The following is a 144,179-nucleotide window of genomic DNA, read 5'->3' on the forward strand; positions in this document are numbered from 1 at the left end:
CTCATAATTTCCGGATACCTAATCCCACCTTTATAACCACCCATTTACGCAGTGGCGTTTGATGTAATCAAAGTACCCTTCCGGCATAAGTGATTTACATGATCTCATGGTCGAAAGGACTAGGTAACTATGTATCGAAAGCTTATAGCAAATGAACTTAATGACGTGATCTTATGCTACGCTTAATTGGGTGTGTCCATTACATCATTCACATAATGATATAACCTTGTTATTAATAACATCCAATGTTCATGATCATGAAACTATGATCATCTATTAATCAACAAGCTAGTTATACAAGAGGCTTACTAGGGACTCCTTGTTGTTTACATAACACACATGTATCAATGTTTTGGTTAATACAATTATAGCATGGTATATAAACATTTATCATAAACACAAAGATATATAATAACCAATTTATTATTGCCTCTTGGGCATATCTCCAACAAATTTATCATTTTTAGGAAGAGTAAAATTCATGCATGATTTTACCACCTAATTTTAAATAATTGGTTACATGGAAGTAATGCTTTTCAGTTCTATGTGCTTATTGTTAAAATAATTGTTTAAAAGTATTCTTATAGTGGTACTTATGTATTAATATGGTACCTCTGGATGAATATGGCATGCTCATCATATTTCTTTCATATAGTGGAGTATTTCCTCTTTCTCTTAGATACATCAAAAATTTGTTGGTTTGGTCCAGTCATTTTACGGTTATTCATTTTACTGGATTGATAAGGACATATTACTATTTTGTCATTTTAGATTTTAAACTGAAGTCTGGCATGTTTTCTTTATATGAGGAATAATGTATTTCCTTGTGTTCTATTTCTTATTGGTTCAAATGCATGTCAGTTGCACCCTCCTCTTCACTCTACACTCTAGACATTCCTAACCCCTAGGTGGCTCTATGGTGTTGAGGCCTTGCGAGCTTGCAGAAGTGCAGCGCAATGCCAGCATGCAGGCAGTGGCCGCCGAGGAAGCTCGAGCACACTTGCCCCTTCTACTGAAGACCAAGGTATGTGTTCTTCCTGCAGGAAAACAACGCATGGCTTATAACACTAGCACAATGAACACTAGCAGCACATCGAAAAATGTATCCATTACTTATAGCTGATCTGAAGTTGGGTATATGGATGAGTTGTAGTTTGCCTCTTTGCCAAAATATGAGCAATTATGGGGTGACTTAGATGGTTTTTTTCCTATGTTTTTTAACCTGTTCTTGCCTTTCTAAGATGCATGATAATAGGAGATGTTTGACTAAATTTGTTATTAGATTCTTGCCTATTCTTGTTTTGGTAGAAATAGATAAGTCTATCCATTCTTAACTGAACTTAGTACAAGGTAGTTCTTTTGATTAGAGAAAATATTATACTTTCAGAGGCCTGCTTAACTTTTATTTGTTAATGGTAGTATTTTAAATGTAACCAACTTACCGCCGAGTTAATAATATTTGAAAAAATGTCAAATACTTATTTTGTTGGTTGCAGGTTCTAATATGCACTCTTTGTAAGGTCTTTAGGATATCTTGCATATGCAATTCAGCCAGTCATGTTCCTTTAGTTTGTGTATCGTCATATTCGAGAAATTTTACCATGTGATGTGATTGGTGTTACCTTATTGGTAGGATGATGATGGAGCGTGAAGCACACGTCTGTTGGGAACCCCAAGAGGAAGGTGTGATGCGTACAACAGCAAGTTTTCCCTCAGTAAGAAACCAAGGTTATCGAACCAGTAGGAGATGAAGGCCACGTGAAGGTTGTTGGTGAAGGAGTGTAGTGCGGCGCAACACCAGGGATTCCGGCGCCAACGTGGAACCTGCACAACACAATCACAATACTTTGCCCCAACTTAACAGTGAGGTTGTCAATCTCACCGGCTTACTGAAAACAAAGGATTAAACGTATGGTGTGGAGAATGATGTTTGTTTCCAAAGAACAACAGAGAACAGAGATTGCAGTAGATTGTATTTCAGATGTAAAAGAATGGACCGGGGTCCACAGTTCACTAGTGGTGTCTCTCCAATAAGATAACTAGCATGTTGGGTGAACAAATTACAGTTGGGCAATTGACAAATAGAGATGCACATACATATATCATGATGACTACTATGAGATTTAATTAGGGCATTACGATAAATAACATAGACCGCTATCCAGCATGCATCTATGCCAAAAAAAGTCCACCTTCGGGTTAGCATCCGCACCCCTTCCAGTATTAAGTTGCAAACAACAGACAATTGAATTAAGTACTGCGCATAATGTAATCAACACAAATATCCTTAGACAAAGCATCGATGTTTTATCCCTAGTGGCATCAGCACATCCACAACCTTAGAACTTTCTGTCACTGTCCCAGATTCAATGGAGGCATGAACCCACTATCGAGCATAAATACTCCCTCTTGGAGTTACAAGTATCAACTTGGCCAGAGCCTCTACTAGCAACGGAGAGCATGCAAGAACATAAACAACACATATATGATAGATTGATAATCAACTTGACATAGTATTCAATATTCATCGGATCCCAACAAATGCAACATGTAGCATTACAAATAGATGATCTTGATCATGATAGGCAGCTCACAAGATCTAAACATGATAGCACAAGAGGAGAAGACAACCATCTAGCTACTGCTATGGACCCATAGTCCAAGGATGAACTACTCACGCATCAGTCCGGAGGCGGGCATGGTGATGTAGAGCCCTCCGGTGATGATTCCCCTCTCCGGCAGGGTGCCAGAGGCGATCTCCTGAATCCCCCGAGATGGGATTGGCGGCGGCGGCGTCTCTGGAACTTTTCTCGTATGGTGGCTCTCGGTGATAGGGTTTTCGCGACGGAGAGAATATATAGGCGAAGAGGCAGAGTCGGGAGGCGCCCGAGGGGCCCACCCCATAGGGCGGCGCGCCCAGGGGTGGGGCCGCGCCCCCCTAGGGTGTGGCCGCCTCGTCGCCCCTCTTCGTCTCCTCTTCGGACTTCTGGAAGGCTCCGTGCAAAATAAGACCGTGGGCTTTTGTTTCGTCCAATTCCGAGAATATTTCCTGTGTAGGATTTCTGAAACCAAAAATAGCAGAAAACAGGAACTGGCGCTTCGGCATCTTGTTAATAGGTTAGTGCCGGAAAATGCATAAAAATGATGTAAAGTGTATATAAAACATGTGAGTATTGTCATATAACTAGCATGGAACATAAGAAATTATAGATACGTTTGAGACGTATCAAGCATCCCCAAGCTTAGTTCCTACTCGCCCTCGAGTAGGTAAACGATAACAAGGATAATTTCTGAAGTGACGTGCTACTATCATAATCTTGATCAATACCATTGTAAAGCATATGAAGTGAATGAAGTGATTCGAAACAATGGTAAAGATAATGACTAAACAACTGAATCATATAGCAAAGACTTTCCATGAATAGTACTTTCAAGACAAGCATCAATAAGTCTTGCATAAGAGTTAACTCATAAAGCAATAGATTCTTAATAGAAGGTTTTGAAGCAACACAAAGGATGATTAAGTTTCAGCAATTGCTTTCAACTTGTAACATGTATATCTCATGGATAGTTGTCAACATAAAGCAATATAACATGTGCAATAAGTAAACATGTAAGAATCAATGCACACAGTTACCACAAGTGTTAGCTTCTAAGATAGAAAGAAGTAGGTAAACTGACTCAACATAAAGTAAAAGAAAGGCCCTTCGCAGAGGGAAGCATGGATTACTCATGTGCTAGAGCTTTTTTATTTTGAAAACATGGAAACAATTTTGTCAACGGTAGTAATAATTCATATGTGTTATGCATAAGACCTCCTATAAGTTGCAAGCCTCATGCATCGAATACCAATAGTGCCCGCACCTTGTCCTAATTAGCTCGGATTTCCATGGATTATCATTGCATTACATATGTTTCAACCAAGTGTCACAAAGGGGTACCTCTATGCCACATGTACAAAGGTCCAAGGAGATAGATCGCATTTGATTTCTCAGTTTTGATAGATCTCAACTTGAGGACATCCATACCGGGACAACATAGAAAACAGATAACGGACTCCTCTTTTTAATGCTTAAGCATTCAACAACAGATAATATTCTCATAAGAGATTGAGGATTAATGTCCAAACTGAAACTTCCACCATGATACATGGCTTTGGTTGGTGGCCCAATGTTCTTCTCTAACAATATGCCTACTCAAACCATTTAATCATGATAAATCACCCTTACTTCAGACAAGACGAACATGCATAGCAACTGACATGATATTCAACAAAGGTGTAAAAAGTTGATGGCGTACCCAGAAACATGGTTACCGCTCAACAAGCAACTTATAAGAAATAAGATACATAAGCAACATATTCAATACCACAATAGTTTTTAAGCTATTTTCCCATGAGCTATGTATTGCAAAGACAAGGAATGAAATTTTTAAAGGTAGCACACAAGCAATTTACTTTGGAATGGCAGAGAAATACCACATAGTAGGTAGTTATGGTGGACACAAATGGCATGAGTTTTGGCTCAAGGTTTTTGGATGCACGAGAAGCATTTCCTCTCAGTACAAGGCTTTGGCTAGCAAGGTTGTTTGAAGCAACACAAGTATGAACCGGTACAGCAAAACTTACATAAGAACATATTGCAAGCATTATAAAACTCTACACTGTCTCCTTGTTGCTCAAACACTTTTACCAGAAAATATCTAGACTGTAAAAAGATCAATCATGCAATCCAAATTTCAACAAGCTCTACGGTAGTTCTCCACTAATAGGTTTAAACTACATGATGCAAGAGCTTAAACATGATCTATGAGAGCTCAAAACAATTGCCAAGTATCAAATTATTCAAGACAATATACCATTTACCACATGAAGCATTTTCTGTTTCCAACCAAATAGCAATCAACGAAGCGGTTTTCAACTCCGCCATGAACATTAAAAGTAGAACTAAGAACACCAGTGTTCATATGAAAAAGCGGAGCGTGTCTTTCTCCAATACAAGGAATTCTAGGATCCGATTTTATTCAAACAAAAACAAAAACAAACAGACGCTCCAAGTAAAGCACATAAGATGTGACGGAATAAAAATATAGTTTCACTAGAGGTGACCTGATATTTTTATTGATGAAGAAGGGGATGCCTTGGGCATCCCCAAGCTTTGACGCTTGTACTTCTTGAATATATATTGGGGTGACATGGGCATCCCCAAGCTTGAGCTTTTGTCCATTTTCATCTCATCTCATCATTCTTCTTTCCTACACTTGAAAACTTCCTTCATACAAAACTCATCACAAATCTCATTAGCAGCGTTAGTGCAATGATAATATTAATCAAATCTACAAAGTTCAGTATGACATATGAAAAGCATTTTAATAAGCATTAGCTACTGTAGCAGAACTTCAATAAGGTTCTTTGATCAAGAGAACTCAAAAAGGTGGGCAAAAAGATGCAAATGCAAAACAGTGCAAGAATCTGTCAAAACAGAACAGTTCGTAAAAATTGATTTTTGAAAAATAGTTAAGCTGCGTAACTATAAAAACTCTGAACTAATGAAAGTTAGATAAATACCTGGGGAAGATGCTCGTAAATTGTCAGCTCAAACTTACGTTCTGGTGGTTTTTGGCGATTTTTCTCGTAACGAACCAGAAACAGTAAACAAGATTGCAAATCCCTCAAATACCACTTTCTTACCATTAGAGGCAATTCTTGGGACAAAAACAAAAAAAACATGATAAGGAGAGGTCATTACAGTAGTAATGACTTCCAAGACTCAACAAAGCAGTAAATAACAGAAATATAAATATATTGGGTTGTCTCCCATAAAGCTCTTTCTTTATAGCCATTTAAGATGGGCATGATTATTTGATGGAGCTCTCAAACCCCCCCCCCCCCCCTTTTTGTTTTCCAATTATAAGTGAAACTGACAAAGAAACAAGAACCAAATAAAGAATATAATAAAACTAAATAGGATAAAACCAAAGATAATAAAAGCAACTATATACAATGCTTACGTGTGGATGGGTAATATTGAGTTTGAAGGAGACAACCTCATGTTGGTTGATGAATGGGGGGATGCCTTGGACATCCCCAAGCTTAGATATTTGCATCTTCTTGAATATTCTCTTGGGATCCATCTACACATCCCCAAGCTTGAGCTCTTGCATCCTCTTGCTCATCTCATATCACCATATTGATTGGAACTTAAAAACTGCATCCACATAAAGCTTCACAAAACTCATTAGTAGGTTAGTACTCATTAAATAAAATCCCCAAGTGTTCAAGTATCCCTAATTTCTATAAAATCTATCAAATATTTAGCCACTGTAATACTGAGGTTTCTTATTATTTCAATCGTACGTCGAAAACGAAGGAAACTTTTGAATCCTAAGTACAATATTTAAACAAAGAGAATAGAAATCTGTCAAAACTGAACACTCTGTAAAGATGTCACTCAATGAGATAGTTACGTAACTCAAATCGAAAAACTCATGATTAATGAAAGACAGATCATAACCTCAGGTCTATGCACAAAAAAATTCAGATCAAAATGCCATACTGAGATTTTTCACGAATTTGTGCAGCACAGCACAGAAATCTGTCTCAACAGAATCAGTCCGTAAAGATTGAATTATTAGATCTGTCTACGTACCTCAAATCAGAAAAGTCAGAACTAACGAAAGTTAGATAGCAAGCACTACTATGCACTCAAGAAATTTCAGATCAAGATCACGTTCTGGTGATTTTTAAAATTTTCTACAGTGGAGCACAGGAAATCTGTTTTCTAGGCAGCATAGTGACAATCTTGCATAACAAACTAGGGGTTATCTATACATTCTATTTACAGCGGGATATGTACACTAAATACACTATATACACTATTTACAAGTTTTAATTGAAAATCTTCCATGGAAAGAATTGTTTTGGTTTCGCAGGCATGAACACAAGTGTAAGGGTATTTTACCCTTATCCATTATTTTGGTAACGATGACACCGTGCTAAAGTAATTGGCCTAATATGTTCTTAAGGATAATCTCAGGTATTAGGCAATGAGGCATAAATGGTGTATCAAAGGAACAAGAAGGCTAAAGGAGACCCCCCACTTCAACAACAATCGAAAAGGGGTCTACAGCAGAAATCCGGTCTGCAGCCCGGTCCAACCGGGCCAGCAACCGTCCTGTCCGGCGCACAGCTCGGTCAACCGGTCGCCAACCAGGGAAGTCCGGCGCACGACCCGGTCGACCGGTCGCCAACCGGGCTCTTCACCAGAACACAGCAAATCCGGTTGCCGACCGGTCAACCGGCCTACGGACCGGCGAGTCCGGCGCACGGCCCGGTCGACCGGTCGCCAACCGGGCGCCAACCGGCCGCCAACCGGAGGAGCTCCAGGACCAGCAAAAGGCGTCCGGTCAGTGGTCCGGTCTGACCGGCCTCACCACCGGGCTGTCCGGTCTGTGGCCCGGTCAGACCGGGTTTGTCGAGGAAAAGCTGAGGTGGCAAGTGGCAACGGCCATATTTCGAAGAACACTATAAATAGCCCTTCTCCTACCTCTAGATAGTTAGGCACTACACTACAAGCTGTTCTTGAGCTCTCTCTCTCTTACTCCATTGCTAGAAACACCAAAAGCCTCAGATCTCCCTCCTCCTCCACCCAAACTCAAATCCCTCCGGGGAATCGTTAGAGGAGGACCCGATCTACCGTTCTACCAAGCCAAATCTCATTCCCCCTTGTATTCATTGAGAAGCTTGCTTCCTAGGGTTCCTTGGAAACCCTAGGTGGGCAAGAGGAGTCCGGAAGCATCCGGGCTGTGGATTTGCTCCGGGCAAGATTGTGAAGGTTTGGAGGCTACCTCAAAGTCTACCACAAGTGAGTGAGCTATTCCTTCGTGGGATAGGCTCCGGAGAATAGGGTGAGCCTTCGTGGCGCGGGGAATCCTTCATGAGACCTCCACTCCTCCAAACGTGACGTACCTTGTTGCAAAGCAAGGGAACACGGGAATACATCCTCGTCTCCGCGTGCTATCGGTTATCTCTAAACCGAACTCCTTACTTGTGATTTAACTGCCTGTGAGAGCCTTCGTGCTTGAGTTAGTTGTATCCTCATATAGGTTGCCTCACCTAGTTTGCATTAGGCTCACCTTTATATTCCGCAAAGCCTAATATTGCAAAGAAAGAATTAAAATCTGTAGAAACCTATTCACCCCCTCTAGGTTTACCATCTCTATACTTTCAATTGGTATCAGAGCCTGGACTCTTATTAAGGGCTTCACCGCCTTAAGAGTGAGATGGATAAACTCTTCGAGGGTCTAGATGACGACTCTAACCTTTCGGTTAAAGAGATGAAATCTAGATTCTTGGCATATGATGCCGAGAAGAAGAAAAAGGAGGATGAGCTACAAAACCAAATGACAGAAATGACTGCCATGCTTAAGAACCTAACTGCGGGTGGAACTCCTAGTGGGGCTTCGGCCTCTAAGGAAACCTACCATGATGTTAACCATGACTATCCCGTAAACACTTCACCCATGCCTAATATAAACCATAGTTTTACAGTACCCCATTACGATGGAACTCACTTTCCACATTGGAAATCTGCTATGGAATCTCATATTCGCAGGCTGCCGGTGTGGAGCTATGGGAGCTCATTGTTCATGGACATCGGGAGCCACAAGATCCTACTCGGTTGACCTCCACCGAGTTCTACAACCGTCAACTCAATGCATCCGCACGTGACAAGATTAGAAGTGGCATCAACCGCAAGCTTCTTGATCAAGTCGATGACATTGTCTCCGCTAAAGAGTTGTGGGATCGGATCGTAGTACTCCAAGAGGGAACCGATTTGATCCAATCAGCTCTTTATGAGACCACAAAGCAAGAGGCCCACCAGTTCATGATTCGAGATGGAGAATCCGTATCCGATGCCTATGCTAGGCTTGGTGCTCTGAAAGTAAGGGTCAAGGGACTTGGTGCTGAGAAGTACAATGACGGCTTCGAGATGAACGAAGCCTTCATAAAATCCAAGGTCATTGCTATGATTGCCGTCAAACAAGAATACACCAACCTTGCACTCAACTTGCAAATCATGACCAAGAGCGCCGATCTCAACTCCGATGATCTAGTCTCCTATGTGGCCGCCAATGAAAGCATGGCCAAAGCCGGAAAGAGGCTCAAGGCAATGAACCGTGTTGATGAAGCCTCACACAACCATGAAGCGTCACACAACCTTGCTCTCAAAGCTAGAGCCGACCATGAAAGCAAAGAAGACTATGAAATTGAAGAAGATGAAGAGATGACTTCAAGTAGTGACATTGCTACCGATTTTGCTTTCTTTGCCAAGAAGTACAAGGCAAAGTTCCCAATGCTCCTCAATGACAAGAAGAAGAAGAGAACTTGCTACAATTGTGATGAAGATAACCACTTTGCAAATGAGTGCCCTTATGAGAAAAGGGTAGACAAGCCAAAGTTCATCAAAGGGGTCAAGCCAAGATTGAAGCCGAACCGAATCAACGATCGGTACAAGAAGAACAAGGGAAGAGCTTTTGTTGGGGCCGAGTACTTGTCCGATGAAGAAGAGGAAGATGAGGAGAAGGAGGCCGGAGTGGCCGGTTTAGCTTTCTCTAAGCCCGGGTCACTCTTCACATATGACTACTCCAAAGATTACTCCACGGAGAATGATGTTGGCTCTTCCTTCATGGCAAGAACAACTCAAGATGATGACTCCGATGACTCTCCCTCCTCTCCAATCATTGGCTCTTGTCTTATGGCAAGGGAAACCAGGGTAATGGAACCTCCACCTTCCCTATCTAGTGTTCTTGATGATGAAAACGAAGATCAAGAAGAATTAATTGTGCTTAAGGAACTCTATGATGTTAGATGCACCCTTCGTGGTGAAGCTCTTGTCAAGTTTGATTTCTTGATGGACTCACTCAAAGAAAAGGATGAGTCCATTGAGGAATTAGAATATCAATTGAATGAGAAGGAACGGAGATTCAATCTCCTAAGACAAGAGCTAAAAACCGAAAGGTGCATATCTCAAGGCCTTAAGCAACAAATTGAAACTTATGAACTTGATAAAGTTAAGGACCTAGAAACTATTGATAGGGCTCAAGTATTGACCCAAGAGCTCAATGCCTCAAAGGAGGAACTTGAAGTTGCTCATGCTTCTCTCACTAGGGATCTTGACCACCTTGAAAGAGCTAACAAGCTTGTCAAGGATGAGCTCAAGAAACTTGGAGAGAACCATGATCTACTTCAAGAATCCTACAAAAGGGCTCTTGGATCAATGAAGCATCCCATTGATGTTGAAAAGCTTGCTTGTTCCTCCATTTCCTTTACTAGTGAACATGCTAAACTTGTTGAGGAACATATTCGTTTACAAGAGGAACTTTCTTTGCATGTTGAGACCAATGCATATCTTGAGTCCTTGGTGACCAAATATGGTCTTGACTATCATCCTAATGAATCTTCTTGTGAGCAAGCATCTATTCTTGAGGAAAATGTTAGGCTAACAAAGGAACTTGCAAAGTTCACCACCGCCAAGAACAAGATGGGATTGGATGACCTCTTGAGTAAGCAAAGGTCAAACAATCAAAAGTATGGACTTGGATATGTTCCCAAGTCCCACAAGAAGAAAAACTACAAGAAGGAGAAACCCGCTCAAGATAAGAACAAGAAGGTCACTAACAATGGCAAAGCCTCAAAGGGCAAAGCCACTAGTGGTGACCGCACAGGGCCAAACGATCACTATGCATTATTTGTTGATTATTATGGTGATGTCTATGCTAACTATGTTGGCCCTCCTAATGGCTATGCTTATAGAGAGTACTCAATTTGGGTACCAAAAGATATTGTTGCCATTGCAAAGGAACCCATTAATCGATGGGTTCCTAAATCCTCTACTTGATTTTGTAGGGGTATTCCTCCGGTGGTCCAAAATGGGTGTTTGATAGTGGATGCACCAATCATATGACCGGAGGAAAAGGTGTGCTTGATCAATTCATTGAAGATATCAACAAGAAGTCAAGCATTACCTTTGGTGACAACTCAAAGGGAAAGGTACTTGGGTATGGCAAGGTAGCAATCTCTAAGGACTTGTGCCTTGAGACGGTTATGCTTGTTGAACACCTTGGCTATAACTTACTTTCTATATATCATCTTGCCGATGCCGGTTACAATTCATATTTCACTAAATATTATGTGCAAGTCTTTAGGAGTGACAATCTCAAAGTGGTCCTTGTTGGATATGTGGAGAACAACCTTTACGTGGTTGACCTCTCGAAAGAGAGCCCCTCCTTCTCCACATGTCTAATGGCGGCCAAGCATGACGAAGGATGGTTGTGGCATCGCCGCCTTGGTCATGTTAACATGAGGAATCTTAAACAACTCCTAAAGGGTGAGCATATTGTGGGACTAACCGGCGTTTCTTTTGAGAAAGATCGTGTTTGTAGTGCATGTGTAGCCGGAAAGCAACTCAAGAAGAAGCATCCCATCAAGAGTATTGTTACCACATCTAGGCCTTTGGAGCTTGTAACGGCCCCGGGTAGAACCCCCTATTAGAATTGCTTGTGCTTTTTCTTTTGTGCATCATCATGCATCATGCATCATCACATCCATGTTTTTAATAAATAAAATTACTTTATAAACCCTAAACTATTTTCTTTCCCCTCTCATATGGTTTACATATTAAATCTCCCCTTCTCTTTTCTTCTAACAAAAAAAAACCCTCACCCCCTGGGCCTCCCCTTTTCTTCTGGCCCAACACCTCTCTCTCTTTTCCCTCTTTCCCTTCTTTCCGCGCGGCCCAGCATCGGCCCAAGCCGCGGCCATACCGTTTCGGCGAGGAGAGGAGCTCCTCGTGTCGTTTTCTTCTCCCCGTCGCTATCTCCTTTCCCAGCACAGCAAGCACGCCATGTGCGTGGTCGCCGTGGTCCTCCCCCTCTCACCTGCTCCCTCCCTTCCTTTATCTTTCGGCCCCAGAAACCCTAGCCTCTCCTCCATCCTCCCCTCGCGCCGCCGCCTCCCTTTCCCCTTCTTCTTCCTCTGCAAGCAAACGGGGGAAACCCCCACAGCACCGCCACCGCTCACCGTCGACCCGCCGTCTCCGACCGCCCCAAACCTCGCCACCACCACCAATAGACGCGTCTCATCGTCCTCTACCTCCCTCTGCAAGGAATCGAGCCGGGGGCCCTGTGCTGACGACACGGTCGCCGTTTCTTCTCCGACCCCGGCGGCCTTCTCCGTCAATTCCGTCCACTGTGGGCCTCCTCCGGCCCCATCGTCTTCACCTCGAGCTTCAGGGTAACCTCCTCGATCCCCTGGACATCCTCTCTGTTCCTGTTGCAGCCTCTCTTCCTCGGTTTGACATCGTGCCGACCGCCGCCCGCAGATGCTCACCGTCGATGGCGCTCCGGCGACCCCCAACCGGTGGCGCCTCCTCCTTCTCGTCCGCGCCGGCCAGGCACGTCGTCTGCGCCAAGTATCGCCTCCTGGAACGCCACGAGACGCCGGCGCGCATCCATGCTGTGCCGCGGTGGTCACCGCCCCGCGTCGAACACCTGTTGTGCAGCTGCGCAAGCTTCGCCACGCTGGCAGCCACGTCTCCGCGTGGGCCCTCTCCGTCAGTCTCTGCAGGTAAATCCACCCGCGGTGAGAAACTGCACCCCAGATCCAGATCTCGACTTCTTGCATAGAGGCCCCTGGCCGTTTTGGTTCATGAACCCGCTGTCCCTGCTTCTATTCCATTACAAGAAAACCCCCTGTACCTTTTCAAAACCAACCCGGGGTCCCTCCCCAGGTTAGAATTTGTTTTCGGGTCCTTTCCCAATTAAATAAATCCTGTTTATCTATTTTAAATAACTAAAACTTAATTTGTTAATAACTTTTAATTGGTAACTCGAATTAAAAAGTGTTATATATGAATTTTGATCAGAAAAATGTGAGGAACATGAATATGCCATCCATACATCTGTTTGCATCTTGCATCGTGTCAAGCCGTGATAGTTTGTGCATTTCACCTCACATATATGCGGAGTATTTCGGAATTTCAATTAGTTTTTCCCCGCTCCGTTTAATTTTGAAGTAGCGCACCCCTGCCATGATATGCCATGCTAATCAACACTTAACTTTGCCGGTAGAAAATGCAACTCTAACCTAATTTGCTTGTCCGGGGTTCCGACTCCGATTAAATTGAATAAGTTGCATTGCACCATATCTGCCATGTCATGCATATCATCTTGATCATGATGTATCTTCTTTATCCGTAGTAGTAAGACTTGCATACGTTGTGTGTTCCAGCATTTGCTTCTTCCCGGATAGGATCACGAAGTGGTGTTGAGAGATACGACAAGTTCTTCTGCAGCTTTTCACAGGCGAGCCCACCCCTTCACCTATTTTACATTTACATGCTCTTTTGATCTATTGCTATCCTTATGTGCGATTCTGTTGTGTCACGTGTCCTATCCACCTATTACCTATATGTCCGAGATACACCTCCTCGCCCTACCTATTGTTTGTTGTTTGCCAGCTTTGCGAGTCGTAGGCGTGTTTAGGCTCTGTTGTTTATCTCGATCTGTTATCGGGATATGTTGGGTTGTTGGGAGGTTTTCACATGATATATCATTTGTTGGAGATACACATGCTTTACTTTATTGTTAACAACTAAAATTGTAAGCAGAGGCATCTGTGAGCCCCTTTGCGAAAGCATCGGAACTTTGACTTGCTAATGTCCCCTAGGACCCGAGTTCTTGTTATCTGTTCCGAGATTGAGCGCTCTACCCGTACGTGGGGGAGTGGGACCCCCATCACCCACTACCTTTCCTCGAGTCTGTTTATTGGGAGCCACAACCTTGGTTTTATTTGCTCATATGCACAATATGCACGATTTACTTCTGTTGCCTTCGGGTGTTTATTACTGTACTGTACTCATAACGCGGGACTCCTTATCCTTGGCCGGTCGTTAGTGCCCGCCTTGGAAGCCGTCGCAAATCTCTGGGTCCGTATCGGAGTACGGCCGGACTTCGTCACGGGTAGCTTAGTTGGGTGGCTCCCATTAAACTTTCTCTTGCATTGGGAACGGTCTTGATGTGAGACTCCACCTGTAGTAAGTGGGTTCGAGCATGCGTATGGTTACATTTGGGCAACCCCTGCAGGGTGTACATCTTATCGATAAGCCGTGTCCGCGGTTATGGACGACTTGGAATTGTATAGCTTGATCATAGAACAACTTACACCTTATTTCCTGTTGTTAATAATTTGCTAATAAAACTCTTTCAAAAGTGTGTGTGCCTTTGCAATACCTCTTGGCGAAGGGGAATCGCATTGGCTGGGTTATGTTTGTGTAGTATTTATCTGTTACCTTGTGCGCTCTCTTATCTTCTCTGAGTAGACGGATGTTGTAGCGTGTCTCTATTGGATAGTAGCTTTGCTGCCGCTAAACTCCACATATAGCCGGGTGAAGTTTATACCGCCCACCAGCGAGCATAGCTGGTCTTGTCTCGCAAGTACGTGCCAATGGTACTTACCCTCGCCTTCCTTTCTTTTTTGTCTCCTCCCCCTTTTGTCGGCAACCGATGGCCCGACTTTGACAGGTACGAGATGACGACGTTAGCAAGGTTACCCTTCCGGCTTGGCCTGGGCAGGGTTGTGGACGCCATCGTTTATCTTCGGGACTCTTAGACCAATTTGTATCTTGTCCGTACTCGGACGCATTCGATCTTTTGTATGACTTGGATCTTTGTATTGTATATTTGTATCTTGACTCGTTGGAGTCGTTGTTGTAATATATGTATCTTGTGGGCTCTATTGTAAACCTGTTGTAATGTTACCGCTCGCGTTAATTCCTCTGGCATCACGTGTGTGATTCGTCGCGCACGTCGTGTCGGAGGGCGTCTCTGAATCGATATCATGCGGATTTCGGCGGGTTCGCTGGGATCCTCATGGTACCGGTTCCGGGGTGTCACAAGTTGGTATCAGAGCTCAGGTTGACGGTACCGCACTAGTCCAGCCTGTAGGATAACCTTGCCAATGGTCGTTGAGTTTAGAGTGTCCAAAACTATTTTCCAAAACTCGTTGGATAGATCTGATTAGCTCTGTTTTTCTCCTTATCTATATTCTTTCTCCTCTTACCTTTGCGAGTTTTGAGTCTTTTCTCTTATCTGTTTCTCCGAGTCTTAGGTTCCTACGTGGGTTGGACGATCTATGCCTTTCTCCTAATAGGTCCGAGCTCTGAAGTCTCCCGACAGAAGCGCATCATCGACAGCGGGACAACTTGCTAGTGGTGTCGACCATTCTACATGGAGCAAGAATTCTTGTTAGTGGTGTCGAGGAGATCGACACGTCGCCAGAAGATCCGATAGTTCACCTCTCTCCCCCGTACGTTGAGGTGGAACCTCGGGGCGAGGTTCCTTGTTAGTGGTGTCGATTGTAACGGCCCCGGGTAGAACCCCCTATTAGAATTGCTTGTGCTTTTTCTTTTGTGCATCATCATGCATCATCACATCCATGTTTTTAATAAATAAAATTATTTTATAAATCCTAAACTATTTTCTTTCCCCTCTCATATGGTTTATATATTAAATCTCCCCTTCTCTTTTCTTCTAACAAAAAAAAACCCTCACCCCCTGGGCCTCCCCTTTTCTTCTGGCCCAGCACCTCTCTCTCTTTTCCCTCTTTCCCTTCTTTCCGCGCGGCCCAGCATCGGCCCAAGCCGCGGCCATACCATTTCGGCGAGGAGAGGAGCTCCTCGTGTCGTTTTCTTCTCCCTGTCGCTATCTCCTTTCCCAGCACAGCAAGCACGCCATGTGCGTGGTTGCCGTGGTCCTCCCCCTCTCACCTGCTCCCTCCCTTCCTTTATCTTTCGGCCCCAGAAACCCTAGCCTCTCCTCCATCCTCCCCTCGCGCCGCCGCCTCCCTTTCCCCTTCTTCTTCCTCTGCAAGCAAACGGGGGAAACCCCCACAGCACCGCCACCGCTCACCGTCGACCCGCCGTCTCCGACCGCCCCAAACCTCGCCACCACCACCAATAGACGCGTCTCATCGTCCTCTACCTCCCTCTGCAAGGAATCGAGCCCGGGCGCCCTGTGCTGACGACACGGTCGCCGTTTCTTCTCCGACCCCGGCGGCCTTCTCCGTCAATTCCGTCCACTGTGGGCCTCCTCCGGCCCCATCCTCTTCACCTCGAGCTTCAGGGTAACCTCCTCGATCCCCTGGACATCCTCTCCGTTCCTGTTGCAGCCTCTCTTCCTCGGTTTGACATCGTGCCGACCGCCGCCCGCAGATGCTCACCGTCGATGGCGCTCCGGCGACCCCCAACCGGTGGCGCCTCCTCCTTCTCGTCCGCGCCGCCCAGGCGCGTCGTCTGCGCCAAGTATCGCCTCCTGGAATGCCACGAGACGCCGGCGCGCATCCATGCTGTGCCGCGGTGGTCACCGCCCCGCGTTGAACACCTGCTGTGCAGCTGCGCAAGCTTCGCCACGCTGGCAGCCACGTCTCCGCGTGGGCCCTCTCCGTCAGTCTCTGCAGGTAAATCCACCCGCGGTGAGAAACTGCACCCCAGATCCAGATCTCGACTTCTTGCATAGAGGCCCCTGGCCATTTTGGTTCATGAACCCGCAGTCCCTGCTTCTATTCCTTTACAAGAAAACCCCCTGTACCTTTTCAAAACCAACCCGGGGTCCCTCCCCAGGTTAGAATTTGTTTTCGGGTCCTTTCCCAATTAAATAAATCCTGTTTATCTATTTTAAATAACTAAAACTTAATTTGTTAATAACTTTTAATTGGTAACTCGAATTAAAAAGTGTTATATATGAATTTTGATCAGAAAAATGTGAGGAACATGAATATGCCATCCATACATCTGTTTGCATCTTGCATCGTGTCAAGCCGTGATAGTTTGTGCATTTCACCTCACATATATGCGGAGTATTTCGGAATTCCAATTAGTTTTTCCCCGCTCCGTTTAATTTTGAAGTAGCGCACCCCTGCCATGATATGCCATGCTAATCAACACTTAACTTTGCCGGTAGAAAATGCAACTCTAACCTAATTTGCTTGTCCGGGGTTCCGACTCCGATTAAATTGAATAAGTTGCATTGCACCATATCTGCCATGTCATGCATATCATCTTGATCATGCTGTATCTTCTTTATCCGTAGTAGTAAGACTTGCATACGTTGTGTGTTCCAGCATTTGCTTCTTCCCGGATAGGATCACGAAGTGGTGTTGAGAGATATGACAAGTTCTTCTGCAGCTTTTCACAGGCGAGCCCACCCCTTCACCTATTTTACATTTACATGCTCTTTTGATCTATTGCTATCCTTATGTGCGATTCTGTTGTGTCACGTGTCCTATCCACCTATTACCTATATGTCCGAGATACACCTCCTCGCCCTACCTATTGTTTGTTGTTTGCCAGCTTTGCGAGTCGTAGGCGTGTTTAGGCTCTGTTGTTTATCTCGATCTGTTATCGGGATATGTTGGGTTGTTGGGAGGTTTTCACATGATATATCATTTGTTGGAGATACACATGCTTTACTTTATTGTTAACAACTAAAATTGTAAGCAGAGGCATCTGTGAGCCCCTTTGCGAAAGCATCGAAACTTTGACTTGCTAATGTCCCCTAGGACCCGAGTTCTTGTTATCTGTTCCGAGATTGAGCGCTCTACCCGTACGTGGGGGAGTGGGACCCCCATCACCCACTACCTTTCCTCGAGTCTGTTTATTGGGAGCCACAACCTTGGTTTTATTTGCTCATATGCACGATATGCACGATTTACTTCTGTTGCCTTCGGGTGTTTATTACTGTACTGTACCCATAACGCGGGACTCCTTATCCTTGGCCGGTCGTTAGTGCCCGCCTTGGAAGCCGTCGCAAACCTCTGGGTCCGTATCGGAGTACGGCCGGACTTCGTCACGGGTAGCTTAGTTGGGTGGCTCCCATTAAACTTTCTCTTGCATTGGGAACTGTCTTGATGTGAGACTCCACCTGTAGTAAGTGGGTTCGAGCATGCGTATGGTTACATTTGGGCAACCCCTGCAGGGTGTACATCTTATCGATAAGCCGTGTCCGCGGTTATGGACGACTTGGAATTGTATATCTTGATCATAGAACAACTTACACCTTATTTCCTGTTGTTAATAATTTGCTAATAAAACTCTTTCAAAAGTGTGTGTGCCTTTGCAATACCTCTTGGCGAAGGGGAATCGCATTGGCTGGGTTATGTTTGTGTAGTATTTATCTGTTACCTTGTGCGCTCTCTTATCTTCTCTGAGTAGACGGATGTTGTAGCGTGTCTCTATTGGATAGTAGCTTTGCTGCCGCTAAACTCCACATATAGCCGGGTGAAGTTTATACCGCCCACCAGCGAGCATAGCTGGTCTTGTCTCGCAAGTACGTGCCAATGGTACTTACCCTCGCCTTCCTTTCTTTTTTGTCTCCTCCCCCTTTTGTCGGCAACCGATGGCCCGACTTTGACAGGTACGAGATGACGACGTTAGCAAGGTTACCCTTCCGGCTTGGCCTGGGCAGGGTTGTGGACGCCATCGTTTATCTTCAGGACTCTTAGTCCAATTTGTATCTTGTCCGTACTCGAACGCATTCGATCTTTTGTATGACTTGGATCTTTGTATTGTATATTTGTATCTTGACTCGTTGGAGTCGTTGTTGTAATATATGTATCTTGTGGGCTCTATTGTAAACCTGTTGTAATGTTACCGCTCGCGTTAATTCCTCTGGCATCACGTGTGTGATTCGTCGCGCACGTCGTGTCGGAGGGCGTCTCTGAATCGATATCATGCGGATTTCGGCGGGTTCGCTGGGATCCTCATGGTACCGGTTCCGGGGTGTCACAAGTTGGTATCAGAGCTCAGGTTGACGGTACCCCACTAGTCCAGCCTGTAGGATAACCTTGCCAATGGTCGTTGAGTTTAGAGTGTCCAAAACTATTTTCCAAAACTCGTTGGATAGATCTGATTAGCTCTGTTTTTCTCCTTATCTATATTCTTTCTCCTCTTACCTTTGCGAGTTTTGAGTCTTTTCTCTTATCTGTTTCTCCGAGTCTTAGGTTCCTACGTGGGTTGGACGATCTATGCCTTTCTCCTAATAGGTCCGAGCTCTGAAGTCTCCCGACAGAAGCGCATCATCGACAGCGGGACAACTTGCTAGTGGTGTCGACCATTCTACATGGAGCAAGAATTCTTGTTAGTGGTGTCGAGGAGATCGACACGTCGCCAGAAGATCCGATAGTTCACCTCTCTCCCCCGTACGTTGAGGTGGAACCTCGGGGCGAGGTTCCTTGTTAGTGGTGTCGATTGTAACGGCCCCGGGTAGAACCCCCTATTAGAATTGCTTGTGCTTTTTCTTTTGTGCATCATCATGCATCATGCATCATCACATCCTTGTTTTTAATAAATAAAATTATTTTATAAATCCTAAACTATTTTCTTTCCCCTCTCATATGGTTTATATATTAAATCTCCCCTTCTCTTTTCTTCTAACAAAAAAAAACCCTCACCCCCTGGGCCTCCCCTTTTCTTCTGGCCCAGCACCTCTCTCTCTTTTCCCTCTTTCCCTTCTTTCCGCGCGGCCCAGCATCGGCCCAAGCCGCGGCCATACCATTTCGGCGAGGAGAGGAGCTCCTCGTGTCGTTTTCTTCTCCCCGTCGCTATCTCCTTTCCCAGCACAGTAAGCACGCCATGTGCGTGGTCGCCGTGGTCCTCCCCCTCTCACCTGCTCCCTCCCTTCCTTTATCTTTCGGCCCCAGAAACCCTAGCCTCTCCTCCATCCTCCCCTCGCGCCGCCGCCTCCCTTTCCCCTTCTTCTTCCTCTGCAAGCAAACGGGGGAAACCCCCACAGCACCGCCACCGCTCACCGTCGACCCGCCGTCTCCGACCGCCCCAAACCTCGCCACCACCACCAATAGACGCGTCTCATCGTCCTCTACCTCCCTCTGCAAGGAATCGAGCCCGGGCGCCCTGTGCTGACGACACGGTCGCCGTTTCTTCTCCGACCCCGGCGGCCTTCTCCGTCAATTCCGTCCACTGTGGGCCTCCTCCGGCCCCATCGTCTTCACCTCGAGCTTCAGGGTAACCTCCTCGATCCCCTGGACATCCTCTCCGTTCCTGTTGCAGCCTCTCTTCCTCGGTTTGACATCGTGCCGACCGCCGCCCACAGATGCTCACCGTCGATGGCGCTCCGACAACCCCCAACCGGTGGCGCCTCCTCCTTCTCGTCCGCGCCGCCCAGGCGCGTCGTCTGCGCCAAGTATCGCCTCCTGGAACGCCACGAGACGCCGGCGCGCATCCATGCTGTGCCGCGGTGGTCACCGCCCCGCGTCGAACACCTGCTGTGCAGCTGCGCAAGCTTCGCCACGCAGGCAGCCACGTCTCCGCGTGGGCCCTCTCTGTCAGTCTCTGCAGGTAAATCCACCCGCGGTGAGAAACTGCACCCCAGATCTAGATCTCGACTTCTTGCATAGAGGCCCCTGGCCGTTTTGGTTCATGAACCTGCAGTCCCTGCTTCTATTCCTTTACAAGAAAACCCCCTGTACCTTTTCAAAACCAACCCGGGGTCCCTCCCCAGGTTAGAATTTGTTTTCGGGTCCTTTCCAAATTAAATAAATCCTGTTTATCTATTTTAAATAACTAAAACTTAATTTGTTAATAACTTTTAATTGGTAACTCGAATTAAAAAGTGCTATATATGAATTTTGATCAGAAAAATGTGAGGAACATGAATATGCCATCCATACATCTGTTTGCATCTTGCATCGTGTCAAGCCGTGATAGTTTGTGCATTTCACCTCACATATATGCGGAGTATTTCGGAATTCCAATTAGTTTTTCCCCGCTCCGTTTAATTTTGAAGTAGCGCACCCCTGCCATGATATGCCATGCTAATCAACACTTAACTTTGCCGGTAGAAAATGCAACTCTAACCTAATTTGCTTGTCCGGGGTTGCGACTCTGATTAAATTGAATAAGTTGCATTGCACCATATCTGCCATGTCATGCATATCATCTTGATCATGCTGTATCTTCTTTATCCGTAGTAGTAAGACTTGCATACGTTGTGTGTTCCAGCATTTGCTTCTTCCCGGATAGGATCACGAAGTGGTGTTGAGAGATACGACAAGTTCTTCTGCAGCTTTTCACAGGCGAGCCCACCCCTTCACCTATTTTACATTTACATGCTCTTTTGATCTATTGCTATCCTTATGTGCGATTCTGTTGTGTCACGTGTCCTATCCACCTATTACCTATATGTCCGAGATACACCTCCTCGCCCTACCTATTGTTTGTTGTTTGCCAGCTTTGCGAGTCGTAGGCGTGTTTAGGCTCTGTTGTTTATCTCGATCTGTTATCGGGATATGTTGGGTTGTTGGGAGGTTTTCACATGATATATCATTTGTTGGAGATACACATGCTTTACTTTATTGTTAACAACTAAAATTGTAAGCAGAGGCATCTGTGAGCCCCTTTGCGAAAGCATCGGAACTTTGACTTGCTAATGTCCCCTAGGACCCGAGTTCTTGTTATCTGTTCCGAGATTGAGCGCTCTACCCGTACATGGGGGAGTGGGACCCCCATCACCCACTACCTTTCCTCGAGTCTGTTTATTGGGAGCCACAACCTTGGTTTTATTTGCTCATATGCACGATATGCACGATTTACTTCTGTTGCCTTCGGGTGTTTATTACTATACTGTACTCATAACGCGGGACTCCTTATCCTTGGCCGGTCGTTAGTGCCCGCCTTGGAAGCCATCGCAAACCTCTGGGTCCGTATCGGAGTACGGCCGGACTTCGTCACGGGTAGCTTAGTTGGGTGGCTCCCATTAAACTTTCTCTTGCATTGGGAACGGTCTTGATGTGAGACTCCACCTGTAGTAAGTGGGTTCGAGCATGCGTATGGTTACATTTGGGCAACCCCTGCAGGGTGTACATCTTATCGATAAGCCGTGTCCGCGGTTATGGACGACTTGGAATTGTATAGCTTGATCATAGAACAACTTACACCTTATTTCCTGTTGTTAATAATTTGCTAATAAAACTCTTTCAAAAGTGTGTGTGCCTTTGCAATACCTCTTGGTGAAGGGGAATCGCATTGGCTGGGTTATGTTTGTGTAGTATTTATCTGTTACCTTGTGCGCTCTCTTATCTTCTCTGAGTAGACGGATGTTGTAGCGTGTCTCTATTGGATAGTAGCTTTGCTGCCGCTAAACTCCACATATAGCCGGGTGAAGTTTATACCGCCCACCAGCGAGCATAGCTGGTCTTGTCTCGCAAGTACGTGCCAATGGTACTTACCCTCGCCTTCCTTTCTTTTTTGTCTCCTCCCCCTTTTGTCGGCAACCGATGGCCCGACTTTGACAGGTACGAGATGACGACGTTAGCAAGGTTACCCTTCCGGCTTGGCCTGGGCAGGGTTGTGGACACCATCGTTTATCTTCAGGACTCTTAGTCCAATTTGTATCTTGTCCGTACTCGGATGCATTCGATCTTTTGTATGACTTGGATCTTTGTATTGTATATTTGTATCTTGACTCGTTGGAGTCGTTGTTGTAATATATGTATCTTGTGGGCTCTATTGTAAACCTGTTGTAATGTTACCGCTCGCATTAATTCCTCTGGCATCACGTGTGTGATTCGTCGTGCACGTCGTGTCGGAGGGCGTCTCTGAATCGATATCATGCGGATTTCGGCGGGTTCGCTGGGATCCTCATGGTACCGGTTCCGGGGTGTCACAGAGCTCCTTCATTTGGACCTCTTTGGGCCATCACATTATGATACTCTTGGTGGGAGCAAGTATGGACTTGTCATTGTTGATGATTACTCAAGATACTCTTGGGTCTTTCTCCTTAAGTCTAAGGATGAGACCCATAGAGAGTTCATCACCTTCGCCAAGAAAGCTCAACGTATGTATGAATCCGAGATCAAGGCAATTAGGACCGACAATGGCACCGAGTTCAAGCACTACACTATGCGAGAGTTTGTTGATGATGAGGGCATCAAGCATGAGTTTTCGGCGCCATACACTCCTCAACAAAACGGTGTTGTTGAAAGGAAGAACCGGACTATCATTGAGATGGCAAGAACCATGTTTAGTGAATTCAACTCACCCCACAACTTTTGGGGAGAAGCCATCTCTACGGCCGTCCACTACTCCAACCGGCTCTTCCTCCGTCCCCTCCACAACAAAACCCCATACGAGCTCCTTACCGGTAACAAGCCTAATGTCATTTATATTCGTGTCTTTGGATGCAAATGCCTTGTTAAGAACAACAAAGGAAAGCTCGGTAAATTTAAAACTAGAACCATAGAGGGTATATTTGTTGGATATGCGGAGAACTCTCACGCCTATAGATACTACAACCGGTCCTCCGGGACTATTGAAGTATCTTGTGACGTGGTGTTCTTGGAGGATAATGGCTCCCAAGTGGAGCAAGTTGTTCCATGTGTTGCAGGTAATGATGATGATCCATCTAGTGCCATCAAGCATATGGGCATTGGACACATCCGGCCCATGGAGGTTCATAATGATGATCAAGATGATGGAGTAGATGTTTCAAGCACGCCACAAGTGGAGCCTAGCTCAACTCAAGCCGAACCATCAAGTGCAACTCAAGAACCATCCTCTACTCAAGATGAGTCTCAATCCGAAGAACAAGAAGAAGATCCTCATTCCATGGAGCAAGATCATGATGACGATCAAGAAACATCCTCAACTCATGATCAAGCTCAAGTGGTCCCTCATGATCAAGTACTAGCAAGAGATGAATTCATTGATCATGAAGGAACCGTTCGGAAGATCAAGGCCGCTACAAGGGCAAGTGACATGAAAGTGGATCAAGTCCTTGGTAGCATCTCAAGAGGAGTGGTAACTCGTAGACACCATGCATTACTTATCACTTATTGTCAACATCATGCTTTTGTGTCTAGTTTTGAACCACTTAAGGTACATGAAGCCTTGGTCGATCCGGATTGGGTAATTGCCATGCAAGAAGAATTGGAATGTTTCACTCGTAATGAAGTATGGTCTCTAGTTGAGAGACCCAAGGATCATCGCATCAATGTCATTGGGCCCAAATGGGTATTCAAGAACAAGCAAGATGAGAATGGCATTGTTATACGAAACAAAGCAAGGTTAGTGGCGCAAGGGTTTGCCCAAATAGAAGGTATGGATTTTGAGGATACCTTTGCGCCGGTAGTCTGCCTTGAAGCTATTCGTCTTTTGCTTGCATTTGCTTCTTTCCACAATTTCAAATTATATCAAATGGATGTGAAAAGTGCATTTTTGAATGGTCCCCTAAAAGAAACCGCATATGTGGCTCAACCCCCGGGTTTCGAAGACCCATGCCGACCCAACCACGTGTATTTACTCCATAAGGCACTCTACGGTCCCAAGCAAGCTCCACGTGCTTGGTATGAGTTCCTTAGGGATTTCTTACTACATGATGGGTTTTGCATGGGTATTGCCGATTCCACCCTTTTCACCAAGCGGGTTAAAGGGGGTGGCCTCTTTATATGTCAAATATATGTTGATGATATTATCTTTGGTGGAACTAACCCCAATCATAACAAAGCTTTTGAGCTATTGATGACTAGGAAATTTAAGATGTCCATGATGGGAGAGTTGAAGTTCTTTCTAGGCTTCCAAGTGAGGCAACTTGCAAAAGGCACCTTCATCTCTCAAGAAAAGTATGTGAAGGACATGCTCAAGAAATTCAACATGACCAATGCGAGTCCAATGAAGACACCCATGCCCGTAAAGGGGCAACTTGGTTCATGTGACAGTGAGAAGGATGTGGACATAAAGGTATACCGCTCCATGATAGGATCCTTGCTCTACCTTTGTGCCTCTAGGCCGGATATCATGCTAAGTATAGGGATGTGTGCTCGTTTTCAATCCGCTCCCAAGGAGAGCCATTTAGTGGCGGTCAAACGGATACTAAGATACCTTGTTCTCACTCCTACTCTCGGGCTATGGTATCCAAAGGGGTCAACCTTTGAACTCATTGGCTATTCGGATTCCGATTGGGCCGGTGATAAGGTTGATCGGAAGTCTACCTCCGGGGCTTGCCAATTTATTGGCCGGTCATTGGTGAGTTGGTCATCCAAGAAAAAAAACTCCACCGCCCTATCCACCGCCGAAGCCGAATACATATCCGCGGCATCTTGTTGCACTCAATTGTTATGGATGAAGCAAACCTTGAAAGACTATGGTGTGTCTCTTGGTACGGTGCCTCTTCTTTGTGACAATGAAAGTGCAATAAAGATCGCCAATAACCCGGTTCAACATTGTCGCACCAAACATATTGACATTCGCCATCACTTCCTATGTGATCATGTTGCCAATAAGGATATTGATCTCACTCATGTGGGAACAACCTACCAATTGGCGGATATTTTCACTAAGCCTTTGGATGAAGCCCGCTTTGTTAACTTGAGAGGAGAACTTGGTATTCTTGATCCTAAAAACTTGGATTGATTAACTTCTTGCACTATATTCTTGCATTTATCTTGCTATCTAGCTTAGAGGTATAGCACATATGGGGATAGTCATCTTACCATGTCTTGGTATGATGCATACCTATGTGTGCAACATAAATAGACCCAATGTCATTATATGGACCCAAGCATGTCTCTTCGCGGTCACATGACATTTGCGCTTTCACATAGGGGGAGTAATCCCCCGCCCCTCATTGAGCCTTCATTACACATTGATTTGACTATATAAGGCCCAATGATCTTATTTGCGAGCATCATTCCCAAAATAACTTATGATTCTTGATATACACTTCGAATCATGCCCATTGTTGCTATTCACATCTTGTTTGGATTTTTTTCCAATGGGTATGCCTAGAGAACTTTGTGTTTCCAACCCCATGTCTATGCTCATCTCATCATCATCTATCTATCTATATGTACATGTCATCATTTGAGCACTCACACACATTTACACACAGCATAGGGGCAAAAACGAGGCAAAATTAGATAATTCTGGGCTGGCCGGTCCCTGGCCCGGTCGGACCGGGTCCCTGACCGGATAGTCCGGTGGACCGGGCGGCAACCGGGGTCTGGGCCGGGTCAGCCGGTCACCAGCCCGGTCTGACCGGACTCCTGACCGATCCCGCAGCCTACTATATATTGGGGAAGGGATACCCCTTGGGGTCATCTTCCCCATTGTTCCCCAATCTCCAACCTCCATGGCCGGCGCCCTGACCATCTCCACCACAGCCTAGGTCTTTCCCACCACTAGTTCCTCCCCAAACTTCACCCAACCGTAGATCGGGGTCTCTCAAGCTTCTTCACCGAGGGATTTGGTCCTTCTCGAGTTCGTTTGGGAGATCTTGGGGATTTGGCCCTCAAGCCCTCTTCACGTGTTCTTCTTGCTCCCTTGGGCAACAAGGACAATGTCATCGGGTAAATCTCCCTTCTATTCCCTCTCTTTCTTGCTTTTCCTCTCCCATTGCCACATGTTGAGGAAATTTGAGAAAACTTAGGGTTAGGGTTAGGATTTGTAAGTCCTCATGCCTTTAGAGTGTCTCACACCACAATGCACTTCTCCACTATATTGCTATAGTCTATATTCAAGTTTATGAGCTTTTGCATGGTTTTGTGGTAGAAAATCTGGGCACAACATCACAAATCGACAGACCCGGTCACCAGCCCGGTCGACCGGCCGCTCAACCGGCCGGCCCGGCGTGCGGCCCGGTCAACCGGTCGCCAACCGGATCGTCCGGTCTGCTGCCCGGTTGGACCGGCCTGTGCACCGGGTTGCCCAGTTTTCGCACAATCTCATCACTACACTTGGATATATGCTATGCTTTTTGGATTCCCTCTTATTGATGACATGTACACTTACCCCACTGCTATCCTTGCTCTAATTTCTCATTCACAGGTAGTTGGAGTGGTGAGCCACCACGTGGCAGTGTTGCCAAGCGAGGTAGGACGGCTGATCCTCCCCGCCGTTCTAGTAGTCGTGCACCCCCTCAAGCTCATCAAGGTACTGACACTAGCAGCTCAGCTCGGGGTAGAACCAAGTCTGTTGCTACCAAGCACAAGGATAAGCATGTTGCCCAAGAGGATGATGAGGTAGTGCCAACCATCAATGTTGGGGCTGCAAACCGTCTTGAGTGGCAGGAATGGAGGACAGTGAATCCGTATCGCTTTGAGAAGCCAACTTACACTCGTGCGGACAAGGCATTCTAGACCAACACACAAGCAGCCCTCTGGGAGGGTTTCTATGATTCTCATGAGTATATGAAGCATGGTAATATTGTATCACCCAAGGCCATCAATCCTGACGAACTTGCCTTGCATGATGCCACAAAGTATCATTTTGTGGTTCAAACCTTGAAGAATCTGGGATTGTATGACCTTGTGTGCCTCAAGCCTGATGATACCCAAGATGATCCTACCTTTTGTCCCCTCCTTGTCCGTCGCCGCACACAGTCTTCTTCCATGATGATGCGGACCGCACCCTCACCTGGATGACCGGCAAGACGAAGTACTCATGCTCCTACTCTGAGTTCCGTGCAGCCATGGGTTGTGGTGATGACAGTAATCCAGGGTACAAGATTCACTCACGGTCCAGGCTTACTAGGGGTGACATCTCTTTCTGCTATCCTGCGAACCCTTCGCCTGGACCTCCCACTATCTCTGGGATGTACTACTCCTATCTGGTACTTGCCAAGCTGTTCCGTGAGAACCTCATCAGCAAGTCTGGCGACCACAGTGAAGTCCGGAACTATCACCTCAACTTGATGTACTATTGTCATACTGACAGGGTAAGGAAGATTGATGGCTGTGATCTTATCTACTGTGAACTGAAGAGAGCAATTATGGACCGCATGACTCCCAACTACGCCCAGTATGTTCAGCGGCTCATCAACTACATTGTTCCCGCTCCTCGGAACGCTATTGGTGAAAAAGTCATCATGGATCCATTCAGGTTCCCCATTCAGGAGGCCACTCGTTCAGACGTTCCCTCCATGACGCCCACCACTGAGCGCCGTTCCAAGGCACACCATGATCATGATGCTAGCTCCAGTCACTCTCGGCGCTCCCAGCATGGGGCCGCTCGATTCTTCACATGCATGTTCCAAATGTGCAAGAACAGCAATGATGTTGCACATCAGACCCTTTCTATGACCCAGGAGACACGGAGGCGCCAGAATGAATTCATGGCCTCAAGGAACCACCCTGTTCCTCCTCCTGGACCTGAGATGGAGCCTGTGATAGCACCTCAGTGGGAGATGCCTCTTCTTACCGATGAGATGCTCCAGAACTTCGACTTCTCCGTGTACGCTCATGGTGCTCTTCCTACTAGGACTGCTCGTGCTCCCACTCCTACTACTGATGATGCTGATGATGTTGTGGGTGATGATGATGCGGGTGATGATGATGCACGCGAGAGCTCCTCCTCGCTTGGGTTTGGTCACTACTGATGGGTGCGATAGCATCTCTCCTCTTTTCTTCGCCTTTTTGGTGTTCCGATGCCAAAGGGGGAGAAGAGAGTAGAGTCTAGACCACGGGGTTCTTTGATTGCCACAAGCCATGGGAGTTGCTTTATTTGGATTTTATATGGCTTGTGCTTGTTTACTTTGAGTTTTTCAAGAACCATTTGCTATTTCCAATAATTCGTGTATGGATGTGTATGGACGACTATTATGTGTGCTACTCCATGTTAGGATGATTATGTGTGCTATGCTTATATATCTTGATATGCACATCTCCATACCATGCTTGTTTCCTAAAGATTTTGGGGGAGCTTCTCATGTTTCACAAATGGTGCACTTTGCATTCAAACGCAAATTCTCCAAGTGCACACATTATGGGGGAGCTTTCATAATATCTTATATGGAATCAAGGTTTAGAGCTTATCATAATATCTATTTGTGACTCTAGCTCGGTTTGTCATCGTATACCAAAAAGGGGGAGATTGTAAGGGTATTTTACCCTTATCCATTATTTTGGTAACGATGACACCGTGCTAAAGTAATTGGCCTAATATGTTCTTAAGGATAATCTCAGGTATTAGGCAATGAGGCATAAATGGTGTATCAAAGGAACAAGAAGGCTAAAGGAGACCCCCCACTTCAACAACAATCGAAAAGGGGTCTACAGCAGAAATCCGGTCTGCAGCCCGGTCCAACCGGGCCAGCAACCGGCCTGTCCGGCACACAGCTCGGTCAACCGGTCGCCAACCGGGGAAGTCCGGCGCACGACCCGGTCGACCGGTCGCCAACCGGGCTCTTCACCAGAACACAGCAAATCCGGTTGCCGACCGGTCAACCGGCCTACGGACCGGCGAGTCCGGCGCATGGCCCGGTCGACCGGTCGCCAACTGGGCGCCAACCGGCCGCCAACCGGAGGAGCTCCAGGACCAGCAAAAGGCGTCCGGTCAGTGGTCCGGTCTGACCGGCCTCACCACCGGGCTGTCCGGTCTGTGGCCCGGTCAGACCGGGTTTGTCGAGGAAAAGCTGAGGTGGCAAGTGGCAACGGCCATATTTCGAAGAACACTATAAATAGCCCTTCTCCTACCTCTAGACAGTTAGGCACTACACTACAAGATGTTCTTGAGCTCTCTCTCTCTTACTCCATTGCTAGAAACACCAAAAGCCTCAGATCTCCCTCCTCCTCCACCCAAACTCAAATCCCTCCGGGGAATCGTTAGAGGAGGACCCGATCTACCGTTCTACCAAGCCAAATCTCATTCCCCCTTGTATTCATTGAGAAGCTTGCTTCCTAGGGTTCCTTGGAAACCCTAGGTGGGCAAGAGGAGTCCGGAAGCATCCGGGCTGTGGATTTGCTCCGGGCAAGATTGTGAAGGTTTGGAGGCTACCTCAAAGTCTACCACAAGTGAGTGAGCTATTCCTTCGTGGGATAGGTTCCGGAGAATAGGGTGAGCCTTCGTGGCGCGGGGAATCCTTCGTGGGACCTCCACTCCTCCAAACGTGACGTACCTTGTTGCAAAGCAAGGGAACACGGGAATACATCCTCGTCTCCGCGTGCTATCGGTTATCTCTAAACCGAACTCCTTACTTGTGATTTAACTGCCTGTGAGAGCCTTCGTGCTTGAGTTAGTTGTATCCTCATATAGGTTGCCTCACCTAGTTTGCATTAGGCTCACCTTTATATTCCGCAAAGCCTAATATTGCAAAGAAAGAATTAAAATCTGTAGAAACCTATTCACCCCCCCTCTAGGTTTACCATCTCTATACTTTCAACAAGTGTTCAAGGTCGACCCCCACTTCACCATTACTCATCTTTCCAATCACTTTTCTTTTCTGAAAACATTTTTTTATTTTTTTATATAAGAAGTACAACTAATTTTTTTTTGTAATTCGCATTCCCTATCCATACAAGAGATAGAGAACAACTAGGTACAGGAAGTAAAACTACTTAGAGATAAAGCAAACAAGTGCACACGAAAATATTCACCTACGCTATGGCTCCCCGGCAACGGCGCCAGAAAAATTGCTTGATGGCGCGTGAAGCACACATCTGTTGGGAACCCCAAGAGGAAGGTGTGATGCATACAGCAGCAAGTTTTCCCTCAGTAAGAAACCAAGGTTATCGAACCAGTAGGAGATGAAGGCCACGTGAAGGTTGTTGGTGAAGGAGTGTAGTGCGGCACAACACCAGCGATTCCGGCGCCAACGTGGAACCTGCACAACACAATCACAATACTTTGCCCCAACTTAACAGTGAGGTTGTCAATCTCACAGGCTTGCTGAAAACAAAGGATTAAACGTATGGTGTGGAGAATGATGTTTGTTTCCAAAGAACAACAGAGAACAGAGATTGCAGTAGATTGTATTTCAGATGTAAAAGAATGGACCGGGGTCTATAGTTCACTAGTGGTGTCTCTCCAATAAGATAACTAGCATGTTGGGTGAACAAATTACAGTTGGGCAATTGACAAATAGAGATGCACATACATATATCATGATGACTACTATAAGATTTAATTAGGGCATTACGACAAATAACATAGACCGCTATCCAGCATGCATCTATGCCTAAAAAGTCCACCTTCGGGTTAGCATCCGCACCCCTTCCAGTATTAAGTTGCAAACAACAGACAATTGCATTAAGTACTGCGCGTAATGTAATCAACACAAATATCCTTAGACAAAGCATCGATGTTTTATCCCTAGTGGCAACAGCACATCTACAACCTTAGAACTTTCTCACATCGTCCTGCATTCACTGGAGGCATGAACCCACTATCGAGCATAAATACTCCCTCTTGGAGTTACAAGTATCAACTTGGCCAGAGCCTCTACTAGCAACGGAGAGCATGCAAGAACATAAACAACACATATATGATAGATTGATAATCAACTTGACATAGTATTCAATATTCATCGGATCCCAACAAACGTAACATGTAGCATTACAAATAGATGATCTTGATCATGATAGGCAGCTCACAAGATCTAAATATGATAGCACAAGAGGAGAAGACAACCATCTAGCTATTGCTATGGACCCATAGTCCAAGGATGAACTACTCACGCATCAGTCCGGAGGCGGGCATGGTGATGTAGAGCCCTCTGGTGATGATTCCCCTCTCCGGCAGGGTGTCGGAGGCGATCTCCTGAATCCCCCGAGATGGGATTGGCGGCGGCGGCGTCTCTAGAACTTTTCTCGTATCGTGGCTCTCGGTGATAGGGTTTTCGTGATGGAGAGAATATATAGGCGAAGGGGCAGAGTCGGGAGGCGCCCGAGGGGCCCACCCCATAGGGCGGCGCGCCCAGGGGTGGGGCCACGCCCCCCTAGGGTGTGGCCGCCTCGTCGCCCCTCTTTGTCTCCTCTTCGGACTTCTGGAAGGCTCCGTGCAAAATAAGACCGTGGGCTTTTGTTTCGTCCAATTCCGAGAATATTTCCTGTGTAGGATTTCTGAAACCAAAAACAGCAGAAAACGGGAACTGGCGCTTCAACATCTTGTTAATAGGTTAGTGCCGGAAAATGCATAAAAATGATGTAAAGTGTATATAAAACATGTGAGTATTGTCATATAACTAGCATGGAACATAAGAAATTATAGATACGTTTGAGACGTATCAAGCATCCCCAAGCTTAGTTCCTACTCACCCTCGAGTAGGTAAACGATAACAAGGATAATTTCTGAAGTGACATGCTACTATCATAATCTTGATCAATACTATTGTAAAGCATATGAAGTGAATGAAGTGATTCGAAACAATGGTAAAGATAATGACTAAACAACTGAATCATATAGCAAAGACTTTTCATGAATAGTACTTTCAAGACAAGCATCAATAAGTCTTGCATAAGAGTTAACTCATAAAGCAATAGATTCTTAATAGAAGGTTTTGAAGCAACACAAAGGATGATTAAGTTTCAGCAATTGGTTTCAACTTGTAACATGTATATCTCATGGATAGTTGTCAACATAAAGCAATATAATAAGTGCAATAAGTAAACATGTAAGAATCAATGCACACAGTTGCCACAAGTGTTTGCTTCTAAGATAGAAAGAAGTAGGTAAACTGACTCAACATAAAGTAAAAGAAACTCCCTTCGCAGAGGGAAGCATGGATTACTCATGTGCTAGAGCTTTTTATTTTGAAAACATGGAAACAATTTTGTCAACGGTAGTAATAATTCATATGTGTTATGCATAAGACCTCCTATAAGTTGCAAGCCTCATGCATCGAATACCAATAGTGCCCGCACCTTGTCCTAATTAGCTCGGATTTCCATGGATTATCATTGCATTACATATGTTTCAACCAAGTGTCACAAATGGGTACCTCTATGCCACATGTACAAAGGTCCAAGGAGATAGATCGCATTTGATTTCTCAGTTTTGATAGATCTCAACTTGAGGACATCCATACTGGGACAACATAGAAAATAGATAATGGACTCCTCTTTTTAATGCTTAAGCATTCAACAACAGATAATATTCTCATAAGAGATTGAGGATTAATATCCAAACTGAAACTTCCACCATGATACATGGCTTTGGTTGGCAGCCCAATGTTCATCTCTAACAATATGCATACTCAAACCATTTAATCATGATAAATCACCCTTACTTCAGACAAGACAAACATGCATAGCAACTAACATGATATTCAACAAAGGTGTAAAAAGTTGATGGCGTCCCCAGAAACATGGTTACCGCTCAACAAGCAACTTATAAGAAATAAGATACATAAGCAACATATTCAATACCACAATAGTTTTTAAGCTATTTTCCCATGAGCTATGTATTGCAAAGACAAGGAATGAAATTTTTAAAGGTAGCACACAAGCAATTTACTTTGGAATGGCAGAGAAATACCATATAGTAGGTAGTTATGGTGGACACAAATGGCATGAGTTTTGGCTCAAGGTTTTTGGATGCACGAGAAGCATTTCCTCTCAGTACAAGGCTTTGGCTAGCAAGGTTGTTTGAAGCAACACAAGTATGAACCGGTACAGCAAAACTTACATAAGAACATATTGCAAGCATTATAAGACTCTACACTGTCTCCTTGTTGCTCAAACACTTTTACCAGAAAATATCTAGACTGTAGAGAGATCAATCATGCAATCCAAATTTCAACAAGCTCTATGGTAGTTCTCCACTAATAGGTTTAAACTACATGATGCAAGAGCTTAAACATGATCTATGACAGCTCAAAAAAATTGCCAAGTATCAAATTATTCAAGACAATATACCATTTACCACATGAAGCATTTTCTGTTTCCAACCAAATAGCAATCAACGAAGCGGTTTTCAACTCCGCCATGAACATTAAAAGTAGAACTTGTTCATATGAAAAAGCGGAGCGTGTCTTTCTCCAATACAAGGAATTCTAGGATCCGATTTTATTTAAACAAAAACAAAAACAAAAACAAACAGACGCTCCAAGTAAAGCACATAAGATGTGACGGAATAAAAATATAGTTTCACTATAGGTGACCTGATATTTTTATTGATGAAGAAGGGGATGCCTTGGGCATCCCCAAGCTTTGACGCTTGTACTTCTTGAATATATCTTGGGGTGACATGGGCATCCCCAAGCTTGAGCTTTTGTCCATTCTTCATCTCATCTCATCATTCTTCTTTCCTACACTTGAAAACTTCCTTCATACAAAACTCATCACAAATCTCATTAGCAGCGTTAGTGCAATGATAATATTAATCAAATCTACAAAGTTCAGTATGATATATGAAAAGCATTTTAATAAGCATTAGCTACTGTAGCAGAACTTCAATAAGGTTCTTTGATCAAGAGAACTCAAAAAGGTGGGCAAAAAGATGCAAATGCAAAACAGTGCAAGAATCTGTCAAAACAGAAGAGTTCGTAAAAATTGATTTTTGAAAAATAGTTAAGCTGCGTAACTCTAAAAACTTTGAACTATTGAAAGTTAGATAAATACCTGGGGAAGATGCTCGTAAATTGGCAGCTCAAACTTACATTCTAGTGGTTTTTGGCGATTTTTCTCGTGACGAACCAGAAACAGTAAACAAGATTGCAAATCCCCCAAATACCACTTTCTTACCATTAGAGGCAATTCTTGGGACAAAAACAAAAAAAAAACATGATAAGGAGAGGTCATTACAGTAGTAATGACTTCCAAGACTCAACAAAGCAGTAAATAACAGAAATATAAACATATTGGGTTGTCTCCCATAAAGCTCTTTCTTTATAGCCATTTAAGATGGACATGATTATTTGATGGAGCTCTGAAACCCCCCCCCCCCCCTTTTTTTGTTGTTTTCCAATTATAAGTGAAACTGACAAAGAAACAAGAACCAGATAAAGAATCTAATAAAACTAAATAGGATAAAACCAAAGATAATAAAAGCAACTATATACAATGCTTACATGTGGATGGGTAATATTGAGTTTGAAGGAGACAACCTCATGTTGGTTGATGAATAGGGGGATGCCTTGGGCATCCCCAAGCTTAGATATTTGCATCTTATTGAATATTCTCTTGGGATCCATCTACACATCCCCAAGCTTGAGCTCTTGCATCCTCTTGCTCATCTCATATCACCATATTGATTGGAACTTAAAAACTGCATCCACATAACGCTAGTGGTGTCTCTCCAATAAGATAACTAGCATGTTGGGTGAACAAATTACAGTTGGGCAATTGACAAATAGAGATGCACATACATATATCATGATGACTACTATGAGATTTAATTAGGGCATTACGACAAATAACATAGACCGCTATCCAGCATGCATCTATGCCTAAAAAGTCCACCTTCGGGTTAGCATCCGCACCTTCCAAAGTATTAAGTTGCAAACAACAGACAATTGCATTAAATCTGCTGGCGTAATGTAATCAACACAAATATCATTAGACAAAGCATCGATGTTTTATCCCTAGTGGCAACAGACATCCACAACCTTAGAACTTTCATCACACTGTCCTGCATTCAATGGAGGCATGAACCCATTATCGAGCATAAATATTCCCTCTTGGAGTTACAAGTATCAACTTGGCCAGAGCCTCTACTAGCAACGGAGAGCATGCAAGAACATAAACAACACATATATGATAGATTGATAATCAACTTGACATAGTATTCAATATTCATCGGATCCCAACAAACGCAACATGTAGCATTACAAATAGATGATCTTGATCATGATAGGCAGCTCACAAGATCTAAACATGATAGCACAAGAGGACAAGACAACCATCTAGCTACTGCTATGGACCCATAGTCCAAGGATGAACTACTCACGCATCAGTCCGGAGGCGGGCATGGTGATGTAGAGCCCTCCGGTGATGATTCCCCTCTCCGGCAGGGTGCCGGAGGCGATCTCCTGAATCCCCCGAGATGGGATTGGCGGCAGCGGCGTCTCTGGAACTTTTCTCGTATCGTGGCTCTCGGTGATAGTGTTTTCGCGACGGAGAGAATATATAGGCGAAGGGGCAGAGTCGGGAGGCGCCCGAGGGGCCCACCCCATAGGGCGGCGCGCCCAGGGGTGGGGCCGCGCCCCCCTAGGGTGTGGCCGCCTCGTCGCCCCTCTTCGTCTCCTCTTCGGACTTCTGGAAGGCTCCATGCAAAATAAGACCGTGGGCTTTTGTTTCGTCCAATTCCGAGAATATTTCCTGTGTAGGATTTCTGAAACCAAAAACAGCAGAAAACAGGAACTGGCGCTTCAGCATCTTGTTAATAGGTTAGTGCCGGAAAATGCATAAAAATGATGTAAAGTGTATATAAAACATGTGATTATTGTCATATAACTAGCATGTAACATAAGAAATTATAGATACGTTTGAGACGTATCAGATGACAGGGATTGCGAGGAGAGTTGTGCAGAGGAAGGGCCAGGGAGGGCATGCCAAGATCTACAAGGTAATGATTTTTGTACAATCAGACAATTTATATGTGATCTTTCTGCTCTGCTTATTGTGACATTTTTTGTTTTACAACATGCTAATTTTCAAGAATAACTACTTTGTCTGAATGTTTTGATTTGCTCCATTATTTGAAAACATTAGTTAAGCTGGATGGTGTTATATGTTGATTAAGAATAACTAGGTATTTTTCAAGAATAACTAGGTATGTTAATGTTTTGATTTGCTCCATCATTTGAAAACATTAGTTAAACTGGATGGTGTTAGCTGTTGAATCAGAATTAGATATCCTTTTTTGTGATTCAATTTTAACCATCCAATGCTCTGCCCCATAGTATGTTGAGGCTACATTTTCATTTAATATTCACACTTTCACATGTCACTAGAACAAAATAAATAATTTCCATTATTTGTGGGTGCCATACCATAGTTGCAAAGGTGCGGATGGTAGGGGAATGAAAACTGAAAATGTTACAAGTAAATCACGAAGATTTATGGCATATAAACATCAATTACCAAAATCGGTCAGGGAACAAAAAAACAAAGGATGCAAGTACAGTACTAAAAAGAGTTGATGATGCTACTTAAGAACCTAATCATGGCTCTTTGGGTACATGCAGAGCATAAATGGTTATCAACAAACCGATGCTATGAGCTCCATTGATCTGTAGTTGGTCTACTGATTTGGCACATAAAGAAGAAATGCTTTGATATTTAATGTTGTTCTCCACTCATTATTACATATTTTATCCATCCTGCAAAGTAGTAACCTTTTTCCCTGATTTCTTCCTCTTTGTAGCTTGTCCTCTTGGTAGTACATGGATCGCAGTATTCGTTGATACAATCGATTAGGTACAACCTGATCTCAAATACATTATCTAGACAAAGGGTTTTGTTGCTAGATAGGTGATAATTTCCAGTATCTCCGGTAGGAAAACAGTTGGTACATCCAGTAAGGTGTTCTGGCATAGGATGCATTATAATATATATGCCCATTGTGCCAGAACTCACATATGCAGAGCTAGCTGCTACTTGCTGGTTCACTAGAGACTGGACATTTTGCTAGAGTTTTTCAGAAGCACTGATATATATAACGCACTGTGCTTGACATCCCTATAGAGGTTCTCATGAAGATCGATAGTATGAGAAGAGTGTTTGTTTGGGCCGCATGTGACAGGGTCACCGGAGGGAAGTGTAATACTACTAAGAAAAAGCTTATAGCTGCAAAAATTATCGCCGGCGCACCAAAAAAATGGTACGCCAGTGCTATTTACCACCGGCGCTCCACTTATGCGTTGCGTCAGCAATATCTGTCAATTCCCGGCACAGCTTGCAGTTCTGTTCGCCGGTGATATAGCAGGTCTGCAGGTGCTGGCCGTGCTAGATCAGCTCGCTACGCGAGGCTACAATGCCGGCGCTTTAAAATCGTGTGCGCCAGCCATAGAGGACAATTTTGAAAGAATAAGAAAATGCAGCTGGACCGCACAGCGATCCCAGTCGATCGCGTGGCACAAGTCCTGACCGCACAGCGTCCCATACTTCTCTCACTTCGCAACTCCGTCTCCCTCGCGCACAACTCCTCTCACACGCACAGCTCCATCTCTCTCACCGGCTCATCTCCCGCCGCCGGCCTTGCCGCCGGCACGCCAAGATCTGGAAGCGGAGACTCCCCAGTCCAGGGAGGACGTGGCTCCCGCTCAAGCTCGACCACATCGGGCTCGAGTTCCCCGCATCGAAGCTGAGGCTGGAGGGGAGAGCTGCGGTCGTCGGAGGGGAGAGCTGCGGTCGTCGGAGGGGATGCTGCTGCGGAGCGCGTCCTCGCCGCTGCTCAACCCACCCCTACTGTCTTCGTCCTGCAGGAGGAGTCCTCCGCCGACTGCTGAGAGCGCGGGGATGGACCTGGACGCCGCCGTGGGGCGGAAGGAGGCCGCGCTGTCGGCTGCGGGCGACGACGACGCCCAGGCCGTTCGGCGGACCTGCCGGCATCCACGACCTGGTGTATGGCGGCGCGACGGACCTGCTCCGCGACCTGTTGCTCTGCGACGGCGACGCCCTGGCGGTGGTCAAGCCCGCCCACTCCCCCCGCCCGCCATGTCCTCCTCCACCGTCTCCTGGTTGCGTCACGGCGCCGTTCCGGCCTACTCCACCGTCCCCTAGTAGTGTAAGGTCAATTGGGAAATGGTTTGAAAGCCTAAAACGTTTGGGGGCCTTGGCATCCTCAACCTCAAGAAGTTTGCATCGGCTCGTCGCATGCGGTGGCTTTGGAGCGAATGGAGTGAAGACCCAAAGCCTTGGGTTGGTCTTGGGACGCCTTGCAATGCCCATGACAAGGAGCTATTTGGGAAGGCAACGATTGTCACAATAGGAAATGGGGAAAAGGCTTCCTTTTAGGATGCGTCTTGGCTCCAAGAATTGGCGCCAAAAGACATTGCTCCACTCATCTTCGACCTCTTAAAAAAGAGGAACTGTTTGGTCTAGAAAATTTTGGAGAATGATTTTTTGGGTTTCGCAAATCAATATGCAAACTGGCCTCTCCATGGAGCACATTGTCCACTTTTCCAAGCTATGGGAAATGCTTCAAAATGTTCATTTGAAAAATGACAACATCGACAAGATCACGTGGAAGCCTTCCAATGATGGATGTTACTCGGCCAAGACCGCTTACAACATGCAATATGAGAATCTCTCTATATACCCATTGTCCACTATTGTTTGGAAGCCATGGGCACCACCAAAGTGCATTTTTTTGCTTGGTTGATACTACAAAATAGGATGTGGACGGCGGATAGGCTTAAAAAAATAGGTTGGCCTAATTGTGGGCTATGCAAGCTTTGTAATCAAGTGCAAGAGTAGGCGGACCACCTTCTCTTCAAGTGTCGGTTCACCGTTAGAGTTTGGTCATCTTTGAAAGCTTGGCTTGGCCTACATGATGTTGAACCAAGGGATTGGCAAGTAATAAGCACGGTGAAAGAATGGTGGCTTGAAGGCGTCCACAAAAGAGGGCAGTCGAAATGGGCAATGGCTTCGCTTGACATGTTGGTTTCATGGGAAATTTGGAAAGAAAGAAACGCCGTGTCTTCCGCAACACTTTCATAACATCTAATATGCTAGTTACGAAAATTAAAGACGAGGCGGCAATGTGGAGCCTAGCCGGGGCAAAAGCGTTGATTAGCATTATGCTGCGAGAGTAGGTTTTTATGTATCAGCTTGGCTATGGTCAGGCTTGGTCTGTAAGACCTCTAAAAACCCTTCTCCTTAATCAATGAAAATGTCAAATCTTTTGCCTTGTTTCAATAAAAAAATAACGCCATGATGAAGACTGATTTAGAAATCTTGGTTACCAAGGTCTAGAAAAAACAGCTCACACGCCAACCAAGTCACAGATGTTACTTCAGTATGAAGATTTTTTTCATATCTCACCGTGTAAATTTTTCGGTTCATACATGTCTCCTAAAGCACCATCAGAAAAAAAAACATCAAATTAACTGGATTATTTCCGTTCATGACTTCACGTAACAACAATGTGCCCTCTCGATTATTAAATATGCATAGTCTAGAGGCCTTTGGCATACTTTCCACAAGAGAAATATCCCTTCATTTTACTCAACAGGTAGTTTAGCATAGTTCTAGCATGTGTGAAGTGGTTAACGAGCAAGTCATATAGCCTATCACATGAGCTTCAGGAGATGTTCTTAATCCTTAGCTATGAATTCAGTACATGTCTGTATCCAAGGCAGTGTAATGCTCCCAATTCTCAAATTTTCAATAGATGTCTTTGAGTATTGCTGCTAGAACAATCGCTCATATTTCCTTTTTTACTCTTCTAATGCAGTTACTCAGTACACACCGGAAAGAACATTTCCTCCATTGGCTGTTGGATAGGAGTGGATCTTTCCCACTGTGTTGTCGGCCACAGCGGGAGAGTATTTTCCTCTTCCCAAAGCATGCGTGAGGACGAAGAGACCATGTTTGATCGTGTGCATGATGATTTCGGTCGTGATCTGCTGATGGCTATGGGATGTGCTTGGACAGTGGATGTATGGGGTCAAGGTGCTATGTGCCTTGCCCGCAACAAGGCACTGGATTTCACCGCTCATTTCCCCACCTCGGGCTCTCCTTCCTCCACAGTAGCGCTGCTCCTCCTCCATCCTTGACCGGGCCGCCGACGGCCACTCCGCCAGATTTGCTGGCTGGAGTCGGTCTAGGTTTGGTGCCGGGGTAGATTTAGGTGTAGATCTTTAGGTTTGCTTGCTGTTTGTGGCTGTATACCACCATCTGGGCGTATGCCCCTTAGTGGAGACGGTGGTCTAGATCTCCGCCGCCAGATCCTGACCAGCCTAGGGCTGCTGCTCGTTCTTCCTCTCACTACTAGGAAAAGGCCTAGCCGTAAGACTGCCATCAGTGGCGCACCATGACTGCCGTGCGCCACTACTACTTAGCAGTGGCGCACCACAAAACGGTGGGCCACTGTTACAAAAGTAGTAGTGGCGCACCTTGATTCTGGTGCGCCATAAGTAAGTGGTGATAGGATGCCAGGTCCTCCCCCAACCTAGTAGTGGCGCACGTCTCCGGGGTGCGCCACTGCTACATTCCTTACCTATGGCGCACGTTGTAGAGGTGCGCCACTGCTAGGAGGTGTCCAGAGCCCGTTTAGAGATGATAGGCTTAGCAATGGCGCACTGCTGTGGTGCGCCACTGCTACATAGGTTACCTATGGCGCATGTCATTAGGTGCGCCACTGCTAGGGGGTGGCCAGAACCCCTTTAGAGATGAGAGGCGTAGCAGTGGCGCACCACTTAGCAGTGCGCCATTGCTATGTCACCCTAGCAGTGGCGCACCACTTAGCAGTGCGCCATTGCTATGTCACCCTAGCAGTGGCGCACGGCTATGTGGTGCGCCACTGCTAACCTGGGACCATTTCCTGCTTTTCACCCTCCACTCACATGTGCCACCCACTTTCCCCAAACACTCTTCCACCACCACCTCCCACCAAATCTGGATCTGGTCGTGTTGCCCTTCCTTCCCACCTCATTTTCACCTCTTCATTCACCAAAATTAAGTTGGTAAACTTAATTTTCTTCGTAGGTAAGTAATGGTGAAGCTTTTCTTAGCTCAATACCCTACTCAATCTCAACTTTTTACCTCATCCAACACTCTAGGTCTCGCCGTATCGGTAACTTTGTTGGTTTTATGCTTTGTGTGTGACCGGTTCCGATCGTCTTGCACACACACGTGTGTGTGCACATATGTTATGCGAAGCTCATGTGTTGTGCGCATGCGCGAAAAGCTTGTCGATCACGTGCATGTGTGTTGTATGCGAAGCCTCCACATGTGTTGTATATGCAAAGCCTCCGATCCACACATGTGTTGCATGTGTTTGTTTGCAGGGATTTGAAATGCGATGGAGTTGCCAATATTTTGCCGAAACGTTGATTCATTTCCGTTTCGGCGAATAGTGGGCATACTCGCATATACATATGTCCTAATTTTAGGGAAGGTCATGCCAAAATTTTCTTTTGGTATGCTAAGATATCCATTTTCTCTATACCCGCAGGCGACCATGGTCCGCATGATGAGCGAAGGCGTTGTGGCTAGGTTTTTGAAAGTCACGACAGCCGAGATGATTAGAAATAACCAAAAGGAGATAAGATGTCCGTGTCGAAGATGCAAGCTGACAAGCCTTATGGACCCTAAAGCCGATATGGTGCGGGACCACCTTCTCATGCGTGGTTTCATGGATGGCTATCGGTGGGAAGGCGACGAAGATGATTATGAATTTGTCCATGGGATTTCAACAAGAAATAAGGAAGGAGGTGATCAGGATGTAGAAGATCTCGGGCATGATCAGGATGTAGAAGATCCCGGAGATGATCATGATCACAATGTAGGAGATCCTGGACCTGATGATGAGGAAGATCAAGGTGGAGGTCATCATGACGATCATGAAGATGAAGACGATGGACCATCGTCGATGGACTGGGTGCAGGACCCTTATCTTCAAGAGCTGCTTCTCGCGTACGAGTAACGCAAGAGCCGCCGCCCGAGAGAAAGCCAAGATGGATCAACTGGAGGTAGACGCGGTTACTCCATTGTATGAAGGATGCAGGCCGGAGGATACCCTTTGAAAGTAACGCTCATGGCACTGGAGATGAAGGTAAAGCACAAAATGACCGACAAATCCTTCAACGACAACATGTCATTTCGGCAGAACGTCTTCCCAAAGGTAACACGTGTCCGACTAGTATCGAGGAGGCCAAGAAAATCGTGTGTCCTCTGGATTTACCGCATGTGAAATATCATGTGTGCTTGAACGATTGCATCATTTATCGGAACGAGCACGCGGCGTGTACCATATGTCCGGTGTGCGGCGTCAGTCGGTACAAGAAGGGGAAGAAAGCTCCTCGGAAGGTGGTGTGGTACTTTCCGATCACTCCTCGTCTGCAGCGGTATTTCGCGGATCCTAAGCAAGCAAAGCTAATGCGCTGGCACGCGGAGATGAGGAAGGTAGAAGATGACGCAGATGATCCGGACAAAAAGAAAAAGGACAGGATGTTGAGACACCCTTCGGATGCTAGCCAGTGGAATGCGTTGAACCTCGAGTACCCAGAATTTGGGGACGATCCTAGGAACATAAGGCTGGGCGCGAGCACCGATGGAGTCAATCCGTTTGGCAGCCAGAGCAGCACGCATAGCACCTGGCCCGTGTTTGTGTGGATGTACAACCTCCCCCCCTGGTTGTGCATGAAGAGGAAGTACATTCAAATGAGTATGCTAATTGAAGGGCCGAAACAACCAGGGAACGACATCAATCTGTATATGGGGCTTCTGAAAGAGGAGCTAGCCACGCTATGGGACACGCCTGCCAATACGTGGGACGCCGCCGCGGAAGAATATTTCCCTATGAGAGCCGCACTGCTCACGACGGTGCACGACTTTCTCGGTTACGGATATGTCGCGGGGCAGGTGGTCCACGGATTCAATGCATGCGTCAGGTGCATGGACGACACAACGTACCGCCAGCTAGATAGAGATCCCGGGTCCTCGAAAACGGTGTTCATGGGACATCGAAGGTGGCTTCGCGAGGACGACACATGGAGGAAACGCAAGGATCTGTTCGATGGTCAAGACGAACCCCGAAGACGGCCACGTACGAGAAGCGGCGAGCAAATAGACGAGCTATTGAAAAATTGGAAAGAGTGCCCACCGCCGGGAAAGAAGCGAAAGGCGCCAGAGCCGCTGCTTAAGGTATGGAAGACGAGGTCTGTTTTCCGGGACTTGCCGCATCCGGAAGATCCTCCGTGTGCCTCACAGCCTTGATGTCATGCACATCACGAAGAACGTGTGCGAGAGTCTGCTTGGTACCCTCCTCAACATGCCGTAGAAGACCAAAGATGGGCCGAAAGCAAGGTACGACTTGCAATCAATTGGGATCGTGGAGGAGCTTCACGCGGGACGCCCTAATGATGATGATGATGATGACGATGACGATGATGAGGCGGAGGACACACAAAGTCGTCGCAAGGGCAAAAATGCCAAAAAGATTGAATATTACTGCCCCCCCGCGTGCTTCACTCTAAGTCAGAAGGAGATCGAGCAGTTTTTCGACTGTCTCCTAGGAGTAAAACTTCCCTACGGTTACGCGGGGAAGATAAGCAGGTACCTAGACAAAGCGGCGAGAGGTTCAGCGGGATGAAGTCTCACGACCGTCACGTGTTGATGACGCAGATACTTCCGGTTGCAATCCGTGGGATCATGGACGCGCATGTCCGTGAAACGCTTTTTGGCCTATGCAACTTTTTCGACGTCATCTCTCGGAAGTCTGTTGGCGTGAGGCAACTTAGAAGGCTACAGGAAGAGATCGTGGTGATACTGTGCGAGCTTGAGATGTACTTCCCGCCCGCTTTCTTCGACGTTATGGTGCATCTCGCTGGTACATATCGTGGAGGATATCATCCAATCGGGGCCGATGTTCCCGCACAAAGATGATGCCGTTCGAAAGGATGAATGGTGTCATCAAAGGGCACGTTCGCAACAATGTGGCACGTCCGTACGGAAGCATAGCCAAGGGCTTTCCTGACCGAAGAGTGCATCTCCTTCTGCACGAGTTATCTAGAAATCGAGAACCCCGTTGGCCTGCCCGTAAACAGGCATCTCGGGAAGCTCGCTGGATGGGGTCACCGCGACGGTAGCCGCGAAATGCATGTCGACTTCAAGGGTCGAATCGCCGACTTTGAAAGAGCAAACCTAGTCGCGCTACAACACATAGACGTGGTCGATCCTTGGGTGGTAGAGCACAAAACCTTCATCGCAAAGACGTACAGTGATCAGGGCCAACAGAGGACAGACGGAGATATAATCAAAGAGCACAACTCAACCTTCACGCGGTGGTTCAAGGACAAGATGCTGACGTACCCTATAGACGAGGATTCTTCTGCGGAAGAAAAACTCATATTCGCCTTGTCACAGGGCGCCGAACACAACCTGATGACATTTCAGGCGTACGATATCAACGGCTACACATTCTACACCGAGGAAAAGGACATGAAGAGCGATTATCAGAACTCCGGGGTAACGATGGAGTCCTACACCGGTGACTTCAAGCAGAGATACTACGGAAAGATCGAGGAGATCTGGGAGCTGAGCTACGCCGGAGAGAATGTGCCGATGTTCCGTGTCAGGTGGGCCAAGAACGTCATAAAAGAAGACCGGCATTTCACCACCATGGTTATACCCGAAGCCAAATCCAAGACAGCGGGCGCAAAGGTCACCGCAAAATATGAGCCATGGGTACTAGCTTCCCAAGTGGACCAATGCTTCTTCATTACCGACCCGCAAAAGCCCAGCCGTGTTGTCGTGAGGAGAGGCAAAAGGAGCATCATCGGAATGGATGGAGCCGCCAACGAGCTAGACTTTGACCAGTACGGCGATCCGAAGATGGAAGATGACGACGACGATGATGAAGAACCATACACAACAAGAAGAAGCAGGACCACCCTACCTAAAGGCCATCCATTCAAGAGAAGAAGTCTAGGAGTTCCGGGGCTAAATTATTCAACCGCGAGAAAGAAGGGCAAGAAGATTGTGAAAAGATAATTATGTATCATTTTCTTGTATGAATAATGGATGTCATATTGTTAATCTACACATTGTACCGATCAAAATAGACATATATTCTACATAATTTATATTTTTGGATATTTTCTAGATTCTATAGTATTTTAAATATTCTACATAATTATAATTATTTATGCATTTTATTTTGGTGTATTATGCTATGTACTATAGTGTTAAATCAATTTAATGAAAAAGTGAAAAAATGGGGCCGCCAGGGTTCGAACCTGGCCGGCCAGGTTTGGCAAACCAACCAAGGGACAGAGCCAGTGCGGTACTAATCGATTTCTGTCAAACCCTGGTTTGTTTGTGTTTTGACCCAAACCTATACTGGTAGTGGCGCACCCCTAGAAGTGCGCCATTGCTAAGCCTCATAGTGGCGCACCCCTGGAGGTGCGCTATTGCTAAGGGGGTCTGTGACTTAGACAAAAATCCCCCGTCTCGACCATCCTCCCCATTCCCCACTCGATCTCGATTCACCTCCCACCGGCGACGCCCTCTCCGACGCCACCTCCCACCGGCGGCCGTCCCTCCCTCGATTCACCTCGGACCCCGGCGACGCGCGCAGACCCCGGCGACGTCGCGCAGGTACCCCTCGATTCACCTCCCCGCCGGCGGCCGCCTCCCCCCTCGATCCCCACCCGCCTCACGGTCTCGCCCCCAAGCAGATCCTCTCAAGCTCGCCGCGGAGCAGGAGCAGCACGTGGGTGTCCTCATCTGCGACCTCGTCGGCATCCTCGTCTGCGACCTCCTGCCCCATTTCGCCGCAGAGCACGAGTAGGAGCCACCGCTCGACCGCTGACGCCGCCACGCCCTCGACCGCTGACGCCTTCCAAGGTAGCCACCGCGCCCCTCCTCCTCCTCGATGTTAACTGCTAAGAGTCACCAGTTTGCTTGCTACTGCTGCTGCTCCCCCTCGAGCCGGTGCTGCCATGTCCCTGCTGCTGCTGCTAGAAAGGCTGCTGTGTTGCTCCTAGCTTTCTGCTGCTAGGTTGCTGCTAGGTGCTGCTGTTAGGTGCTGCTGCTATTAGGTGCTGCTGCTAGAAATGAGAGAACCTTGGGTAGCACATTGTTCAGTAGACCTGTGGGTACCATGTTTAGAGTTCAATAAGAGAACAAAACTCTCTTAGGCAGATTAATTCAAAATTATAAATGTTATAGCTGGCAATCAAAAAGGCAGTACTCCAAGAATAGAACAACTGTTTATCATGTTGCTTAAGGATTAGTTTTTGCTTGCTTGATGATGTTGTTCAACCATGTTGTTGCTTGCTTGCTGATGTTGTTCTGGTTCCTAGATGTTGCTTGCTGCTACACTAGCTATTGCATGCTACTGGTATCTTCCTGCTGCTTCTAGTTGCTGTTGTTGGATTGCTTGCTGCTGCCATGTCCCTGCTGCTGCTAGCTAGGTGCTCCCCTTTATGTAGTCATCCAACTCTGCTCTTTTATTAATCCTAGCTACCATGTTAGTTTTTGCTTACTGGATGAAAACTTGATGTTCTTGTTGCAAATGTAGCTTGTCCTTCCAGTAGTTCTTTGTTGCACATTTGTTTTGTTGCAAATTTTCAGTTTCGTCAGATAAACTCTTTGTTTCATATGCTTGCCCTTGCAGTAGTTTTTGCTTGCTTGCTTTGGTGCATCCTTGTAGTAGATAACTAATGAGAAAAGGATTAGAGAAAGCTGGACAAATCAATGCTGAACCATCGTGGTGGTAGTAGCAAATTTAGGTTTAGGAAATTTTAACATACTACTGCTGATTTAACTGCAAAAGAATTAGTAATGAAGAAGAAGCATGGCACTATATTGACAGTAGGTTTAGTGGTCTGTATTTGGCTGCTCTAGTAGATATCTAGTGATTTTAAGCTACTGACTATTATGTATCTGATATTGCCGACTCTATCTTCAACGAAATTCTATTGTACTATGTATGCGTTAGATAGTTGATCATTTTAGCCTAGTGCTTTGGCTATTTGCTTGCTTGCTGCTGCTGCTAGGGCTGTAAAATTGGGTATATTTTGCTTGCTGCTGCTCTAGGGCTGTAAAATTGGGTATTTTTTGCTTGCTGCTGCTGCTAGGTTGCTAGGTTGATTACTGCTGCTGCTAGGTTCTTGAAGTTCACATTTTATACTGATTTGTTACTATTTTTCCATTCAAATGCATATAATTTGGGATCAGAGTGAAGGGTTGATGCTCACAGTGTTTATTTTGATGTTTACAACACTAGTTGTTGCACGCCGCGCCGCCCTGACCTCCACGCACACCTTGGAGCAGCAGCTGGAGAAGCACGCCGCGCCGCCTCGATCACGACGCCACCGCAGAGGACCGCCGCCGCACTTGCGACATGTGTAGCTGCCATATTGTCATTCTTTCACAGCCCTGGAACTTACCATATTGTCATTCATTTTCTTACCATATTGTCATTCTTTCACAGCCCTGGAACTTCAGCACCTGACCGTCGCTGCCATATCTTCCTCGACCCGGAGCAACACCTCACCTCTCAGTGACTCCACGCGACTCACGGTGAGCATGCTGCTAGATGCTAGCTGCTGCTTGTTGTTGATGCATGCTGCTAGCTAGTTGCTGCTGCTAGCTGTTGATGCATTCTGCTAGTCGCTTTGCTACTAGCTGCTGCTAGCTTGCTACCGCTATTGTTGATGCATCTGCTAGTCGCTGCTACTAGCTGCTACTAGCTGTTGTTGCTGCTGCTGCTGCTGCTTGCTGTTGATGCTGCTAGTGTATATGGTGTCATATTCTTGTGCATGTGCCATGGTGCTCAGCTGGTGTATATGAGGAACAATTGTACATGTGCCATGGTGCTCAGCTGGTGTATATGGTGACATATTCTTGTGCAGGGATCGACAGAGTTGCCCATTATCGCCGAAATGTTGATTCATTTCCGTTTCGGCGAAAATGGGGCACTCATATGTACATAAATTAGCATAGGTCATGCCCAATATTGTTAGTGGAATGGATCGTAATATGGTTCAAAAATGTAAACATGTAGGATGGCCGGTCCCGGTGGCCGGCGAGGCGGTCGAGGCCGCGGTCCTGGGCGCCCCCGGGGCCGGGGAAGGGGCCGCCGCGGTGGAGCAGCAAGGGCCCCACGGTCACCGTCACCTGCATCCTCCTCGTCTTCGCATGAGGAACGCTGCTACGAGTTCCTCCTCCGCATCGACGATGACCCACTCAGCATCAAGAGGCTACCGGACAAGTTCGCCGAGTTCGTCGACGGCGTCGAGCCGGCGCACTTGCAGCTACGGGAGGCTAGCTGCAACTTCTGCCGCTGGTCCGTGGAGGTCCTATTCGACGGGCAGGGCAAGATGTACCTGCACACGGGGTGGGACAAGTTCGCCCGTGACCTCCAGCTCGAGCCCGGCTGCCAGCTCACCTTCCTGTACGAGGGGGACGGCGAGATGATCGTCAAGGTGTTCGACGACACCGCCTGCCGTGTGCACTACCCCCACACCGGCGAATCCGGCTCGGACACCGATAGTTAGAACTTAGAGTGTTGTCAACTCTATCTTCGTTGCTTCGTGTTGTTTGAATTCTATATTAAATTGTATGAAGCTACGATGTTAGGTATGATGATGTTATGTCCAAATATCAATCTCTTGTGCATCGTACCTTGCCTCGCTGACACCATCCCGGGATGTTCATATTTGTTTGGACCAACAATGTATGAGGCCCTTGTCATTCCATTTGCTTTGGTATCTCAAAATGCCGATGATTAGAATGTTTGGTCAACTGTACACTCCGGGGTGACGCCAGTGAGCCTGGTGTGATGGCACAAATATCAATCTCTTGTGCATCCTACCTGGCCTCACTGACGCCATCCCGGGATGTTCATATTTGTTTCGACCAACAATGTATGAGGCCATCGTCATTCCATTTGCTTTGGTTTTCCAGAATGCCGATGATTAGAATGTTTGGTCACCTATACACTTGGAGGAGGGGCCAGTGAACCTGGTGCGATGACACAAATATCAATCTCTTGTGCATCCTACTTGGTTTCACTGACGCCTTCTCTAAATGTTCATATTTGTTCCGACCAACAAAATATGAGGCATTCCATTTAGTTCATAATAGCTACTTGTCTCTTATTTGAGTTGGCACTTCTTAATTGCATAGCCCTTTCTTCCATTTTAGTGCCGATGATTAGAATGTTCGGTCAACAGAGGACCCCGGGGTGACGCAAGTGAGCCTGGTGTGATGGCACAAGTATCAATCTCTTGTGCATCCTACCTGGCCTCACTAACGCCATCCCGGGATGTTCATATTTGTTTCGATCGACAAAGTATGAGGCCCTTGTCATTCTTCCATTTGCTTTCGTATTTTAAAATGCCGATGATTAGAATGTTTGGTCACTTGTACACTTGGGGGAGGGGCTAGTGAACCTGGTGCGATGACACAAGTATCAATCTCTTGTGCATCCTACTTGGTTTCACTTACCCCTTCCCTAAATGTTAATATTTGTTCCGACCAACAAAATATGAGGCATTCCATTTAGTTCATAATAGCTACTTGTCTCTTATTTGAGTTGGCACTTCTTAATTGCATTGGCCTTTCTTCCATTTTAGTGCCAATGATTAGAATGTTTGGTCAACTGTACACTCCGGGGTGACGCCAGTGAGCCTGGTGTGATGGCACAAATATCAATCTCTTGTGCATCCTACCTGGCCTCACTGACGCCATCCCGGGATGTTCATATTTGTTCCGACCAACAATGTATGAGGCATGCCTTTTAGTTCATACTACTTGGATCGTTTTTGAGTTTGCTCTTATTCGTTGCAAACATCTATGAGCGTGCACTAATGTTTCTTTGGCTTGTGCATATGTACGCAGATATGACGTGGTATGTCGTGTACAAGGGCAAGGTTCCCGGAGTCTACAACGACTGGGAGGAGTGTCGGAGACAGGTTCACCGTTTTAGCGGTAACAGCTACAAAGGGTACACCACTAGAGCGGAGGCCGAAGACAGATATGCACCCTATCTGGCGGGAGAGAGGACGGAGCGGAGGAGGAACCGGATGAAGACCACTTTCATCGGGACGGTGCTAGTAGTGACTCTAGCTCTCTTCTATGTGATGCTAGTTTAGATGATCGACCTTGTGTAACCACTAGCTCATTTGACTTGTAACACCGTAACACTTGTCTAATATTTGAAATCTTGTGAATCATGGAGGCTAATGTGAAGGACTATGTATTGGTATACTGTGCTGTTGTATATATGTGTTATATATTCTGTATCTGTGCTGTTATACTGTGCTATACAACCTGTACAAATACATGCCAGAAATACAAAAAATGAAAACGAACTACTAGTAGTGGCGCACTACTGGATCATGAGAGGCGCACGACCACCAAGTAACAGTGGCGCACCAGCCTGGACCCAGTGGCGCACAACCCTCTGATCACCTTCGAAACTACCAGTGGCGCACCAAAGCTGCCAGCAGTGGCGCACGTCTGAGATGCCACAGTGGCGCACCTAAACAAGCAGCAATGGCGCACCAGCTCGCCGTAACAGTGGCACACCCAAGGAGGCAGTAGTGGCGCACCGACAACAGACAGTAGTGGCGCACTGCTGCTGAACAACAGTGGCGCACCCCTTTGGAGTAGTAGTGGCGCACCAGTGTACCTATCAATGGCGCACGGCGCAGTGCGCCACTGTTACTTAGGTTAGTTGTGGTGCACCACTAGTGCGCCACTACTAAAACTTAGCAGTGGCGTGATAGTAGTGGCGCACCAGCAGTGCGCCACTGATGGGGGATAGTGGTGCGCCACTGAATAGCTTTTTCCTAGTAGTGTCTGCTCCGGTGGCTGGAGGGAGGTGATGCGGGGAGTGTCGCCGTCTTCCTCAATAAAGTTGGTTCATGCTGGTTCCTTTCGTTCCCTGGATGGCAGTAAAGATGGAGCTCTCCTAGCCATCCATGGTGGCGTGAGGAAGAGTCAATTCGAAGCTGCAAGGTATGCCTCTTCTTGTCTCCTGGCCGGCCTCGGTGGCGAGGAGGAGAAGAAGCGAGGCTTGCCGGTTTTGGATCTGGGGGAGGGATCATGTCCTCTCCTTCGGTGTGGCTTCTGCTCTGCTTCTGTTCTTCTGCAATCTTCTCTTCCTTGCCGTGGTGGCGAGAGGAGGAGCGGCAGAAGGGCGGATTTGACCCAAGCCCGTCGATGCTTGCCTGAAGGGTGCTATGGAGCTTATTGTTTAGAGCTCCCTCGTGCGGAACACACGTCGCTCCTTGATAACGCGTGAAGGACACGTCCGTTGGGAACCCCAAGAGGAAGGTGTGATGCGTATAGCAGCAAGTTTTCCCTCAGTATGAAACCAAGGTTATCGAACCAGTAGGAGATGAAGGCCACGTGAAGGTTGTTGGCGGAGGAGTGTAGTGCGGCGCAACACCAGGGATTCCGGCGCCAACGTGGAACCTGCACAACACAATCACAATACTTTCCCCAACTTAACAGTGAGGTTGTCAATCTCACCGGCTTGCTGTAAACAAAGGATTAAACATATGGTGTGGAGAATGATGTTTGCTTGTAGAAAACAGTAGAGAACAATGATTGCAGTAGATTGTATTTCAGATGTAAAAGAATGGACCGGGGTCCACAGTTCACTAGTGGTGTCTCTCCCATAAGATAAATAGCATGTTGGGTGAACAAATTACAGTTGGGCAATTGACAAATAGAGATGCATACATATCATGATGATTACTATGAGATTTAATCAGGGCATTACGACAAAGTACATAGACCGCTATCTAGCATGCATCTATGCCTAAAAAGTCCACCTTCAGGTTAGCATCCGCACCCCTTCCAGTATTAAGTTGCAAACAACAGAAAATTGCATTAAGTATGGTGCGTAATGTAATCAACACAAATATAGTTAACAAATGCATCTAGATACATCCATATCTAGACAAAATTGAGTCAATTAATATGAATCAGAGGGGAGTGCCTGAAAGTGTTTCATGCTACCAATTAATTCGCTGGCAGGACTGGCTGTAGAAGTAATTGTGCTACTACTCATATGATGAACTGATTGTGTGGGTGTCAAATTTTGCAAAGCGATCATCCACTGAATTCTTAATTATAGTTCAAGTGATCATAACAAAGATAGTACATACTACAGCACCAGAACATAAGAGTACGAATCATAAAGTAGCTCAACATTTTGCATTAGGGCTGGATGGTCCTGAGACTACCGGGACGCCCCTGATGATCTCCGGGCGTGCATCCACTTCAACCCAAAGCTGTGTACTCGGTCCATGGCCTCCTTCTGTAGGCTGGATAATCTCAGGTGCAGGACCTTCGTCTATGAAAGGCTCGTCATCAGTACCATCCACAGGTGCATCAAGGCTGGGTGGTCTTGAGACTACCCGGACGCCCCTGATGATCTCTGGGCGTGCATCGACTTCAACGCAAAGCTGTGTACTCGGTCCACGGCCTCCTTCTGTAGGCTGGATAATCTCAGGTGCAGGACCTTCGTCTATGAAAGGCTCGTCATCAGTACCATCCACAGGTGCATCAAACTGAGATTCATCTTCAAATCTCCCATCAAACTGAGAGACCTCTTCAACTCTATGCTTCTGCAATTAGTACATCAACAGATTAGACAAACATCTAAGGGATGCAACCTGAACAAATGCCGTTTTACATATTTACCTTCTCATCTGGCACAGCACATGTCCCAGAGCTGAAACCCGTTTCCTGAAGCAAGCGCTTTTTCTCTCCTTCCCGTCCATCCATCTGCAACAAGTTAAATTTGAGTACAGAACCTTGCACATCAATGCAAACTATTGATCGAAATAGCGGCAGCATCAATATAAATAATTAACTACATATGCCAGCACACATACAGTGTGAGCAAGATCTGCTTCTCCCGCTGAAGGATCATTATATGGTTCACCATGATAAACCCACCTAACATATTGCGGTCCATCCCAAAAATGTGTAAATGATCTTCCACTACATGGTGAGGCCTCTTCTCACCATTCATACATGTGCAGCGCGGGCAATACACGTCCAGGTTGTGACCTTCATGAGCTCTAATAAACCCCATAAAGGGTTGAACACCATTTATATATGAAGGGGAACATAAGTGTCCATGCAAAGAACCAAGTTCTCATTCCATCTGTTTAATTATGAGATACAATGGTTGGTGATTAATTTAAGGCGAAGTAGGAAATGTATATCCATCGAGTACAAAACTATACTACATGATTATGCATTTCAGCAATCATGTCGAGTACAAAACAAAAAATGCCCATCAACATTTTAGCAAACAGATCGTGTACAAAACTCTGCCATGGCATTTCAGCAAATTAATGGATCGAGTGCAGAACTGACTCTATATGCCCACGTGATACGTCTCCGACGTATCGATAATTTCTTATGTTCCATGCCACATTATTGATGTTATCTACATGTTTTATGCACACTTTATGTCATATTCGTGCATTTTCTGGAACTAACCTATTAACAAGATGCCGAAGTGCCGCTTCAAGTTTCATGCTGTTTTTGGTTTCAGAAATCCTAGTAACGAAATATTCTCGGAATTGGACGAAATCAACGCCCATGGTCCTATTTTGCCACGAAGCTTCCAGAAGTCCGAAGAAGAGACGAAGAGGGGCCACGAGGGGGCCACACCCTAGGGCGGTGCGGCCCCCCCCTTGGCCGCGCGGCCCTGTGGTGTGGGGCCCTCGTGCCGCCTCTTGACCTGCCCTTCCGCCTACTTAAAGCCTCCGTGACGAAAACCCCAGTACCGAGAGCCACGATACGGAAAACCTTCCAGAGACGCCGCCGCCGCAAATCCCATCTCGAGGGATCCAGGAGATCGCCTCCGGCACCCTGCCGGAGAGGGGAATCATCTCCCGGAGGACTCTACGCCGCCATGGTCGCCTCCGGTGTGATGTGTGAGTAGTCTACCCCTGGACTATGGGTCCATAGCAGTAGCTAGATGGTTGTCTTCTCCCCATTGTGCTTCATTGTCGGATCTTGTGAGCTGCCTAACATGATCAAGATCATCTATCTGTAATTCTATATGTTGCGTTTGTTGGGATCCGATGAATAGAGAATACTTGTTATGTTGATTATCAAAGTTATATCTATGTGTTGTTTATGATCTTGCATGCTCTCCGTTACTAGTAGATGCTCTGGCCAAGTAGATGCTTGTAACTCCAAGAGGGAGTATTTATGCTCGATAGTGGGTTCATGCCTGCATTGACACTGGGACAAGGATGACGAAAGTTCTAAGGTTGTGTTGTGCTGTTGCCACTAGGGATAAAACATTGATGCTATGTCTAAGGATGTAGTTGTTGATTACATTACGCACCATACTTAATGCAATTGTCTGTTGCTTTGCAACTTAATACTGGAGGGGGTTCGGATGATAACCTGAAGGTGGACTTTTTAGGCATAGATGCAGTTGGATGGCGGTCTATGTACTTTGTCGTAATGCCCAATTAAATCTCACTATACTCATCATGATATGTATGTGCATGGTCATGCCCTCTTTATTTGTCAATTGCCCAACTGTAATTTGTTCACCCAACATGTTGTTTATCTTATGGGAGAGACACCTCTAGTGAACTGTGGACCCCGGTCCAATTCTCTTTACTGAAATACAATCTATTGCAATATTGTTCTACTGTTTTCTGCAAACAATCATCTTCCACACAATACGGTTAATCCTTTGTTACAGCAAGCCGGTGAGATTGACAACCTCACTGTTTCGTTGGGGCAAAGTACTTTGGTTGTGTTGTGCAGGTTCCACGTTGGTGCCGGAATCCCTGGTGTTGCGCCGCACTACATCCCGCCGCCATCAACCTTCAACGTGCTTCTTGGCTCCTACTGGTTCGATAACCTTGGTTTCATACTGAGGGAAACTTGCCGCTGTACGCATCACACCTTCCTCTTGGGGTTCCCAACGGGCGCGTGTTGAACGCGTATCAAGCAGCTTTTTCTGGCGCCGTTGCCGGGGAGATCAAGACACGCTGCAAGGGGAGTCTCCACTTCTCAATCTCTTTACTTTGTTTTTGTCTTGCTTAGTTTTATTTACTATTTTGTTTGCTGCACTAAATCAAAATACAAAAAAATTAGTTGCTAGCTTTACTTTATTTGCTATCTTGTTTGCTATATCAAAAACACAAAAAAATTAGTTACTTGCATTTACTTTACTTGATTCATCATGTTTCCTTTTAATTTTACCACGAAAGACATACCGGTAGGACGTGGGTCTATAGTTGGGAGAAATAATATAGAAGAATTTTTCAATCATGTTAGTACCATTGAAAATTTTGAAGATAGACACTTGGTAGACCTTGCGCCTACTTATGAAATTGCTGCTGTGCATTTAGTTCGCCTGTTGGAAACTAAATTTGTTAATCTTAATCCTATAATCCAACACATGTTTCTCACACTTGGTGATATGGAAGAAGGGGAAAAGAGAGATTTTGTTTTAGAAACCCTTCTTAGAGAATTTGGCGGTCTAGCAAGAGAAGCTAGAAAGGTCTTTGCTAAATTTAATATGCTTGGTTCTCATACTAATTTTGTTAGTCTCCTTGAAAAGATGGACATGGATAGAATAAGATACACTAATAATATTGATGATGGTGGGGAGATCAAAGCACCAATACCATGTAAACTCTTAGCTATGAATGATGCACTAGAAAATAACTATGCTTGGCTTGTTCCTGAAAATTTGTTTGATGAGAGTAGCACGCCTAAGACTAATGAAAAGGGAGATGCTAAAACTTATGTATCTAATATATTATTCCTGGTTGAGAAAACTCCGCACCCCGCTGTAGAAGTACCACCCTTCGATAATACTTGATACACACTTTCTGCGCCTAGCTGAAAGGCGTTAAAGAAAAGCGCTTATGGGAGACAACCCATGTTTTTACCTACAGTACTTTGTTTTTATTTTGTGTCTTGGAAGTTGTTTACTACTGTAGCAACCTCTTCTTATCTTAGTTTAGTGTTTTATTGTGCCAAGTTAAGCCGTTGATAGAAAAGTAAGTACTAGATTTGGATTACTGCGCAGAAACAGATTTCTTTGCTGTCACGAATCTGGCTGTTTTCCCCTGTAGGTAACTCAGAAAATTAAGCCAATTTACGTGAGTGATCCTCAGATATGTACGCAACTTTCATTCAATTTGAGAATTTTCATTTGAGCAAGTCTGGTGCCATTTTAAAATTCGTCAATACGAACTGTTCTGTTTTGACAGATTCTGTCTTTTATTTCGCATTGCCTCTTTTGCTATGTTGGATGAATTTCTTTGATCCATTAATGTCCAGTAGCTTTATGCAATGTCCAGAAGTATTAAGAATGATTGTGTCACCTCTGAATATGTTAATTTTTATTGTGCACTAACCCTCTAATGAGTTGTTCTAAGTTTGGTGTGGAGGAAGTTTTCAAGGATCAAGAGAGGAGTATGATGCAACATGATCAAGGAGAGTGAAAGCTCTAAGCTTGGGGATGCCCCGGTGGTTCACCCCTGCATATATCAAGAAGACTCAAGCGTCTAAGCTTGGGGATGCCCAAGGCATCCCCTTCTTCATCGACAACATTATCAGGTTCCTCCCCTGAAACTATATTTTTATTCCATCACATCTTATGTGTTTTGCTTGGAGCGTCGGTTTGTTTTTTTTTTTGTTTTGTTTGAATAAAATGGATCCTAGCATTCACTTTATGGGAGAGAGAGACACGCTCCGCTGTAGCATATGGACAAGTATGTCCTTGGTTTCTACTCATAGTATTCATGGCGAAGTTTCTTCTTCGTTAAATTGTTATATGGTTGGAATTGGAAAATGATACATGTAGTAATTGCTATTAATGTCTTGGGTAATGTGATACTTGGCAATTGTTGTGCTCATGATTAAGCTCTTGCATCATATGCTTTGCACCCATTAATGAAGAAATACATAGAGCATGCTAAAATTTGGTTTGCATATTTTGTTTCTCTAAGGTCTAGATAATTTCTAGTATTGAGTTTGAACAACAAGGAAGACGGTGTAGAGTCTTATAATGTTTTCAATATGTCTTTTATGTGAGTTTTGCTGCACCGGTTCATCCTTGTGTTTGTTTCAAATAAGCCTTGCTAGCCTAAACCTTGTATCGAGAGGGAATACTTCTCATGCATCCAAAATACTTGAGCCAACCACTATGCCATTTGTGTCCACCATACCTACCTACTACATGGTATTTTCCGCCATTCCAAAGTAAATTGCTTGAGTGCTACCTTTAAAATTCCATCATTCACCTTTGCAATATATAGCTCATGGGACAAATAGCTTAAAAACTATTGTGGTATTGAATATGTAATTATGCACTTTATCTCTTATTAAGTTGCTTGTTGTGCGATAACCATGTTCACTGGGGACGCCATCAACTACTCTTTGTTGAATTTCATGTGAGTTGCTATGCATGTCCGTCTTGTCTGAAGTAAGAGCGATCTACCACCTTATGGTTAAGCATGCATATTGTTAGAGAAGAACATTGGGCCGCTAACTAAAGCCATGATCCATGGTGGAAGTTTCAGTTTTGGACATATATCCTCAATCTCAAATGAGAAAATTATTAATTGTTGTTACATGCTTATGCATAAAAGAGGAGTCCATTATCTGTTGTCTATGTTGTCCCGGTATGGATGTCTAAGTTGAAGAATAATCAATAGCGAGAAATCCAATGCGAGCTTTCTCCTTAGACCTTTGTACAGGCGGCATAGAGGTACCCCTTTGTGACACTTGGTTAAAACATGTGCATTGTGATGATCCGGTAGTCCAAGCTAATTAGGACAAGGTGCGGGCACTATTAGTACACTATGCATGAGCCTTATAACTTGTAAGATATAATTTACATGATACATATGCTTTATTACTACCGTTGACAAAATTGTTTCATGCTTTCAAAATCAAAGCTCTAGCACAAATATAGCAATCGATGCTTTTCCTCTATGGAGGACAATTGTTTTACTTTCAATGTTGAGTCAGTTCACCTATTTCTCTCCACCTCAAGAAGCAAACACTTGTGTGAACTGTGCATTGATTCCTACATACTTGCTTATTGCACTTATTATATTACTCTATGTTGACAATATCCATGAGATATACATGTTACAAGTTGAAAGCAACCGCTGAAACTTAATCTTCTTTTGTGTTGCTTCAATGCTTTTACTTTGAATTATTGCTTTATGAGTTAACTCTTATGCAAGACTTATTGATGCTTGTCTTGAAGTGCTATTCATGAAAAGTCTTTGCTTTATGATTCACTTGTTTACTCATGACATATACATTGTTTTGATCGCTGCATTCACTACATATGCTTTACAAATAGTATGATCAAGGTTATGATGGCATGTCACTCCAGAAATTATCTGTGTTATCGTTTTACCTGCTCGGGACGAGCAGAACTAAGCTTGGGGATGCTGATACGTCTCCGACGTATCGATAATTTCTTATGTTCCATGCCACATTATTGATGTTATCTACATGTTTTATGCACACTTTATGTCATATTCGTGCATTTTCTGGAACTAACCTATTAACAAGATGCCGAAGTGCCAGTTGCTGTTTTCTGCTGTTTTTGGTTTCAGAAATCCTAGTAACGAAATATTCTCGGAATTGGACGAAATCAACGCCCAGGGTCCTATTTTGCCACGAAGCTTCCAGAAGTCCGAAGAAGAGACGAAGAGGGGCCACGAGGGGGCCACACCCTAGGGTGGCGCGGCCCCCCCCTTGGCCGCGCGGCCCTGTGGTGTGGGGCCCTCGTGCCGCCTCTTGACATGCCCTTCCGCCTACTTAAAGCCTCCATGACGAAAACCCCAGTACCGAGAGCCACGATACGGAAAACCTTCCAGAGACGCCGCCGCCGCCGATCCCATCTCGGGGGATCCAGGAGATCGCCTCCGGCACCCTGCTGATGACCCACAAGTATAGGGGGTGTATCGTAGTATCTTCGATAAGTAAGAATGTCGATCCCAACGAGGAGCAGAAGGTGTTGACAAGCAGTTTCGATGAAGGATTCACTGTAAATGCTCACAGACAAGTATTCAGGGGGTTTTGATGTAACAGTTGAATAAAGTACGAGTATGTAAAGTGCGAGAGTAATAATTGCAGCGAGTGGCCCAATCCTTTTTAGCACAAAGGACAAGCCGGTTTGTTTACTTATAATGACCAAGCGTTCTCGAGGACACACGGGATTTTAGTCTAGTGCTTTCGCTACATACGGCTAAATAATCTTCATTGTTGTGATAAGTGTTGTGTGGGTGAACCTATGCTAATGTACCGCCCTTCCTAGGACTAATACATACTTGTGATTATACCCCTTGCAAGCATCCGCAACTACAAGAAAGTAATTAAGAATAAATCTAACCACAGCCTTAAACTCTGAGATCCTGCGATCCCTCCTGCATCGATATACCAACGGGGGTTTAGGTTTCTGTCACTCCGGCAACCCCGCAATTAGCAAACGAATACAAGATGCATTCCCCTAGGCCCATAAATGGTGAAGTGTCATGTAGTCGACGTTCACATGACACCACTAGAAGAATAACACCACAACTTAAATATCACACCATTGAATATTACTCAACCATAGTTCACTACTAACATTTAGACTTCACCCATGTCCTCAAGAACTAAACGAACTACTCACGAGACATCATATGGAACATGATCAGAGGTGATATGATGATGAATAACAATCTGAACATAAACTTGGTTCAATGGTTTCACTCAATAGCATCAACAACAAGTAGAAATCGATACCGGGAGAGTTTCCCCTATCAAACAATCAAGATCAAACCCAAATTGCTACGGCGGTGACGGTGTCCAGCGGTGATGACGGCGGTGATGATGGTGGAGATGATGATGATGGCGATGGCGATGATGTCCAGCTCGATGACGGTGACGATGGCGTCGATTTCCCCCTCCCGGAGGGAATTTCCCCGGCGGATTCCAGCCCGCCGGAGAGCTCTTTTCTCTCTGGTGTTCTCCGCCCCGCAGAGGCGGCTGTAACTCTTCGCGAGGTACCCTCTGTGGCTTAGGTCTTCGGGACGAAGGGTTTGGCGAAGAAAAGGAGGCGAAAAGGGTCGTGGCCCCCCGGACCACGTGCCGGCGCGGCCGGGGCTTGGGCCGCGCCGCCCTAGGGTGTGGGCCCACCCTGGCTGCTCCTGGCTCCCCCTTACGGCTTCCTTCGTCATCTTGAAAAATAGGATTTTTGTTATAATTTCCTTCCGTAGTTGATCTTCCGAAATATTGCGTTCGACGGTGCTTTTTCCAGCGGTAATCCTGGCTCCGGTGTTCGATCCTCCAATAATGATGAAACATGCAAAATAGATGAAATAACATAAGTTTTGTGTCCCAATATGAAATATATCAATGAATAACAGCAAATTATGATATAAAATAGTGATGCAAATTGGACGTATCAACTCCCCCCAAGCTTAGACTTCGCTTGTCCCCAAGCGAAATCCGAGCTCGATAGACATGACCACATGTTTATGGAGTGAAGAGTCGATAAATAAAATACGGACAAGAAGCATCATATTCATTCACACAGGACATTATAGTAGACAACCTCTTATAACTCATATTGAAACAAGTATAAGGTAATCACAAGTAAAGGTGCATGAGAAATCATGATTGGTGATGGCAAACTTCGTTCTTGGTCAGAGAACAATTAACAGATTATATTTATCTCATTGAGCAGCGCTCTCATGTTAAAGTTTATAAGGCACAACTTGCATACTCAATCATAATGGTCTTCTCATGATCATTGATAACTTGCAAAGCTATATTCATTCAGATAAAACTCGTACTAAACAAGGAAGAATAAAAGACATGATGTAGCAAATCACAATATAATGGTTTGATCACAACTACTCAAATGCTTGCTTGAGATGGAGAGAAATAGGTTTACTGACTCAACATAAAGTAAAAGACAGGCCCTTCGCAGAGGGAAGCAGGGATTAAATCATGTGCTAGAGCTTTTTCAGTTTTGAAATCATATAGAGATAATAAAAGTAACATTTTGAGAGGTGTTTGTTGTTGTCAACGACTGGTAGCGGGTACTCTAACCCCCTTGCCGGACAACCTCCTAAGAGTGGCTCCCATATTATTTTCATTTTGTGTGGCACTCCTTCCAACCTTTCTTTCACAAACCATGGCTAACCGAATCCTCGGGTGCACCGCCAACAATCTCATACCATGAAGGAGTGCCTTTTTACTTTGTTTTATTATGATGATGACACTCCCCCAACCTTTGCTTACACAAGCCATGGCTAACCGAATCCTTCGGGTGCCGTCCATCAATCACATACCATGGAGGAGTGTCTATTTAGTTTGATTAATTTGGGACTGGGAATCCCATTGCCAGCTCTTTTTGCAAAATTATTGGATAAGCGGATGAAGCCACTAGTCCATTGGTGGAAGTTGCCCAACAAGATTGAAAGATAAAACACCACATACTTCCTCATGAGCTATGAAACATTAACACAAATAAGAGATACTAAGTTTTGAATTGTTTAAAGGTAGCACATGAAGTATTTACTTGGAATGGCAGAAAATACCATGTAGTAGGTAGGTATGGTGGACACAAATGGCATAGGTTTGGGTTAAGGTTTGGATGCACGAGAAGTATTCCCTCTCAGTACAGGTCTTTGGCTAGCAAGGTTAATTAGCAAGCATAAGAGCCGAGGGAAACAAACAAATATACATATGGTAGAAACAATCATGCATCTTCCTTATAAGCACAAACAATTTTAACTTCAGAATAATGAGCTATGAGCTAACAAGAAAGACAATGAAACATCTACACGTATTTCTCTTTTCTATTTAAACCTCAAAGTGTTGTTGCTATTGACCAATGCTAAGTTTGCCAAAACCAAATAGATTTATTCAATGCTCCCAAAGTGATACCAATACTAACAACAAGATGAATCATAGAGATTGCAAACTAAAATAAGATGTGCAATATGTAAATGATAGGACTTCTCATTAATATTTCATAACGATAACTCACACCAAGGGATACATAGATAACCAACTAAAGGAGAGACACTTCCAACTGCAACCCATCTTATACGATAACTTCCCTACTCATGATATGACACTGTTATCACCAGATTTTGGACAAATCCAGAGGTGGGCCGTAAGAGAGATGGGCTTAGAGGACTACACGTGGAAGATCTCTGAAGCGGCCTTGCACGGAGAATTTGGGCTAGTTTGCCCGTGTATCTTTAATTATAGTAGGTTATATCTTAGATCAAGATTTAGAATTTGTATCGCGCACGGTGGGATATTCCCACGTTAGAAAGTCCGCTGGACTATAAATATGTATCTAGGGTTTATGGAATAAACAACAACACAACGTTCACCCCAAAACAAACCAATCTCGGCGCATCGCCAACTCCTTCGTCTCGAGGGTTTCAATCAGGTAAGCGACATGCTGCCTAGATCGCATCTTGCGATCTAGGCAGCACAAGCCCCACGTTGTTCATGCGTTGCCCGTACTGAAGCGTCTTTGATGGCGGGCAACGTAGTTATCATAGATGTGTTAGGGTTAGCATAGCTCTTCGTATAAACATGCTTACGTAGTGCAACCCTCGCATGTCTAGCCGCCCTCACGCCTATCTCAGGCGTGGGGGCGGCACCCTGCTTGTTCATCATCTAGTAGATCTGATCCGTTACGATTGCTCCTTGCTCCGCAAGGATTAGTTTAATATCTGCAATAGTTAGGCCTTACGAAGGGGGGGAGGATCCAGCGGCACGTAGGGTGGCGTTCGCAAGTCCTAAACAGGATGTTCCGATGATCAACGTCACGTTGGTTGTGTGGCCTTGTTTAGGATCGGCTTACGAGCACCGTGCGTGGCCGCGAGGCCCAACCTGGAGTAGGATGATCCGATTATGCGGTGAAAACCCTAAATCGTCGTAGATCTCATTAGCTTTATCTTGATCAAGCAGGATCACCAAGTATTCGTGCACCCCGTACGGATCATGGGTGGATCGGCTCTTTGAGCCGATTCACAGATAACCCGAGAGCCGATCGAGGCTCTGATTTAATGTTTACGTGTATGCCATGCAGGAACTAAGCGAGGCATCCCCATCACCTTCTGACCAGGTATAGGTCAGGTGGCACGCCTGCACTTCGCATCGCCGCGTGTGACCGAGAAGAGCATTGCGGGCCGTCGCTCGGAGGGGTCTCAGCCAGCCGCAGCTCTAGGCTCTTCCGGCTCTACCGTGTTGACGGGCCGCTGCCCGCCGGTGGGTTTTGGCGATCAACACATTACGGCACGCCCGGTGGGACAATCTTCTACATCAACCACATCGCCATCTACATCCGAGATGGCGGCGGACGGCACGCCGATCACCTACGAGGAGCTGCTGCTGAGCTCAAGAAGAAACATGACGAGATCAAGGCCACCCTCGGCCGACCTCATCGGCTCTTTTCGGAGAACCCGTACCCATGGCATCGATGGAAGGGGTTCTCACCACAAGGTGCACTCGATGGGATAGATCTCTCTGCCCCGTCGGAGGAACGCACCAGGGCCCTTCGGCAGGAGATCAACTACTTGGTGGCTCACTCGCTACACCGCCACTGCGAAAACTTGGTCAACGTGTTGGAGCGTCTCGCTCGCGCGTGATCCAGGAGATCATGAGCCCCCAGTACACGCCGTCAGGACCAGCTCTCGGGACGCACCAAGGAGAGTTGCCACTCCAGTCCCGTCCACCGCTGCCATACGCGTTGGCAGCACCCGCTGAAGTGCCGGCTACACCGGCATTCGTCGTATCCAAGATCGGTGGTGACCCTAGTGACTACCAGTTCTTGGCTGAGGCGCCCAAGGAGATCCCTCAAGGATACGCGTGCACGTATGTGGGATTGTGGCAACTGGCCACTCTCAAACCAGGCCACAACGTCGGGGGACTCCGGCGCAAACGGGAGGAACGTCGCAACAGAGCTTGAGAAGCGAGACGTGGCTAACTAAGTACGCCACCCCGACGAAACTCCCGAGCCCAGCTCCTGCAGTTGGCTCGTAGCTGGAAAAGCAAACATGGCTGGCTAAGTACGCCACCCCGGCGAATCTTCGTAATACATCTCCCGCAGCCAGCACGGTGGATCAGATCAGTACCATACTGAGAGACCAGTTCGGCATTATGCCGAAAAGGAGGGCAATCGGCTATTCCAAGCCGTACCCCGACGAGTACGAGATGATCCCGCTGCCACCTAAATATCGGCTCCCTGACTTCTCCAAATTCAGTGGATCGGATGGCTCCAGCTCCATCGAGCACATCGGCCGATATTTGGCGCAACTAGGACCAGCTTCAGTGTCGGATCAGCTACGCGTGAGGCTCTTTTCACAGTCCCTCACAGGATCGGCTTTTGGATGGTATACCTCTTTGCCAGCAAACTCCATCCAGTCTTGGAAGCAATTGGAAGAACAGTTCCATACGCAATACCATTCAGAAGCTTCCGAGTCTAGCATTGCCGATCTAGCACAACTACGTCAGAAGCGCGGAGAAACGGTGACAGAGTACATCCAGCGCTTCAGGAATCTTAGGAACCGATGTTATTCGGTTCGTATAACTGAAAAGGAAGCAGTCGAATTGGCAGTAGCTGGCCTTGCAACACAGCTCAAGGACATGGCCTCCCAAGCAGATTATCCCTCGTCGGCGCACATGGTTCGAAACTATCGCATATGAACAGCGCCACCCGGACTGTACCAAGACAAGTTCAAGCGTGCGTAGTCATGGTCGATACAGAGGAAGGTGAAGTGCCTGCGGGAGACCAAGAAATAGCAGTGGCTGAGTGGACTCGGGGAGGAACCCCGTACCCCGCAAATGGGTAAAGCCACCGGGGCCGCCCGGGGATTTGATTTTGACGTGACCAAGACTGAACAAATCTTCGACCTCCTGCTTAAGGAGAAACAGTTGACGATTCCTGAAGGTCTCAAGTTCCCTACGGCGCAAGAGCTAAACGGAAAGCCGTATTGCAAATTCCACAACTCGCTTTCCCATGCCACCAACGACTGCAGGGTGTGGCGTCAGCACATCCAAGCGGCGATAGAGAAGGGGCGTTTAATTTTCAACCAATACGCCATGAAGGTAGACACCCAGCCCTTCCCCGCCGTTAACATGGTAGAAGTCATCTACCCCGAGGGCTGCCAGCCAGGTCCCACGTTCAGCATCAACATGGTGGGGCCTGGGAACCACTCTGGCAAAGATGGAGATGAGGGCAGCTGCTCTCATAGCAAGGACACAGAAGAGGCCGCTCCACGCGATCGGCTCCATCATGATGGCAAGCGCTACGTCACAGAGGGAGACGTGAAGAACATAAGATATCAGCGACCTCTCTACGATCACCTCCTCAACAAATATGTGAGTCGGTATGACCAACGCCGATGGTCCAACTATGATGATGAAGGAGATCGTACGGCTAGAGAAGCCGAAGACATCGTCGGCAGGATCGCGATGAGGAGGAGCACGAGCGCCGTGCCGCGGACAGGCCAAGGGAGCAAGATGACAACGCCGTACACCGGGATTGCCCTTTCTTCGATTACATCGCTGGGATTCAGGAATGCGCCGCTTGCCCACACTCGGCAAGTGCCCACCATGCACCAAGAAGAAGAAGGAGGCAGCCAACGTGTCTGTGTTTGAGCGCTTAGGGCCTCTCCCACCACCAAGCAAACGCGCTGAGTCACCTCGTTGGGCAGATCTTGAGGATTCAGAAGACGAGGGACTAGAAGAAGAAGAAGACAGGTACCACCGTCCAAGGTGGTGCCCTGACGGACTCAGCCGTTCACAGAAACGCAGGGTTCAGCGGTTGCGCGGCCTGGAGGAAGCCGAAAGGTTATACTTGCATACGCTAAGGAAGGCACGGCCTGATCTGGCTGCAAAGGTTCAGCGAGCCCTGAATGAAGAGGGTCGTCCACGGAGAATGGAGTGGCGTCCCAAGCAAAAGAAAGCCGATGATGAAACATCGGCTGGCACAAACATGGTGCTCGTCTTGCCGACAGAGCTTAGTGCTCCACGATTATACGATGCACTCAAGGTGGATGACAGCAGGCGCATCAAGTCAGAGGTTGGGTTGGTTTTATCCAGCCTAACCGAGTAGCAAGATTAAACCAATGAGCAAACCGTGCGAGGCTGATCCTTGTGATCGGCCCCAAAAATTTTATGGAGGAACATTACAAAACCTTCATCAAGCAAGCAATGTGGAGGCCGATTCCCGCAATCGGCCAAAATTATCTTCTGCACATATTCTGTTTATGGTCAGCAACGATCTACTGGGCAGCGGCCACGTCGGCAGATGGAAGTCAGCATGAATCTTTGCGAAGTCGACGTGCAAGTGCAGTGCCCTGACTTACCAAGAAAGCCGATATCTGCAATCATTTGACAGATTCGGCTCGGGGGGCATGTACTCAGATGAACGTGTGCAGATAAACATGTGCAGACATGCGTGCGGTGGAACATTGGGGGCCGATTAAGAAAAATCGGCCAAACAAAAAAAAAAACAACACAAAAGTTTAGCCGATGCAGATACGTGGCCATCGACTCAAGAGGTACAGTTACAGCTGTTATGAGCACGGAGCAGGAAGTGAGTCACGAAAAGAGACTCTAATGGAAGAGCTCCTCAATTGAGTGGCTTGATAACTTCGATTTCCTCTTCAAGAACCTCTGGTTTCCTTTTTGCGAGCAATGTGCAGATCAGGTTAAGGATGGGTTACATCAGATCCACCACAGGGGAGGAGCCGATCTGACTTGCAAAGCGCGAAAGTGGACTGAAGAAGCTCGGGGGGCAGCTCACCCTGAAGGTTCTGCTCTGAGAGCCGATTTTGCTGAAATCGGCTGGTTCCGCGTCATGACTTGGAAACCGATGGCGACACATTTGGTTAGTCCACTGATATGCTCGCCTTGATAAAGGCTCGGGGGGCAACTGATGGCGCAGAATTTGCCGTTCTTAAGAAGCCGAGTGAGATTTCATCAGGCTGAAAATACAATGGTATCGACTTCAGGATCAAGTCGTTTTCGGCAGTAATTCTGGTTCTCTCGTGAGAACGTCGATTTGCCTAGTTGTCCGCCAGAACTCAAAGGGATGGGGCATTAAGTTACCGGTGCGTTGTCATCGGCTTGTTGGCCATTGGCTAAGTGACGATCGGTGGGGTCAGCAGAAGAGAGAATCGGCTCAATCAAACTCAGAAGAAATCGGCAGAATTAAGATTGGGGAAGAGTTCTTCAACGATAAACCAGACTTCTTACATAGAAGAGCTGATTGCTCTCAAAAGGGAGTACTAAGGGGATACATTGCCCCGTCTACTGATGCTAATCCTATTCTAGAGGTCCTATTCTACGGGCCGTCACTGCCCTCGTCGTCACCGTCGTCGGGCCGCCGTCGCGCCGCTGCTCCCGGCGAGCTCGTCGTTGCTGCTGTAGCGGCCGCCGGCAGGACCTTCGTTGTCCTCGTCCTCCACGTCGTCGTCGTCGTCGTCGCTATCATAATCACTGAGATTCCCTGGCCAGGGGCAATGGCGCTTGGCTGGCGGCTCGTCGGAGAAGCTGTCGTCGTCGTCCTCCTCTTCCTCTCCCTCCTCCTTCACCTCGGGGGAGGTAAAGTTATCCCAGGAGAAGCGATCGTCATCGCTCTCCTCTTCCGATTCCCCGTTGGCGAGGAAGCGGAGGTCGCTCTCCCCGTCCGTCGAGGATTGGTCGTCCTCGGACCAGATGGAGAAGTCATGGTCTGACTCCTCCCCGGCCTCAATGGCGCGGCGGATGTTGGCCGCATAGACTTTTTGTGGGCTCGGTGCTGGCATCGGCTCGGGAGAAGAAGACTCGAAGGAAAGTCCCGACGAGGCAGAGGAAGAAGAGGACATGGTGCGCAGAAGGGTTGTTTTTGGAGTGCCGATGGCTGGAACAGAGGAAGAGGATAAAGATGACTATTTAGTCGGCACGGTTAAATAATGAGAAACCTGGTGGGAATTACTGCCATCACAGTTTCCGAAGGGGTAATGTCAGAGCTGTCAAATTTTGCAGAGAAGCTGAAAGGACAGGGCATAATGATGACGGAAGCTGCAAATGGCTCTGTCCTGCCACGACATGACCCTTCGAAAGGAAAATATAATGATTTTGGAAAAATTATTTCCAAAACCAGGGGGGCATGTGTTATCACCAGATTTTGGACAAATCCAGAGGTGGGCCGTAAGAGAGATGGGCTTAGAGGACTACACGTGGAAGATCTCTGAAGCGGCCTTGCACGGAGAATTTGGGCTAGTTTGCCCGTGTATCTTTAATTATAGTAGGTTATATCTTAGATCAAGATTTAGAATTTGTATCGCGCACGGTGGGATATTCCCACGTTAGAAAGTCCGCTGGACTATAAATATGTATCTAGGGTTTATGGAATAAACAACAACACAACGTTCACCCCAAAACAAACCAATCTCGGCGCATCGCCAACTCCTTCGTCTCGAGGGTTTCAATCAGGTAAGCGACATGCTGCCTAGATCGCATCTTGCGATCTAGGCAGCACAAGCCCCACGTTGTTCATGCGTTGCCCGTACTGAAGCGTCTTTGATGGCGGGCAACGTAGTTATCATAGATGTGTTAGGGTTAGCATAGCTCTTCGTATAAACATGCTTACGTAGTGCAACCCTCGCATGTCTAGCCGCCCTCACGCCTATCTCAGGCGTGGGGGCGGCACCCTGCTTGTTCATCATCTAGTAGATCTGATCCGTTACGATTGCTCCTTGCTCCGCAAGGATTAGTTTAATATCTGCAATAGTTAGGCCTTACGAAGGGGGGGAGGATCCAGCGGCACGTAGGGTGGCGTTCGCAAGTCCTAAACAGGATGTTCCGATGATCAATGTCACGTTGGTTGTGTGGCCTTGTTTAGGATCGGCTTACGAGCACCGTGCGTGGCCGCGAGGCCCAACCTGGAGTAGGATGATCCGATTATGCGGTGAAAACCCTAAATCGTCGTAGATCTCATTAGCTTTATCTTGATCAAGCAGGATCACCAAGTATTCGTGCACCCCGTACGGATCATGGGTGGATCGGCTCTTTGAGCTGATTCACAGGATAACCTGAGAGCCGATCGAGGCTCTGATTTAATGTTTACGTGTATGCCATGCAGGAACTAAGCGAGGCATCCCCATCACCTTCCTGACCAGGTATAGGTCAGGTGGCACGCCCTTGCACTTCGCATCGCCGCGTGTGACCAGAAGAGCATTGCGGGCCGTCGCTCGGAGGGGTCTCAGCCAGCCGCAGCTCTAGGCTCTTCCCGGCTCTACCGTGTTGACAGGCCGCTGCCCGCCGGTGGGTTTTGGCGATCAACAGACACTACTTGACAATAAAAGTAAAAGGTAGTGATAATGTGATACCGCGGCACTCCCCCAAGCTTGGAACAAACCAAGGGGATGCCAATACCGATGATGAATTACTCCTGCGGAGATGGTGGTGATGAATTCCCGTCATCAAACTTCCAAGGAAGAGGCTCTCCATCAAGAAACGACATCTTGGTCTCGGGGATCCTGAAACTAGCAGCACGACTTATGTATTTAAACCTGTTTTCATACTCACAGTTCTGATTCTGAAAATCATAGAGTTGTGCTTGGAGCTTGTTGGTGGTGTCGTGAAGTGAGAGGATGTCGCTCCAAAGCTTTGCAGTTTCCTTCTCGTGTTCAGCAATGAGTTCAGACACAATCCTGTGGAAGATATCCACCTCACGCTCAGCCATCTTCTTGTACTTGAAAACCTCTTGTTCTAGCTTCTCCATCCTGTCTTCCAGGCTTCCTTCTCCTTTAGGACCTTGAACATCCTTGACCTGCAGTTCTCCTTCAACGAGCAGCAACTCCTTAGGGTGCATCCTCAGCTCCTCCATGTACAAGTTGCCAACATCCTTGCTGGAGCTGTCCTTCGGAGTTTCCGATGAAGACATGATGGCTCTAGATCCGAAGCAAATCCTGGCAGAAACAGCTCGAAACAAAACACGTCGAAAACACGATATACGGACCTCCAGGGGTCCGGGGGATTATATAGCAAAATTTTTCACGACATAAGGAAAGTACTAGATCGAACCAGAGTCGGAAAGAGGCGACGGGGCGGCCAAACCATAGGGCGGCGCGGGCCCAGGCTTGGCCGCGCCGGCCTATGGTGCCGCGCCCTCGTGCGTCCTTTCCACTCCGTTTCGAACTCGTAATTTCTCATATTTTCCAAAAACAGCAAAAATATAGTTCGGAAAGTAAATTGCGTACTTTTCATTACCAGTACTGTTACCTATTCAAAGTCGAGTTCTGGCGGATTGTCAATTTGCCCTTTGATGAAATCCTCCGGTGTTTCCACTTGAATAATATCAACATCAACATTATAAGAATCACCCGAGATATAATGCTTGAGTCTTTGTCCATTCACCACTTGCGTAGCATTGCCTTGGAGAGAGCTAATTTTGATTGCTCCTGAACGATACACCTCCTCGACAACATATGGTCCTTCCCATTTCGAGAGTAATTTCCCTGCAAAGAATCTGAGACGAGACCGATACAATAGGACTTTATCCCCAATATTAAATTCTCTTTTGATAATCCTCCTATCATGCCATTTTTTAACTTTCTCTTTAAAGAGTTTAGCATTTTCATAAGCTTCACTTCTCCATTCATCTAGAGAACTCAATTGCAACAATCTCTTATCACCGGCAAGTTTAGGATCTTTATTTAATTCTCTAACAGCCCAATAAGCTTTGTGCTCTAGTTCTAAAGGTAAATGACAAGCTTTCCCATAAACCATTTTATAAGGTGACATTCCCATGGGATTTTTATAAGCAGTTCTATAAGCCCAAAGTGCATCCTTCAATTTACTAGCCCAATTCTTTCTGGTTTTATTAACAGTCTTTTGCAAGATAGATTTAATCTCTCTATTTGATAATTCTACTTGACCACTAGTTTGAGGATGATAAGCAGAAGCAATTCTATGATTAATACCATACCTAGCAAGAGTTTTTCTAAAACCTCCATGAATAAAGTGAGAACCTCCATCGGTCATAATATATCTAGGTACTCCAAATCTAGGAAAAATAATTTCTAAGAGCATTCTTAAAGAGGTCTCACCATCAGCACTTTTTGTAGGTATAGCTTCCACCCATTTAGTAACATAATCAACAGCAACGAGTATATGAGTGTTACCTTCTGAAGACGGAAAAGGTCCCATGAAGTCAAATCCCCAACAATCAAACGGTTCAATAACAAGAGTATAATTCATAGGCATTTCATTGCGTCTGGAGATATTACCAACCCTTTGGCATTCATCACAAGATAAAATAAACTTTCTCGCATCCTTGAAGAGAGTTGGCCAATAAAAACCTGATTGTAGAACCTTTTGCGCGGTTCTTTCTCCGGCGTGATGTCCTCCATACGCACTACCATGACATTTACTCAATATCTCCTGTTGTTCATATTCGGGAACACATCTTCGCATAATACCATCCACTCCTTCTTTATATAAGTGTGGGTCATCCCAGAAATAATGCCTCAAATCATAAAAGAATTTCCTCCTTTGCTGAGCTGAAAAGGTTGGAGGCAAGTACTTGGAAACAATAAAGTTAGCATAATCAGCATACCAAGGACTGTCTCGCGAGCTCACCTTTATTACAGCCAATTGTTCATTTGGAAAACTATCATTAACAGGAACAGGATCATAAGCAATATTTTCCAATCTAGACAAATTGTCAGCAACAGGATTATCAGCACCTTCCTGTCTACAATATGTAGATCAAATTCTTGCAAAAGAAGCACCCATCTAATAAGCCTAGGCTTAGCATCTTTCTTTGTCATTAGGTATCTAATTGCAGCATGATCAGTATGAATGGTAACTTTTGAATCAACAATATAAGATCTGAATTTATCACAAGCAAAGACTACAGCTAATAATTCTTTTTCAGTTGTAGCATAATTTCTTTGAGCAGCATCAAGAGTTTTACTAGCATAATGAATAACATTCAGTTTTTTATCTACCCGCTGTCCAAGAACAGCGCCTACAAAGAAAATCACTAGCATCACACATAATTTCAAAGGGTAAGTTCCAATCAGGAGGTTCAACTATAGGAGCAATTGTTAAGGCTTTCTTAAGAGTTTCAAAAGCTTCCTTACAATCATCATCAAAAACAAATGGTACATCTTTTTGAAGAAGATTAGTAAGAGGTTTTGAAATCTTGGAGAAATCTTTAATAAATCTCCTATAAAACCCAGCATGACCAAGAACACTACGAATACCTTTAACGTCCCTCGGATAGGGCATCTTCTCAATTGCTTCAACTTTAGCTCTATCAACTTCAATACCTCTCTCAGAAATTTTATGTCCCAATACAATTCCTTCATTAACCATAAAGTGGCATTTCTCCCAATTAAGAACAAGGTTAGTTTCTTCACATCTCTCGCAAAACTTTATCAAGATTTCGCAAGCAGCTATCAAAAGAATTTCCATAGACGGAAAAATCATCCATGAATACCTCTACAATACTTTCACAAAAACCATGAAAAATAGCAGACATGCATCTTTGAAAAGTAGCAGGAGCATTACATAAACCAAAAGGCATGCGTCTATAAGCATAAGTTCCATAAGGACAAGTAAAGGTGGTTTTCTCTTGATCTTTAGCTTTAACAGCAATTTGTGAAAACCCAGAATAACCATCAAGAAAGCAAAAATGAGTATTTTTAGACAATCTTTCTAGCATTTGATCAATAAATGGTAAAGGGTAATGATCTTTCTTAGTAACCTTATTAACTTTTCGAAAATCAATGCACATTCTATACCCTACAACTACTCTTTGAGGAATGAGCTCATCATTATCATTAGGCACAATGAGTCATACCTCCTTTCTTGGGAACGCAGGTACAGGGACTAACCCATCTACTATCAGCAATAGGATATATAATACCAGCTTCAAGGAGCCGTAATACCTCATTCCTTACCACTTCCTTCATCTTTGGAATTAGACGACGCTGAGGTTCAACAACAGGCTTTGCATCATCTTCCATATTAATAGCATGTTGGCAAATAGAAGGAGAAATCCCCTTCAAATCATCAAGAGTGTAACCAATAGCGCCTCGATGCTTCTTCAATATTTCCAATAACCTTTCTTCCTCAATCTCTGAAAGCTTAGAACTAATAATAACAGGATATATTTTCTTATCATCAATATGAGCATATTTAAGATTATCGAGGTAAAGGCTTTAAATCAAAAACAGGATCTTCCTTTGGTGGCGGTGTTGTACCCAAATCTTCCACCGGTAAATCATGCTTGAGAATAGGTTGGCGAAGAAAAATTTCCTCAAGCTCATCTCTTTCTTTCCTAAAAATTTCGCTCTCGCTATCCTCTAAATGTTGCTGCAAAGGATTATTAGGAACAAGAACAATAGATGCACATTGCTCCATTTTAATATCATTACTAGGCAAATCAGCTTTATAAGGAGTTTTAGTAAATTTAGAGAAGTTAAACTCATAAGATTCACCAGCAAATTTAGTCAAAATTTTCTCTTTCTTGCAATCTATAATAGCTCCACAAGTATTTAGAAAAGGTCTACCAAAAATAATAGGACAATAATCACTAGCAGCAGAACCAAGTACCAAAAAGTCAGCAGGATATTTAATCTTACCGCATAAAACTTCCACATCTCGAACAATACCAATTGGAGAAATAGTTTCTCTATTAGCCAGCTGAATAACCACATCAATATCTTCAAGTTCACAAGAATCAATTTCGTGCATAATCTCCGTGTAAAGCTCATACGGAATAGCACTAACACTTGCACCAATATCACATAATCCATAATAGCAATGATCACCAATTCTAACAGACATCATAGGAACACTAGCTTGTTTGGGTTTATTAGGATGTGAAACAATATTAGAAGCATCTTCACGAAAATAATATGACCATCCTCCACATTTTCAGGTCACAAGATCTTTAACTATTGCAACAAGAGGTTCAATTTTTATTTGTTCTTCAGGTTCTACAGGTTTCTTTTCACTTTTATGAACCGCACTATTTATAACAGAGTACTCTTTCATTTTGGCAGGGAAAGGAGTTTTTTCAATATAAGCTTCAGGGAATAACATTATCATAGCTTTCAACCACTACACATTTATTAATAGATGAATCAATTTTATCTTTATACGGTTCATGATACTTATCAAAATTCTTCTTTGGCAATTCATAATGAGAGGCAAAAGCTTTATAAAGATTTACAGCAACTTGAGAATCAAGACCATATGTAGCACTCATATTACGAAATTTATCAAGATCCATAAAAGCTTCAATGCATTTATAATCATAAATTATACCTGATTCTCTATCCTTGTCGTTCTCCCAACCTTCAGTATTTTCTTGGATTCGATCAAGAAGGTCCCTTTTAAACTCTTCCTTGTTGCGTGTAAATGATCCAAAACAAGAAGTATCCAGCAAGGTCTTGTCTTGAAAAGAAAGTCTTGCGTAGAAATTATCAATAATAACATTACCAGGAAGCTCATGAATGGGGCATTTGAGCATTAAAGACTTCAATCTCCCCCAAGCTTGGGCAATACTCTCTCCAACATGAGGCCAAAAATTATATATGCGATTCCGATCCTTATGAATTTCACTTGGAGGATAGAACTTAGAATAAAACCGGGGCACAATATCATTCCATTCAAGAGAATCCCCATTATCCAGTAATTTATACCAATGCGCCGCCTTACCGGACAGCGATAAAGAGAATAGTTTCTTCCTCACTTCATCCATAGCAATACCTGCACATTTGAATAACCCGCATAATTCATGCAAAAACAGTAAATGATTACCAGGATGGACAGTTCCATCCCCTTCATAGCGGTTATCCATAACACGTTCAATAATTTTCATAGGTATTTTATATGGTATCACTTCCTCACCTAGCGCTTCATCCACTACCGTTGCAGTAGTAGTAGATTTCCCAAATAGAAAATGAAGAGAAGATCTCTCCATAATGACTTATAGCAGCAGGCAGAAATAAAATCAGCACAACAGTAAAGGTTTTCCTTACCAATTCCACTTACCAATAGCGCTTCGCTCCCCGGCAACGGCGCCAGAAAATAGTCTTGATGACCCACAAGTATAGGGGGTGTATCGTAGTATCTTCGATAAGTAAGAATGTCGATCCCAGGGAGGAGCAGAAGGTGTTGACAAGCAGTTTCGATGAAGGATTCACTGTAAATGCTCACAGACAAGTATTCAGGGGGTTTTGATGTAACAGTTGAATAAAGTACGAGTATGTAAAGTGCGAGAGTAATAATTGCAGCGAGTGGCCCAATCCTTTTTAGCACAAAGGACAAGCCGGTTTGTTTACTTATAATGACCAAGCGTTCTCGAGGACACACGGGATTTTAGTCTAGTGCTTTCGCTACATACGGCTAAATAATCTTCATTGTTGTGATAAGTGTTGTGTGGGTGAACCTATGCTAATGTACCGCCCTTCCTAGGACTAATACATACTTGTGATTATACCCCTTGCAAGCATCCGCAACTACAAGAAAGTAATTAAGAATAAATCTAACCACAGCCTTAAACTACGAGATCCTGCGATCCCTCCCCGCATCGATATACCAACGGGGGTTTAGGTTTCTGTCACTCCGGCAACCCCGCAATTAGCAAACGAATACAAGATGCATTCCCCTAGGCCCATAAATGGTGAAGTGTCATGTAGTCGACGTTCACATGACACCACTAGAAGAATAACACCACAACTTAAATATCACACCATTGAATATTACTCAACCATAGTTCACTACTAACATTTAGACTTCACCCATGTCCTCAAGAACTAAACGAACTACTCACGAGACATCATATGGAACATGATCAGAGGTGATATGATGATGAATAACAATCTGAACATAAACTTGGTTCAATGGTTTCACTCAATAGCATCAACAACAAGTAGAAATCGATACCGGGAGAGTTTCCCCTATCAAACAATCAAGATCAAACCCAAATTGCTACGGCGGTGACGGTGTCCAGCGGTGATGACGGCGGTGATGATGGTGGAGATGATGATGATGGTGATGGCGATGATGTCCAGCTCGATGACGGTGACGATGGCGTCGATTTCCCCCTCCCGGAGGGAATTTCCCAATGGATTCCTGCCCGCCGGAGAGCTCTTTTCTCTCTGGTGTTCTCCGCCCCGCATGGCGGCTGTAACTCTTCGCGAGGTACCCTCTGTGGCTTAGGTCTTCGGGACGAAGGGTTTGGCGAAGAAAAGGAGGCGAAAGGGTCGTGGGCCCCCGGACCACGTGCGGCCGGCGTCCAGGGCTTGGGCCGCGCCGCCCTAGGGTGTGGGCCCACCCTGGCTGCTCCTGGCTCCCCCTTCTGGCTTCCTTCGTCATCTTGAAAAATAGGATTTTTGGTATAATTTCCTTCCAGAGTTGATCTTCCGAAATATTGCGTTCTGACGGTGCTTTTTCCAGCAGAATCCTGGCTCCGGTGTTCGATCCTCCAATAATGATGAAACATGCAAAATAGATGAAATAACATAAGTTTTGTGTCCCAATATGAAATATATCAATGAATAACAGCAAATTATGATATAAAATAGTGATGCAAATTGGACGTATCACCTGCCGGAGAGGGGAATCATCTCCCGGAGGACTCTACGCCGCCATGGTCGCCTCCGGTGTGATGTGTAAGTAGTCTACCCCTGGACTATGGGTCCATAGCAGTAGCTAGATGGTTGTCTTCTCCCCATTGTGCTTCATTGTCGGATCTTGTGAGCTGCCTAACATGATCAAGATCATCTATCTGTAATTCTATATGTTGCGTTTGTTGGGATCCGATGAATAGAGAATACTTGTTATGTTGATTATCAAAGTTATATCTATGTGTTGTTTATGATCTTGCATGCTCTCCGTTACTAGTAGATGCTCTGGCCAAGTAGATGCTTGTAACTCCAAGAGGGAGTATTTATGCTCGATAGTGGGTTCATGCCTGCATTGACACTGGGACAAGGATGACAGAAAGTTCTAAGGTTGTGTTGTGCTGTTGCCACTAGGGATAAAACATTGATGCTATGTCTAAGGATGTAGTTTTTGATTACATTACGCACCATACTTAATGCAATTGTCTGTTGCTTTGCAACTTAATACTGGAGGGGGTTCGGATGATAACCTGAAGGTGGACTTTTTAGGCATAGATGCAGTTGGATGGCGGTCTATGTACTTTGTCGTAATGCCCAATTAAATCTCACTATACTCATCATGATATGTATGTGCATGGTCATGCCCTCTTTATTTGTCAATTGCCCAACTGTAATTTGTTCACCCAACATGCTGTTTATCTTATGGGAGAGACACCTCTAGTGAACTGTGGACCCCGGTCCAATTCTCTTCTTGAAATACAATCTACTGCAATATTGTTCTACTGTTTTCTGCAAACAATCATCTTCCACACAATACGGTTAATCCTTTGTTACAGCAAGCCGGTGAGATTGACAACCTCACTGTTTCGTTGGGGCAAAGTACTTTGGTTGTGTTGTGCAGGTTCCATGTTGGCACCGGAATCCCTGGTGTTGCGCCGCACTACATCCCGCCGCCATCAACCTTCAACGTGCTTCTTGGCTCCTACTGGTTCGATAACCTTGGTTTCATACTGAGGGAAACTTGCCGCTGTACGCATCACACCTTCCTCTTGGGGTTCCCAACGGGCGCGTGTGGAACGCGTATCACCACGCAAATGAACAAATTGATCGAGGACAAATCGAGCAGAAAACTATAAAGTGCCAATTAGTTCGAGCATACTGACGATTTTTTTTAGCAGCATCAAGAAAATATAAATCATTAGGCCATCTTGCCCGACGCATGATTGAGCTAGAGATAGCAGCCCTACCGTGGATCAACTTGACCGCCGGTGCGTCTCGAGAAGAACGACGGGGAGGGGAAGCTTCTTCTTCGCACGGACGGGACGGGGAGGCGAAGCTCTTCGCACGGACGGGGATAAGTTGTGTAGGGGTGGGTGGGGGGTCATGCGGCCGGGCCGCCCGGTAGGTGGTGTTTAATGGAGTTGCGTGTGTAATTTGCCGTGCACAAGGTTGAGGAATAGGCGGTTCCCTTTGCCGCGCGCACAATTCAAACTATCCCGCCCATGTAGTTTAAATTCGCCCTATTTTCGTTAAATCGACATAAAGTCATGTGAGTGGGTGGAAATTAGCAAAGTTGCTTGAAAAATAGTAAAACTCTGGAATTATCCTTTAAATAGGCTCTACTTCGTGTGAAAATCGGGGTGTGGAGGCATGTTGAGCTGTTTTATTTGTACTTTCTTCATTAAAACTCCCATTTTATGCACTTTGGATGGAAAGAAATCATTTGTACATAAATTTTGACAACGCCATTTGCAAACATTAATTGTTTTACATGCCAAGATGCACCCATCCACCAAGTATGGGGCAAAAGTTTATCACAATCTAGATATATATGTATAATTAGTGAGGGACCCCTTTTGATTTTGTGCAATTTCCACTAATTAGCTAGAGAGAAGGGGTCAATTAATTAGGCCATGTTAGGGGCTATGTGTTTTAGATTAGGGTTGTGTGGATTCAAATACAACTTCTTTATTTGTGTGCTATGATTAATCAAAACTAGATCGATCGACTGCACACACATTATTAGAGGCACATGCCTTTGCGCACAAAGTGCATGTGTGTGTTGTTGGCCGCTAACGAGAGAGCGGCGAGAGAGCGATTGAAATCCCCAAATTAAACACATATATAAGCATGCATGGTTAGGCCATGCATGCATATTAATTATATATATTGTGAGGCAAATTAATTAAAGTGTGTTTTCATTTCAGACCTTGTCAAAATTCAAGTTAATTAATTGAATTATCAGTACTTATTATATAATTAATGAATCCCAATAATGTCTATATATATATATGATCGATATAGGCCAAATATTAATTGGGGTTATATAATCTAGGGTTTACTAGCTATATATATAGCAAGGTTTTATTAGATTATTGGGTTATTAATTAGCTTGGGGTTATGTGTTTTAACGAGGGTTTGATTAGCTAAGGTTAGTTTTCTATATATATACGGTTTAGGGTTTAGGGTTAATGGCACATATATTTAATTAGAGGACCGCGAGGACCCCTGGCCTGCTTGATGCGCAATTAATAAGGGTCGTCGTTGGCCTATAGCTAGCTATATAGGGTTTTATGGTTTATTTAGAGGGTTTATGTGTTAGGGTTAATTATAACTTGTTGTGAATTAAATTACAACTTTTTTATTAGTGTGCTACACAATTAATCAAAACTCTAGCTAGATCGATCGAGTGTGCACAGACATGCACTATTAGAGGCACCCGCCTTTGCGCGTAAAGTGCAAGCATAATGTGTGTCGTTGCGCTGGCCACACCAATCAATAAAGAGAGAGATAGAGATGAGAGATTATTGAAATTGCCAAGAATGTTCAATTATATATATATATATTACACTATTTTGCAACCGGTGCTCAGAATATTATTTTGAGCACCGTCCGGCCCTATAAGAGATGCGGTCTGGATGAGAAAACTAAAAAAAATGCTCCGCACCCGATCGAAAGAATAACTGTCCCCAATCATCTGCCCGTCACCTACCTTAGGACCACCTCTCCCCCGACCGGATAGAGATCAAGTGACATGCACCTTTTGCATGTCACCATGTGACATGCGGCCTAAATTCGAATTTAAACATTGCGAAAAAATCTGAAAAAAATCATGCATGTTCACAACACATATTGAGATAACCCCAAAAAATTTCAGATCAAAATTCGAAACATACATCGAGAAACAAAAAAGAGAAACTCAGATGTGAATAGTCTACAGAGAAACTCAGATTTGAATTCAGGAACTATTCATGACAGATTTCTCTTTTTTTTTCTCGATGTATGTTTTGAATTTTGATCTGAAATTTTTAGGGGTTATCTCAATATGTGTTGTGAACATGCATGATTTTTTCAGATTTTTTCGCAATGTTTAAATTCGGATTTAGGCCGCATGTCACCATGTGACATGCAAAAGGTGCATGTCACTTGATCTCTATCCCCCCCGACCTGCCTCCAGTCCCACCGCCGTCTAGGATTCCGGCGCCACCCCGACTCCTCATCGGCCAAGATCCCGCCCCAGCCCCAGATCCCCGCACGACGCTCCCCGCACGGCACTGGAGCCTTCCCCGGCGACCTCTGCCAGCGCCTTCCCTGGCCCCGGCGGCCCTTATAGCCGCCTTCCCCGCCCCCGGCGACCGCGACCGCCGCCTTTCCCGCCCCCGGCGACCCCGCAGCCGCCTTCCCCGCCCCCGGCGACCCCGCAGCCGCCTTCCCTGCCCCCAGCGACCCCTGCTGCCGCCTCCCTCGGCAACTGGAGCTTCCCGCCTGGAGCCCTGGAGGGCAACCGCCTCCGCCGCTTTGAGAGGGCGCCCGCCGCCGCCTCGGAGGCCCGCCGCGCCGCCATCTAGAGGGATCACGCGCTGTCGCTGAAGAGCTCGATGCTGCAGGAAGGGGCTTCCGCGCCGCCGCCACAAGGGGCTCTCTCCCACAGCGGGAAGGGGCTCCCGCTTCGCTGCCTGGGCACTCTCCCGCTGGTGGTGCCCCTCCATGTCCCTGGAAGCAAGAGCCGCGAACTCGAGCGCCTCCACGAACAGCACGACCAACTAGCCGTGCTTGGCATTACTCCAAATTAAGTGTTTCTTGCGGTTGTTCTGCAGTTATACGCGCAGCAGCACTTGCCTGATCGTGTGAGCGCAGGTGCTATGTGGTGGAGCGGCACAAAATTGTGTTCCATTGGTTGCTCTTGAGCTGACGCCGACAGGCACTGGAGAAAGCTTGAAACCACCGGACGAACAACCAATTTTATGTCCTCGCCTTTTTCCGTTGTACTACCTCCATTCTCTTTTAATTGACTCAGATTTAGTACAACTTTGTACTAAATTTGAGTCAATTAAAAGGACCGGAGGGAGTATATATGAAGCTGATGTCTGAACTTATTCAGCCCCTACGTCTGAACTTATTTAGACCCTATGTCTGAACTTTGTGTTGTGTCTAACCATCGGGTGTGCTGCATTTCTTTGCCCTTCAACTCAGCGTCAGGAAAGAAACAACTTGAACTAAATGCCTCAGCTGATAGCCTAACACCGCGCTTCCCGCCGCAAGGACGAATCTAGACGAATTTGACAATTGGGTCGGCTACTATATAGCTATGCACATCAAGAAAAAATAATGGAGTAAATGCCACACCATATGTATTAACATCAGGCAATGTTAAAAGACTAAGTGTTAACAGTGTATAATGATACAAGGCAACACACACCATTTGGAGGGCGTTGTAAATCCAATTACTTCAATATATTAATGAGAAATTACACTTACAGCGTCAGCAGTTCAACCTCATAGCACGAGAAGTGCAAGCGCATGTCATCGGGCAGTTCAACGCTCTGTTTTTTGCGGGGCGGAAATCTATTGTGCAAATCTCGTCGTTTTGATCACCGAACACCTCAATCGTTGGCTCCAAAAGATTTATATCATAGAGTATGAGTCTTTAATAACCTATTGCATTTCACAACAAATCAAGGGATTTGAACCCATCAAATTCAAGTCATCATATCGCAAAGAACACCGAAAACATGATTTTAAAATTTCTAAAATTAGTTTTAAACCGTACGGATTTGGGACAAATGTTAGATACAAAAAAGATGCGCCTTGTTGACACCTTTCCAATGATATATCATTGTCATTTTTTGAATTTATCATTTGAAAAATTGCGGGGAAATCCTTTGGTGTCCCGCCACTCCAAAAACCGCATCGGGCAGTTCAACATCATAGCACGAGAAGTGCAAGCGCATGTCACCGGGCAGTTCAATACTCGGTTTTTTGCGGGGCGGAAATCTATTGTGCATATCTTATCGTTTTGATCACCGAACACCTCAATCGTTGGCACCAACAGCTTTATATGGTAGAATATGAGTATAATTTAATTACCTATTGCATTTCACAACAAATCAAGGGATTTAACCCATCAAATTCAAGTCATCATATCGCAATGAACACCGAAAACATGATTTTAAAACTTCTAAAATTTGTTTTAAACTATACGGATTTGGGACAAATGTTAGATACAAAAAAGATGCACCTTGTTGACACCTTTCCAATGATATATCATTCTTATTTTTTGAATTTATCATTTGAGAATTGCGGAGAAATTTTTTGGTGCCCCCGTCACTCCAAAACCCGCGTCGGGCAGTTCAACCTCATAGCACGAGAAGTGCAAGATCATGTCACCGGGCAGTTCAATACTTGGTTTTTTGCGGGGCGGAAATCTATTGTGCATATCTTATCGTTTTGATCACCGAACACCTCAATCGTTGGCACCAACAACTTTATATGGTAGAGTATGAGTCTAATCTAATTACCTATTGCATTTCACAACAAATCAAGGGATTTAACCCATCAAATTCAAGTCATCATATTGCAAAGAACACCGAAAACATGATTTTAAAACTTCTAAAATTTGTTTTAAACCGTACGGATTTGGGACAAATGTTAGATACAAAAAAGATGCGCCTTGTTGACACATTTCCAATGATATATCATTCTTATTTTTTGAATTTATCATTTGAGAATTGCGGGGAAATCCTTTGGTGCCCCGTCACTCCAAAACCCGCGTTGGGCAGTTCAACCTCATAGCACGAGAAGTGCAAGATCATGTCACCGGGCAGTTCAATACTCTGTTTTTTGCGGGGCGGAAATCTATTGTGCAAATCTCATCGTTTTGATCACCGAACACCTCAATCGCTGGCACCAACAACTCTATATGGTAGAGTATGAGTCTAATTTAATTACCTCAATTCATCATCTCGAGAAGAACACCGAAAACATGATAGATTGATAGGGCAGATAGTTCAACATTCACAGGCAGGCAGTTCAGCCTTAACGGGTATGCAGTTCAACCTTTACATGCGTGAAATTTAACATATCGTAAAATTGCGTCGGAAAGTTCAAGATCATTGCATGAGCAGTGCAAGATCATGTCGTTAGGCAGTTTAATACTCTGTTTTTTGCGGAGCGAAAATCTATTGTGCAAATCTCATCATTTTGATCACCGACCACCTCAATCGTTGGCACAAAAAGCTTTATATGGTAGAGTATGAGTCTAATTTAATTACCTATTGTATTTCTCAGCAAATCAAGGGATTTAACCCATCAAATTCAAGTCATCATATCACAAAAAGAACACCGATAACATGATGGATTGATAGGGCAGACAGTTCAACATTCACAGGCAGGCAGTTCAGCCTTAACGGCTAGGCAGTTCAAACTTGACAGGCGCATAGGAAATCATATGTAACAACGCGTTGCAGAGTTCAAGATCATTGCATGAGCAGTGCAAGATCATGTCGTCGGGCAGTTCAATGCTCTGTTTTATGCGGGGCAGAAATCTATTGTGCAAATCTCATCATTTTGATCACCGACCACCTCAATCATTGTCACAAAAATCTTTATATGGTAGAGTGTGAGTCTAATTTAATAACCTATTGTATTTCACAACAAATCAAGGGATTTAAGCTATCAAATTCAAGTCATCATATCACAAAAGAACACCGAAAACATGATAGATTGATAGGGCAGATAGTTCAACATTCACAGGCAGGCAGTTCAGCCTTAACGGGTATGCAGTTCAACCTTTACATGCGCGCAATTTAACATTTCGTAAAATTACAAATAGTTGAGGCTGAGAAGTACAACCATTTGGTGCGAGCAGTGCACCCACTTAATAGTGGAAGTACTAGAAAACCAATGGAGAAAAAACAAAATAATCTAGTCATCCGGAGTGAAGGTGAAATACTTGTGGTTGAGAAGTACAACTATTTGGCGCGAGCAGTGCACCTACTTCATATTGGAAGTACTAGAAAACCAATGTAGAAAAAACAAAATAATCTTGTTATCCACGAGGAAGTTCAACTACTTGACGCTGAGAAGTACAAGTATTCGACACGAGCAGTACACCTGCTTAATATATGAAGTACAAGAAAACTGAGAAAATCCAAATGTACAAAAAAATATAATCCAGTCATCCGCGAGGAAGTTCAAATGCTAGACACAGATAAGTACAACCATTTAACACGAGCAGTACAAGCAGTTATTATAGGAAGTAAAAGAAAACCAACAAAATCCAAATCTAGAAAAAACATAAAAAAATCCCATCATCCGTGAGGAAGTTCAAATAGTTGATGCGGAGAAGTGCAACCATTCAACACGAGCAGTACACCCGCTTAATATAGGAAGTACAAGAAAACCGACAAAATCCAAATGTACAAAAAACAAAAATAATCCCGTCACCCGCGACAAAGTTCATATACTTGAAAACGAGAAGCACAACCATTTGGCATGAGGAGTACACCCACTTAATATAGAAAAGTACAAGAAACCCGACAAAGTCCAAATGTAGAAAAAACAAAATAATCCCGTCATCTGCGAGGAAGTACGTGCAGTGATTCCGAGAAGTACAGGCGGAGACAACATGAAGTATAAGCGGCAATTACATGAATTAAAAAGTGTTCAAAGAAAAATACTCCCACCTAAGTTCACATAGGAAAAAACAATAATAATCCCATCACCCGTAAAGAAGTTCATATGCTTGACAATGAGAAGTACAACCATTCAACACGAGCAATACACCCACTTAATATAGGAAGTATAAGAAACCCGACAAAGTCCAAATGTAGAAAAAACAAAATAATCCCGTCATCTGCAAGGAAGTACGAGCGGTGATTCTAAGAAGTACATGCGGAGACAACAGTAAGTACAAGCGGTAATTACATGAAGAAAATACCCCCACATAAGTTCACATAGCAACATTGTGAAGTTCAAATATTAAGATCCGGGAAGTGCAAAATCTCTTAAAATAGAATATAGCGACAATCTAACATTATCATTTTGAAGCACACATGCTAGTTTTTGTAAAACACACTAGTATCAAAACATATCCAGGAAGTACAACCATGAAGGCCAAGCAGTACAAGGACATGTCGTGGGAAGTTCAGATGCGCGTGGTTGTGCTGAGCATTTTGTGTGGCCATGGACCTTAAACGAACACCGTATGAGAAACTTATAGTTATTTTACTGAACACTTTCGTGAAACAGCACCGAGAAGTACAACCGCATTTCCCTAGAAGTGCAAGTTCATGTCGAGGGAAGTTCAATGCTCTGTTTTTAGGGGGCGGAAATCTATTGTTCAAATCTCATCGATTTGATCACCAACCACTTCAATCATTGTCACCAAAAGCTTTATATGGTAGAGTATATGTCAAATTTCATTACCTACAACATATTACAACAAATAAATGGATCTAATTTATTAAATTCAAATTGTTATCCCACAAAATATACCGGAAACATGATTTCAAAACTTCTAAAATTACTTTCAAATCGTTTGGAGTTGGCAAAAATGATAGATACGAAAAAGATGCGCCATTTTGAGACTTTTCCAACCGTATATCATTTGCATTCTTTAAATATACCGCATGGAAATCGCGGGGAAAATCATTCGGTGCCCGTCTCATAAAACAGGCGGACAGTAATTTGTGTTATTCTATTAAACTGTAAGGAATTAGAGAAAACAATTGGAATAAGAAAGTTGTGCCTAGTCCATAGCTTTCCAACGCCATATCATTTGCATCATTCCGATATACGGTTGAAACAAATCATCCAAATTACTGTCCGCTCGTTTTTTGAGTACATCCGAATTTCGGTATTTTCAAAATTGTTCAAAAACTGTGAGGATTTTGAAAAAACATAAAACATGAAAAAGTTGCGCAACTTCATTATCTTTCTAACGGTATATCATTTGCACAGTTTCGATGAGCGATTCAAAAACCGAACTAAAAGTTCGTTTTCTGGCCATATAGAAGCGTTTTCGTATTTTCAAAATTAAATTTAAACCGTGCAAAATTTGTGAAAAGTGTGAACATGAAAAAGTTGCGGTTTTTCATTATCTATCCAACGGTATATCATTTGCATAGTTCCGACAAATGGTTGGGAAACACGTAGTAGAATCAGTAGCTCTGAAGAAAATGGGAAGTTCAGGTAAGTTCGACAGAAAGTTGAACCCTGTTATCCGGGAAGTACAACCTTGTGTCCAGGGAAGTACAAGTCGGTGCTCAGAATATTATTCTGCAACCGGTTGCAGAATAGTGCTGTATATATATATATATATATATATATATATATATATATATATATATATATATATATATATATATATATATATATATATATATATATATATATGCATGCATGGTAGGCCATGCATGCATGCACACTAATTATATATATACTGTGAGGCAACTTAATCAAAGTGTGTGTTTTCATTCGAGAACTTGTCAATATATTCAAGTTAATTAATTTATCAGCGCTAATTATATAATTAATTAATGAATGAATCTCATGGATCTTCGATCATACATGATCGATATAGGCCATATATATTAATTGGGGTTAATCTAGGGTTTGCTAGCTAGCTATATATATAGAGAGCAGGTTTTTATTAGATCGGGTTATAGCTAGTATAGTTTGGGGTTATGTGTTTTAATTAAGTAGCCAGGTTTGATTAGCTAGGATGGGTTAGTTATATATATATGGTTTAGTTAGGGTTAATGTCACACTTAATTTAGAGGACCACGAAGCCCCCCCTGGCCAGCGTGATGTGCAATTAAGTGTCGTTTGGGGCCTATATATATAGCTAGAGCTAGGGTTTAGGGTTTATAGGGTTTGGGGTTTAGGATTAGGGTTCGGGTTTAGGTATTAGGGTCTAGGGTCTAGGGTCATTAGGCTTAGGATTGTTAGGGATTAGGGTTAGCTAGGGGTTATGGTTTAGGGTTTAGTGTTTAGGGTCTAGGGGTTATGTGTTTTAAGTATGGCATGGTTAGGGTTAGGGTTTAGGGTCTAGGGTGTTTAATTAGGGTGTTTAGCTAGGGTTTAGGGATTAGGGTTTTAGGGTTTTAGGGTTTAAGGTTTAGGGATCATATATCGATCGAGTGCGCACACACGTTTTATATTAGAGGCACCCGCGCCTTTTTCGCATAAAGTGCATGCGTATATATGTCTGTGTTTTTGGCCACAAACGATATATAAATCGAGAGAGAGAGAGATTGAAATCCCCAAGAATATGTTCAAATATATATTAAAAAATATATATGCATGAATGGATGCATGGTAGGCCATGCATGCACACTAATTATATATATATATATTGTGAGGAAACTTAATCAAATGTACGTGTTTTTCATTCGAGAACTTGTCAAAATTCAAGTTAATTAATTTATCAGCGCTAATTAGTTGGTCGCCTACTTGATGCGCAATTAAGTGTCGTTGGCCTATATATATGTAGGGTTTAATTAGGGTTTAGGGTTAGCTACACCTAGGGTAGGGTTAGGGTTAATTAGGGTTTAGGGTCTAGGGTTTAGTGTACGTTTAGTGTTTAGGGTTTAGGGTTTAGTGTTTAGGGTTTAGTGTTTAGGGTTTAGGGTTTAGGGTCTAGGGTTTAGGGTTTAGTGTTTAGGGTGTTTAGGGTGTATGTTTAGGGTTTAATTAGGGATTAGGGATTAGGGTTTTAGGGTTTATGGTTTAGGGATCATCGATCGAGTGCACACACACATTATTAGAGGCACCCGCGCCTTTGCGCATAAAGTGCATGCGTATATAAGTGTGTTTTTTGGCCACCAACGATATGTAGATCGAGAGAGAGATTGAAATATATGTATATCACCAAGAATATGTTCAGATATATATTGAAATATATGCACGAATGATATGTGCAAGGTATGCCATGCGCGCATGCACACTAATTGCATATATATTATGAGGCAACTTAATCAAATGTGTTTTCATTCGAGAGAACTTGTCGAAATTCAAGTTAATTAATTTATCAGCGCTAATTAGTTGGTCGCATGCTTGATGCGCAATTAAGTGTCGTTGGCCTATATATATATATACGTAGGGTTTAATTAGGGTTTAGGGTTTAGGGTTATCTAGCTAGGGTTTTAGGGTTAGGGTTAGGGTTAATTAGGGTTTAGGGTCTAGGGTTAGGGTTTAGGGTTTAGTGTGTAGGGTTTAGGGTTTAGGGTGTAGTGTTTAGGGTTTAGGGTCTAGAGTTTAGGGTTTAGTGTTTAGGGTGTTTAGGGCCGGTGTACGTTTAGGGTATAATTAGGGATTAGGGATTAGGGTTTTAGTGTTTAAGGTTTAGGGATCATCGATCGAGTGCACACACACATTAATTATTAGAGGCACCCGCGCCTTTGCGCATATAGTGCATGCGTATATATATAAGTGTGTTTCTTGGCCACCAATGATATATAGATCTAGAGAGAGAGATTGAAATATATTTAGGGTTTAGGGTTTAGGGTCTAGGGTTAGGGTTTAGGGTTTAGTGTTTAGGTTTTAGGGCTTAGGGTGTAGTGTTTAGGGTTTAGGGTCTAGGGTTTAGGGTTTAGTGTTTAGGGTGTACGTTTAGGGTATAATTAGGGATTAGGGATTAGGGTTTTAGGGTTTAAGGTTTAGGGATCATCGATCGAGTGCACACACACATTGCTAGAGGCACCCGCGCCTTTGCGCATAAAGTGCATGCATATATATATAAGTGTGTTTCTTGGCCACCAACGATATATAGATCGAGAGAGAGAGATTGAAATATATATATATCCCCAAGAATATGTTCAAACATATATTGAAATATATGCACGAATGATATGCAAGGTATGCCATGCGCGCATGCACACTAATTATATATATATTGTGAGGCAACTTAATCAAATGTACGTGTTTTTCATTCGAGAACTTGTCAAAATTCAAGTTAATTAATTTATCAGCGCTAGTTAGTTGGTCGCCTGCTTGATGCGCAATTAAGTGTCGTTGGCCTATATATATGTAGGGTTTAATTAGGGTTCAGGGTTTAGGGTTGGCTACACCTAGGGTAGGGTTACGGTTAGGGTTAGTTAGGGTTAATTAGGGTTTAGGGTCTAGGGTTTAGTGTACGTTTAGTGTTTAGGGTTTAGGGTTTAGTGTTTAGGGTTTAGGGTTTAGGGTCTAGGGTTTAGGGTTTAGTGTTTAGGGTGTTTAGGGTGTATGTTTAGGGTTTAATTAGGGATTAGGGATTAGGGTTTTAGGGTTTAAGGTTTAGGGATCATCGATCGAGTGCACACACACATTATTAGAGGCACCCACGCCTTTGCGCATAAAGTGCATGCGTATATAAGTGTGTTTTTTGGCCACCTACGATATATAGATCGAGAGAGAGATTGAAATATATATATCCCTAAGAATATGTTCAGATATATATTGAAATATATGCACGAATGATATGTGCAAGGTATGACATGCGCGCATGCACACTAATTGTATATATATTATGAGGCAGCTTAATCAAATGTGTTTTCATTCGAGAGAACTTGTCAAAAATCAAGTTAATTAATTTATCAGCGCTAATTAGTTGGTCGCCTGCTTGATGGGCAATTAAGTGTCGTTGGCCTATATATATATGTAGGGTTTAATTAGGGTTTAGGGTTTAGGGTTAATTAGCTACCTAGGGGTTAGGGTTAGGGTCAGGGTTAATCAGGGTTTAGGGTCTAGGCCAAAGGTTTAGGGTTTAGTGTTTAGGGTTTAGGGTTTAGGGTTTAGGGTTCAGGGTTTAGGGTTTAGGGTTTAGTGTTTAGGGTGTTAATGGTGTTTAGGGATTAGGGAGATTAGGGTTTTAGAGTTTTATGGTTTAAGGTTTAGGGATCATCGATCGAGTGCGCACACACATTATTAGAGGCACCCGCGCAATTAAGTGTCATTGGCCTATATATGTAGGATTTAATTAGGCTTTAGGGTTAGCTAGGGGTTAGGGTTAGGGTTTAGTGTTTAGGGTTTAGGGTTTAGGGTTTAGGGTTTAGGGTTTAGTGTTTAGGGTTTAGGGTCTAGGGTTTAGGGTTTAGTGTTTAGGGTGTTTAGGGTGTATGTTTAGGGTTTAATTAGGGATTAGGGATTAGGGTTTTAGGGTTTAAGGTTTAGGGATCATCGATCGAGTGCACACACACATTATTAGAGGCACTCGCGCCTTTGCGCATAAAGTGCATGCGTATATAAGTGTGTTTTTTGGCCACCTACGATATATAGATCGAGAGAGAGATTGAAATATATATATCCCTAAGAATATGTTCAGATATATATTGAAATATATGCACGAATGATATGTGCAAGGTATGACATGCGCGCATGCACACTAATTGTATATATATTATGAGGCAACTTAATCAAATGTGTTTTCATTCGAGAGAACTTGTCAAAATTCAAGTTAGTTAATTTATCAGCGCTAATTAGTTGGTCGCCTGCTTGATGCGCAATTAAGTGTCGTTGGCCTATATATATATATATGTAGGGTTTAATTAGGGTTTAGGGTTTAGGGTTTAGGGTTATCTAGCTAGGGTTTTAGGGTTTTGTGGTTTAAGGTTTAGGGATCATTGATCGAGTGCGTACACACATTATTAGAGGCACCCGCGCCTTTGCGCATAAAGTGCATGCGTATATATGTGTGTTTTTTGGCCACCAACGATATATAGATCGAGAGATAGAGATTGAAATCCCCAAGAATATGTTCAAATATACGCACACACATGAATTATTAGAGGCACCCGCGCCTTTGCACATAAAGTGCATGCATATGTGTGTTGTTCTGGCCACCAACGATAGATCGAGAGAGAGAGAGAGATTGAAATCCCCAAGAATTAGAGGACCCCCTTGCACAAGTGTTGGCCATCTATATATATTATGAATCCCAATAATGTTCATACATGATAGGGCATATGTGTGAAGCAATTTTTTTCCGAGAACTTGTAAAGATTCAAATTTATCAGTGCTAATGGAAACTAGTGCACATTAGAGGACCCCCTTGCACACGTGTTGGCCATCTATGTGTAGTTTGAATCCCAATAATGTTCATACATGATAGGCTATATGTGAATCAATTTTTTCTTCCAAGAACTTGTCAAGATTCAAATTTATCGGTGCTAATGGAAACTAGTGCGCACTAGACGAGCCCCTTGCGCAAGTGCTGGCCATTACATATAGTTTAAATCTCAAGAATGTTCATACATGATAGGCCATATGTGTAAAGGATTTTTTTCCCGTGAACTTGTCAAAATTCAAGTTTATCAGTGCAAATGGAAACTAGTCCAAAAAATTACATAGAGGTCCAAAAGAACTAGACAATAACTAATAGGACCTGCAACTTTACAAAAAGGATCCCAAAACATATAGAAGAAAATCAATCGAGTCCTTCTGGACCGCACATCAGATCTCTGCTCCGCATCCTTTCCAGCAACTCCGTCGCCTGGGACGCACCACTTGGGACGGTGTGGCCGGTAGTCGCCAGGACGAAGGAGAAGAATGGCCTCAGCAATGGCATATTGGCTCTGAAAAGGGCCGCTGAAAGGCCAAGATGTTCACGGGCAAGACGGATGACGCCGTCGTATGCCCCGAGCTTGTGAACGTTAGCAGCTTGACTTCCCCGTTGGCCAGATCTGAAGCACTGACCAAAGCAAGCCTCACCATTAGCGCCATCACCTTGATGGCACCAGATCGGGGTTTGGCCGGCAAGATCCGTCAGATCTGATCCGCCAGATTCACCGTAGGCCAGATCTGAAGCCGATGACGAGATCCCCGACTCCATTGCGCCATTCTGCTCATGGGAAACACTGGATCTAAGCTTACAACAACACTAACTCCCTCGGATCCAAATTAGCTGACTCAACTTTGCTTATCTAAATATGGATGTATCCACACATGTTTTTACTCTAGATACATACACGTCTAAGGAAAGTTAAATCAATTAATTTAGTTCGGAGGGTGTACGATATACAGAGAGAAGTCGGCCTCGTCTCCTGCCGGCGAGGCCGCCGGAGAGAAGGGGGAGAGGAGCCGGGGGAGTGGGAGAGACTCGAGAGAGAAAGAGAAGAGGAAGAAATGAGAGCTCCCTAGGGAAGAACATTATTTTTGTCGTTCTGCTCGTAGCTTGAAACTGTAAATTTCGGCCGCGCGCCAAATCATCCCGCCGCATCCATTCGAAAATCCCGTGACCAGTTTTACCCTTTTAACCCTGGTCCGGAAGCTACAACCCACCGACCATGGAGGGCTCATTCGGTAACAATGAAATATCTTGCCTAGATCCCGAACCCTCCCCACAGGCCCACACCCACCCACCAACCATTCGCCCCATTAGCTCAAAAATACTCTCACACGCCAAAGCTCTGACTCTCTACAGTACTAGATCTGCTTCGCCACTGGCATACTCCTCCACAGCGTAGCCTTATCGTGTTGGCTGTCCACCCACCTGATCCGCTCCCCCGCCGCCCTCGCCACTGACGGATTTGCTTCACCGCCGACCTCGCCACCGACGGATCTGCTTCACCGTCGACCTCGCCACCGACGGATCTGCTTTACCGCCGACCTCGCCACCGACGGATCTACTTCACTGCCGACCTCGCCACCGACGGATCTGCTTCACCGCCGACCTCATCCACAGCGTAGAAATCAACGCCTTTCCTGTCGACGCACCGGATCCTCTCCAACGGAGCCGGGTCTACTTCACCGCGGCCCCCCCTCCACAGAAGCCGATCTATTCCACCGACTACCTAGGCGCAGCGGCTGTATCAACTTCACCGAATCCCTTGCCAGCCAACCATATCTGCTTCACTAATGCCCGCTTCTACTGAAACAGGGTCGACTCATCGTCTCCCGCGTTCGCCGCTGCTGGAATGCAAGTTGCCGCCCCCGTCCACACCGCCGCAGCTTGGTTAGTACGCTGGCCCGTTAGATCACGGTGTTTCTTTAGCCATGTTTTGTGTAGTTATTTGCAGATCTCATATGCCATTAACTTTCTTGATGTGTTACTTCGCATGAAGTTCGTTTAAATATTGTACAGTACAAAAGCATTATCCGGTCGCTACCATCCTGTTCATTCTACTGACACCTGTGTGCATCCACATATTTATAGCCTTATACCCATTCATTTGCTGCCAACTGTTTTTGTACTGCATGCTATTCCTTTTATAGTCATGCTATGGACATTTCCAATCTGGTTGTTCTTATACCACGTCATTAGCTCACCACTAGCCGCTAGCTGTTTTCTCGTGCCTGCTATTCTCACACTGCTTTTATAATCATGCTATGTGCATTTCCAATCTGCTTGCTCTTATACCTCGTCTTTAGCTTATAGCTATTTTTTTCCATGAAAGCTCCTGTCGCACAGCTTGTATAGTTATTGCTGCGTGCATGTCTGGTCTTTGTATTATCGTAGACTAACTTGTCAATGTTATTTTTCCTAGGGTGTGATCATGCGAACCACTTATTAGAATATCCAACATTAACAGCGGGAACGCTAGGGAAGGTTGCAATCTGAGTTCTTGGTTGGCAATTTTGGCAGTTTACTTCCGTTATTATCTATAACCTATATGCATTGTTCCTTATTCAAGAGATTAACACTTGGAACCCTGCCATAGCAATGCCATTCATGCTTTACTATGTTTCTGCCTATTTGATATGCTTGTCTTGGAGCAACTGCGAAGGTGATTTCTGACATTTGGTCATTCTTAATGCCATTTACTTTATGTGGAAAACCTTGGCATTACCCTACTCTAAATTGAAGGAGATATGCCCTAGAGGCAATAATAAAATGGTTATTATTTATATCTTTATGTTTATAATAAATGTTTATATATCATGCTATAATTGTATTAACCGAAACATTAGTACATGTGTGATATGTAGACAAACAAAGAAGTCCCTAGTATGCCTCTTAACTAGCTTGTTGATTAATGGATGATTAGTTTCATAATCATGAACATTGGATGTTATTAATAACAAGGTTATGTCATTGTATGAATGATGTAATGGACACACCCAATTAAGCGTAGCATAAGATCTCGTCATTAAGTTATTTGCTATAAGCTTTCGATACATAGTTACCTAGTCCTTATGACCATGAGATCATGTAAATCACTTGTACCGGAAAGGTACTTTGATTACACCAAACACCACTGTGTAAATGGGTGGCTATAAAGGTGGGATTAAGTATCCGGAAAGTATGAGTTGAGGCACATGGATCAACAGTGGGATTTGTCCATCCCGATGATGGATAGATATACTCTGGGCCCTCTCGGTGGAATGTCGTCTAATGTCTTGCAAGCATATGAATGAGTTCATAAGAGACCACATACCACGGTACGAGTAAAGAGTACGTGTCAGGAGACGAGGTTGAACAAGGTATAGAGTGATACCGATGATCAAACCTCGGACAAGTAAAATATCGCATGACAAAGGGAATTGGTATCGTATGTGAATGGTTCATTCGATCACTGAAGTCATCGTTGAATATGTGGGAGCCATTATGGATCTCCAGATCCCGCTATTGGTTATTGGCCAGAGTGAGTACTCAACCATGTCCGCATAGTTCACGAACCGTAGGGTGACACACTTAAAGTTGGATGTTGAAATGGTAGAACTTGAATATGGAATGGAGTTCGAATATTTGTTCGGAGTCCCGGATGAGATCCCGGACATCACGAGGAGTTCCGGAATGGTCCGGAGAATAAGATTCATATATAGGAAGTCATATTCCAAGTTTGGAAATGATCCGGTGCATTTATGGCAGGTTCTAGAAAAGTCCGGAAGAATGGCACTTTGGAAAGTGGAGTCCCAAAGAGACTCCACTTGCATGACCAGCCAACCCTAAAGGGGAGGAGTCCAAGGTGGACTCCCTAGGGTGGCCGGCCAACCCACCTCAAGGAAAGGTGGGAATCCCACCTTGGGTGGGACTCCCTCCTTGAGTAGGTTTCCCACATATGGGAGGTTTTAGTGTTGGGGTCTTATTCGAAGACTTGGACTAGAACTCTTGGGGCTTCCACCTATATAATGAGGGGCATAGAGAGGGGGCTGAACACTTCAAGCCTCAGCCTTGGCCGCACCCCTTAGAGGGCCGGCGCCCAACCCCCCTCTCTCCCCAAACCCTAGCGGTCTCTCTCCTCCACCACATCCCGCACGCTTAAGCGAAGCTCCGCCGGATTTCTCCACCACCACCGACACCACGCCGTCGTGCTGTCGGATTCAAGAGGAGCTACTACTTCCGCTGCCCGCTGGAACGGGAGGTGGACGTCGTCTTCATCAACAACCGAACGTGTGACCGAGTACGGAGGTGCTGCCCGTTCGTGGCGCCAGAGCGATCGTGATCAAGATCTTCTACGCGCTTTTGCAAGCGGCAAGTGATCGTCTACCGCAGCAATAAGAGCCTACTCTTATAGGCTTTGGAATCTCTTCAAGGGTTAGTCTTGATCATCCCCTCGTTGCTACCGTCTTCTAGATTGCATCTTGGCTTGGATTGCGTGTTCGCGATAGGAAAATTTTGTTTTCTATGCAACGTTATCCTACAGTGGTATCAGAGCCGTGTCTATGCATAGATGGTTGCACGAGTAGAACACAATGGTTTTGTGGGCGTTGATGCTCTTGTTGTCTTTAGTTTGAGTACTTTGCATCTTTGTGGCATAGTGGGATGAAGCGGCTCGGACTAACTTTACATGACCGCGTTCATGAGACTTGTTCCTCGTTCGACATGCAACTTGTATTGCATAAGAGGCTTTGCGGGTGTCTGTCTCTCCTACTATAGTGAAGATTCAACTTACTCTTCTATTGACAACACTAGTATCACCGTTGTGGTTCATGTTCGTAGGTAGATTAGATCTTACACGAAAACCCTAAACCACGTAAAATATGCAAACCAAATTAGAGACGTCTAACTTGTTTTTGCAGGGTTTGGTGATGTGATATGGCCATGATATGATGATGAATATGTATGAGATGATCATTATTGTATTGTGGCAACCGGCAGGAGCCTTATGGTTGTCTTTAATTTTCATGTTGAGTAGTATTTCAAAGTAGTTGTAATAGTTGCTACATGAGGTGAACAACCATGAAGACGGCGCCATGAACCTTGACGCTACGCCGACAATGATGGAGATCATGCCCGTTGATGATGGAGATCATGTCCGTGCTTTGGAGATGAAGATCAAAGGTGCAAAGACAAAAGGGCCATATCATATCACATATGAACTGCATGTGATGTTAATCCTTTATGCATCTTATTTTGCTTAGATCGCGACGGTAGCATTATAAGATGATCCCTCACATTAATATCAAGATAATAAAGTGTTCTCCCCTCGTATGCACCGTTGTAACAGTTCGTCGTTTCAAAGCATCTCGTGATGATCGGATGTGATAGATTCAACGATTCACATACAACGGGTGTAAGCCATGTTGCACACGCGGAATACTTGGGTTTGCTTGACGAGCCTAGCATGTACAGACATGGCCTCGGGACAACGGAAACCGAAAGGTTGAACACGAGTCATATGGATGATATGATCAACATGTTGATGTTCACCATTGAAGCTACATCATCTCACGTGATGATCGGTTTTGGTGTAGTGGATTTGGATCGTGTACCACTTAACAACTATGAGGGATGTTGTATTAAGTGGGAGTTCATTAGTAATTAGATTAAAACATGAACTAATTATCATAAACATAGTCTGAGTAGTATTTTGAATTAATTTAGTAGTATTGGCATCCGTTTTCTACCATGCGCTAGTCTTGTTATTGAGATAGAAATACTGTTAAAATCTGACAAGAAACTTTACGGATTGGTACCGTATTGTTAAAGAATCAAGAATTGATTAAGTCCTATTGCAAACTTTTAGTAAACCTCACATTGTTGATTCAAAGAGCTATGTTTTCAATTAGTACCTAAAGTTATCTTGTCTCCGTCAAACTTGAAGTTCAAATTTGTTTGAAAAGTAAGGAGCTGAAAATTTAGTTTTCAGAAATAATCAAGGTATGAGATATATGTGATATCTAAGACCTTATTACAAGATAATAGAATATAATTTGGTGAGACTACATAAACTCATAAGTTTTATGGGAATGTATGAAGGTTGAAGACGCCAGGCGTCACAATCCTCCAACTATTGGGGCACTAACAATATTCGCATATCCATGAAGTGACCATCCTTAATATGCACCGTTATTAAGACTCGTCGTTTCGAAGCATCACGTGATGATCGGGTGTGATAGATTCTACGAGTGCATACAACGGGTGCAAGCTAGATTTGCACATGCAAATACCAAGGTTAAAACTTTACGAGCCTAGCATGTACAGACATGGTCTCGGAAAGTCGTCATGATATGATGGATAAAATTATGAGTGAAATTGTTCATCATATTACAAAGTTACTAATAGTGAAATCTGGAACACTTGTCATATGATGATCAACTTCAAAGTAAGAACCTCAAGGTTATTGGTATTTGACCAACAAACCGAGAAGTTATTGAAGTTGATATGTTTCTCTGAATAATGAGGAAAGCTAAAAGAGAAACTGCAAAAGATATTTTGGCAAAAAGAAAAAGAAAAGACTAGAAAGTCTAGCTCAGGTGTATATAAATGATATACATGTTATGGTTGTATTTCTAGTTAAGTCACACTATGAAATTTTTGGGTATTAGTACTATATTGGTTGGTATGAAGTGTCATACAAAACAACGCAATACAAGAATACAATGGCCTAAGTGACTGACAAGGAATATGATAAGAATGTTCGCCTGGAACAAAATAAAGTGTTATTATGTTCGTCGTTAGCATTCTATCTAGCCCTTAGAATTTATAATAAAGAACTTAATAATTGTTATTTTGCTCTGGTCAAATGAAAACAATGAGTTGTTCAAATTATGACATTACTCCATATACGGTGGATAAATTATTATAAATCTTAATGGTGAAACACACATACATAACACTGACGCTAAAATGCCATAAGGCAAATGATTTGAATTCCACTTATTTGTGGAACCGCCATTTAGGTCATGTTAGAAAGGAACGCATGAAGGAACTCCATGCAAATGGATTTTTGGAGTCATTTGATTTTTGAATCATTTGGCGCTTGCAAATCTTTTCTAAAGAGAATGATTAAAATACCGTTCATAGGCCAAAAGTAGAACGGACAACTAACTTAGTGGAAAAATACATGATGATGTATGTGGTTCATGGGCATAGTTGTGTGCGGGAGATTCTTCTACTTCATGAAAACTTTCAACAATGAATTGAGTATATATATGTGGATATATTCAATAAGGAAGAAGTTTGAAACATTTGAATGGATTCAAATAAATTTCAGTATGAAGTGGAAATCATCGTAATAGAAATCAAATATCTATGATTGGATCATGGTGGAAATATTTGAATTACGAGTTTTAGCGAACATCTAAGAGAGTTATGAAATTGTTCTACAACTTACGTTTCTTGGAGTATCATAGTGATGATGAAGTATCCAAGAGATATATCCAAATTTTGTTGGATCAATGATGAGATAAAATATTGATGCCATTATATTTTTGTGGATTATGCTTTAGTGACTACCGCTTTTACACTGAATAGAGCATCATCATGATCCGTTGAAATGACACCATACAAGTTATGGCATGGGTATAAACCCTAATAGTCAACCAAAATCGGATGAATGTCTTTGTTGGTTATCCCAGAGATTTAATTGGGAATTCTTCCCACGAGACAAAGACAAAAGTGTTTGTCAATGTTTCTTATTTCCGAGAAATTGTTTCGAGTGAAGTATTTGAGTGGGAGGACAATATAATTTGATAAGGTTTATGAACCTAAGCATAATGATCAGAGTAGCGCAGCATCGGAATTGGTTTCGGAAGCGGCCACGGCGATCATGGCTCTCATGACTACAAAGTGTTTTAGCCATGGAGATCGAAGTACATATTGAACCTTGTAGGTATGGTTTACTTTGTGATCAAATAAATGATTTGTGGACAAAGGATTGATTTTGAACAATGATAAACCAACTACAAACAAAGAAGTTATGATGGGCCCTGACTTCGTTAAAATGGCTATACGCCATAAAATCCAAGATAGATGAATACTTTTTGAAAGTAAATGGATCTATGAAATTGATGGACTTGGATGAAATATCCTTGAAGAAGCTCAACTTATTGAAAAGTTGTTTACGACAAAGTTCAAAGAGTTGACTACGATAAGATTAGATCTTCCGTAGCAATGCTTATAGTCTATGTGGATTATTCTAGTAATCACTACATATTTCTTTTATGAGATATGTTAGTAGGATGGCAAAATACACTACTTAACAGAAGTGTATATTAAAGGTGTATACTAGATACAAACCAAGAGTTTTGCTGGTCCGTGAAATACTAGATAGGTATACGAACTTCAATTGGATGAAGTAAGTATCGCGGAGTTTGAATCTTCACTGGATGAAATAGTCAAAGAGTTTTTGATTTCATCAGAGACGATGAAGAGGCTTGCATTTGCAAGAAATTAAGTGGGAGCGCTGAGACATATTTATAATACTTATGTAGAAGACATATAGTTGGTTATAAATAATGTAATTACATACTTGATTAAAAGGTTTCATTGAAAATTAACTTCAATGAAAGGATATGGACTAAAACATATTTAGTGTCAAGATCTATGAAGATAGATTGAAACACATAATAAGTTTAAGTCGAAGTACATAGAATGGATATTGAAGTAGTTCAATATAGAAATATTAAGAAAATGTTCTTGTCATGTGAAGGTTTAACAAGACTTGAGTGTATCTGACACTCGATGAGTAAAAATACATGAGTGATTTTAGATCACAAATAAAATGTACAAAATCAGATATCTTGTGCTCTAAAATGTTATGAGCATATACCGGAATGATTCATAAGATGATCATAGGACGACAGTAAGAATATCCTTGAGTACTTTAGAAGAACTAAGGATATACATATATATTTTTGTATGAAGAAATGACAAACAAATCGCTGTAAGGTGTTACACCGATATTTATTTTGTCACATATCAAAATAGAATTTCAATCTCAAATTAGACTAAGTGTTGTTTTAAAGGTAGCACAATGAACTAGAAGTTGTCTATGTTAGATTTAGAAGAGTTCTAAATATTGTGATGGATTCTACAAAACGAAGGCAGAGTATGTCATTTGTTTTGACAAATGACTGAGGATGTTGAGTCAAGAAGTTCTTTGAGAACTTGGTGTAGTTTCGATAGTGTCAGAACTTTGAAGCTATATTGTATGTGACAATATTAGTGACTTATTTCAGACCGCGGAATTAAGGTTCCACCATAAGATCAAACATATTTAATGCCAACTCATTTGGAAATGAGTGATGCGTTGAGACGCAAATGAATTACAAAATACATACGTTTCGAGCGTGTCGATCCGTTGACTAAAAACCTCTCCCGTGAGCAATACATGATAAAGCACCATAAGGCCAAGGTGTTATATCTTTACAAATGTAAACTAGATTATTGACTCTAGTGCAAGTGGGAGACTGAAGGAGATATGCCCTAGAGGCAATAATAAAATGGTTATTATTTATATCTTTATGTTTATAATAAATGTTTATATATCATGCTATAATTGTATTAACCGAAACATTAGTACATGTGTGATATGTAGACAAACAAAGAAGTCCCTAGTATGCCTCTTAACTAGCTTGTTGATTAATGGATGATTAGTTTCATAATCATGAACATTGGATGTTATTAATAACAAGGTTATGTCATTGTATGAATGATGTAATGGACACACCCAATTAAGCGTAGCATAAGATCTCGTCATTAAGTTATTTGCTATAAGCTTTCGATACATAGTTACCTAGTCCTTATGACCATGAGATCATGTAAATCACTTGTACCGGAAAGGTACTTTGATTACACCAAACACCACTGTGTAAATGGGTGGCTATAAAGGTGGGATTAAGTATCCGGAAAGTATGAGTTGAGGCACATGGATCAACAGTGGGATTTGTCCATCCCGATGATGGATAGATATACTCTGGGCCCTCTCGGTGGAATGTCGTCTAATGTCTTGCAAGCATATGAATGAGTTCATAAGAGACCACATACCACGGTACGAGTAAAGAGTACGTGTCAGGAGACGAGGTTGAACAAGGTATAGAGTGATACCGATGATCAAACCTCGGACAAGTAAAATATCGCATGACAAAGGGAATTGGTATCGTATGTGAATGGTTCATTCGATCACTGAAGTCATCGTTGAATATGTGGGAGCCATTATGGATCTCCAGATCCCGCTATTGGTTATTGGCCAGAGTGAGTACTCAACCATGTCCGCATAGTTCACGAACCGTAGGGTGACACACTTAAAGTTGGATGTTGAAATGGTAGAACTTGAATATGGAATGGAGTTCGAATATTTGTTCGGAGTCCCGGATGAGATCCCGGACATCACGAGGAGTTCCGGAATGGTCTGGAGAATAAGATTCATATATAGGAAGTCATATTCCAAGTTTGGAAATGATCCGGTGCATTTATGGCAGGTTCTAGAAAAGTCCGGAAGAATGGCACTTTGGAAAGTGGAGTCCCAAAGAGACTCCACTTGCATGACCAGCCAACCCTAAAGGGGAGGAGTCCAAGGTGGACTCCCCTAGGGTGGCCGGCCAACCCACCTCAAGGAAAGGTGGGAATCCCACCTTGGGTGGGACTCCCTCCTTGAGTAGGTTTCCCACATATGGGAGGTTTTAGTGTTGGGGTCTTATTCGAAGACTTGGACTAGAACTCTTGGGGCTTCCACCTATATAATGAGGGGCATAGAGAGGGGGATGAACACTTCAAGCCTCAGCCTTGGCCGCACCCCTTAGAGGGCCGGCGCCCAACCCCCCTCTCTCCCCAAACCCTAGCGGTCTCTCTCCTCCACCACATCCCGCACGCTTAAGCGAAGCTCCGCCGGATTTCTCCACCACCACCGACACCACGCCGTCGTGCTGTCGGATTCAAGAGGAGCTACTACTTCCGCTGCCCGCTGGAACGGGGAGGTGGACGTCGTCTTCATCAACAACCGAACGTGTGACCGAGTACGAAGGTGCTGCCCGTTCGTGGCGCCGGAAGCGATCGTGATCAAGATCTTCTACGCGCTTTTGCAAGCGGCAAGTGATCGTCTACCGCAGCAATAAGAGCCTACTCTTATAGGCTTTGGAATCTCTTCAAGGGTTAGTCTTGATCATCCCCTCGTTGCTACCGTCTTCTAGATTGCATCTTGGCTTGGATTGCGTGTTCGCGATAGGAAAATTTTGTTTTCTATGCAACGTTATCCTACAGTGGTATCAGAGCCGTGTCTATGCATAGATGGTTGCACGAGTAGAACACAATGGTTTTGTGGGCGTTGATGCTCTTGTTGTCTTTAGTTTGAGTACTTTGCATCTTTGTGGCATAGTGGGATGAAGCGGCTCGGACTAACTTTACATGACCGCGTTCATGAGACTTGTTCCTCGTTCGACATGCAACTTGTATTGCATAAGAGGCTTTGCGGGTGTCTGTCTCTCCTACTATAGTGAAGATTCAACTTACTCTTCTATTGACAACACTAGTATCACCGTTGTGGTTCATGTTCGTAGGTAGATTAGATCTTACACGAAACCACTACAGCACGTAACATATGCAAACCAAATTAGAGACGTCTAACTTGTTTTTGCAGGGGTTTGGTGATGTGATATGGCCATGATATGATGATGAATATGTATGAGATGATCATTATTGTATTGTGGCAACCGGCAGGAGCCTTATGGTTGTCTTTAATTTTCATGTTGAGTAGTATTTCAAAGTAGTTGTAATAGTTGCTACATGAGGTGAACAACCATGAAGACGGCGCCATGAACCTTGACGCTACGCCGACAATGATGGAGATCATGCCCGTTGATGATGGAGATCATGTCCGTGCTTTGGAGATGAAGATCAAAGGTGCAAAGACAAAAGGGCCATATCATATCACATATGAACTGCATGTGATGTTAATCCTTTATGCATCTTATTTTGCTTAGATCGCGACGGTAGCATTATAAGATGATCCCTCACATTAATATCAAGATAATAAAGTGTTCTCCCCTCGTATGCACCGTTACTAAGACTCGTAATTTCGAAGCATCTCGTGATGATCGGATGTGATAGATTCAACGATTCACATACAACGGGTGTAAGCCATGTTGCACACGCGGAATACTTGGGTTTGCTTGACGAGCCTAGCATGTACAGACATGGCCTCGGGACAACGGAAACCGAAAGGTTGAACACGAGTCATATGGATGATATGATCAACATGTTGATGTTCACCATTGAAGCTACATCATCTCACGTGATGATCGGTTTTGGTGTAGTGGATTTGGATCGTGTACCACTTAACAACTATGAGGGATGTTGTATTAAGTGGGAGTTCATTAGTAATTAGATTAAAACATGAACTAATTATCATAAACATAGTCTGAGTAGTATTTTGAATTAATTTAGTAGTATTGGCATCCGTTTTCTACCATGCGCTAGTCTTGTTATTGAGATAGAAATACTGTTAAAATCTGACAAGAAACTTTACGGATTGGTACCGTATTGTTAAAGAATCAAGAATTGATTAAGTCCTATTGCAAACTTTTAGTAAACCTCACATTGTTGATTCAAAGAGCTATGTTTTCAATTAGTACCTAAAGTTATCTTGTCTCCGTCAAACTTGAAGTTCAAATTTGTTTGAAAAGTAAGGAGCTGAAAATTTAGTTTTCAGAAATAATCAAGGTATGAGATATATGTGATATCTAAGACCTTATTACAAGATAATAGAATATAATTTGGTGAGACTACATAAACTCATAAGTTTTATGGGAATGTATGAAGGTTGAAGACGCCAAAGGCGTCACAATCCTCCAACTATTGGGGCACTAACAATATTCGCATATCCATGAAGTGACCATCCTTAATATGCACCGTTATTAAGACTCGTCGTTTGAAGCATCACGTGATGATCGGGTGTGATAGATTCTACGAGTGCATACAACGGGTGCAAGCTAGATTTGCACATGCAAATACCAAGGTTAAAACTTTACGAGCCTAGCATGTACAGACATGGTCTCGGAAAGTCGTCATGATATGATGGATAAAATTATGAGTGAAATTGTTCATCATATTACAAAGTTACTAATAGTGAAATCTGGAACACTTGTCATATGATGATCAACTTCAAAGTAAGAACCTCAAGGTTATTGGTATTTGACCAACAAACCGAGAAGTTATTGAAGTTGATATGTTTCTCTGAATAATGAGGAAAGCTAAAAGAGAAACTGCAAAAGATATTTTGGCAAAAGAAAAAGAAAAGACTAGAAAGTCTAGCTCAGGTGTATATAAATGATATACATGTTATGGTTGTATTTCTAGTTAAGTCACACTATGAAATTTTTGGGTATTAGTACTATATTGGTTGGTATGAAGTGTCATACAAAACAACGCAATACAAGAATACAATGGCCTAAGTGACTGACAAGGAATATGATAAGAATGTTACTTTGGAACAAAATAAAGTGTTATTATGTTCGTCGTTAGCATTCTATCTAGCCCTTAGAATTTATAATAAAGAACTTAATAATTGTTATTTTGCTCTGGTCAAATGAAAACAATGAGTTGTTCAAATTATGACATTACTCCATATACGGTGGATAAATTATTATAAATCTTAATGGTGAAACACACATACATAACACTGACGCTAAAATGCCATAAGGCAAATGATTTGAATTCCACTTATTTGTGGAACCGCCATTTAGGTCATGTTAGAAAGGAACGCATGAAGGAACTCCATGCAAATGGATTTTTGGAGTCATTTGATTTTTGAATCATTTGGCGCTTGCAAATCTTTTCTAAAGAGAATGATTAAAATACCGTTCATAGGCCAAAAGTAGAACGGACAACTAACTTAGTGGAAAAATACATGATGATGTATGTGGTTCACCTGGGCATAGTTGTGTGCGGGAGATTCTTCTACTTCATGAAAACTTTCAACAATGAATTGAGTATATATATGTGGATATATTCAATAAGGAAGAAGTTTGAAACATTTGAATGGATTCAAATAAATTTCAGTATGAAGTGGAAATCATCGTAATAGAAATCAAATATCTATGATTGGATCATGGTGGAAATATTTGAATTACGAGTTTTAGCGAACATCTAAGAGAGTTATGAAATTGTTCTACAACTTACGTTTCTTGGAGTATCATAGTGATGATGAAGTATCCAAGAGATATATCCAAATTTTGTTGGATCAATGATGAGATAAAATATTGATGCCATTATATTTTTGTGGATTATGCTTTAGTGACTACCGCTTTTACACTGAATAGAGCATCATCATGATCCGTTGAAATGACACCATACAAGTTATGGCATGGGTATAAACCCTAATAGTCAACCAAAATCGGATGAATGTCTTTGTTGGTTATCCCAGAGATTTAATTGGGAATTCTTCCCACGAGACAAAGACAAAAGTGTTTGTCAATGTTTCTTATTTCCGAGAAATTGTTTCGAGTGAAGTATTTGAGTGGGAGGACAATATAATTTGATAAGGTTTATGAACCTAAGCATAATGATCAGAGTAGCGCAGCATCGGAATTGGTTTCAGAAGCGGCCACGACGATCATGGCTCTCATGACTACAAAGTGTTTTAGCCATGGAGATCGAAGTACATATTGAACCTTGTAGGTATGGTTTACTTTGTGATCAAATAAATGATTTGTGGACAAAGGATTGATTTTGAACAATGATAAACCAACTACAAACAAAGAAGTTATGATGGGCACGACTTCGTTAAAATGGCTATACGCCATAAAATCCAAGATAGATGAATACTTTTTGAAAGTAAATGGATCTATGAAATTGATGGACTTGGATGAAATATCCTTGAAGAAGCTCAACTTATTAAAAAGTTGTTTACGACAAAGTTCAAAGAGTTGACTACGATAAGATTAGATCTTCCGTAGCAATGCTTATAGTCTATGTGGATTATTCTAGTAATCACTACATATTTCTTTTATGAGATATGTTAGTAGGATGGCAAAATACACTACTTAACAGAAGTGTATATTAAAGGTGTATACTAGATACAAACCAAGAGTTTTGCTGGTCCGTGAAATACTAGATAGGTATACGAACTTCAATTGGATGAAGTAAGTATCGCGGAGTTTGAATCTTCACTGGATGAAATAGTCAAAGAGTTTTTGATTTCATCAGAGACGATGAAGAGGCTTGCATTTGCAAGAAATTAAGTGGGAGCGCTGAGACATATTTATAATACTTATGTAGAAGACATATAGTTGGTTATAAATAATGTAATTACATACTTGATTAAAAGGTTTCATTGAAAATTAACTTCAATGAAAGGATATGGACTAAAACATATTTAGTGTCAAGATCTATGAAGATAGATTGAAACACATAATAAGTTTAAGTCGAAGTACATAGAATGGATATTGAAGTAGTTCAATATAGAAATATTAAGAAAATGTTCTTGTCATGTGAAGGTTTAACAAGACTTGAGTGTATCTGACACTCGATGAGTAAAAATACATGAGTGATTTTAGATCACAAATAAAATGTACAAAATCAGATATCTTGTGCTCTAAAATGTTATGAGCATATACCGGAATGATTCATAAGATGATCATAGGACGATAAAGAAGAATATCCTTGAGTACTTTAGAAGAACTAAGGATATACATATATATTTTTGTATGAAGAAATGACAAACAAATCGCTGTAAGGTGTTACACCGATATTTATTTTGTCACATATCAAAATAGAATTTCAATCTCAAATTAGACTAAGTGTTGTTTTAAAGGTAGCACAATGAACTAGAAGTTGTCTATGTTAGATTTAGAAGAGTTCTAAATATTGTGATGGATTCTACAAAACGAAGTAGAGTATGTCATTTGTTTTGACAAATGACCGAGGATGTTGAGTCAAGAAGTTCTTTGAGAACTTGGTGTAGTTTCGATAGTGTCAGAACTTTGAAGCTATATTGTATGTGACAATATTAGTGACTTATTTCAGACCGCGGAATTAAGGTTCCACCATAAGATCAAACATATTTAATGCCAACTCATTTGGAAATGAGTGATGCGTTGAGACGCAAATGAATTACAAAATACATACGTTTCGAGCGTGTCGATCCGTTGACTAAAAACCTCTCCCGTGAGCAATACATGATAAAGCACCATAAGGCCAAGGTGTTATATCTTTACAAATGTAAACTAGATTATTGACTCTAGTGCAAGTGGGAGACTGAAGGAGATATGCCCTAGAGGCAATAATAAAATGGTTATTATTTATATCTTTATGTTTATAATAAATGTTTATATATCATGCTATAATTGTATTAACCGAAACATTAGTACATGTGTGATATGTAGACAAACAAAGAAGTCCCTAGTATGCCTCTTAACTAGCTTGTTGATTAATGGATGATTAGTTTCATAATCATGAACATTGGATGTTATTAATAACAAGGTTATGTCATTGTATGAATGATGTAATGGACACACCCAATTAAGCGTAGCATAAGATCTCGTCATTAAGTTATTTGCTATAAGCTTTCGATACATAGTTACCTAGTCCTTATGACCATGAGATCATGTAAATCACTTGTACCGGAAAGGTACTTTGATTACACCAAACACCACTGCGTAAATGGGTGGCTATAAAGGTGGGATTAAGTATCCGGAAAGTATGAGTTGAGGCACATGGATCAACAGTGGGATTTGTCCATCCCGATGATGGATAGATATACTCTGGGCCCTCTCGGTGGAATGTCGTCTAATGTCTTGCAAGCATATGAATGAGTTCATAAGAGACCACATACCACGGTACGAGTAAATAGTACTTGTCAGGAGACGAGGTTGAACAAGGTATAGAGTGATACCGATGATCAAACCTCGGACAAGTAAAATATCGCGTGATAAAGGGAATTGGTATCGTATGTGAATGGTTCATTCGATCACTGAAGTCATCGTTGAATATGTGGGAGCCATTATGGATCTCCAGATCCCGCTATTGGTTATTGGCCAGAGTGAGTACTCAACCATGTCCGCATAGTTCACGAACCGTAGGGTGACACACTTAAAGTTGGATGTTGAAATGGTAGAACTTGAATATGGAATGGAGTTCGAATATTTGTTCGGAGTCCCGGATGAGATCCCGGACATCACGAGGAGTTCCGGAATGGTCCGGAGAATAAGATTCATATATAGGAAGTCATATTCCAAGTTTGGAAATGATCCGGTGCATTTATGGCAGGTTCTAGAAAAGTCCGGAAGAATGGCACTTTGGAAAGTGGAGTCCCAAAGAGACTCCACTTGCATGACCAGCCAACCCTAAAGGGGAGGAGTCCAAGGTGGACTCCCCTAGGGTGGCCGGCCAACCCACCTCAAGGAAAGGTGGGAATCCCACCTTGGGTGGGACTCCCTCCTTGAGTAGGTTTCCCACATATGGGAGGTTTTAGTGTTGGGGTCTTATTCGAAGACTTGGACTAGAACTCTTGGGGCTTCCACCTATATAATGAGGGGCATAGAGAGGGGGCTGAACACTTCAAGCCTCAGCCTTGGCCGCACCCCTTAGAGGGCCGGCGCCCAACCCCCCTCTCTCCCCAAACCCTAGCGGTCTCTCTCCTCCACCACATCCCGCACGCTTAAGCGAAGCTCCGCCGGATTTCTCCACCACCACCGACACCACGCCGTCGTGCTGTCGGATTCAAGAGGAGCTACTACTTCCGCTGCCCGCTGGAACGGGGAGGTGGACGTCGTCTTCATCAACAACCGAACGTGTGACCGAGTACGGAGGTGCTGCCCGTTCGTGGCGCCGGAAGCGATCGTGATCAAGATCTTCTACGCGCTTTTGCAAGCGGCAAGTGATCATCTACCGCAGCAATAAGAGCCTACTCTTATAGGCTTTGGAATCTCTTCAAGGGTTAGTCTTGATCATCCCCTCGTTGCTACCGTCTTCTAGATTGCATCTTGGCTTGGATTGCGTGTTCGCGATAGGAAATTTTTTGTTTTCTATGCAACGTTATCCTACAGAAATCTGAATGTCTGAAATTCGTATCTCATGCAAAACAACATCTACTACCTTTGTCCATAAATAGATGCCAAAAGTTTGTCTAAATTTGAATGTATCTAGTCACGATTTAGTGTATAGATACATCCGAATTTGAATAAATCTTTGGCATCTATTTATGGACGGATGGAGTAGTTAGTTTTAATCTGATATCTGGTAAATATTGGCTTATTCATTTGGCAGCTCAAGTTTTTTGTTATTTGAAACCAGCTGACTTGGTCTTAAATGTGATATCTAAACATAGATTAAGGACAATGGAGCAGGAGGATTAGCATTTCACTTGATGGCTGAACCTAAAATGACAGGCATGTCGACCACGACTAGTGCACGCAAGAGAAGGACCTGCAGCGAGCCAGTATGTGCTTAGTACATGCATCTTATCTTATCTTGTGCTTATTTCTGCTACATGCTGTTATCTGATCTCTACATTGCGTAATACATGTTTGAATAGTTAATTGTTGTAACTATGTTTGCAATATTACCAGAATGCAGTTTTAATGAAGCAGTCATCATTAGAAGATAGTCGCCAAAGCGACCCTGTGCAACATTATGATGTAAGTCTGTGCTTAGTACAAGTTCCATACATTGTGTTATTTATGGAACTTGTTATTATCTTATATCTGCATTGCATAATAAATGTTTGAATAGTTCACTGTTGTAACTATGTTTGCAATATTACTAGAATGCAGTTGTAATGAAGAAGTCCATAGTAGAAGATAGAGCGCAAAAAAGGTTCCGGGGTGAGCCTATGCAACGATATAATGTAAGTCTGTGCTTAGTACTTGTGACGATCTCATATCGACAATGCTTAATACACGTTTGCATAGTTCATCGTTTAACTCTTGTTGCATTATTATCAGAATGCAGTTGTGATGAAGCAATCTTCATCAGAAGAGAGGCCCACAAAAAGTTCTGATCTTTCTTCTGATGCATCCTCTCATAGCCGTCAACCTAGACCATTCCTTTCATCAAACAGTAAATATCTCAAGGCTGTACTTTATAAAAGACATGGTATTGCTGCTTTAAGATCTGTAGCTGATATGTTGACCAAGAGTACACAAGATTCAATCAAGGCGATTGCCAAATGTCAACGTGTTATTGATGATGCTAATAGAAGTCCTCAATGATTCTATGTAATTTTTTTATTTGGGCACATTAATTGCCTTGTAATTTTCCTAGTTATTTTATTTGTGTATGTAATTGTGTGTATCATTGATATCAGATTTTAGGCTCATGAAATTTAATGCAAGTTGACTAGTCAAACAACCAGGGCCCTACAACAGATTGGGCCGGCCCACTTACAGTACTGTGGGACCCACTTTCATTTTGGGTCGGCCCACTTACTTACTGGGCCGGCCCGTTAACACGATAGTGGGCCCCACCTGCTTATTGTGCCGGCCAACTATCTTGTTGGGCCAGCCCACTTGCTATATGGTGGACCCCACATACTAAATGGGCCGGCCCTGTAACAGGAAAGTGGGACCCACCTGTGTTTTTGGCCCGGCCCACTATCTTGGTGGGCCGGCCCACTTGCTATATGGTGGACCCCACATACTAAATGGGCCGGCCCTTTAACAGGAATGTGGGACCCACCTGTGTTTTTGGCCCGGCCCACTTTCTTGTTGGGCCAGCCCACTTGCTATATGGTGGACCCCACATACTAAATGGGCCGGCCCTTTAACAGGAAAGTGGGACCCACCTGTGTTTTTGGCCCGGCCCACTATCTTGTTGGGCCGGCCCACTTGCTATATGGAGGACCCCACATACTAAATGGGCCGGCCCTTTTACAGGAAAGTGGGACCCACATGTGTTTTTGGCCCGACCCACTTTCTTGTTGGGCCAGCCCATTTGATCTATTGTGGACCCCACGTACTAAATGGGCCGGCCCGATAGCAGGAAAGTGGGACCCACAGGCTAATTGGGCCGGCCCAATAACTTCTTGGGCCGGCCCAGTTGCTTTAAGGTGGACCCCACTTGTTAAATGGGCTGGCCCGATAACAGGAAAGTGGGTCCCACATGTATTGTGGGCTGACCCTTTTGCCTATTGACCGGTCAAAGGAGTGCATTCGGCCCGGCCCACATGCTTAGTGGGCCGGCCCATTAAAGTTTTGACTAGTCAACCTTAGAGGTTAGGCCCAGCCCACGTAACTAATGGACCAGCCCAGCTATATAGTTGACCGGTCAAACTAAGTCAGCTGGCCCGGCCCGCAAACTTAATGGGCCGGCCCGCTTAAGACGTGGCAGGCCTCGTGTGGGCCTACCATCTACCACGGGGTTTCAGCCGGTTAACGCCGTTAACTGCCAGTTAATGGCGTATGCCACGTGTCAGTTTGCATGACGTCAGCAGTCAACGGGCTCCCGGAAACACTTCTGCAACGGTCCGATTTTCCGTGGCGGAAGGGCTCCCAAGCGCGACGGACGGAAAAAATCATTGTAGGACTTTGCCTGACGCAGTTTCGACAACAGAACCCATATCGTCGGGTTAGGCCCATAGGCGACGAAAAATACCCCTTAGCGGACGATTTTGGGACGTTGTCTATCAGAACTTTTCTTGTAGTGTACACAGGTGTGCCACTGCTATATAGCAGTGACCCAACATAAAGTGCTGCTCCACTAGTAGTTATGTTAGCAGTGGCGCACCTGGTGAGCAGTGCACTGATACGTCTCCGACGTATCGATAATTTCTTATGTTCCATGCCACATTATTGATGTTATCTACATGTTTTATGCACACTTTATGTCATATTCGTGCATTTTCTGAAACTAACCTATTAACAAGATGCCGAAGTGCCGATTCTTGTTTTCTGCTGTTTTTGGTTTCAGAAATCCTAGTAAGGAAATATTCTCGGAATTGGACGAAATCAAAGCCCGTGGGCCTATTTTTCCACGGAGCTTCCAAGACCGAAGAACACACGAAGTGGGGCCACGAGGTGGCGACACCACGTGGCGGCGCGGCCTGGGGGGCCCGCGCCGCCCTATGGTGTGGCCCCCTCGTCGGCCCCCGACTCTGCCCTTCCGCCTACAAATAGCCTCCGTGACGAAACCCCGATCGAGAACCACGATACGGAAAACCTTCCAGAGACGCCGCCGCCGCCGATCCCATCTCGGGGGATCCAGGATATCGCCTCCGGCACCCTGCCGGAGAGGGGAATCATCTCCCGGAGGACTCTACGCCGCCATGGTCGCCTCCGGTGTGATGTGTGAGTAGTCTACCTCTGGACTATGGGTCCATAGCAGTAGCTAGATGGTTGTCTTCTCCCCATTGTGCTATCATTGTCGGATCTTGTGAGCTGCCTAACATGATCAAGATCATCTATCTGTAATTCTATATGTTGCGTTTGTTGGGATCCGATGAATAGAGAATACTTGTTATGTTGATTATCAAAGTTATGCTTATGTGTTGTTTATGATCTTGCATGCTCTCCGTTACTAGTAGATGCTCTGGCCAAGTAGATGCTTGTAACTCCAAGAGGGAGTACTTATGCTCGATAGTGGGTTCATGCTCGCATTGACACAGGACGGTGACAGAAAGTTCTAAGGTTGTGTTGTGCTGTTGCCACTAGGGATAAAACATTGATGCTATGTCTAAGGATGTAGTTGTTGATTACATTACGCACCATACTTAATGCAATTGTCTGTTGCTTTGCAACTTAATCTGAAGGGGTTCGGATGATAACTTTGAAGGTGGACTTTTTAGGCATAGATGCGGTTGGATGGCGGTCTATGTACTTTGTCGTAATGCCCAATTAAATCTCACTATACTCATCATGATATGTATGTGCATTGTCATGCTCTCTTTATTTGTCAATTGCCCAACTGTAATTTGTTCACCCAACATGCTGTTCGTCTTATGGGAGAGACACCTCTAGGGAACTGTGGACCCCGGTCCAATTCTCTTTACTGAAATACAATCTCTTGCAATACTTGTTCTCTTGTTTCTGCAAACAATCATCTTCCACACAATACGGTTAACTCTTTGTTACAGCAAGCCGGTGAGATTGACAACCTCACTTTGTTTCGTTGGGGCAAAGTACTTTGGTTGTGTTGTGCAAGTTCCAGGTTGGCGCCGGAATCCTGGTGTTGCGCCGCACTACATCTCGCCGCCATCAACCTTCAACGTGCTTCTTGGCTCCTCCTGGTTCGATAAACCTTGGTTTCTTTCTGAGGGAAAACTTGCTGCTGTGCGCATCATACCTTCCTCTTGGGGTTGCCCAACGAACATGTGAAATACACGCCATCAAGCTCTTTTTCTGGCGCCGTTGCCGGGGAGATCAAGACACGCTGCAAGGGGAGTCTCCACTTCCCAATCTCTTTACTTTGTTTTTGTCTTGCTTAGTTTTATTTACTACTTTGTTTGCTGCACTAAATCAAAATACAAAAAAATTAGTTGCTAGTTTTACTTTATTTGCTATCTTGTTTGCTATATCAAAAATACAAAAAAATTAGTTTACTTGCATTTACTTTACCTAGTTTGCTTTATTTACTGTTGCTAAAATGGCCAACGCTGAAAATACTAAGTTGTGTGACTTCACAACCACAAATAATAATGATTTCTTATGCACACCTATTGCTCCACCTGCTACTACAGCAGAATTCTTTGAAATTAAACCTGCTTTCTTGAATCTTGTCATGAAAGATCAATTTTCTGGAATTAGTTCTCGATGATGCTGCTGCCCATCTTAATAATTTTGTTGAACTATGTGAAATGCAAAAATATAAAGATGTAGATGGTGATATTATTAAACTAAAATTGTTCCCTTTCTCATTAAGAGGAAGAGCTAAAGATTGGTTGCTATCTCTGCCTAAGAATAGTATTGATTCATGGACTAAATGCAAGGATGCTTTTATTGGTAGATATTATCCCCCCTGCTAAAATTATATCTTTGAGGAGTAGCATAATGAATTTTAAACAATTAGATACTGAACATGTTGCTCAAGCTTGGGAAAGAATGAAATCTCTGGTTAAAAATTGCCCAACCCATGGACTGACTACTTGGATGATCATCCAAACCTTCTATGCAGGACTAAATTTTTCTTCACGGAATTTATTGGATTCAGCTGCTGGAGGTACCTTTATGTCCATCACTCTTGGTGAAGCAACAAAGCTTCTTGATAATATGATGATCAACTACTCTGAATGGCACACGGAGAGAGCTCCACAAGGTAAGAAGGTAAATTCTGTCGAAGAAACCTCTTCCTTGAGTGATAAGATTGATGCTATTATGTCTATGCTTGTGAATGATAGGACTAATATTGATCCTAATAATGTTCCATTAGCTTCATTGGTTGCACAAGAAGAACATGTTGATGTAAACTTCATTAAAAATAATAATTTCAACAACAATGCTTACCGGAACAATTCTAGTAACAACTATAGGCCATATCCTTATAATAATGGCAACGGCTATGGTAATTCTTATGGAAATTCTTACAACAATAATAGGAGTTCACCCCTTGGACTTGAAGCCATTCTTAAAGAATTTATTAGTACACAAACTGCTTTTAACAAATCTGTTGAAGAAAAGCTTGGGAAAATTGATATACTTGCTTCTAAAGTCGATAGTCTTGTTGATGATGTTGATCTTTTGAAATCAAAAGTTTTGCCTAATGAGAATCATCATAATAAAATTATTACTACAGCAAATGCCATTCAAGTTAGAATTAATGAGAATATAAGATTAATGGCTGAGCTGCGTGCTAGGTGGGATAGAGAAGAAAATGAAAAACTAGCTAAAGAGAAGAATATAGCTAAAGTTTGGACTATTACCACCACTAGTAATGCTAATGCTACACATGTTGCTGCACCTTCTACTCATACTAATAAAAGAATTGGTGTTAGCAATGTTTCCACTTCTAATGCAAAGCGCGAAAAACTGCTCGAAACTGCTAAAGCTGAAATCGCTGTGATAAAGCTGCTGAAATTTTTTCCAACATTGGGGATGATGATCCCATTGCTTTAGATTATAATGGTTTGAATTTTGATGATTGCCACATCTCTGAAGTTATAAAGTTCTTGCAAAAACTTGCTAAAAGTCCTAATGCTAGTGCTATAAATTTGGCTTTCACGCATCATATTACAAATGCTCTCATAAAAGCTAGAGAAGAGAAACTAGAGCGTGAAGCCTCTATTCCTAAAAAGCTAGAGGATGGTTGGGAGCCCATCATTAAGATGAAAGTTAAAGATTTTGATTGTAATGCTTTATGTGATCTTGGTGCAAGTATTTCGTTATGCCTAAGAAAATTTATAATATGCTTGACTTGCCACCGCTTGAAAAATTGTTATTTGGATGTTAATCTTGCTGATCATTCTACAAAGAAACCTTTGGGTAAAGTTGATAATGTTCGCATTACCGTTAACAATAACCTTGTTCCCGTTGATTTTGTTGTCTTGGATATTGAATGCAATGCATCTTGTCCCATTATATTGGGAAGACCTTTTCTTCGAACTGTTGGTGCTACCATTGATATGAAGGAAGGTAATATAAAATATCAATTTCCTCTCAAGAAAGGTATGGAACACTTCCCTAGAAAGAGAATGAAGGTACCTTTTGATTCTATTATGAGAACAAATTATGATGTTGACACTTCATCTCTTGATAATACTTGATACACACTTTCTGCGCCTAGCTGAAAGGCGTTAAAGAAAAGCGCTTATGGGAGACAACCCATGTTTTGTTTTTACCTACAGTACTTTGTTTTTATTTTGTGTCTTGGAAGTTGTTTACTACTGTAGCAACCTCTCCTTATCTTAGTTTTGTGTTTTGTTGTGCCAAGTTAAGCCGTTGATAGAAAAGTAAGTACTAGATTTGGATTACTGCACAGTTCCAGATTTCTTTGCTGTCACGAATCTGGGTCCACCTCCCTGTAGGTAACTCAGAAAATTAAGCCAATTTACGTGCATGATCCTCAGATATGTATGCAACTTTCATTCAATTTGAGCATTTTCATTTGAGCAAGTCTGGTGCCATTTTAAAATTCGTCAATACGAACTGTTCTGTTTTGACAGATTCTGCCTTTTATTTCGCATTGCCTCTTTCGCTATGTTGGATGAATTTCTTTGATCCACTAATGTCCAGTAGCATTATGCAATGTCCAGAAGTGTTAAGAATGATTGTGTCACCTCTGAATATGTCAATTTATAATGTGCACTAACCCTCTAATGAGTTGTTTCGAGTTTGGTGTGGAGGAAGTTTTCAAGGATCAAGAGAGGAGTATGATGCAACATGATCAAGGAGAGTGAAAGCTCTAAGCTTGGGGATGCACCCGGTGGTTCACCCCTGCATATATCAAGAAGACTCAAGCGTCTAAGCTTGGGGATGCCCAAGGCATCCCCTTCTTCATCGACAACATTATCAGGTTCCTCCCCTGAAACTATATTTTTATTCCATCACATCTTATGTGCTTTTTCTTGGAGCGTCGGTTTGTTTTTGTTTTTTTGTTTTGTTTGAATAAAATGGATCCTAGCATTCACTTTATGGGAGAGATACACGCTCCGCTGTAGCATATGGACAAGTATGTCCTTGGTTTCTACTCATAGTATTCATGGCGAAGTTTCTCCTTCGTTAAATTGTTATATGGTTGGAATTGGAAAATGATACATGTAGTAATTGCTATAAATGTCTTGGGTAATGTGATACTTGGCAATTGTTGTGCTCATGATTAAGCTCTTGCATCATATGCTTTGCACCCATTAATGAAGAAATACATAGAGCATGCTAAAATTTGGTTTGCATATTTGGTTTCTCTAAGGTCTAGATAATTTCTAGTATTGAGTTTGAACAACAAGGAAGACGGTGTAGAGTCTTATAATGTTTTCAATATGTCTTTTATGTGAGTTTTGCTGCACCGGTTCATCCTTGTGTTTGTTTCAAATAAGCCTTGCTAGCCTAAACCTTGTATCGAGAGGGAATACTTCTCATGCATCCAAAATACTTGAGCCAACCACTATGCCATTTGTGTCCACCATACCTACCCATTCTACATGGTATTTTCCAGCCATTCCAAAGTAAATTGCTTGAGTGCTACCTTTAAAATTCCATCATTCACCTATGCAATATATAGCTCATGGGACAAATAGCTTAAAAACTATTGTGGTATTGAATATGTAATTATGCACTTTATCTCTTATTAAGTTGCTTGTTGTGCGATAACCATGTTTATCGGGAACGCCATCAACTCATTGTTGAATTTCATGTGAGTTGCTATGCATGTTCGTCTTGTCTGAAGTAAGGGCGATCTACTCTGAGTTGAATGGTTTGAGCATGCATATTGTGAGAGAAGAACATTGGGCCGCTAACCGAAGCCATGTTCCATGGTGGAAGTTTCAGTTTTGGACAAACATCCTCAAATCTCTAATGAGAAAAGAATTAATTGTTGTTGAATGCTTTAAGCATTAAAAGAGGAGTCCATTATCTGTTGTCTATGTTGTCCCGGTATGGATGTCTAAGTTGAGAATAATCAAAAGCGAGAAATCCAAATGCGAGCTTTCTCCTTAGACCTTTGTACAAAGGCATAGAGGTACCCCTTTGTGATACTTGGTTAAAGCATATGTATTGCGGTGATAATCCAGGTAGTCCAAGCTAATTAGGACAAGGTGCGGGCACTATTAGTACACTATGCATGAGGCTTGCAACTTATAAGATATAATTTACATGATGCATATGCTTTATTACTACCGTTGACAAAATTGTTTCATGTTTTCAAAATCAAAGCTCTAGCACAAATATAGCAATCGATGTTTTTCCTCTATGAGGACCATTCTTTTACTTTCAATGTTGAGTCAGTTCACCTATTTCTCTCCACCTCAAGAAGCAAACACTTGTGTGAACTATGCATTGATTCCTACATACTTGCTTATTGCACTTATTATATTACTCTATGTTGACAATATCCATGAGATATACATGTTACAAGTTGAAAGCAACCGCTGAAACTTAATCTTCGTTTGTGTTGCTTCAATGCCTTTACTTTGAATTATTGCTTTATGAGTTAACTCTTATGCAAGACTTATTGATGCTTGTCTTGAAGTGCTATTCATGAAAAGTCTTTGCTATATGATTCACTTGTTTACTCATGTCATACACATTGTTTTGATCGCTGCATTCACTACATAAGCTTTACAAATAGTATGATCAAGATTATGATGGCATGTCACTCCAGAAATTATCTGTGTTATCGTTTTACCTGCTCGGGACGAGCAGAACTAAGCTTGGGGATGCTGATACGTCTCCGACGTATCGATAATTTCTTATGTTCCATGCCACATTATTGATGTTATCTACATGTTTTATGCACACTTTATGTCATATTCGTGCATTTTCTGGAACTAACCTATTAACAAGATGCCGAAGTGCCAGTTGCTGTTTTCTGCTGTTTTTGGTTTCAGAAATCCTAGTAAGGAAATATTCTCGGAATTGGACGAAATCAAAGCCCAGGGGCCTATTTTTCCACGGAGCTTCCAGAAGACCGAAGAACACACGAAGTGGGCCACGAGGTGGCGACACCACGTGGCGGCGCGGCCCAGGGGGGGCCCGCGCCGCCCTATGGTGTGGCCCCCTCGTCTGGCCCCCGACTCTGCCCTTCCGCCTACAAATAGCCTCCGTGACGAAAACCCCAGGACCGAGAACCACGATACGGAAAACCTTCCAGAGACGCCGCTGCCGCCGATCCCATCTCGGGGGATCCAGGAGATCGCCTCCGGCACCCTGCCGGAGAGGGGAATCATCTCCCGGAGGACTCTACGCCGCCATGGTCGCCTCCGGTGTGATGTCTGAGTAGTCTACCCCTGGACTATGGGTCCATAGCAGTAGCTAGATGGTTGTCTTCTCCCCATTGTGCTATCATTGTCGGATCTTGTGAGCTGCCTAACATGATCAAGATCATCTATCTGTAATTCTATATGTTGCGTTTGTTGGGATCCGATGAATAGAGAATACTTGTTATGTTGATTATCAAAGTTATGCTTATGTGTTGTTTATGATCTTGCATGCTCTCCGTTACTAGTAGATGCTCTGGCCAAGTAGATGCTTGTAACTCCAAGAGGGAGTACTTATGCTCGATAGTGGGTTCATGCCAGCATTGACACCTTCGACAGTGACAGAAAGTTCTAAGGTTGTGTTGTGCTGTTGCCACTAGGGATAAAACATTGATGCTATGTCTAAGGATGTAGTTGTTGATTACATTACGCACCATACTTAATGCAATTGTCTGTTGCTTTGCAACTTAATACTGGAAGGGGTTCGGATGATAACCTGAAGGTGGACTTTTTAGGCATAGATGCAGTTGGATGGCGGTCTATGTACTTTGTCGTAATGCCCAATTAAATCTCACTATACTCATCATGATATGTATGTGCATTGTCATGCTCTCTTTATTTGTCAATTTCCCAACTGTAATTTGTTCACCCAACATGCTGTTCGTCTTATGGGAGAGACACCTCTAGTGAACTGTGGACCCCGGTCCAATTCTCTTTACTGAAATACAATCTCTTTGCCAATACTTGTTCTCTTGTTTTTCGCAAACAATCATCTTCCACACAATACGGTTAACTCTTTGTTACAGCAAGCCGGTGAGATTGACAACCTCACTGTTTCGTTGGGGCAAAGTACTTTGGTTGTGTTGTGCAGGTTCCACGTTGGCGCCGGAATCCCTGGTGTTGCGCCGCACTACATCTCGCCGCCATCAACCTTCAACGTGCTTCTTGGCTCCTCCTGGTTCGATAAACCTTGGTTTCTTTCTGAGGGAAAACTTGCTGCTGTGCGCATCATACCTTCCTCTTGGGGTTGCCCAACGAACGTGTGAAATACACGCCATCATGCACCACCACTAGGGATCTGCCAGAGCCACCCCTCCCCCATACTTACCAGTGGCACACCCCTTTTTGGTACGCCACTGATGTCTACGCACGCTTCTATTCCTGTAGACAGTGTTGGGCCTCCAAGAGCAGAGGTTTGTAGAACAGCAGCAAGTTTCCCTTAAGTGAATCACCCAAGGTTTATCGAACTAAGGGAGGTAGAGGTCAAAGATAGTCCTCTCAAGCAACCCTGCAATTAAGATACAAGAAGTCTCTTGTGTCCCCAACACACCTAATACACTTTTCAGATGTATAGGTGCACTAGTTCGGCGAAGAGATAGTGAAATACAAGTAATATGGATGAATATGAGTGGTAATAACAATCTGAAATAAATATGGCAGCAAGTAAACATGTAGCAGAACTTATTGGAAACGGTGTTTCAATGCTTAGAAACAAGGCCTAGGGATCCTACTTTCACTAGTGGACACTCTCAACATTGCAATCATAATTGAATATAAATAAGCACTTCATCATACTACTCTCCTGTTGAATAAAGAACTCAAATTCATTGGGCAAGTGTGCAAAAGCACACCTCAAAGGCGTATTCCCAAGTACTAATAAACACCCCACACCGTCACCGTGAGCATTCATAGGAGGTACTAACACACCACAATTCATAAGGGAGTTACACACGGCGCACACACTGTCACAGTAACTCCAAAGTTCACATAATAAAACACTTGAATAGCATATGACATCTAGATTGCAAAGCCTATGATCACATAGATGAACAAATTAGTACTACTCTCAAACACTCTCTTGTTGGATAACAAACACCATTCATTGTGTAGGGCTACAAGAGCTCCCTCAAGCCGGAGTAAACAAGCTCCACAACATCCGGAGTTCATATTAAAGTAACCTCTAGAGTGCATAATAGACAAGAGTAACATCTAAATATTCATATAGATCACACCATGGGAGAGAGAGATGAACCACATAGCTACCGGTAGAGCCCTCAGCCTCGGGGGAGAACTACTCCCTCCTCATCATAGGAGACAGCAGCGGCGATGAAGATGGCGGTGGTGTCGATGGAGATGGATTCCGGGGGCAATTCCCCGTCCCGGCGGCGTGCCGGAACAGAGACTTCTGTCCCCCGAACTTGGCTTCGCGATGGCGGTGGCTGCGTAACTTTTCTCGTCTCGTGGCTTACACTACAAGAAAAGTTCTGATAGACAACGTCTCAAAATCGTCCGCTAAGGGGTATTTTTCGTCGCCTATGGGCCTAACCCGACGATATGGGTTCTGTTGTGGAAACTGCGTCAGGCAAAGTCCTACGACGATTTTTTTGGTCCGTCGCGCTTGGGCGCCCTTCCTGGATGTCTGGTTACCTATTTCTGGGCGGCGTTTAGACGTGTTCCGCGTTCTTACGGGTGACGTGGAGGTCGGCGAGGGGACTGCTGTTGCGGTGGGTGCCGGGGAAGCAGATCTTGGGGGGTCGGAGAAGGACATGCTGGGCGGTCGATGAAGTGTTCAGCGCGCCGGCCGAAGTAGAAGGTCGGTGAAGCAGATGATGTGCAGTGCACGGGGACGTCGGTGTCGGCGAAGCTGGTCAGGTGCGGTGGTCGATAGAGTCGGCGAACGAGATACGGTGCGGTGGACGCCGGAGTAGGTGCAGATCAAGCGGATAGGGCAGCCTCGAGGTTTGAAGCCGTGGCAGCTTGAACGGCGAAGTGCGGCGGTGATTTTCCGGTGCGGCGGCCGTGAAGGTGGGAGGTAGGTAAGAGGAGCGGTTTCTCTGAGGGCTTGCGGGCGAAGCTAGGGCGAAGCTGGGCGATAGAGGAGAAAAAGGGAATTTCGCAGTCCTTCTTTTGAGGGAAAAAAATATTCGCAGATCTGAAACTTTGCGGCGCGAGATATTTGGGCGTTGGCGGGGAATTTTACCGCTCGATGAGATTAAATTTTGCCTGCAGTAGGTAATAATAATAATAAATAGTAGGCCCTACTAGTAGTACTGTAAGTCTGTTCAGTAATCCAAGGGGGTCGAGGTAGAGGAATCCATTATGTGAATCCACATTTCAAAGTGTCCAAAAATTCTAAACTGAAATTTTACATGTATATCTAGACATTTTATGTTGGTACATAAGTTTTTTTAAAAAATATGTGGCTCCTGTAAAAAAGACAAATTTTGATGCTGTAACACGACTAAGTACATTTTTTGCCTTTTTTGTACACACCACACAAAATGCTGTTTTTCCACGAAAACTTATGAACGAACATAGGATGTCACAATGTATACAAAAAAAATTATGTCAGATTTTTTTAACATTTATATAATTGTTTTTTTTATTATTTCCAATAATCGGTGCATATGCACGTGTGTGCCAAAACGCCACCTCCAGGGGCTAGGAGTTTCTAAACTTCTTATGGCACATCAAATAAAATGTTGTTCAATCAATAATAATAATGTGCTTATGATTGTTACTCCCTTCCACCATTAATAAAGTCCACATCGGTCTCGTGTCAAACTTTGACTCGAGATTTAGGTACCCACATGATAGTGCTAGTATCATAGCTAGTATCATACACATTGGTCCCACAAAACTGCTGATGTGGCAGCTAATTAAGTAGGAGAGAGGAGATTAGTGTAACATAGGTAGATATTGTATCATAGCGCAAACAACGAGATACATGCTTAGGGTTAGGGGTAGATACATGATTTTTCTGGTTTGAATATGTCTAGACCTTATTTATCAACTTAATTGAATGCTTACTATATAACATAAGAAGACCTTGTTTTTTTATTTTGTTTTTTAATTTTTATACGGATTTGAATCTTGGTCAAATCCTAGGTTTCACCAAGATTTGAAAAAGTTTAAAACATGAATATGAAAAAGTAAGCATGCATGTATGCTTCATAATTAATCACTTCAAAATGAAGCTCTTGGGAGGGTTTTTGAAATTTCCATGTTTGAAACCAAAAACCACATATCATCATGCTTGACTTCATGAGACAGAGTTTAAGTTAGGGGGTAGATACATGATTTCTCTGGTTTGAATATGTCTAGACCTTGTTTATCAACTTAATTGAATGCTTACAATATAACATAAGAAGACTATGTGCCTTGGTTTTTTTTTTTTTAAATTATGCCCATTTGAATCTTGGTCAAATCCTAGGTTTGACCATGATTTAAACAAGTTTAAAACATGAATATGAAAAAGTAAGCATGTATCCTTCGTAGTCACTCCAAAATGAAGCTCGATCTTGAGAGGGTTTTTGAAATTTCCATGTTTGAAACCAAAAAACCACATACTTATCTTCATGCTTGACTTCATAAGACAGAGTTAATTAGGGGTAGCTTGATACATGATTTTTCTGGTTTGAATATGTCTAGACCTTATTTATCAACTTAATTGAATGCTTACTATATGACATAAGAAGACCTTGGTTTTCATTTTTTATACCCATTTGAATCTTGGTCAAATCATAGGTTTGACCAAGATTTGAACAAGTTTAAAACATGAATATGAAAAAGTAAGCACGTACGTATGCTTCTTAGTCACTCCAAAATGAAGCTCTTGGGAGGGTTTTTGAAATTTCCATGCTTGAAACCAAAAACCACTTCTCTTCATGCATGCTTGACTTCATAAGACAGAGTTTAGGGTTAGGGGGTAGATACATGATTTCTCTCGTTTGAATATGTCTAGACCTTGTTTATCAACTTAATTGAAAGCTTACTATATGACATAAGAAGACTATGTGCCTTGATTTTTTTTTAAATTTTGCCCATTTGAATCTTGGCCAAATCCTAGGTTTGACCATGATTTAAACAAGTTTAAAACATGAATATGAAAAATTAAGCATGTATCCTTCGTAGTCACTCCAAAATGGAAGCTCTTGAGAGGGTTTTTGAAATTTCCATGATTGACAACCAAAAAACCGCGTACTTCTCTTCATGCTTGACTTCATAAGACAGAGTTTGGGGTTAGGGGTAGCTTGATACATGAATTTTTTTGGTTTGAATATGTCTAGACCTTGTTTATCAACTTAATTGAATGCTTACTAGATGACATAAGATGACTATGTGCATTGGTTTTTCATTTTATTGTTTTTTTTGAATTTTTATGCCCATTTGAATCTTGGTCAAATCCTATGTTTGACCATGATTTAAACAAGTTTAAAACATGAATATGAAAACTTAAGCATGTATCCTTCGTAGTCACTCCAAAATGAAGCTCGATCTTGAGAGGGTTTTTGAAATTTCCATGTTTGAAACCAAAAAACCACGTACTTCTCTTCATGCTTGAATTCATAAGACAGAGTTTGGGGTTAGGGGTAGCTTGATATATAAATTTTCTGGTTTGAATATGTCTAGACATTGTTTATCAACTTAATTGAATGCTTACTAGATGACATAAGAGTTTTTGAAATTTCCATGCTCGAAAACCAAAAACCACTTCTCTTCATGTATGCTTGACTTCATAAGGTAGAGTTTAGGGTTAGGGGGTAGATACATGATTTTCCTGCTAGTTTGAATATGTCTAGACCTTGTTTATCAATTTAATTGAATGCTCACTATATGACATGAGCAGACCTTGGTTTTAATTTTTTTATACCCATTTGATTCTTCGTCAAATCCTAGGTTTGTTGACCAAGATTTGAACAAGTTTAAAACATTAATATGAAAAGGTAAGCATGTATGCTTCTTAATTAGTCACTCCAAAATGAAGCTCTTGGGAGGGTTTTTGAAATTTCCATGATTGAAACCAAAAACCACTTCTCTTCATGCTTGAATTCATAAGTCAGGGTTTAGGGATATATAGGGGGTAGATACATGATTTTTCTGGTTTGAATATGTCTAGAGCTTGTTTTTCAACTTGAATGCTTACTATATGACATACGAAGACTATTTGCTAACGGAGGGAGTAAGCACTCTAGCTATGAAAAGTACCAAACGATGCATACCAAAATGATTTTTTAGAGGAATACTAGTGCGGATTATATAATTTTATATTAGCAGGCCAAAATCGAACCCCGTAGTTGGATTTTCAGAAATTGATCCGTAGTACTGGGCAAAACCCTAGTTTAGCTTATTTAATAATAGATTCGTAGGTCGATTTTTTTACGTTATTATTATTATTACTAGGCAGCACATGTGTTTGCCCGTCCAGTGAAACTCTTTCATTTCATTTTTCTTTTCCGCAAGGTCGGGAGTCGGAGGAAGAGGGATCACACGGGAGGAGACGAAGGGAGAGCAGTCATGGAGCCCCACTTATTTATGGTGTCTATCCTTTTTCTGGTGATGTTGACTGTTGTGCAGGGTTGTCAGTGCGCAGGGGGTGCGAGCGAGCGAGAAAGGCCGAGAATGAGAGAGATGTTTTTTTTTAGAGGGACAACCGAACGATCCTGAAGGACCTAGATTTCCAATACGCATCAGAGCGCAGTTTACAGCAGGACACAAAATAAACAGGAAATTACATCTAAATACCTAAGATTTACATGGTAGACCCCATGCTGAAAGCAAGAAATACGATCGGGTCCTTAATAGGCACCGTCCGGATTGATCCTCGTCGGAGCCGGGGACGAACCACTTGGCGCGACCAAATCGCCATGGCTACAGAGCCTGCACACCATGGCCTACGAGCTGAGCTAGAAACGACCTGCCAAAACCGGCAGCCAACGGAGGTGGATAATTGGAGAGAGAGAGAGAGAGAGAGAGAGAGAGAGAGTTGATGCCTCTCTCTTGACAAAGAAGATGGCTGGGAGTTTGCCTACCTAGCGTACGTGACTTGTGCTCACTGAAGTGTGGGACCTCACGCATGGGAACCACACGTAAGTGACAGACTTGTTGCTCTAATAACTCGGGTGATCATTATACTGTATTAGTACATAGTTTCCTATGGATCCTTCTTAGTCACTCCAAAATGAAGCTCTTTGGGAGGGTTTTTGAAATTTCCATGTTTGAAACCAAAAATAAGAAGACTATGTGCCTTGATTTTTCATTTTTTAAAATTTTGCCCATTTGAATCTTGGTCAAATCCTAGGTTTGACCATGATTTAAACAAGTTTAAAACATGAATATGAAAAATTAAGCATCTATCCTTCTTAGTCACTCCAATATGTAGCTCTTGGGAGGGTTTTTGAAATTTCCATGCTTGAAACCAAAAACCACTTCTCTTCATGCATGCTTGACTTCTTCATAAGACAGAATTTAGGGTTAGGGGGTAGATACATGATTTTCCTGGTTTGAATATGTGTAGACCTTGTTTATCAAATTAATTGAATGCTTACTATATAACATATAAGAAGACCTTGTTTTTTTTTGAACTTTTATACCCATTTGAATCTTGGTCAAATCCTTGGTTCCACCAAGATTTGAATAAGTTAAAAACATGAATATGAAAAAGTAAGCATGTATGCTTCTTAGTCACTTCAAAATGAAGCTCTTGGGAGGGTTTTTGAATTTCCATGTTCGAAACCAAAAACCACATATCTTCATGCTTGACTTCATGAAACATAGTTTAGGGTTAGGGGTAGATACATGCATGATTTTTCTTCTTTGAATATGTCTAGACCTTGTTTATCAACTTAATTGAATGCCTACTATATAACATAAGAAGACCTTGTTTTTTTATTTTATTTTTAAATTTTTATACGGATTTGAATCTTGGTCAAATCCTAGGTTTCACCAAGATTTGAATAAGTTTAAAACATGAATATGAAAAAGTAAGCATGCATGTATGCTTCTTAATTAATCACTTCGAAATGAAGCTCTTGGGAGGGTTTTTGAAATTTCCATGTTTGAAACCAAAAACCACATATCTTCATGCATGCGCTTGACTTCATGAGACAGAGTTTAGTGTTAGGGGGTAGATACATGATTTCTCTCGTTTGAATATGTCTAGACCTTGTTTATCAACTTAATTGAATGCTTACTATATGACATAAGAAGACTATGTGCCTTGATTTTTCATTTTTTTTAAAATTTTGCCCATTTGAATCTTGGCCAAATCCTAGGTTTGACCATGATTTAAACAAGTTTAAAACATGAATATGAAAAATTAAGTATGTATCCTTCGTAGTCACTCCAAAATGAAGCTCTTGAGAGGGGTTTTGAAATTTCCATGTTTGAAACCAAAAAACCGCGTACTTCTCTTCATGCTTGACTTCATATATAAGACAGAGTTTGGGGATAGGGGTAGCTTGATACATGAATTGTCTTGTTTGAATATGTCTAGACCTTGTTTATCAACTTAATTGAATGCTTACTAGATGACATAAGATGACTATGTGCATTGGTTTTTCATTTTTTTTTAATTTTGCCCATTTGAATCTTGGCCAAATCCTAGGTTTGACCATGATTTAAACAAGTTTAAAACATGAATATGAAAAATTAAGTATGTATCCTTCGTAGTCACTCCAAAATGAAGCTGTTGAGAGGGGTTTTGAAATTTCCATGTTTGAAACCAAAAAACCGCGTACTTCTCTTCATGCTTGACTTCATATATAAGACAGAGTTTGGGGATAGGGGTAGCTTGATACATGAATTTTCTAGTTTGAATATGTCTAGACCTTGTTTATCAACTTAATTGAATGCTTACTAGATGACATAAGATGACTATGTGCATTGGTTTTTCATTTTTTTGAATTTTTATGCCCATTTGAATCTTGGTCAAATCCTAGGTTTGACCATGATTTAATCAAGTTTAAAACATGAATATGAAAAATTAAGCATCTATCCTTCTTAGTCACTCCAATATGTAGCTCTTGGGAGGGTTTTTGAAATTTCCATGCTTGAAAACCAAAAACCACTTTTCTTCATGCATGCTTGACTTCATAAGACATAGTTTAGGGTTAGGGGTAGATACATGATTTTCCTACTAGTTTGAATATGTCTAGACCTTGTTTATCAATTTAATTGAATGCTTACTATATGACATGAGCAGACCTTGGTTTTAATTTTTTATACCCATTTGAATCTTCGTCAAATCGTAGCTAGGTTTGTTGACCAAGATTTGAACAAGTTTAAAACATGAATATGAAAAAGTAAGCATGCATGCGTCTTAACTAGTCACTCCAAAATGAAGCTCTTGGGAGGGTTTTTGAAATTTCCATGTTTGAAACCGAAAACCACTTCTTCTCTTCATGCTTGACTTCATAAGTCAGGGTTTAGGGATATATAGGGGGTAGATACATGATTTTTCTGGTTTGATATGTCTAGACCTTGTTTATCAACTTAATTGAATGCTTACTATATGACATAAGAAGACTACGTGACTTGTGCTCACTGAAGTGTGGGACCTCACGCATGGGAACCACACGTAAGTGACAGACTTGTTGCTCTAATAACTCGGGTGATCATTATACTATATTAGTACATAGTTTCCTATGGATCCTTCTTAGTCACTCCAAAATGAAGCTCTTTGAGAGGGTTTTTGAAATTTCCATGTTTGAAACCCAAAACAACTTCTCTTCATGCTTGACTTCATAAGACAGAGTTTAGGGTTAGGGGTAGATACATGATTTGTCTGGTTTGAATACGTCTAGACCTTGTTTATCAACTTTAATGCTTACTATATGACATAAGAAGACTATGTGCTTTGGTTTTTCATTTTTCTGATTTTTTTATTTTTGATGCCCATTTGAATCTTGGTCAGATCCTAGGTTTTACCAAGATTTAAACAAGTTTAAAACATGAAAATGAAAAGGGAAGCATTTATCCTTCTTAGTCACTCTAAATGAAGTTTTTGGGAGGTTTTTGAAATTTCCATGTTTGAAACCCAAAACCACTTCTCTTCATGCTTGACTTCATAAGACATAGTTTAGGGTTAGGGGTACATACATGATTTGTATGTTTTGAATATGTCTAGACCTTGTTTATCAACTTGAATGCTTACTATATGACATAAGAAAACTACGTATGTGCTTTGGTTTTTCATTTTTCTGTTTTTTTTTGAATTTTCCGCCCATTTGAATCTCTGTCAAATCCTAGGTTTGACCAAGATTTAAACAAGTTTAACACGTGAAAACGAAAAGGTAAGCATGGATCCTTCTTAGTCACTCCAAAATGTACCAATTGATAGATGTGTTAACTTTGCTTCATGGAAATAATAATGTCATGTAAATAAGTTAACTTGGATTTCCTACCCTTGAATCCATAGGAAACTTTGTTCTAATGCACTATAATAATCAACCGAGTTTTTACACCAACAGGTCTGTCACTTACGTGTGGTGCCCATGCGTGAGGTCCCACACTTCAGTGAGCACAAGTCACGTGCAATAGGTACGCAAACTCCCAGCCATTTTCTTTGTCAAGAGAAGACGCATCAGGATGCGTATTGGAAGTCTCTGGGTCCTTCAGGATCCTTCGGTTGTCCCTCTCACAAAAAAAACAAATCTCTCTCATTCTCGGCCTCGCTCGACTTGCTCGCTCGCTCGCTCGCACCTCCTCCTCACTGACAAACCCTGCACAACAGTCAACATCATCACCTGAAAAAGGGGAGACACCATAATGCTCTCCCTCCTTCTTCTCTCCTTCCGAGTGATCCCTCTTCCTCCGAGTTTCACTCGACGGGCAAACACATATGTGCTGCATAGTAGAGTAATAATAAAAAGGTACGTAGAAAAATCGACCTACGAATCTATAATTAAATAGGTTAAACTAGGGTTTTGCCCAAGACTACGAGATCAAGGTTCAAAAATCCAACTACGGGGTTCGAACAACCCCATTTCTAATCAAAGAATTTTTTCGACGTCATCCAAATGGCCTCAAACTATAGCATGGGCGGATCCAGACTATAGCATGGGCGGACCAAGATAATTTAAACAAGTTTAAAACATGAAAATGAAAAGGGAAGCTTGTATCCTTCTTAGTCACTCTAAAATGAAGTTTGGGGAGGTTTTTGAAATTTCCATGCTTGAAACCAAAAACCACTTCTCTTCATGCTTGACTTCATAAGACAAAGTTTAGGGTTAGGGGTAGATACATGATTTTTCTGGTTTGAATATGTCTAGACCTTATTTATCAACTTAATTGAATGCTTACTATATAACATAAGAAGACCTTGTTTTTTTTATTTTGTTTTTTAATTTTTATACAGATTTGAATCTTGGTCAAATCCTAGGTTTCACCAAGATTTGAATAAGTTTAAAACATGAATATGAAAAAGTAAGCATGCATGTATGCTTCATAATTAATCACTTCAAAATGAAGCTCTTGGGAGGGTTTTTGAAATTTCCATGTTTGAAACCAAAAAACCACATATCATCATGCTTGACTTCATGAGACAGAGTTTAGGTTAGGGGGTAGATACTTGATTTCTCTGGTTTGAATATGTCTAGACCTTGTTTATCAACTTAACTGAATGCTTACAATATAACATAAGAAGACTATGTGCCTTGGTTTTTCATTTTTTGTTTTTTTAAATTATGCCCATTTGAATCTTTGTCAAATCCTAGGTTTGACCATGATTTAAACAAGTTTAAAACATGAATATGAAAAAGTAAGCATGTATCCTTCGTAGTCACTCCAAAATGAAGCTCGATCTTGAGAGGGTTTTTGAAATTTCCATGTTTGAAACCAAAAAACCACATACTTATCTTCATGCTTGACTTCATAAGACAGAGTTAATTAGGGGTTAGGGGTAGCTTGATATATGACTTTTCTGGTTTGAATATGTCTAGACCTTATTTATCAACTTAATTGAATGCTTACTATATGACATAAGAAGACCTTGGTTTTCATTTTTTATACCCATTTGAATCTTGGTCAAATCATAGGTTTGACCAAGATTTGAACAAGTTTAAAACATGAATATGAAAAAGTAAGCACGTACGTATGCTTCGTAGTCACTCCAAAATGAAGCTCTTGGGAGGGTTTTTGAAATTTCCATGCTTGAAACCAAAAACCACTTCTCTTTATGCATGCTTGACTTCATAAGACAGAGGTTAGGGTTAGGGGGTAGATACATAATTTCCCGGTTTGAATATGTGTAGACCTTGTTTATCAAAGTAATTGAATGCTTACTATATAACATAAGAAGACCTTGTTTTTTTTTGAATTTTTATACCCATTTGAATCTTGGTCAAATCCTTGGTTCCACCAAGATTTGAATAAGTTAAAAACATGAATATGAAAAAGTAAGCATGTATGCTTCTTAGTCACTTCAAAATGAAGCTCTTGGGAGGGTTTTTGAATTTCCATGTTCGAAAACCAAAAACCACATATCTTCATGCTTGACTTCATGAAACAGAGTTTAGGGTTAGGGGTAGATACATGCATGATTTTTCTTGTTTGAATATGTCTAGACCTTGTTTATCAACTTAATTGAATGCCTACTATATAACATAAGAAGACCTTTTTTGTTTTTTTTTTGAATTTTTATACCCATTTGAATCTTGGTCAAATCCTAGGTTTCACCAAGATTTGAATAAGTTTAAAACATGACTATGAAAAAGTAACCATGCATGTATGCTTCTTAATTAATCACTTCGAAATGAAGCTCTTGGGAGGGTTTTTGAAATTTCCATGTTTGAAACCAAAAACCACATATCTTCATGCATGCGCTTGACTTCATGAGACAGAGTTTAGGGTTAGGGGTAGATACATGATTTCTCTCGTTTGAATATGTCTAGACCTTGTTTATCAACTTAATTGAATGATGCTTACTATATGACATAAGAAGACTATGTGCCTTGATTTTTTTTAAATTTTGCCCATTTGAATCTTGGCCAAATCCTAGGTTTGACCATGATTTAAACAAGTTTAAAACATGAATATGAAAAATTAAGCATGTATCCTTCGTAGTCACTCCAAAATGGAAGCTCTTGAGAGCGTTTTTGAAATTTCCATGATTGAAACCAAAATCCACTTCTCTTCATGCATGCTTGACTTCATAAGACAGAGTTTAGGGTTAGGGGGTAGATACATGATTTTCCTGGTTTGAATATGTGTAGACCTTGTTTATCAAATTAATTGAATGCTTACTATATAACATAAGAAGACCTTGTTTTTTTTGAATTTTTATACCCATTTGAATCTTGGTCAAATCCTTGGTTCCACCAAGATTTGAATAAGTTAAAAACATGAATATGAAAAAGTAAGCATGTATGCTTCTTAGTCACTTCAAAATGAAGCTCTTGGGAGGGTTTTTGAATTTCCATGTTCGAAACCAAAAACCACATATCTTCATGCTTGACTTCATGAAACATAGTTTAGGGTTAGGGGTAGATACATGCATGACTTTTCTTCTTTGAATATGTCTAGACCTTGTTTATCAACTTAATTGAATGCCTACTATATAACATAAGAAGACCTTGTTTTTTTTGATTTTTAAATTTTTATACGGATTTGAATCTTGGTCAAATCCTAGGTTTCACCAAGATTTGAATAAGTTTAAAACATGAATATGAAAAAGTAAGCATGCATGTATATGCTTCTTAATTAATCACTTCGAAATGAAGCTCTTGGGAGGGTTTTTGAAATTTCCATGTTTGAAACCAAAAACCACATATCTTCATGCATGCGCTTGACTTCATGAGACAGAGTTTAGTGTTAGGGGGTAGATACATGATTTCTCTCGTTTGAATATGTCTAGACCTTGTTTATCAACTTAATTGAATGCTTACTATATGACATAAGAAGACTATGTGCCTTGATTTTTCATTTTTTTAAAAATTTTGCCCATTTGAATCTTGGCCAAATCCTAGGTTTGACCATGATTTAAACAAGTTTAAAACATGAATATGAAAAATTAAGTATGTATCCTTCGTAGTCACTCCAAAATGAAGCTCTTGAGAGGGGTTTTGAAATTTCCATGTTTGAAACAAAAAAACCGCGTACTTCTCTTCATGCTTGACTTCATATATAAGACAGAGTTTGGGGATAGGGGTAGCTTGATACATGAATTTTCTTGTTTGAATATGTCTAGACCTTGTTTATCAACTTAATTGAATGCTTACTATATGACATAAGATGACTATGTGCATTGGTTTTTCATTTTTTTGAATTTTTATGCCCATTTGAATCTTGGTTAAATCCTAGGTTTGACCATTATTTAATCAAGTTTAAAACATGAATATGAAAAATTAAGCATCTATCCTTCTTAGTCACTCCAATATGTAGCTCTTGGGAGGGTTTTTGAAATTTCCATGCTTGAAAACCAAAAACCACTTTTCTTCATGCATGCTTGACTTCATAAGACATAGTTTAGGGTTAGGGGGTAGATACATGATTTTCCTACTAGTTTGAATATGTCTAGACCTTGTTTATCAATTTAATTGAATGCTTACTATATGACATGAGCAGACCTTGGTTTTAATTTTTTATACCCATTTGAATCTTCGTCAAATCGTAGCTAGGTTTGTTGACCAAGATTTGAACAAGTTTAAAACATGAATATGAAAAAGTAAGCATATATGCGTCTTAACTAGTCACTCCAAAATGAAGCTCTTGGGAGGGTTTTTGAAATTTCCATGTTTGAAACCAAAAACCACTTCTTCTCTTCATGCTTGACTTCATAAGTCAGGGTTTAGGGATATATAGGGGTAGATACATGATTTTTCTGGTTTGATATGTCTAGACCTTGTTTATCAACTTAATTGAATGCTTACTATATGACATAAGAAGACTACGTGACTTGTGCTCACTGAAGTGTGGGACCTCACGCATGGGAACCACACGTAAGTGACAGACTTGTTGCTCTAATAACTCGGGTGATCATTATACTGTATTAGTACATAGTTTCCTATGGATCCTTCTTAGTCACTCCAAAATGAAGCTCTTTGAGAGGGTTTTTGAAATTTCCATGTTTGAAACCCAAAACAACTTCTCTTCATGCTTGACTTCATAAGACAGAGTTTAGGGTTAGGGGTAGATACATGATTTGTCTGGTTTGAATACGTCTAGACCTTGTTTATCAACTTTAATGCTTACTATATGACATAAGAAGACTATGTGCTTTGGTTTTTCATTTTTCTGATTTTTTTATTTTTGATGCCCATTTGAATCTTGGTCAGATCCTAGGTTTTACCAAGATTTAAACAAGTTTAAAACATGAAAATGAAAAGGGAAGCATTTATCCTTCTCAGTCACTCTAAATGAAGTTTTTGGGAGGTTTTTGAAATTTCCATGTTTGAAACCCAAAACCACTTCTCTTCATGCTTGACTTCATAAGACATAGTTCAGGGTTAGGGGTACATACATGATTTGTATGTTTTGAATATGTCTAGACCTTGTTTATCAACTTGAATGCTTACTATATGACATAAGAAAACTACGTATGTGCTTTGGTTTTTCATTTTTCTGTTTTTTTTTTTTGAATTTTCCGCCCATTTGAATCTCTGTCAAATCCTAGGTTTGACCAAAATTTAAACAAGTTTAACACGTGAAAACGAAAAGGTAAGCATGGATCCTTCTTAGTCACTCCAAAATGTACCAATTGATAGATGTGTTAACTTTGCTTCATGGAAAAAATAATGTCATGTAAATGAGTTAACTTGGATTTCCTACCCTTGAATCCATAGGAAACTTTGTTCTATTGCACTATAATAATCAACCGAGTTTTTACACCAACAGGTCTGTCACTTACGTGTGGTGCCCATGCGTGAGGTTCCACACTTCAGTGAGCACAAGTCACGTGCAATAGGTACGCAAACTCCCAGCCATTTTCTTTGTCAAGAGAAGACGCATCAGGATGCATATTGGAAGTCTCTGGGTCCTTCAGGATCCTTCGGTTGTCCCTCTCACAAAAAAAAAACAAATCTCTCTCATTCTCGGCCTCGCTCGACTCGCTCGCTCGCTCGCTCGCACCTCCTGCTCACTGACAAACCCTGCACAACAGTCAACATCATCACCCAAAAAAGGGGAGACACCATAATGCTCTCCCTCCTTCTTCTCTCCTTCCGAGTGATCCCTCTTCCTCCGAGTTTCACTCGACGGGCAAACACATATGTGCTGCATAGTAGAGTAATAATAAAAAGGTACGTAGAAAAATCGACCTACGAATCTATAATTAAATAGGTTAAACTAGGGTTTTGCCCAGTACTACAGATCAAGGTTCAAAAAATCCAACTACGGGGTTTGAACAACCCCATTTCTAATCAAAGAATTTTTTCGACGTCATCCAAATGGCCTCAAACTATAGCATGGGCGGATCCAGACTATAGCATGGGTGGACCAAGATAATTTAAACAAGTTTAAAACATGAAAATGAAAAGGGAAGCTTGTATCCTTCTTAGTCACTCTAAAATGAAGTTTGGGGAGGTTTTTGAAATTTCCATGCTTGAAACCAAAAACCACTTCTCTTCATGCTTGACTTCATAAGACAAAGTTTAGGGTTAGGGGTAGATACATGATTTTTCTGGTTTGAATATGTCTAGACCTTATTTATCAACTTAATTGAATGCTTACTATATAACATAAGAAGACCTTGCTTTTTTATTTTGTTTTTTAATTTTTATACGGATTTGAATCTTGGTCAAATCCTAGGTTTCACCAAGATTTGAATAAGTTTAAAACATGAATATGAAAAAGTAAGCATGCATGTATGCTTCATAATTAATCACTTCAAAATGAAGCTCTTGGGAGGGTTTTTGAAATTTCCATGTTTGAAACCAAAAAACCACATATCATCATGCTTGACTTCATGAGACAGAGTTTAGGTTAGGGGGTAGATACATGATTTCTCTGGTTTGAATATGTCTAGACCTTGTTTATCAACTTAATTGAATGCTTACAATATAACATAAGAAGACTATGTGCCTTGGTTTTTCATTTTTTGTTTTTTTAAAATTATGCCCATTTGAATCTTTGTCAAATCCTAGGTTTGACCATGATTTAAACAAGTTTAAAACATGAATATGAAAAAGTAAGCATGTATCATTCGTAGTCACTCCAAAATGAAGCTCGATCTTGAGAGGGTTTTTGAAATTTCCATGTTTGAAACCAAAAAACCACATACTTATCTTCATGCTTGATTTCATAAGACAGAGTTAATTAGGGGTTAGGGGTAGCTTGATATATGACTTTTCTGGTTTGAATATGTCTAGACCTTATTTATCAACTTAATTGAATGCTTACTATATGACATAAGAAGACCTTGGTTTTCATTTTTTATACCCATTTGAATCTTGGTCAAATCATAGGTTTGACCAAGATTTGAACAAGTTTAAAACATGAATATGAAAAAGTAAGCACGTACGTATGCTTCGTAGTCACTCCAAAATGAAGCTCTTGGGAGGGTTTTTGAAATTTCCATGCTTGAAACCAAAAACCACTTCTCTTTATGCATGCTTGACTTCATAAGACAGAGGTTAGGGTTAGGGGGTAGATACATAATTTCCCGGTTTGAATATGTGTAGACCTTGTTTATCAAAGTAATTGAATGCTTACTATATAACATAAGAAGACCTTGTTTTTTTTTGAATTTTTATACCCATTTGAATCTTGGTCAAATCCTTGGTTCCACCAAGATTTGAATAAGTTAAAAACATGAATATGAAAAAGTAAGCATGTATGCTTCTTAGTCACTTCAAAATGAAGCTCTTGGGAGGGTTTTTGAATTTCCATGTTCGAAACCAAAAACCACATATCTTCATGCTTGACTTCATGAAACAGAGTTTAGGGTTAGGGGTAGATACATGCATGATTTTTCTTGTTTGAATATGTCTAGACCTTGTTTATCAACTTAATTGAATGCCTACTATATAACATAAGAAGACCTTTTTTGTTTTTTTTTGAATTTTTATACCCATTTGAATCTTGGTCAAATCCTAGGTTTCACCAAGATTTGAATAAGTTTAAAACATGACTATGAAAAAGTAACCATGCATGTATGCTTCTTAATTAATCACTTCGAAATGAAGCTCTTGGGAGGGTTTTTGAAATTTCCATGTTTGAAACCAAAAACCACATATCTTCATGCATGCGCTTGACTTCATGAGACAGAGTTTAGGGTTAGGGGGTAGATACATGATTTCTCTCGTTTGAATATGTCTAGACCTTGTTTATCAACTTAATTGAATGATGCTTACTATATGACATAAGAAGACTATGTGCCTTGATTTTTTTTTAAATTTTGCCCATTTGAATCTTGGCCAAATCCTAGGTTTGACCATGATTTAAACAAGTTTAAAACATGAATATGAAAAATTAAGCATGTATCCTTCATAGTCACTCCAAAATGGAAGCTCTTGAGAGCGTTTTTGAAATTTCCATGATTGAAACCAAAAACCACTTCTCTTCATGCATGCTTGACTTCATAAGACAGAGTTTAGGGTTAGGGGGTAGATACATGATTTTCCTGGTTTGAATATGTGTAGACCTTGTTTATCAAATTAATTGAATGCTTACTATATAACATAAGAAGACCTTGTTTTTTTTGAATTTTTATACCCATTTGAATCTTGGTCAAATCCTTGGTTCCACCAAGATTTGAATAAGTTAAAAACATGAATATGAAAAAGTAAGCATGTATGCTTCTTAGTCACTTCAAAATAAAGCTCTTGGGAGGGTTTTTGAATTTCCATATGTTCGAAACCGAAAACCACATATCTTCATGCTTGACTTCATGAAACATAGTTTAGGGTTAGGGGTAGATACATGCATGCATGATTTTTCTTCTTTGAATATGTCTAGACCTTGTTTGTCAACTTAATTGAATGCCTACTATATAACATAAGAAGACCTTGTTTTTTATTTTATTTTTAAATTTTTATATGGATTTGAATCTTGGTCAAATCCTAGGTTTCACCAAGATTTGAATAAGTTTAAAACATGAATATGAAAAAGTAAGCATGCATGTATGCTTCTTAATTAATCACTTCGAAATGAAGCTCTTGGGAGGGTTTTTGAAATTTCCATGTTTGAAACCAAAAACCACATATCTTCATGCATGCGCTTGACTTCATGAGACAGAGTTTAGTGTTAGGGGGTAGATACATGATTTCTCTCGTTTGAATATGTCTAGACTTTGTTTATCAACTTAATTGAATGCTTACTATATGACATAAGAAGACTATGTGCCTTGATTTTTCATTTTTTTTAAAATTTTGCCCATTTGAATCTTGGCCAAATCCTAGGTTTGACCATGATTTAAACAAGTTTAAAAACTGAATATGAAAAATTAAGTATGTATCCTTCGTAGTCACTCCAAAATGAAGCTCTTGAGAGGGGTTTTGAAATTTCCATGTTTGAAACCAAAAAATCGCGTACTTCTCTTAATGCTTGACTTCATATATAAGACAGAGTTTGGGGATAGGGGTAGCTTGATACATGAATTTTCTTGTTTGAATATGTCTAGACCTTGTTTATCAACTCAATTGAATGCTTACTAGATGACATAAGATGACTATGTGCATTGGTTTTTCATTTTTTTGAATTTTTATGCCCATTTGAATCTTGGTCAAATCCTAAGTTTGACCATGATTTAAACAAGTTGAAAACATGAATATGAAAAATTAAGCATATGTCCTTCTTAGTCACTCCAAAATGAAGCTCTTGGGAGGGTTTTTCAAATTTCCATGTTTGAAACCAAAAACCACATATCTTCATGCTTGACTTCATGAGACAGAGTTTAGGGTTAGGGGGTAGATACATGATTTCTCTGGTTTGAATATGTCTAGACCTTGTTTATCAACTTAATTGAATGCTTACTATGTGACATAACAAGACTATGTGCCTTGATTTTCCATTTTTTTAAATTATGCCCATTTGAATCTTGGCCAAATCCTAGGTTTGACCATGATTTAAACAAGTTGAAAACATGAATATAAAAAATTAAGCATATATCCTTCTTAGTCACTCCAAAATGAAGTTCTTGGGAGGGTTTTTGAAATTTCCATGTTTGAAACCAAAAACCACATATCTTCATGCTTGACTTCATGAGATAGTGTTTAGGGTTAGGGGGTAGATACATGATTTCTCTGGTTTGAATATATCTCTAGACCTTGTTTATCAACTTAAGTGAATGCTTACTATGTGACATAAGAAGACTATGTGCCTTGATTTTCCATTTTTTGTTTTTTCTGAATTTTTATGCCCATTTGAATCTTGGTCAAATCCTAGGTTTGACCATGATTTAAACAAGTTTAATAAAACATGAATATGAAAAATTAAGCATATATCCTTCTTAGTCACTCCAAAATGTAGATCTTGGTAGGGTTTTTGAAATTTCCATGTTTGAAACCAAAACCATGACTTCTCTTCATGCATGCTTGACTTCATAAGACAGAGTTTAGGGCTAGGGGTAGCTAGATACATGATGTTTCTGGTTTGAATATGTCTAGACCTTGTTTATCAACTTAATTGAATGCTTACTATATGACATAAGAAGATTACGTGCCTTGGTTTTTCATTTATTTTCATTTATTTTGAATTTTTATGTCCATTTGAATCTTGGTCAAATCCTAGGTTTGACCATGATTTAAACTAGTTTAAAACATAAATATGAAAAATTAAGCATCTATCCTTCTTAGCCACTCCAAAATGAAGCTCTTGGGAGGGTTTTTGAAATTTCCATGATTGAAACCAAAAACCACTTCTCTTCATGCTTGACTTCATAAGTCAGGGTTTAGGGATATATAGGGGGTAGATACATGATTTTTCTGGTTTGAATATGTCTAGAACTTGTTTTTCAACTTGAGCTTGTCTAGAGCTTGTTTTTATTTTTTTTATACCCATTTGATTCTTCGTCAAATCCTAGGTTTGTTGACCTAGATTTGAACAAGTTTAAAACATGAATATGAAAAGGTAATCATGTATGCTTCTTAATTAGTCACTCCAAAATGAAGCTCTTGGGAGGGTTTTTGAAATTTCCATGATTGAAACCAAAAACCACTTCTCTTCATGCTTGACTTCATAAGTCAGGGTTTAGGGATATATAGGGGTAGATACATCATGATTTTTCTGGTTTGAATATGTCTAGAGCTTGTTTATCAACTTAATTGAATGCTTACTATATGACATAAGAAGACTATGTGCCTAGATTTTTCATTTTTTTAAATTATGCCCATTAGAATCTTGGTCAAATCCTAGGTTTGACCAAGATTTAAACAAGATTATAACATGAAAATGAAAAGTTAAGCCTTGACCCTTCTTATTCACTCCAAAATGAAGCTTTTGGGAGGTTTTTTGAAATATCCAGGTTTGAAACCCAAAACCACTTCTCTTCATGCATAGTTTAGGGTTAGGGGTAGATACATGAATTTTTGGTTTATAGTAAGCATTCAAGTTGATAAACAAGGTATAGACATATTCAAACTAGAAAAATCATGTATATACCCCCTAAGGCTAAACTCTGTCATATATATGAAGTCAAGCATACAAGAGGAATGGTTTTGGGTTTCAAACATGGAAAATTCAAAAACCCTCCCAAAAGCTTCATTTTTTGAGTGAATAAGAAGGATCCATGATTACTTTTTCATTTTCATGTTACTGACTTGTTTAATTCTTGGTCAAACCTAGGATTTGACCAAGATTCAAATGGGCATAAAAATTCAATAAAGAATTCAAAAAATGAAAAACCAAAGCACATAAGCTTCTTAAGTTATAGTAAGCATTCATGTTGATCAACGGAGTCTAGACATATTTAAACATTAAAAATCATGTATATACCCCAAACCCTAAACTCTGTCTAATGAAGTCAAGCACGAAGAGAAGTGGTTTTCGGTTTAATTTTTATTTATTGTTTTTGAATTGTTATGCCCATTTGAATCTTGGTCAAATCCTAGCAGGTTTGACCAATATTTAAACAAGTTTAAAACATGAAAATGAAAAGTAAGTTTGGATCCTTCTTATTATTCACTCCAAAATGAAGCTTTTGGGAGGTTTTTTTAATTTTCCATGTTCGAAACCCAAAATGATATCTCTCCGTGCTTTACTTCATAAGACAAAGTTTAGGGGTAGGGGGTAGATACATGATTTTTCTGGTTTGAATATGTCTAGACCTTGTTTATCAACTTGAATGCTTATTATGTGACATAAAAAGACTATGTGTTTGGTTTTTTTTGAATTTGTTATGCCCATTTGAATCTTGGTCAAATCCTAGGTTTGACCAAGATTCAAACCAGTTTAAAACATGAAAATGAAAAGTAAGCCTGGATTCTTCTTAGTCACTCCAAAATGAAGCTTTTGGGAGGTTTTTTAAATTTCCATGTTTGAAACCCAAAACCACTTCTCTTAATGCTTGACTTCATAAGACAGAGTTTAGGGTTAGGGGCCAAGTATATACATGATTTTTCTTGTTTAAATATGTCTAGACTTTGTTTATCAACTTGAATGCTTACTATATGACATCAAAAGACTATGTGTTTGGTTTTGATTTTTTTGAATTTGTTATGTCCATTTGAATCTTGGTCAAATCCTAGGTTTGACCAAGATTTAAACCAGTTTAAAACATGAAAATGAAAATGTAAGCCTGGATTCTTCTTAGTCACTCCAAAATGAAGCTTTTGGGAGTTTTTTCAATTTCCAATGTTTGAAACCCAAAACCACTTTTCTTCATGCTTGACTTCATAAGACAGAGTTTAGGGTTAGGGGGTATATACATGATTTTCTGGTTTGAATATGTCTAGACTCGTTGATCAACTGTAATGCTTACTATATGACATAAGAAGCTTATGTGCTTTGTTTTTTTTTGATTTCTTTTTTGAATTTTTATGCCCATTTGAATCCTGGTCAAATCCTTTGTTTGACCAAGATTTAAACAAGTTAAAACATGAAAATGAAAAAGTAAGCCTGGCTCCTTCTTAGTCATGAAAATGAGTTAACTTGGCTTTCCAACCCTTGAATCCATAGGAAACTTTGTACTAATGCAGTATAATAATCACCCGAGTTTTTACACCAACAGGTCTGTCACTTACGTGTGGTGCCCATGCGTGAGGTCCCAAACTTCAGTGAGCACAAGTCACATGCGGTAGGCAGGCAAAATACCTGATCAATCCGGGCGGTGGCTGTTAAGGACCCGATCGCATTTCTTGCTTTCAGACTGGGGTCTACCATGTAAAAGTTTGTTCCTTTTGGATGCATCACTCGTATTTGCAAGTTTTTTGGGGGTCCCGCAAATTCAGGGTAGCATCATGCCCCCCTTCCCACGCCAACACAAACAGAGTTCAACACAACCTAATTAAGCAAGGTTCAACATAGACATAGTTCAACAACCCCTAATTAAGCTAATAGGTTCAACACAAACGCTGCTGAGCAGCAAACATAAACAGAGTTCAACAAAAGATGCTGCTTTTGAAGCAGTAGGAGAGACAAACATGCACAACAGTTACGGAGTATATTTACCATCTTCTTCCTGTCGCCTCCTCCCGGTCCCGCTTCTTCTGCTTCTTGCTGCCCATACCTTTAATCTTTGGTGGCTTGGGCTTGGGAGGAGGCACACGACCGGTCTCGATAGATTGTTTCAATTTCTTCCTTTGGAATAGCCCACAGGCCATGTGGTTGGCTATGAAGCCGGATCGGTTAACAGTTTCCCCAACTTTGAGACAGCCAGACCCACCGGCTTCGGCATGCTGCAGGACGCTTCGAAAGTCAACCTTTATGCTCTTTGTGCAGAAGGGGCAGCTGTTCCTGGCACCAGTCCAGGGTTCACTCCAATACTTGTCGAACTTCCCCGCCTTAAGCTTGTTGAGAGTGGCCCTGGCCTTCCTATGACGCGACTCGACATCGCTGTCAACCTCATCAGTAGCAACCTGATACATGCCAAATAAACAGGTGAAGCAAATATGTAGCAGTTGCAACTAATAATGAATATGAATCTAAAAAGATTCTGACGCTAATTCAAAACCCTATAGCGCAAAAAAAAGAGGGAGAGACCATAGAGCAAATCGATACAGGGCTATGTTGAATAAGGGAGAGAGGTGAATCGGATGTGAAGCAAATATGTAGCAGTTGCAACTAATACTGAATATGAATCTAAAAAGATTCTGACGCTAATTCAAAACGCTATAGCGCAAAAAAAAGAGGGAGAGACCATAGCGCAAATCGATACAGGGCTATGTTGAATAAGGGAGAGAGGTGAATCGGAACATACTTCCTCCCCCTCGTCGACGATATTCTCGTCGAAGGTCGGCGGCGGCGGTTCAAAGATGAGTTCAACCTCGTCCTCGTCATCTAGGGGATGCTTCCCAAGAGAGTGGACCCATCTACCAACAGCATCAGATGCCAATGAGCGACCGATGGCCCGACCTTCGGCAATGGCCTCCGCTTCGTCTTTGGCATCCGCTGCGGCGATGATCGCCGCCGTTGCGGCCATGCGTGCTGCGGTCGCGGCTCTGGACGCCTCCTCTGCGGCTAAGGCCAGCCGCGCGGCTTTCGCTTTCGCTGCGTTGACGGCGTCGGTTGGGCTCTCCATCGGTGGAATGGGAAGGGGAAGTGAAGAGAGGGTTTTTTCCTAGTCCGTGGAGAGAGGGAGAAGTGTGGACGTGAAATGGATAGCTGACGATATTTCAAGATTTGGGAGACATAGCACGAACGGGCGGATGATGGCGCGTGGGTGCATTACCTCATACTGCCTCTGTCCTAGAAAGAGCGTACGTGTGGGTTTTCAAGGCATATTAATGATTTTATTATTACCCACACACATTTATTTTGTACTTCTCTACAGTGTTGACCGTGCTACTACTATTTGTGTTAGTGCGCCAAAAACAAAATGTTATTTTCTAAGTGCCAAATTAATCTAGGGCGTTGGTTGTGAACCGGTGAACAAAAAAGAGATAGCCCAAAAGAGGAACACACCAAGGTACAAAAACTAGCATATATGCATGTTTCTATGTACATATATATGACCCTGGGTTTGTAGATAAAAAACATTCATATATGCGCTTACTATTAATATACATAAGTTTATGCTGATTCTCTTGGTTT

The sequence above is a fragment of the Lolium perenne genome, chromosome 6 (genome assembly GCF_019359855.2).
Source record: "Lolium perenne isolate Kyuss_39 chromosome 6, Kyuss_2.0, whole genome shotgun sequence".
Classification (NCBI taxonomy): Eukaryota; Viridiplantae; Streptophyta; class Magnoliopsida; order Poales; family Poaceae; genus Lolium; species Lolium perenne.